The following is a 136740-nucleotide window of genomic DNA, read 5'->3' on the forward strand; positions in this document are numbered from 1 at the left end:
CCACCACGCCGAGTGGCAGGTGAACCACCGTGCTAAGTCATCAGGCCTCCAGAGTGTCACTAGAGCAACCCTGAGCCCCTGAGCACCTCCGGAGAGGCCCCACCAAAGGAAAAAGAAAAATTAACAAACCTCACTCAGCCAAGATGTCCACAGCTCTGGCTGCGGGAGGCATGGAACACGAGGCTGCAATTTGGTAATCACCAACAAATGTGAGGAACGATTCGAATAGGAGAGGACAAACTTAGCACATTCCTGTTGCTGCCCAAATAGCATCGCCAAACCACAGAATCTTAGCAGATGTGTATTTAAATCTTACTCCGTTCCTGACAGGGAGATGAAGTTTTGAGCACCATGACTTAAATTCACATACGAGTAGGAGCTATTTTGCTCTGCATACTGTAGGAAATGGCACTGAATAGTATAGGACATGGCAGTTTCTCAGAAGCCAAGGAATTTCCCAGAGACTTCCAGGGAGTGACAGAAGTGTGAAAAGACGCAAGCCCTCGGGCCTATTGAACTCTTAACACACCCCAACAGGGGTCAAATCCTGCCCCCACCTCATCCTCTTGCCAACCCTTTCAAGAGTTTAAATGTCACGTTTGGTTGTTTTTAGAGGATCCTGGGGGTGAGTGCTCTCACCATCCCCGTGTTCTTTTACTGAACTGGAAATAACACGGAAGGTTCCATGTGGAAAGGGCAGAAACACTGAGCTAAGACACGCCTTTGTTCCCAGTGCTTTTGTTTGGTCACATGACCAGCCCTGCAGCTTTGAGGAGAGGGGACAGTGTCAGGAGACCCAGGTTCGATTCCTATGTCCCTCTCAGAGATCCCGGCAAGCTCCTGAGAGTTTCCCGCCTTTTCAGGTGGGGTCTAGAGCCCCAGGCCAGTGTAGGAACTTGCTCCAGGACCCCCTGCTGGTAGGTGTGGGGGGGGGTGGGGTGGGCGGGGAGAGGGTCAGACCAGTTCCCAGGGGACGTGAGGGATGCTTCAACCCACCAGAAGAGAAAGAAGCGCCCTTTTGAGTTGCTGGAATTACCTAGACTATTGTCTAGGGATCTTGAAGGGCTTTCCTGGGATTTTTCTTGTGTTGCTGTTGTGTTTCTTTGTGGGGGGGAGGCATGGCTGAGGGAGAGATGGGGCCACACCCAGCAATGCTCAGGGCTTACTTCCGGCTCTCAGCTCAGGGTTCACTCCTGGCAGCACTCGGATGCTGGGGATAGAACACGGGTCAGCCACATGCAAGGCCGGTGCTTTTTCCACTCTACTTATTTCTCCCCAGCCTCAACCTTCACAAGTTTTAATTTACTTAATAAAGTATTTGGGGGGCAGGGGTATTTGGGAGTCAGCAGCATAGCACAGGGCTTGTGTAGATGGGACCCTGGGTTCCATGCCCAGCTCCCACATGTCTGTAATAAATCAAAGAATCCTTTCATGTTTATCAGGCAGGCCTGGCACAGGTGAGCCACTGGGAGCGCTCTCTAGGAGGGTTCACAACAGGATGCATGCTCTAGAAGAAACTATTCTTTTTTTAAAAGAAAAGAATACCCCCCTCCACCCCGATGCTTTCTTCATCCTTATCACTGTATCACTGTATCACTGTCATCTCATTGTTCGTCGATTTATTCGAGCGGGCACCAGTAATGTCTCTATTACACTCAGTCCTGAGATTTTAGCAGCCTCTCATTACTCGTCTTTCCCAACAATTGGAGGCTCTTTCAGGGTCAGGGGAATGAGACCTATCGTTACTGTTTTGGGCATATTGAATACGCCATGGGTAGCTTGCCAGGCTCTGCCATGTGGACGGGATACTCTCAGTAGCTTGCCAGGCTCTTTTAAGAGGTATGTATATATCTGTTACTGTATTTGGGATATGAATACACCACGGGGGGACTTGCCAGACTCTCCCAAGCAGGCAATAGACTCTCGGTAGCTTGCCAGGTTCTCCAAGAGGGAGAACTAGGCTATTAGATGTCACGCAACCGCATCTCATCCTCACACTTCTAGGAGCTTGGTTTTATAGTCTCTGAATGTTGGCTGTTGATGAGATTCCATGGCGCTGGGGGCAGTTTCTGGGTGTGACTGCCTAGCTACTGGGAAATGGGGGATCTGGGTGGAAGAGGCCCAGTCCCGATCTGAACAGCCTTGGAGATCTCGGCCCCAGGTCCTGCACATCTGGGTTCCTCTGCCAGTTCCTTCATGCGTGAGGCTCATCCGAACGTGTGGAGAGTGGCCTTGAACATGGCTCAAAACCTCATTCACATACAACTCTTTATTATGATCCAGAAGGAAGAAAACTTTGTGTCCACCTAGAATGGTTTGCTAACCTTAAAATGTCTTCAGGGCTGGAGAGAGAGAGTACAGGGTTAAGGCCCTTGTCTTGCCCTGAGGACCAGATCTGCACCCCAGCACTACATAGGGTCCCCTGAGCACAGAGCCAGGATTACAGACCTCAGTGCTGCCAGGTGTGACCCCCCCAAACCAAACAAAAACAAACCAACAAGAACGGAAAAGCAAATAAAACTTCAACTAAGAGATGGGGGCATCAGGAAAGAGCATACTAGTTTGGAAGAGCAAATCCTAACCTTAGAGCGTATCTTTGCTTCCCCAGCCCACCCCCCACCATTCCTCCCCTCCCCAACCCCTCCCGGGAGCCTCTGTGGCAGGCATGGCTAATAGATCACAGCACGATTTCCTGCTGATCCTGGACAGAGCCTCCGGTGCTCAACACTTTGCTCCAGGCAACACCACTAATCCATCAGAACTGACATCAATGCGGCTATCTATTTGTCATCCCTGAGAGTCATACAAGGCTTCTGCTCCAGGGGCCAAAGGGGCACTGGAGACCCGGTTCCAGCTGTTTGCTCCCCTCCGGCTGGGCCAGGAAGAGGGGAGGCGTGCTACCTAGATAGAGCCGTTCTTTGGACCAGTTGGTTTAGGAGTAAACTTGACTGAAGCATCGCTGGCCTTGATCATAGGATCTCTGACTGGTTTCCCAGATGAGTTCCGGAGTCTCTCTGCTCCCTTTACAAACCAGCTAGATTCCCGTTGGCCCAGAGTTATTGGGCAGCGTCCTAGAAAAGAGTGGAAACAAAATAAAGTCTAGACATCACCACTGGTCCTATCACCCGGATTTTTCTCCTTGCCATAGTTAAACGCCATCTTTGAAATAAATTTATGTATGTTTGAAAGCCCAGAAATGTGGAGAAAGAAGGAGAATGCCTCTTTTGCCTCCAGCTAGGGACATCATATTTAAAGTCATATTTTCCAAAGCATATATATTTATAAACCAATTTGAAATTTTTTTTTTTTTTTGCTTTTTTGGGCCACACCTGGCGATGCACAGGGGTTACTCCTGGCTCTGCACTCAGGAATTACTCCTGGCGGTGCTCAGGGGACCATATGGGATGCTGGGGATTCGAACCCGGGTCAGCCGCGTGCAAGGCAAACGCCCTACCTGCTGTGCTATCACTCCAGCCCTCAATTTGAAATCTTAAAAACAAAAATTTTCATCTATGTTGCCAGGATGTGATCACATATGTTAAGCCATCATGAAATACCAGAGTACAACCTACCACCAGAACTGACCAACTAACTGATGAAAATTCAAGCAAAATCTTATTTTGCACCGGTATACTTTCTAAATGGAAGATAGCTCAAAGAACAATAAAACCCTATGCTGCTAAAACTGTGTCATTTTAAATACTATCCCTCACGATACTTAAATTCACCAGCATTCCCCTTGCAGGTGTATCTCGAGAAAATGATGCTGCAATTAAAACTATTAACCCGTATAATAAGCAAGGCTCTATATTAAAAAGCTTGGCTGGAAAAAATAAATAAATAAATAAATAAATAAATAAATAAATAAAAAACAAAAAGCTTGGCCGGGAACGGAAGCATATGAGCATAAGATGCCAATCTAATGAGAGGAAAAGCATTTTAGAGGTTCTTATCCAAAAGAGGGCCTGAAAGATTTCACTGAGCTGTATCATTTGACACAGGATTCTCCCTAAGAGGTCACCTGGGGCAGAATCCAAGGGGAGCAGTGCACCTTCCCAAGGTGAGGAAGGGGGAGAGTGGAAAGTTGGGAAGAGAATTGTTTTCTTTGCTATCATCCACCACAACCAATAAACTTCCTAGAATGTTCCTCTCTGTGAATCCTGAGAAAGAAAAAAAAGTTCACAGATATGAGTGATAACAAAATGGTACCTAGCTCAAAATGGTTATGAGGCCAAATACGTCAGTAGCCATGACCATTTCTTGAGCACTTACTCTGTGCGAGCAACTTTTTCCTTAGTACTTTATTTGTGGCAATCCCCACAACAATCCTGAAAGGTCATTGTCTCCCTTCTCCAGAAGAAGACTCAATAGTCCTAGAACAAAGCAGAATTTACCCCAAACCAGTAAATACAGAGTGAGGATTTGAACTCCAAGTCTATAGTTTTCACAACTCTGCTGTGTAGTCAGATAGACTTTTGTTATGATTTTACTTGGGGCAGGGTACCATGATTTCCTCCCCTGTCTTACAGATGAAAGAAAATTTTCCATCTCAGTCTTCTAAAATCTGACTAAAGAGCAGGATAATTCTGGTTTTTACAGATTTATAGCAATGATGGAACGATGCTATCCAGATGTCATTTTGGGAGACTGTATAAATAGAAGCTAGTTTTTTTTTAATCGATTGCATTTCTTTAATGTCTGAAGTGAGCATGCCAGCAATGGAGGTGATAAGTAGCCTTACATAATTATTTGAGGTTGGCTCAAAAAAATGTACAGTCCTATTATAGAAAGAGACACATAAAAAACGAACGATGTCAAAAGCCTAGAAGGTCAAGTGTAAGGATCTGATTGTCTTTCTTCTTCACAGAACTGCCAAACACTCTCCCTAGTGGCCTCTACTTTGCATTGTTGCTCTCTGACCTGGCTGGAACCCGCAGAATATTTTCTTTTTGTCAAAATCTAATGCACGAGCCTTAGACTGAATATGGTGTTGAAATTTCCATAATGAAATACACACACACACACACACACACACACACACACAGACCATCCAGGACTGGATCTCTACCATGAGAATGACCTGTTTATGTGGTTGGTTTCCATATTATTAAACCACCCATCTGATCTCTAACGACAGGCCCGCTGACACTGTCTGACCCAGTTTGACAATCTGGGTAGAAATTGTAGGGTTGGCTGTTCAATGGCTGTGACTTTTAACAGCACTGCTTTTGGGCCTCAAATCAATTCTCTCTGTTTACAGACCATTTCACAGCCCTTTACCTGCAACATCACTTGTGTCAGTCCCATAAATACTTTGGTGTATATAATGCTTGAATTAGCATAATGGTTTAGGCGCCAAGCTCTCCGCTCAAAGAAGGACATGTCAACATGTTCTCTTCACTTAAGCAATTAAGAGCCATTATGCTGCTTCAGTGGAAATATCATCAAGGTTAAAGACAACCCCAAACAGCCCTCTCACCTTTTTATTCTAAGTCTAATAAATGAGGCATAGAAATTGAAATGTTAGTAAACAGTCCTACTTGCAAGCTCTTTCTGGATCATGCTTAATCAGTCCTTCATTCACCAGACCTGCAACGGGTTCAGAAGTGTGTACACCGAATTGTTCCTGTGGTGCAAGAAAAGGTGTTGATTTCGTGTCAAGTCATGGTAAGCACTGATTTGTCTTTGTTGGGTCACAAGATTTTTGACAAAAGCTACCGTTTTTAAAAGGTGATAATGTTGCTAGGCCTTTTAAACAAGAGAGTATGGTTCCAAGGCCCTTCTACCACTTTTTAGATTCTTCTGAAAATGAGATTTATTGAGATATAATATACATGTAATAAAATTCTATTTTAAACGTATGTTTTGAGGAGTCTTGGCAGGTACATATCACTATGTAACTACATATCATTATGTTTCTAACCAATAGATCATTTTTCACAACTGAAAAAACATCCTGTGTCCCTTGCCCTTGGTTCTCTTCCAAACCAAGGATCTGATTTTGGCCATGAGTGTTACCTCTCTGGAATGTCACGTAAATAGAATCCAAACAGCATCGAGTCCTTTGTATTTGTCTCCACACATTTATTTATATCTTTTCTTCTCTATTTTAGAGGCAGGAAAGTAATGTTATTACGGCAACAATCACATGCATGGAATCCCACTCCACCATATCTGGCTCAATGACCTTCAGCAAATCATTTAAATTTCCTGGGTCTTAGTTTCCTCTTGGGCTGGAGCGACAGCGGGTAGGGAGTTTGCCTTGCATGCAGCCGAGCTGGGTTCGATTCCTCTGCCCCTCTTGGAGAGCCTGGCAAGCTACTAGTGGCTTATCCAATATGCCAAAAATAGTAACAAGTCTCACCATGGAGACGTTATTGGTGCCCGCTCGAGGAAATTGATGAGCAATGGATGACAGTGACGTGACAATAGTTTCCTCTTCTGTTGAATGGAGATAATACCCCACCTTGGGTCTCTAGGGGGTGTAAATAAATCTATGCATATATGCCTAAGTAAGGGTTCTAGAAAATGCTTGCTACATGTTAGTGCCTTCAATGGTCGGTCTCTCCCCAGACACTGACCTCCTTTAAGCGTTTCTTACTAACAACTGTCACGACTCCGATTGAATCTAGTGCCTACAGAGGGACATGAGGGAACCTTTTCAGAAAATATTCCATATGTTGATTGTGATCCTCAGTACCCATTGTACACAGTGGTCAAACCTGATCAAACTGATCGAATTGCGCTGCATAGAAATTGCGTCGCATACTCCAGCATGGACGACTGCTAAATCCAAAGGGAACCAAGGAGCCCAGACAGATTTGGGAACTAGCTCTTGGCTGAGATGCCATCTGGGATGAGGAATAACACTGACTCGGGGCTTCGGCAACTGAGTCTGCTGCCTGAGGGAAACGAGGATTCCAGGCCTTCCTTTCCACGCGCCTGCAGTCGCCGGCCTCGGACCCACAAGCAGGAATGACTGCAGTCTTGCTGCGTGGACATCCCAGTTAGAAAAGTAGAGAGGAAACCTGGCGGGAGGAAAAGTACGTGTGTGAGGGAGACATCCGAAGAGAGGGCGCATTTAAGGCATTGTTTGTGCAATCTTGAACTAACAACATCAAGATGCTGTTGGGTAGAGAAAATACACCAGCAGGCCTGAGCTCAGAGACAGTTAACACAAGTGTCAAAGTCATTGAGTGTCTTCTCTATCCTCACCAATGCTGACACCCCCGTTCTGAGTGAGGCCCCCCTCTCTGCGTTCTGCTCTTACTGACTCGACACCATTACACCCGTAGCCCACTGCATTTTCACCAGAGGTGTGTCTCTTCTCTTCACAAGACAGTGAAATTATGGAAAACAAGGACTTTTTTTGTTGTTCTTTATTCTGGCAATTTGGACAGACATGGTAAGATGCTGCATGCAGATGTCATGCTGCACCCACTCACCCGTGGCTGGCCCCGAAGCCCTTGCCTTGCACATGGTGGACCTGGGTTTGATCCCTGGCATCCATCCCATATGGTTCCCCGAGCACCACTGAGAATGATTCCTGAAACAAATGCAACCAGTGTTGGCATGGATGTGGGGGAAAAGGGACGCTCCTTCACTGTTGGTGGGAATGCTGACTGGTCAAGCCTTTCTGGAAAACAATATGGACAGTCCTTCAAAAACTAGAAATTAAACTTCCATATGACCTCGCAATACCACTTCTGGGATAAAATCCCGAGGATGCAAAAGAGCACAGTAGAAATGACATCTGTACCTATATATTCATTGCAGCACTGTTCACAATAGCCAAAATATGGAAACAACGCAAGTGCCCAAAAACAGATGACTGGTTAAAGAAACTTTGGTACATCTACACAATGGAATACTATGCAGCTGTTAGGAGAGATGAAGTCATGAAATTTGCTTATAAATGGATAAACATGGAGAGTATCATGCTAAGTGAAATGAGTCAGAAAGAGAGGGACAGACATAGAAGGACTGCACTCATTTGTGGAGTGTAGGGTAGCATCACATGAGGTTGACACCCAAGGACGGTAGATACAAGGGCCAGGGGGATTGCCCCATAGATGGAAGACTGCTTCATGAGTGGAGGGGAGAAGGCAGATGGAATAGAGAAGGGATCACTAAGAAAATGATGGCTGGAGGAACCAGTTGGGATGGGAGATGCATGCTGAAAGTAGATAATGGACCAAACATGATGACCTCTCAGTGTCTGTGTTGTAAGCCATAATGCCCAAAAGTAGAGAGAGAGTATGGGGAATATTGTCTGCCATGGAGGCAGGGGGAGGGTAGAAAAGGGGGGTTATACCCGGGATATTGGTGGTGAGGAATGTGCACTGGTTGAGGGATGGGTGTTTGATCATTATGAGATTGTAATCCAAACATGAAAGCTTGTAACTATCTCACGGTGATTCAATAAAATTTTAAAAATTAAAAAAAAATGATTGCTGAGTGTAGAGCCAGGAATAACCCCTGAGCACTGCAGGGTGCAGCCCCCAAACAAAACCAAGCCAAAAGAAAAGAATAAAGTGAGATCTTAATGGCATCGTCTTCACTCATAACTTTATGTAAAAAATGCCCTTTAGTCCATGCTTTATCTCAGAAATGGTTTGGGATGTAAGTATTTAAGGATCGGAGGTCATGGGAGAACGTATTCATCAGGAGCAGGTAAGGGAGAGGGAGCTAATGGATCAGAGACGCGTCATTTCCCCTCCACTCCCGAAGCCCTGATGCAGGCAGAGTATACCAGAGACGTTGGAGCCGAGGACCAGAGCAGGGGGTCCAGGCGAGAGCCCGGCCTGCCAAATGGGCTGATCTCGGACAAGTTTCTAACGCTTCCTAGCTTCGCTCGCCTGGGACTCACTTCTCATCTAAGACCCAGAGGGAAATGGGAATTCCATCTCCCGCCCTGGGCTTCTGTAAGAAGGAAAGACATCAGAATGCGTCAGGCTCTCAGCACCAGGCCCTCTGCCATGGCAAACGCACTAGGGGCCTTTGCTAAACTGTTTCTGGAAGCCGGGGTTGGGGGGGGGGCAGGCAGGTTCGGGTTCGACGGGAACTTCAGCATGTTCGGTTTCGGCCAGCCATGGTCTGCGTGAACCCAGACAGGTTATTGTGAACTTCAATCTCCCGCGTGCTCAAGGCGGCAATGGAGGGGTGCCCCCTCTTAGGGTTATTTCGAGGTGTCAAAGAGACAAAGAGCATCACTAAAGGCATAAAGGTTAGTTATGCGCCCCCGCCTGCTGGAGCTTGCTGGACTGGGACCATATCCAACCTGAAACCTGGCTGGATTTGGTCAAGCCCATTCCCCACCTATTTCCTTTCTCCTCTGTACACACCCTGCCCAGCCGTTTGTGCCACAGCTACTGTAGGGCTGTGGCAGGAAAGAGCAAAGGTTTTGAGGTCCAATGACTGGGTTACTAAGGCAGGTTTTGCCAATAGGCTAACAGCGCGCATTGGGCTGAGTTCCCAGGGCCGGCTTCTTCCAGTAACACGGCGCTGTTGACCCTCACTTCTCAGACTTGGTGTAGAGATGAGGTGAGGTTAGACATGATCGGTCACAGGGCGGGGAGGGAGGGGTGCTACTTTGTAAGAAGTGCTGGTGGAATCCATTTTCATTTCCAGCCCCCCAGACTCTTGCCCCCTCCCTTCCCCCTAGCTAGACCCTTCTACTTTTCAAATCACAAAATGCACAGTTCTTGTTTTGCCCATCCTTAGTCATATTTCTCTGATGGGACCGATTAATCCTTTTATTTTTTAAATTCTTTTTTTATTTATTTTAGAGCATAACAAAGCCATTCATAATTAAATTTCAGCCATACAGGGTCTCTCCCTCCCTCCCTCCCTCTCTCTCTCTCTTTCTCTCTCTCTCTCTCTCTCTCTCTCTCTCTCTCTCTCTCTGCCTCTCCATTGTGGTTCACAATATTGATACTGAAAGTTTATCTAGAATATCCCTTGCCTACTTTTAACCCTCATCTCTTGTCCAGCATGATCATTCCCAGCTATTATTGTCATACTAGTCTCTTCTCTATCTGACCTGCCCTCAGCCCCACACACACTTGTGGTTAGTTCCAACCCTTCCCGGTCCTCCTAACCCCTGATACTCTTAACCTCTTAGTTCAGCGAACTCCTCTGATAACCACCTCTTAGACTCCTCAAAGTTATCCCCAGATACACTGAGATTTTTTTAAATTTATTTATTTTTAATTAGTGGATCACGTGAGGGTACAGTTACAGATTTATACACTTTTGTGCTTATGCTTCCCTCATACAAAGTTCGGGACCCCATCCCTTCACCAGTGCCCATTCTTCACCACCAGTAAACCCAGCATCCCTCCCACCCTCCCCAATCCCATCTCCCCCCACCCCACCCTGCCACTGTGGCAGGGCATTCCCTTCTGTTCTCTCTCTCTAATTAGCTGTTGTGGTTTGCAATAAAGGTGTTGAGTGGCCGCTGTGCTCAGTCTCTAGCCCTCATTCAGCCCGCAACTCCCTTCCCCCACATGGCCTTCGACTACATTATAGTTGGTGATCCCTTCTTTGGCAGATACACTGAGATTTGTGAATAACTTCAAGATATACCCTGGCATCTCTGGAACAGATTTGCATCTTCCGGAGAGCAGTGAGTGTCGGCTCTTCTCTGTATTTTGGGGGGCTAAGAATGCAGTGGGGTGTGAGTCAAAGTGAGGGGATGGACAGATGAACTTCTGCCCCCCCCCACTGGCTTCCCTTCCCCAGAGAGGGGGTGGGTGCTGGCCAGGGCTAAGAGAGAGAAGCTTCACAGCACCACAGCTTGAGCATCTTTCTGCTTCTCATGCATGGGACCCGAATATCAGAGCCATAAAGAGAAAGAGGGAAAGTGCCCATGAGAAAGAACCTTCCAAGCCTGCTCCGTAGATGAGCCCAGTCCACTGGAGATGAAGGATCCCTCGCTTACGCCCATATCCAAAAGACCAAAAGCAACTGGTGTTGGCGTGGATGTGGGGAGAAAGGGACTCTCCTTCACTGCTGGTGGGAATGCCGACTGGTTCAGCCCTTTTGGAAAACAATATGGACGTTTCTCAAAATATTAGAAATTGAGCTCCCATTCAACCCAGCAATACCACTTCTGGGAATATATCCCAGACAGGCAAAAAAAGTATAGTAGAAATGACATCTGCACTTGTATGTTCATTGCAGCACTGTTTATAACAGCCAGAATCTGGAAAAAACCCGAGTGCCCAAGAACAGGTTAAAGAAACTTTGGTACATCTACACAATAGAATACTATGCAGCTGTTAGAAAAGATGAAGTCATGAACTTTGCATATAAGTGGATCAACATGGAGAATATCATGCTAAGTGAAATGAGCCAGAAAGAGAGGACAGACATAGAAGCAATACACTCATCTGTGGAATATAAAGTAACAGAATGGGAGACTAACACCCAAGGATAGTAGAGATAAGGACCAGGAGGATTGCTCCATGGCTTGGAAGCTGACCTCACGTACTGGGTGAAAAGGCAGCTCAGATAGAGAAGGGAACACCAAGTAAAGGGTGCTTGGAGGACCCACTCAGGATGGGAGATGAGTGCTAAAGGTAGACTGTAGACCAAACATGATAGCCACTTAATGCCTGTATTGCAAACCACAACACCCAAAAGGAGAGAGAGAGGGAGAGAGAGAGAGAGTAAAAGGGAATGCCCTGCCACAGAGGTGGGAGTGGGGGTGTGAGGGATGCTGGGAACATTGGTGGTGGAGAATGGGCACTGGTGGAGGGATGGGTACTTGATCATTGTATGACTGAAGCATAAGCATGAAAGTTTGTAAGTCTATAACTGTACCTCACGGTGATTCATTAAAAAATAAAAAATAAATTAAAAAAAGAAAAGAATCCCTCTCTTCCTCTCATCTCCACCCCCTAACGTAGCACAGCAGCTCCCCTCACTCCCTCCAGGGGGTGTGACTCTGTTTCACTTCCTGGCCTCTGGGTTTGAGACGAAGCACTTCACTTTTGTCTCTGCATGGACAAACTTCTCCAAGAGGCGGGTTTTCCTGTCTGTGGTCCCCGATCCAGCTCGAGAGGAGCAGCCCAGGTGGGGTAGAAGGAGAAAGCGACCCAACCCGAATTCTGGTCTCGACTCTCAGGGACAGGCAGGTGACTGACTGAGGCTCATCTCCAGCACTGGGGGCCCCAGCATCCTTCATACACCATAGCCATCTCTCCCCGACCCACCCCTGCCGGGCCCTGGGACGCTGCAACTCAGGGTGTGAATGAAAAGCTTTTCTAAAGAGCTTTGCTATCAGACGAAGCCACTGTAGTAAGTGCAGGTAGAACAGCTAAGAGGAACAGGTTTTCGTGGTCTGATTAAGAGGTTAAATGGGAAGGGCCGTATTGACCAGGTAAAGTCTCCTTAATCAGCCTGTAAAATAGGTTTGGATCCACTTCTCAAAAGCTTCGAAAGGGAACGCTGTACGCTCCCCGTCCGTGCTTTCAGAGTGCGATGACGTGGCAAAGTGGAACCAAAGTTCTAACCAAAGAGAAATTAGTCTGAGGCCATTCACAGTCCTTCTTCCTCCAGGGCCCCTTAAAGGCCTTCTTTGCTCTGACGCGTTACTCGGGGCAGAAAACCACCATCCACCCAAAGCTCTCCCCGCCTGCTCTCCGAGTGGCGGGCTCAGCCTATGGTGGTAACGCCAAGCCTGGCGAATAGCCGCTTCCTAATTGCATTCTGCCTCCCTCGGACTATGCGAGAGGAAGAAAGATGATGAATAACCCGCGAGATTTCCTTGACATTGTGCTTAACTGAAATTTCAAAATAAATCAGTTGGCCTCATTTTTAAGAGAACCTACCACCCAAATGATCATGGGGGGGGGGGTTTGCTCTGTCCCCCCCCCCACTGGGTTTCTCGAGGGCTGCCGGTGAGGCGCACAGAAACGGGCCGTGGTATGCAAACATTGCAGTTGGGTTTGATTTAGTCCAACTCTTGTGTAATAACTTTCTTTGAAGTGTGGGTTGAGGCGCAGGTTAGAAGCCTGAGGCCACAAGCTCATCTTGTTCTTGTTACAACCCAGATGCCCTGCAGTCCCCACGCCATATATCAGAGGCTCGCTCCGGAGTCCCTGCTGCTCCAGAGAGGGGTGCTCAGCCCCTAGGCAGCACCACGGCCCCGAGACAGACAATAACACGCGTGTTTGCGCGGCAAATCCGGGTAACAAGGGGACCCCAGGGTGTCTTATGGGACCCTGGGAGCACTGAAAGCCTGATGTGAGGTGCAAGAGATTAAAATCCACCCGCGTGGTGGACAGGTGGCTCTTGCGCCTGGTCTGGGGACAGCAGGACACGTTTCCTGACCGCTGCTCACTCCCTGGCCTTCTCCACCTTGGGCCACGCTCTGTGTGCGAAGCCTGCGGCCCCAGTGCCAGCTCCTTGCGGCTCTGACTTGAAGAAGATCATCTGTTAGTTCCTCCGGCACTCACGCTTGGGGAAACTGAGCCTGGGACCGTCCTGTCTCCCCAGATCCAACACTGTTCTTTCCTCCAGGGCCTGAGTCAGGCTCTTCAAGCTGAACTGGACGGTGGATGGTTCTAGTTAATAACAACACTCGACGGTCCTGCAGGCTTGTTAAATAATTTCCACAGGAAGTGTTTCATGGACTCCTTTGAAAATGCTCGGGTGCCAGGGCGGGTGTGACTGTTCTCTTTGCAGAGACTTAGGGAGGTGGAGGCCAGTGGGCCCAGGGGGGCGGGGCAGGTTCTGGAGCCAGACAAACTCCCCCGCGCAGGCCTCAGGCAGGAGGAAGCTCACGAGGCTGATCACAGTCGGGGACAAGAGCGTTGGCCGAGCTGCCTCAAATTCAGGCACGTCTGAGCTGCTGCTGGACACCCCCTGGGTGGAGAGAACTGGCCACAGTCCACACAGACGGCTCAGCCCTGCGCTCGCAGCTCCACTTCCGGGGTAAAGACTCTGGCCAAAGGTCACTCTTCCAGCCCTGCAGTGCTCTGAGAGCAGGGCTGAGGGGCTTTATCTCATCAGAAGGCACAGCTCACACCAGCTTGTGTGTATGGACATGTGCGAACATGAGAGTGTGTGTGTGTGTGTGTGTGTGTGTGTGAGACTGCAGTGAGCGCCCATGGGAGGCTAGTGTGGTTATTACACCATCAAGTCCCTGGAGAATTCATGGTTATTACTTCAACTTCCGTGGTCTTTTCTTAAAAACAAGCTGTGTTTGGGGGGGCTGTGTCTCCCCAGCTGTGCTCAGGGAGCCCCGGGGGCCACTCCCAGGGAGATTCAGCCTAGTGCTGTGCCACCTTAGCTGGCTCCCTGCATGCACACACACTCACACACATGCTCACATGTACACAAACCACACACATGTGTGCACATACGCACAACCACATATACACGTACATACATTCACACACATGCAGGTACACACACATGCACACTGAGCAGGGGAGGGAAGGCCTCCCTCGCAGCCTGCTCTGGGGTGGAGGGTTTGAGCATTGGCGTGTGGGGCCTGCTGGGGCAGAGGAAGGCGCAGAATAAAACAAAATATGAGGCATGTCGGCGACAATGTGGGAGCGAGTGGTAAGCAGAGGACTGACTCCCCAAATACACCCAAGTCAGGCCCCTCACCCAGGGGTGGCACGGACACCCCCAGGTACACCCAAGTCGGCTCCCTCATAAGAATGGGCAGCAGGACAGGGGTGCCTCTACAGGGGTCAAAGGGCAGAGGGGTGCAGGCCTCATAGCTGCTGCAGTAAGTAGGGCTCCGGAGCTTCTCTGGGATAAGGAAAGTTTGAGACTATAAGCAGAGAAGGTGAAAAGGAGATGAACTTCCAGGAAAGCTCTTCCTCTGAGATGCTGGCCTAGAAGGAGAACCTGGCTTGTGTGATGGCTCTGAGTCTGGGCTCAGCACACTTCCATCACAGACTGAAACTGGACCTGGAGACCGACACAGGTGAGCTTGACCGGGAACAGCGGTCAAATCCACAGGTAGACTCTAAACACACTTGAACTGCCCAGGATTGTCAGGGAAGAATGAGATGCGACGGAATAAGAAATGTTTAGTTCAGAATTGAGCTTCCATTTGACCCAGCAACACCACTCCTGGGAATATATCCCGGAGAGACAAAAAGGTATAATAGAGATGGCATCTGCATTTCTATGTTCATTGCAGCACTGGTTCATTGATTTACAATAGCCACAATCTGGAAAAAAACAGAGTGCCCAGAAATAGATGACTGGTTAAAGAAACTTTGGTACATCTACACAATGGAATACTATGTAGCTGTCAGAAAACATGAAGTCATGAAATTTGCATATAAGTGGATCAACATGGAAAGTATCATGTTGAGTAAAATGAGTCAGAAAGGAAGAGACAGACATAGGAAGATTGCACTCATATGTGGAATATAAAGTAACTGAGAGGTACAAGCTTGCAAAGATGCAATTTCTGGAAGATATTTCTTTGGACTTAGTTACTTAAATACTAAAATACAGAAATCCAAAACCATGCGGCCGCTAGTGCGGCCACTCGACCTCATATCTCTTCATTCTCAGCAATGGAAAACAAATTATCAAATGCTTCCTTTTCAGCAGGTCCGACTTTAGGGGGAAGAAAATCCAAACAATAATAGTGAGTTTTTTTGTTGAAATATTGAATGTAATCAAAGTAAAGTGAAAGTAAAGTGAAATTTATCAGCTACAAAGGCGGGGTGAGGGGCTGGGGAGGTGAAGGGGGGGAGGTATGCTGTGATTCTTGGTGGTGGAATATGTGCACTGGTGAAGGGATGGGTGTTCAAGCATTGTATGACTGAGACTTAAACCTGAAAGCTTTGTAACTTTCCACATGGTGATTCAATAAAAAGAATAAATTATTTTTTTAAAAAAAAAGAAATATTTAGTTCAGGAGTTGGCGGGGTGGGTGCAGAAATTCAGCAGGTATCAATGATTGGCACCGAAGAAAAACTAAGAACCTCCAGCTACATGGATGAAAACACATGTTCAAGCCACCAGGCTTCTGCTGCCAACCCAAGGGGCTATATTCTGGGTAGAAGGTGCACTGCAGCGTAAGAGGAAATGAGACGTTTCTAAGCTGTCCACAGGCGCAGGATCAAGACAATAGGTCCAGAAACCCTGTCCTAGGAGAAGCAGCTGGAACTGAGGTGAGGGATGCCCCCAAATCATCTTTAATTTCTGAGAAATGCTTCCTCCTACTTGAAAAAAAAAAAGTCACACTTGTGTGGCCTTATGAGATCAAACCAGAATCAAAGAACTCTGAAGGCCAATGTTGGCTCTGTCTAAAGTAGAATTTTCCAGTAAAGCTGTTCAAAGGAAAAGAAGCTGCCTTAAGGACTGACAACACCCCACCACAGGAAGGGGGTTTCAAGCTGAGGTGGAGGACCTTCTGTCCGAGGTACCACAGAAAGAATTCTTGCTTTTGGTGGAGGCTTGGGCTAAATCACGTCTGAGATGCCGTCCAGCTCCTAACGGCCAGCTGAGGGTTCTTGGCCTTGGAAACCCACCATGGAGGGGTGAGGGTGAATTCCCACGGAAACCCCGCTCTTCGGGGGGCCTGAATGGACAGAACGTCCAGTCCTGGCTTCAGTTCTTGGAGTTCCTAGTGATGAAGCTTCAACTCGTTAGAATCAGTGAGAGGAAAAGTAAATGTCTGTCTTCTCAAACCTCCCACCCCCCCACCCTCAATGCAATCAGTCAACTTAATTTTGTGTCATGTCTCAAAAACCCTTTCCTTGACTCATCTCTAATAATCTTAGTTCTGGCTGCAGCATCCTAGCACTTTTCAACAGCCTTCCAGTCTCTTCTAGAGGCTCACTCTTAGCTTCCTCAATGCACCCTCAACAGAGTGTAGAACAGAGACAGCATTCCTTCCGATCTGCTGTGTTGGGCCACTGTCTCTGGTTCTATTACAGTATTTATTCCCTTATACAGAATGCAAGTATTTATATGTCTTTAATATTCCCAGCTCCTCAAAGGCCAGTTATACTCATCTTAAATTCCTTAGCAATGGGGGTCAGAGCAAGAGTGCAGCAGGTAGGGCATTTGCCTTGCATGTGACCAACCTGAGTTCAATCCCTGGCATCCCATATGGACCCCTGGGCCTTGCCAGGAGTGATTCCTGTGTCAGGAATAACCTCCTGTGTATCACCAGTTATGACCCAAAAAAGACAAATCCCTAGCACCTAGCACAGTGCTTAGCATAGTAGATCTAATTTTGTTGCTCTCACTTTCCAAAGGGATCTTCGTGAACAGTCTGTCATTGGTTCTGATGTCTTTGGTTATAATGTGTGTCACCAGCAATGATGTCATTGGCAACCTGCCACCACAATACACAAGACACCAAGGTCTACAGTGGACAACAGTGGACAACAGTTACACTTTTGAAAGTGACCAGCAGTTTTAAGTCAATTAAAAGGAATCTAGTGCTAAAAACCAGAATGGAATAGAAGGATTCCTACTATATTCTTTGCTTTCATCTTTGACTTTCAACAAGAAGCTGGTAGCCAAAACACTGGGGTTTATTTTGTTGGGAACTGAGGTAAAGGTTTGGGGCCATACGCTGGGGTGCTCAGGCACTAGTCTGGCTCTGTGCTCAGAGATGACTCCTGGAAGTGCTCTGGGGACTATGTGGACCAGAGACTGAACCTCGTGCAAGTACTTCAACTCCTATTCTATCTCTCTGACGCCCCCCCCCCCCCGCCCGGAACCTTACGTTTTTAGTCTTGGTCTTCTCAATTTAGAAACTGAACCACTCCCTTTACCCAACAAACATTTATCTGAAGATATACAGAGCAAGACGCCAAACGCTGGGGTCATTACGTCAGCCAATATCACGTTACCTGGAGGCTAACATGCAATGATAAAGGAGATTTCCTACAAAGAGCTTAACATGCTTAAAATAGTACCTCCACAGTGTTGTCCAACACTATGCACAATGACAACTTTATAACCAGAATAAAGTAATAGCTGTGTTTGTAAGTGCATATGATAGATGAGGAATGACACTAAGCAGATCATGGATGTATTGCGGTCTGACAGGCCACAGGCCACATTCCAGATGGAATTCAACAGTCAACAAAACATACAAGATGCACGTCTCTGGGAGATGACCTCCCACTGAGGAAGATAGAATAAACAAGACAGAGAATGTCAGATGGGATGCTGTGGACACATGTACAGGAGAGAGAGAGAAAATAGGAGGAGCCTGGGAGGGGCACTTTTCCAGGACCAATGAGAAGGTGCTGTGCATGAAAATGCCCAAAAGAGGCAAGGGGTACAAACTGTCTTGGGGAAAGAGATCCAAGCATAGGGCGAAGCATGTACCAAGACAAGTGACTGCTGGGTGTATTATAGGAGCAAGGTGGCCAGAGTGGATGAGGAGGACTGAGTGTTGGGCAGAGTTGGAGGAAAAGTGGTCCTAAGTTAACAAGGAACAGAACAGAAAGGGTCTTGTGAAACACGAGGATCGAGAACTTTGGTTTCTATGCAGAACTGGAACTCCACTTGAGGGCTGGACACGATTTAATCATTTTCTGTTAGCTCCTCTGAAAACAGAGTATAGAAGGGCAAGATTGACAAATGGACACTACTGGAATAATTCAGGTAAGAAATGACAGCAGCCTGGGATAAGATGAGAGCAATGGAGTGCAGAGACTTTGGTTTCTCAATTGGGTTTTAAGTAGAAAGGGTAAGATTTGTTGATGGAAATGATACAAGAAGAGAGAGGAGTCCACTCTTTCATTGTTGGTGGGAATGCCAACTGGTCCTGTCCTTCTGGAAAACAATACGGGCATTTTTCAAAACACTAGAATCTTGAGCTTCCATGTGACCCAGAAATACCACTTCTGGGAACATATCCCAGGGGTGCAAAAAAGCACAGTAGAAATGACATCTCACTGGTATGTTCATTGCAGCACTGTTCACAATTGTCAGAATCTGGAAACAACCTAAGTGCCCAAGAACAGAGGACTGGTTAAAGAAACTTTGGTACAGCTACACAGTGGAATACTATGCAGCTATTAGGAAAAATGCAGTCACGAAATTTGCTTATAAGTGGATGGACATGAAGAGTTATCACGCTAAGTGAAATGAGTCAGAAAGAGAGGGATAGACACAGAATGACTGCACTCATTTGTAGAATATAAAAAAACATAATATGAGACTGATACCCAGTAGAGTAGAGACAGTAGAGACAAGGGCCAGGAATATTGTTCCATGGTTGAAAGCCTGACTCACAAGCTGGGGGAAAAAGCAGCTGGGATAGAGAAGGAACCACTAAGTCAATATGGTTGAAGGGATCACTCAGGATGGGAGATATGTACTGAAAGTAGAAAAAGGACCAAACATGATAGCCTCTCAGTATCTGTATTGCAAACCATAATGCCCCAAAGCAGAGAGAGAGTAAGAGGGAAATTGTCTGCCATAGAGACAGGGGGTGAGATGGGGTGGGGGTGTTGTGAAGGATACTGGGGACACTGGCGATAGAAAATGCACACTGGTGGAGCGATGGGTGTTCGATCATTGTATGACTGAAACTCAATCATGAAAGCTTTGTAACTGTATCTCATGGTGATTCATTAAAAACATTTTCTTTTTAAAAAAAGAGAGTCCAGGATCACTTCCCAGTTCTGGGGCCTGAGCCACTGAAAGATGGAACTGCAACTTACTGAGGCAGAAGATCATATGAGATGGCGGGAGAGATCGGGGTTCAGCCTCAGTTGTTTTCATTTGAGATGCCACCTACATATCCAGCTGGAGACAGGAAGCAGGTAGTAAAGGGAGGGATGCAGGTTGGAGTCATAAATTTGGGAGTAGCCCCATATAAATAATATTTATAAGTTAGGAGTTCTGGGTCTAGAGTGATAGTACAGTGGGTAAGGTACTTGCCTTGCACAAGATTGGCCCACATTTGATCTCCAACACTCTATACCCCTGAGCCCCACTAGGAGTGGTCCCTGAGCACAAAATCAGGAGTAATCCCTGAGCACTGCCACGTGTGGCCTCAAAACAAAACAAAAACGTTAGGAGTCCATAGGAAATAACCAAGGAGGATAAACAGAGAAGACTACAGAGTAAGGATTGATCTCCAACCGCCTGGTAGAGAAATGGGGAGAACTTTCCTGACCACAGAGATGGGCAAAGCCAGGAGAGCGAAGTATTTGGCAAGTTAACTGAAGAGTGTCTAAGGAAGAGAAAGCCAAAAACTGTTAAACATTTGGCCTAGGGGCCAAAAAGAAAGAAAAAAACAAAGACTTGATTGTGACCTTTTAACACCAGGAACACAAGAGAAGCAGTTTCATACCCGTAGTAGTAAATCCTTTAAGAGCCACCACCACCACCACCAAGAGCTCCGCATAGTTTGATTATTATTGTCCAGAGGTGGGAACTGAGGATAGGAAAAGGAAGTAACTTTCAAAAGATCCCACAGCAAGAAGAGGCCAGTGTTGGTGCCGTGGCCAAGCAGGACAGCTTGCCAGGGGGACGGGAAAGCCACAGAGCCACAGCAAGAGCTTCCACGGGATGCTAACTAACGGGTAACTAACTAACCCAAAATCATTTCAACCTGTCATGACTCTAAATTCTACTAATCCTGCTCTCTGACTTAATCTGATGTTGAACAGACTGTACCCCGCCAGGAAGGAAAGGCCTAGACGGGCAAAAATCCCTCCATTGGTCATGCTTCTCTCAAACCACGACGGGCTGGGCACGGTCACTTACTTAGATCCCAGTGATTGACATGGGGCAGTTGCATTGCGAACCCGGTCACATCCATTAGTCACTGCTTGCAGATGTTGGCTGAAGTGTTTGCCCTGCACAAATATCCCGTGTGGCTGGCATCTCCTCGGCCAGGGGGTCTCTATGTCCCTTTTTCCTGATAAAAAGGGACACTCCACTTTCATTTTTCAGTGCTGAAGAGAGGGGACAGCTTGCTCTGCCCACATCATCACAAGAAGACAGGGTGTCCTCCAGAGAGCTGTAAAGGAATGTGTTTCTATTTGAGGGAGTAAAGAGCTGTTCTGGATCAAAAAATAGGTTAGAATGTTTCATGAAATCAACAGATGGAGCCGGAACCGGAAGAAAGATCAGCCAGGGTACAGTGTCCTCTACAGAAGTGGCCAGAAAATCCCGGGGACAGGAAACTTGAACACTCATGAGTCTTTCGTTAAACTGTTTCAATCGGCATCTCACTCTGAGTGAGCATGTCCTTATCGGTAATCTTGTTGGTTCTGGGCAGTTGATTCACACTGCAAGAAACTTCCAGGGGACCGACCAAGGGCAACGTAAATGCCCACGCACCCCCCCCCAACTTATTCCTCAGATATCCATGCCTGGGCATCTGCCCTGCTGATAAGATTGAGGCTCCAAGTCTGGTCAGTCTGCATTTCTGTGGGAGGGAACACTTCAGAATACGTTTCATATTTGATCGACTCTTGAGTTGTCATTTTAAACTTTCACTCCACCTATGGACTCCCTCACTTGGTTTTGTTTTGTTTTTTTTTCTTCTTGGATCCCACCCGGCGATGCACAGGGGTTACTCCTGGTTCTGCACTCAGGAATTACTCCTGGCGGTGCTCAGGGGACCATATGGGATGCTGGGAATTGAACCCGGCTCGACCACGTGCAAGGCAAATGCCCTACCCGCTGTGCTATTGCTCCAGCCCCACTCACTTGGTTTTGACAGAGGGTTTTGACCGCTTGGCAATCTAGGCCAGGCCTGGTTCCATCTGAGATATGCTGCTGAATGCTTTGAAATGTTCTTCCCCAACACCGTCTCCCCCCACCCACCCACCCACACACACACACACACACAGCACCAGCAGTAGCAGCAGCAGCTATATAACAAATACTCTTGCTCTCTTTACCCACCTTAAGTCCCCAAGTCCCCACAATTCCCGCCATCAGAATAAACTGTTTGTGCATTTGGATGTGCTCAGAGGATAAGATCGCCCATTTGTGGGCCACCCCACTGGTAGCAATGTTCAACTCTTTCTCCATTCTGGCTCCTAGCCAAGGCTTGCCTCAATGTCACCATCTATGGCAAAGATCAAGGTGGAAACTCAGGCAATCGAATTACTATTTCGACACAGCAAGGTGGGAGGCTTGGTGGAAAGAAATTACAGAGAATGATTCTTCCAGCATCTGGCTCTACATCTTCACTACTATCGTGATGAAGCTAAGTATCTACCCTCCTCCTCCTCCTACCTACACATCCCATTTCGCCCTGACAGCTGAACTCCTGCTGGATTATTCTCACCATCTGATGATCTTGAGGGAAAACAAAAACAAACATTCATGTAGGATAACATGGGCTTGTCCTTTCAGCCTTGCCACAGGGAACATAGTTTACCTTAGAGCAGTGGTCTTTCTGTATAGACACAGGAAGACAGTTAATATTATACTTTGCAACTTGGGAACTGATTGACTCCAATAATATTTATTCCTGGGCATCTGCTTTCTCGACTCAGTTGCCCTTACTTCATAGCACCCCAAAAGCAGGGTCCCAACATGGGACAGAGGCAAAACAGAAGTAGGGGGAAGACACAGAAGCAAAGGAGACAGCAGAGACAGAAGAGGCAGCAGGACACAAACAGAAGACACAGCAAGGAGAAGACACAGAAGTGAGGGAGAAAGACGGAGGCAAGACAGAAGCAGCAGAGAAGACACAGAGGCAGAGAGAGAAGACACAGAAGCAAGAGAGAAGACACAGAGCAGAGTCAGAGAGAGGTCAGAAGAGACCAGACGAGAGACTACAGAGACAGAGACAGAGAGACAGACAGAAGAGAGCACAGCGGCACACACAGAAGCAGAGCACAGGAGGAGCCATCCTGATCCGGTCCTTACACAGCGGCTCAAGAGCACCGAATGAAAGCGGCGCACACGTGAGAGAGAACCGCCCCCAGAGCCCGTGAACAACAGCACAACACACATTATCCTTGCAAAACTTAGGCATCCCGGGGACCCAAGTGATAGAGTCGTGGGGCAGCCAACCCATGCTCAATCCCTGGCACCCCCAGATGGTCTGCCTGGCAATGCCAGGCCTGATCCTGAGCGTAGAGCCAGGAATAAACCCTGGGCATGGCTGGGTGTGGGCCCCACATTTAGTCCTCGTGTTCAGTGAAATCAGTCAAAGAGAGAAGAACAGATTCAGAATCTCTCATTTGTGGGCTAAAAAGAAACTTTGCAGGGGAACAGCAAATGCCCAAAGGCATTGGAAATGAAGATCAGCAGTAGGAAGCTTGCCACTGGGATGTGGAGGATAAGTCAGGGAAAGGAAAACTAGGACAAAGGTGGAGGAGGAAAGTGCCTGCCTCAGCGGCTACAGCGATAGCACAGTGGGTAGGGCATTTGCCATGCACGCGGCTGACCCGGGTTTGATTCTCAGCATCCCAGATGGTCCTCTGAGCACTGCTAGGAGTAATTCTTGAGTGCAGGAAGAGCCAGGAGCAACCCCTGTGCATTGCTGGGTGTGACGCAAAAAGAAAGGAAGGAAGGAAGGAAGGAAGGAAGGAAGGAAGGAAGGAAGGAAGGAAGGAAGGAAGGAAGGAAGGAAGGAAGGAAGGAAGGAAGGAAGGAAGGAAGGAAGGAAGGAAAGAAGGAAGGAAGGGAGGGAGGGAGGGAGGGAGGGAGGGAGGGAGGAAGGAAGGAAAGAAAGAAAAAAAGAAAGAAAGAAAGAAAGAAAGAAAGAAAGAAAGAAAGAAAGAAAGAAAGAAAGAAAGAAAGAAAGAAAGAAAGAAAGAAAGGAAGGAAGGAAGGAAGAAAGAAAGAAGACATTGGTGGATGAAGGGATTGGTGCTGGAACACTGTATGTCTGAAACTCAAATATCTGTAACTTTGTAATTCAATGATTAAATAAAAAAATTAATTTTGGTATTCTTCATATTTTCTTTTCTTTTCTTTTTTTAAACTGGCCTGGTTGAGGGTGAGAGGAAACAAAAATCTAAAAACAAACAAACCCCATGGTCCTCATGCTGTAGCAACAATTTTTAATTGTTTTAAACTGGCGAGAAAATTTGAGCAGCAAAAGAAAAAAAGTTTCATCAGAAGATTGAGCACCTAGGTTCAAGTTTCTAAGGGGGAAAAAAAGGCAAAGTTTCCCTTGGCGGGCTGTATTTTAGGCAGAGAGGTTTAGAATAGCTCAAAGAACGTTTCAATAGGACGTCTTCCCAAAGTGTGTGGCCCTTTTTCGACCTGACACAGCCTGTGCGTCTGAAAAGCGACGAGGGTTTTAAGTCTGCACACGGCAGGCAGGAAATATGATGCATTTTGCCACATCCACCGGCACAAAGGTTAGCGCCTCCGCAAACCTCCCAGCTCTCAAGGATGAAAATGTGGCTTTTTTCTTCCCTTCTTTTTGCAGCAGAGAGGCCGCTACACAACCCCATTACCATCCTAGTCACCTATTAAATATGATTGAAACAACGCCCACTGGAAGTCTTAAAACCTTAACCACCAGTTTTACTTCTAAAATAAAGTAAACTGCCAAAAGTTCGGATAAAAGTGACAATTTATATTTTTAAGTAGTACAACTGGAATTTTCCTAGAGCTGTAGACAAAGGAATTCTTCCTCAGATAAGTAGAAGAGCACCAATAAATTTGAGGTAGCTTATGCAAGTTAGGCACTAATGAATGTCATCTTCTGTTTTGTCATGAAAAAAGATCTTTCTGCTGCTAAAGGAGACTGATTTAGATTATGAATAGCTGTAGTGATTTGCAAAAATGGCTCCAGAGAGATAGAATGAGACTCCATATACTCATGGCACTTGAGGTTTCTGCCCTTTTTGTTGAAAATTAATTTGTCCTGTGGGTTATTGGATTCTAGCTCAGCCAATGTATATTGCTCAGTCATCACAAATTTACTTAAAATTTAGTGTAGCTGAAGTTCATTCAACAAGACAAAAGTCTACAGTTGAAAGCTTCTAAAAATCTTTTTTAAAAAATGGGCTAACAGTGGAATTGAAAGTGCTGGCGTCTAAGTAGATTCACATAATGTTTTGCAGGTATCAATATATACTATATTACTATGTTGGAAAGAGATTTTTCTCTAGTTTTCCCAGAAAAAGCAGAGAAGAAAGATTTATTCGCCTTGGGGAAGAGGACATCTTGGTTCAAGATTTCCTAGCTGGAAAAAAAAAGTGTATATGTATATATATATATATACATATATATATGTGTGTATATATATATATATATATACATACACACACACATCCCTAAATTCAGATTCGATTCTGGAATGCATACCATCTGTTTCATTCATTCACATGGTTTATGCAATTTCAAGACAATTTTTTTTTTTTTTTTGCTTTTTGGGTCACACTCAGTGATGCACAGGGGTTACTCCTGGCACTCAGGAATTACTCCTGGCGGTGCTCAGGGGACCAGATGGGATGCTGGGAGTTGAACCCGGGTCGGCCGCGTGCAAGGCAAACGCCCTCCCCGCTGTGCTATCACTCCAGCCCGAGAGATATTTTTAATAGCAGACAGACTATACAATGCTGCGTGCCTCCAAGTCCCACACCAATAACACGAGAATTCAAAAGTTCCCCTTTTCTTCCCTTCCTGTTCTCATGCTTCTTACCACAGGCCCCTCACTTCCTGTCCAGAGTAGGGCAAACAGGAGCTGTGGAAGGAGGGCCAAGGGGCTGAAGGCCGAGTCCCACTTCAGATGAGAGCTGGGGTGCGAATCGCTGGCCTCTGACAGAAGGACAGGGGGTTAGTGGCCAACTTCCGTCAGCAGCAGTCACAGGAGGGAAAGGAAAGGCAGGACTCTGCCAAAGGTCTCTTCAGAGAGGATGTGAAGGAGCCGAGAAAGAGGAGAATGATCATTGTGGGAAACAGCAGTTTTTTATAAATCCTTCCCTCAAAGCCATTTTCCGGAAGAGAATCTGAATTTCACCTTTTAGTTTTACACTTAAATAGGTAGACAAAATTCATTAAATACATTTTTGAGTGGGTGCTTGGTGGCCTGCCTCCGCCCCCACCCCCACCCCCCCACACAGACACACACACACACACACACATATACACACGCATACACACTTTGCAAATTTACGAATCTGGTAACTTCATAGCTACAATCAACCAGAGAATCTCAACTATGTTAGGACCAATAGCTAACTAACAGCTTCTCATTCCGTTGGGTTACACGGGGCAATAAACATTACTTTTTCATTCCAGTAAGAGTCAAAAGATCACTTGCTCGGCTTTTTCTCTTGAAGCATTATATGACAAAGTAATTAAGAGCAACACCGAAAATGATTTTTTTTTCCCCAAAGACAGGACGTGTGGTCTCAGAAAATAAAGCAAACGTTCAGAGTGACCTAAACCACCCTATTTTTGAACTTCGCCCTATGGCTCTTGCCCGTTCTGTGATTCCTCCCACTTGGCTTCGTCCTAAACTAAACACCTGATCAAGTTCAAACTCTGAAGCTATCAGCTCTTTTTGCCTGAGGTCCAATTGCACAAAATGAGATACAGAGCGCTCGCCAAATCATGACACAATGGACTGGAAATTTTAGATTAATAAACCTCTTCCCGTGGAGAACTAAATAACTTTTACAGTTTTATCTAGGGTTATTTGTTTCTCCGAAGATTTATGGTCCTCACCGCAGATATGCATTTTATCTTTCACATTCCAGATTAAAGAGAGATGATTGTAAAACAGGCTTCTGACTGGCATAATCTAGAATTGCAGATGATCTCCATTTTTTCTTCAAAAAAAAAAAAGATGCGAAAAGGGAACTTGCGAGTCAGAAGAAAATGACTTGGCGCATGTCAGGTGCACGGGGAGGGGGTGGGGGATAATCCGCCTTCAGTGGAACCAGGCTGATCTCTCCCCCCACAGGCGAACCCCCTCCACTGGCGCCCAGAATCGGCCCGGTGCGATTTTGTCCAAGCTTACCCTGGAATTAAAACTCTTCGTGGTGGTGGTGGTGCTGCTGCTGCAGCTTTAATTGATTGATGCTAAAAGTTTAGAAAATAAAACCTACCCAGTGATTACAAAGCGCCCTTTAACCAAGCCTTCTCCCTCGCCAGCAGGAGCCTCAATTGAAACTGGCAGACCACATTTTTAGGTTTCAAGCCGCTCTGTCATTCTGCAAGGAATGTGTCTGCCACTTCACACGAGAGCTCGCACTGAAAGACATGGACTTGGAATCCGAGAATCAATAGAACACTTAATGGACAATTAGGGGAACAGCTGTAGGACTGTCAGAGCCCCATCTGTACACGGCTCAAAAGGCGGCACGGACAGGCCAGCACACGGAGTACACCGCCCCGGGGCACGGGCCCCGGCACAAACCCTCCCTTCATTTCTCATTTCATGTTCATATAGTGTTCTTTTTTTCATTACAAATTTTAACACGTGTAGAAAATTATGGAAATTGCTTAAGCCATTTGTCAACTTCCATCATGTGAATTGATCAATAAATTTCACTACTTTGTTGTTAATGTAGATAAATTTTGGCATTTAATTAAGCGCCAAGTGAAAATGTGGCCACTTTTAATTTCAGCAGATGCTGTCGTTTCATTTGTAATACATAACTACAGGGGTAAATACAACCCGATCGTGAAGGATCACTAAATATTTATAGACAACATCACAGCAATTGAGAAAAAAAAAAAAGACACAAAAGATTTTTACAGTGGGACCGTGACAGGGTGTGAGATCTGAAGTAAGGGGAGATGAACGCTAATAGGTGTGTGAAGAGAATCTTAATACCAAGCTCTGCAAGAAAAAAAAAAAAAGACATATATATATACTTTTCTCACCCCTCCTGCCTCCATCAAGGCCATCTCTAGTCGGCAGGCCTAATTTCAAATTCTTTTCCTAGAATGGTTCCAAGTGTTAAACGAGAGTTCCCAAAGTTTGCACCAGCCTATTAAAATGTATCAATCAAAATGGAAAAAAAATCCACTTGTGTATTTTTTTTTTTTTACTAAAACGTGTAGGGGTACAATCGGGAGGTTAAACGGATCAGGAAAATGTTACAACACTATTGTCACCCCACCCTTGGGGCTTGGGGTCCGTGGTCAGCCCAGGGACACGGGCCTGGGAAACGGAGAGGAGACGCCAGACAATGGGAGGGCCAGGCAGAAGGGGGTCTCCTCCATCTGGCCTGCGGGGCCCCACGGCGCAATCCTGCTCCTGACAGCCAGCAGCCCCTGAGCCTTCGCCCTCCGTGGCCGGCTGTGACATGATGAACGGCTGCATCTCATTTGAGGGGGACAGGCTGCCTCTCGGTGATTCTGCCCGTGCCTTCGGGGGAAGGGGGGTTCGAAATCATATTGCCGTCTTCCCGGTATCATCCATTCCCGGACGCTGGGCCTCTCCGTTGTCTAAGTGCTCCGGCTCGGTGACCCCCACTCGCCTTCCATCCGCAGCCGAGAGTGTCTGTTAGCGCTGCCCCGGGGAGCAGGGAAGACATTCAGGGGAGGGAAGTCAAGGCTGGGTCCTCCGGTGCTGGACACTTGTCTCCATGTCATCTCGGCCGGCACTGAAGGGGCAGTGGAGCACTTTGTTGTCCTGGCAGAGAAGGAGTCGATCAGAAAAGCTGATTCTTTCCATCCTGACTCAGTGGGCGAAATGAGGAATTAAGTGGCCAACACGTGAAAATGAGTTGGGTTTCCCGGCCGAACTGAATTGTCCGTCCAAATTCCCAGCCAAACTTCTCTCTCTGGCTCATTCTTCCTAGCTACACTCGCCCTCTATTCCAAAATTTAAATTCTCTAGGACTTATTTGAGGCCTTGTGTTTAGACCTCTGAAAAGCAGATGAGGTTTGGAAACCCCTGTCAGTCCCAATGGAGATAATGAGGAATTTTTTTTGTAATCCCTAAGATTTAGGGTTCACAGAGTCACCGTTCCAAGTGTTTTTTTTTTTTCCTGAGTCAGACATCTGTAAATGCCTTTGGGGGAAACTGAGACAAAATATAACTGGGCTAAGGAGACACTGGCATCTCTGAGACACATTTGGTGTGGATGTTCAAGTGGCAAGAAAATTCAGACAGAAGATTGGGTTGAGAAACAGAATTGACATCCTAAAAAACTGAGACTCTCAAGAAATAGAGATGGTGCTGATGATGTCTCTTATCCAGAAACAGAATCTGTTCTCTTTTCCTTTGAATCTGGGTTGGTGTCATGAGTTATTCTGCTCAAGAGAATTCAGTTGATAGGTCGGAGAGATTGTGCAGTGGACAGGGAGTTTGCCTTATATGCAGCCAACCCAGGTTCGATCCCTGGCACCTATATGGTCCACTAGGAGTGATTCCTGAGCACAGAGTCAGGAGTAAGCCCTGAGCACCATAAGGTGTGGCCCAAATACCAAACACACATACACAGGAGAGAGAGAGAGAGAGAGAGAGAGAGAGAGAGAGAGAGAGAGAGAGAGAGAGAGAGAAAATTTAGCCAAATTAACTTCTGTAAGCTCCCAGTCCCAACCCTAGCCTCAAAGCTAGTGACTTTGAACTGCATGGGTGTCAGCTACGAAGCTGTCAAACATTCAGGTCAGACTATGTAAGAATGAGCTGTCACTTGGAGAGTCTTTGAAGATAACCCATTGTGGATATTCTAACCCACGGCAAAGGCCCAGCTCAAAGCAGAGGAAGGAATGGCCACAGTTTCATGTCAGGGGCAGAAGGAGCTTGTAGTTGAGCTTCATCAACCCACAGAATCACTAGAAGTAACAAATCCATAGGAGGTTCAACCATGAAGCTTTAAGGTGAGTTTTTAAAATAGCAATGGATGACGAAAAGAAGATTTGGTTTGGGTTTGGGGTCACACCCAGCAGTGCTCAGGAGAACCACGAACAGTGCTGGGATTCAAACCACAGTCACATGCCAGGCAAATGCCTTACCGCTTTGACTTATCTCTCTACCCCCGAAATAACGATTTTTATCATGAAAAATCTCCATACTGTTTGTTCTCCAATCCTACACTCCAACTAAAATTTTATCAACTAACAATCTTTTTTCTTTTTCTTCCTGACTCTTGAAGTGACACCCTGAAAAAGAAACTACCTATAAATTGGGGTAGGGTGTAAGAATTCTTGAAAAACAGCAGACTGAGCCCTCTGCTGTTGGTTTGCTGTTCTTTCTTTCTTTTTTTCTTTTTGGGTCACACCCGGCGATGCACAGGGGTTACTCCTGGCTCTGCACTCAGGAATTACCCTTGGCAGTGCTCAGGGGACCAGATGGGATGCTGGGATTCAAACCCGGGTTGGCCGAGTGCAAGGCAAACGCCCTACCCGCTGTGCTATCACTCCAGCCCCTGCTGTTTTTTCTTTATATCTTTATCCAGCACTCTATTCCACAGCAATGCTAAGACTGGGCCCAAAGGAAAAGCACTTCCTGAAATAACTCTACCCCTTTCATAGTTCTGGGCTTGAGAGTCACCCATGTCCTTAAACTGACTTACAGACACCACTAGACTAACTTCACTAATCATGATGAAAGTCTGCCATTAGCAGTATTGTAAATCATAGTACCTAAAATAAAATAAAGTTTTTTTTAAAGACACCATTGGCCGTTTTGCTATTTAAAGTTGCTAAATACTCTTCAAAATGAATTTTTTCTCGTTAAGACAATGAGCTGGATTCTAGTCATAGTTCTGTCAAAAGTCACTGTGCAACTCGAACTGATCTTTGGGGGCTTTAGTTTACTGATTTATAACACACACACACACACACACACACACAATTCAATGGATCTTGTCTTTGTATTCCAGACATTGTACATGCAGAATGACAACTGGATAATCTTTAAAATTTCCTCAAAACTTTGTCACCTTGCCAATGTATGTCATTTTTCAAGTGACACCTTATTGTGATCCTTTTGAAGTCAATTCAAAAGTCCTCTGTCGTCCATGGCAAGGATGGATCTATTCTCAAAATAATATTCTACCCCAGAATAACTGAGTTTGAAATTGAAATTAACTTTCTCCCAGAAAGCATAATTATTTTAAAATTATTTATTTGTTAGTATTTATTTATTTTTATTCCATCACTCTATGAGATCAAAGTTCAGAAAACATTAATACATTTGTGTGGTTTTTTTGTTTGTTTTTTTGTGGAAAGGATCTGAGAGGACCTAAGAGAAGGGAAAAACTTTAGCATTGAAGGTAATTACTTTGAAACATACTTGTTCTTGTGTCTGACATGGAAAATGTTGGAACTGACCACGCTGTTGTAATTGGTAAGTGTTGGTGAGAATGCAAAGAAAAAGGAAAACTGGGTATGCTTTTGATGGAAATTAAATTGGTAGAACTGCTACTGCCATTCCTTAAAAATGTAAAAATGGAAATTCCATATGATCCAGTAATACTACCCAAGGCATTTGTCTGAAGGCTATACAAACAATTGGAAAGGGATCTTTACCTATACCTGCATAGCAGCATTATTTTCATGAGCCGAAATGTGGAATCAACCTAAATGTCCACCAGCAGAAAACTGGACGAAGAGCTGAAGGCACTCAATCAAATACCAGTCAGCTATATGGCTGCGGAGATGGTTCAGTGGGTTGGGGCAGACCCTTTGCTTGCAGGAAGTCTGGGTTCAGTCCCCAGCACTGCACTGTCTGCGAGTGAACTCCTAAGCAATGAGTTGGAAATATCCCCCCAGCACCGCTGGATATGCCCCCCACCACAGAAAAAAAATTTAAAAAACAAAAACACTCTGTACTTGCTCTTCAAACTGTGTTCTCCCTTGAACAAGAATCTCGCTTGCTTGTCCCGGGTTTCTCTGAAGGCTTATTTCCACTCTGGAGAAGCCTGCATTCTCTCTTGAATACATTTTCTTTCTCCTTTCTTGCATCTTTCTAAGCCAGTTTCATTCAATAAAAATTACCTTGCTAGGGCTGGAGCGATAGTACACTGGGTAGGGCGTCTGCCTTACACATGGCGGACTGGGTTCTATTCTCAGCATCCCATATGGTTCCCTGAGCACCGCCAGGTGTAATTCCTGAGTGCAAAGCCAGGAGTAACCCCTGAGCATCACCAGGTGTGACCCAAAAAGCAAAAAAAAAAAAAAAAAAAAGGATTAAAAAATTACCTTGCTGCTCACACACAAAAGTAAGAACACTTGGCCATCAAGATGAAATTCTGCTTTGGGGGATGAAATGGTGACTGAAGTGATTGTGCTCTGAATTTAATAAGTCGGGAGGCAAAAAAGAAATACTAAAATTATGTAATACATAAATAAAATCAATGAACTGACCAAAGACAACAAAACTAAATACAAGACTTGCTGCAAACTTTGGTGGTGCCCAGAGGGAAAGGGGAGGGGAAGAGGGAAGAAAGAGGTATGAAGCTCACCCCAAAATACAATATTGTAAGCCAGTAAGTCAATAATAATACTACAACTTTAATTTTAAATAAAGGTTGGTTACATTTGGAGGTTCATGAAGTCTTGCTAATTTGGGTTTCGTCGAATATATTTCTAATGTGTTGCATAGGCCTAACTGAAAACGCAAGAAGGAAAATTCAAACTTGGAACTTTTTGCCTTGTTACATTTTTATAGCAAAATATGGTAAGTGTTTGTCATAGGAAGCATAGGATCTAGAAAAGGGACAGTATAGTTCATAGATCAGACCTATAAAGTCCTGGAACAGTAACGATTCTCTGAAGAGAAGTTACAACTCATTGAGAGCTCGGGGAAATCGGGAACCTTACCTGTTCTGTTTTATCCTAAATGCATAGAACGTGGTTCTGGTCAACAGCTCCAATTGCTTTCCAGGGCCTTATTTCAGTGTTTATTAAATAAAGATCACTTGGTTTGCATTTCATGGTCTGTTACCTCCTCTGTTCAGTATGATCAAGACACAAACTGTCTAAAGCACAAAAGTCAGAGTGATAGCCACTACAGTTAGCTGATTCCTGGCAAATGTGAGGTTAGGAGCATGAATGAACGCTAAGCACAGCTCACGGGGGTCAGCGCAGCTCATGGGAACAGGGGGTATCCCTAATGACAAAATAGGTGCCTTGGGAAGCAGAGCTAATTGCCTCTGCAGAGGCCATGACTTTGTCTCGTTTCTGTTTGGGTGAAAGTTGTCTAAGAGAAAACAAATAAATGGGGCTTTAGGGGATCCCTGTGGAGTAAGCTATAACTCAGTGTGGCTGGAGGAATAAAACAGAAGAAGCTTCTAGATGACTGGGCCCAGGCGAGTCCAGGTCTAGACTGAAATCAAAACTCCCAGTGCCTGCCTGATTTGCCTAATCGCCATTCCATTACTGTCCAGCCTTCCTTAAGGGAAGTCAAAGTGAATTTGCAATAGTCCAGGAAAAAAAAAAGGAATCTTCAAAAGATCAAAGATCAAAGCCTGCCCAGGGCTTACTCCCATGGGTCTGGAAGCAGCAGCAAATCCGAATCACTTTGACCTAAATGGACAACGCGTATGAAATTTTAGTTGAAGATGAACTTGTGCCATCCCCAAACTAAACCAAATCGATGCTTAATCATCTCCAGTAAAACGAACAGACCCTGCTTCCCACAGATGTCAGACATAAAACCAAACAAAAAGATTCAATCCAAAACACAACTGCTGACATGGGGTTCCTCTCTCTAACCCCATGTACAACCACTGGTAAGGCTGGAGTCACTGAAGACCCATTATAAGACTTAAAAAGCAGAAAAGAGAGTTAGGAGGAAATACAAGAAAGGGGCCATACCATACATACAAAATCTGGCATTAAATATTCTAGATCCCTAATAATACAGCATAGACAAAAGGAGCCCAGAACCACTGTGTATATACATTCACGCTCCCCCTGTCACAAGGATGACAGCAAGTGCTAAGAAATGGGAGGAAGAGACTGTAGAAATGAGGGCCAGGAGGACTGGCCCTGGTTGGGAGCTTGACATAAGCGGGGGTGTGGGAGGAGAGAGAAAGCAGTTAGGAAATGATCGCTCTGGACAAGAACTGAGTGCTAAAAGGAGGAAAAGGGATATATATGATAACCTTTCAGAACTGGTATTACAAACCATATTGCCAAGAAGGAGAGAGAGAGAGAAAGGGAGAGGAAAAGTGTCTGCCATAGAGGCAGGAGGCTGTTAGGGTGGGGTTGGCAGGAGGGAAACTGGGGACACTGGTGGTGGGAAATGTGCACTGGTGAAGGGATGGGTGATGGAACATTGTATGATGGAAGCCCAATCACGCTTCGTAACTGTGTATCTCATGGTGACTTAATAAAAATAAAAGTAAACGAAGAAATGGGAGGAGCATCAGTGCAGAGGGCAGGACAGAGGTCAAGACACAGGCCTTGCACGAACCAGAACTTGGTTCAATCTCCAGCACCACACAGTCCCCTAAGCATTACCCAGGTCATCCAGGAGGGCTCCTGAGCACTGTTTGGAGAGCCTCTCCCAACCCATGCCCACTCAAAAGGAAGTGATGCTTTCTTTATAAGGTACTCCCACACACAAAACTCACTTGAACTTGGCTATAAAAAGGGGGTGGGTACAGCTTGTCAGAAGTACAGGGAAGGTCTTAGAGGGGTCTTACATTTTCACCTGCCTATCAACTTGTTCGAAGCTTCTGATGAGATTTTAACCTCCTGGCTAACCTTACTGCGAATCTGTTGGGTGAAAATCATTTCGGTATTTTGTTTTGTTTTGTTTTGTTTTAGATTTTAACGAGTCTGAGAGCTCGGCTATCTAAATATAAGCAATGATAATACTCTGGGCGTTGCTTTTCTTTCCAGGCCAAGACCCTTCCCCGGAGTGTGGCAGCTGGGGAAAGTAAGTCAAGGGCACTCTGCAGACTGGGGAGAGAGTGAATTCCTCTCAGAGGCGGAGGCTCCAGCCCCAGAACAGAAGGAGCAACGTGAGCACCTCACAGAGAGCCGAACGCTGCTGCTTCCTGGGAAGTTGCTGTGTACCTGTGCATAAAATGCATATTGGAAGTATATTAATACAATTTTATCTCAACAGATTTAATTCTTAAATGCTACATATACTTGTTTAATCTCCCATTTTAAAAGAAGAAAAGGTTAGATTATAACATCAGGTTAGCTCTCTTTGAAGCAGGTAATAATTAAGTTGATTCACTGTTGCAATTACTGTCAAATCCCCCTTAATTACCAGAGATTTTATAGCGGCTTCATTATACGTCTGCTGTAATGCATTGTGGCCCTAAGGAGAAGTGTTGCAGGAAATTCTGCATAGCATGGGTAATTCTAACCTGCAGTTACAGCTTCCAGCAAAAGCGCCTGCACTAAATTTATCTTTTTTTGACATTTCTCCCTGTTACTCGAGCAGTTAAATGAGGCAACATTACTAAAATACCCACCTAACTCGGAATGTTAGAATTGATTTCTCCATAGATATGAAAAACAAAAAATATCTAAGTGAAGCAATTAGCCTTCAATAATTCCTGAAGAGGCATTAAATGATGTTAAATCATAAATTTAGATTCTAGTATTCAGAGAGAAGTGAGATCTATATAATCCTAAATAGAACCTGATCTTTGGCTATCTTATGGTTACTTATATGATCTCCAAGGCAAAAAGCATTCCTGAATCCTCCTGGGATTTTCATAATGAGAAAAATCAAATGCCTTTTATTTATCAATGCTTTTCCAACTGACTTGGGGTGGGAGGCAAGTGATCCTTTTATAAAAAAAAAAAAAAAGATCATCTTTTAAGTTTCCATATGCCTGCTTGTTTGCATTGAAAAAACCTTTACAAACCCGAGCCTGTAAATTGAGTCAAGTTCAAAACAGATAAATGAATAATGTCCCTCACACAGATCCCTTTTTGGCCAAGGAATTTACTCCCCAGAATATATTAGATCCAGCAAGGGCTTCGGTGTCAATGACACTATTGGCAGCTGTGTTAACAGTCAAGGGCCTGGCTTTGTACAGCAATACAGTTATTAAATTCCTCCAGAGACCAGGACTCATTAATCAAATATTCATACATCTCTGTAAATACACACTGAACAGAGAATACCCTCAGAGCCGGGCACCCCAGCACAAGTGCTCTTTCATGTAACACTGACAAAATACTGAGAACATGCGGTCATGTTTTGCATTTCTAATGCACTCTGGACTCTTCAAGACTCCGTTTCCTAAAAACAGAACATAAATGAGCTTACTGATGGCAAGTGTTAGAGGGTTACAATTAAAATTATTCCACTATTGCTTCATCCCGTCTTTTTTTAAAACGGGGACAGTGAGCCGATTCTTCTGTTCTTTGTTTACCATCAAACAAGTAATTTTTTTTCCCCCAGGCGGATGAAGAAACTCAGGGCCATGCTCCTATTAATACAAGAATTTGTATTAGCATGAAAACAACAAATCACTCCTTAAACGAGGGAGGCCACATAACTTAACATATTAGCAGACATGAACTTGCTATATTTTGCAAAGTCCTCAGTCTGTTTTATACCACGGGGGGCTTCCCCCTTATTGTACAGTAACAAAAGGTCTTTCTCAATTGCGGACTCTGGAAAATTGGGGTCTGAAGGCCGGGCAAAGAGGAGAAGGCACAAAATGTCGCCTCGGAGGGCTGCTAAATTCAGACTCTCTCTCTGCACCTCAGCGGGGCCCAGGATACGAGAGTCCAAGGGGGGAGAAGAAAAGGCCATCCTGCCGAAGGCCCCTTCTACCTAACCATTTCGGAAACAATGGGACCTGATGTTCAGAGCCAGTAAAATATAAGTGGATCTGTCAGCTGCCATCTTATCTCTACTCCAACTCTCCAGCCGACTAACCAAATAGCCTGTGTCTTAATGCAGGCGCTATCCAAGAATTCCATCCCACGAGATACCCTCTTTTTATCCCATTCAACTCAATCCTTCCCCACCAAAGGTGTCATTTTATTAAGATGATATGATATATATATATTTTTTTAATTGAATCACTATGAGCTACAGCTATGAAACTTTCATGTCTGAGTTTCAGTCATACAATGATCGAACACCCATCCCTCCACCAGTGCACATTTTCCACCACCAATGTCCCCAGTATCCCTCCCGCCACCCCCACCCTACCCCACCCCTTTGCCTCTGGGGCAGACTATACAGATACTGAGAGGCCGAAGTGTTTGGTCTTGTTTTGTTAGCCCCTTCCTGTCCAGAGTTTAGATCCTCTAACCCAATGTAAAGGGAAGGAAGGGGATAACTGTCCCGACTCCCTGGGATTTATGGGAAGGGTAAACCCAACCCTTGGAAAACACGTGGTAAGTGCCCAGTAAATGACTACTGCTGCCACTGGCTCATTAACGCAACTGTTAACCTTGTTCACTGTTAACACTGCTCCACACTTTTCTTTTTCCTATCAACACACGTGACTAGCAGAGACTTCCTCCCCCGAAGTCCCTCTGACTCAGAGGAGTGGCTCTGCATCCGGGTTCTGACACGTCCATTGCCATTTCGATCTCCCTGTGGGTTCAAACCACCTACTTCCCACATGCTCGGGCTCCAGACTTCAGCCCGGGTTGGCTTCACATCCCCACAACCTCCTGCCTTCAACTCTCACTTCCTTGCTATAAATCCTGAGGTCATCTGGTAAAGGCTACAGGCCCATTCTTCAGAAAATACAATGAAATACAAACGAAATCCATGATTACAAAGGGGATAGTTACTAAAAAGCCTTCCATTTGTGATATATCGTGATATATTTCAGCTTTATCAAGACAAAAGTAAGTCTGGACAACAGAGCCTTATTGTAATTTCAAAGCAAAGTATTTTAAGACACGTTTCATTAACTACATGGACATATTCATGATCAAAATAAAGTCCAGGGGGCCTGGAGAGACAGTATAGCAGGTAAGGCATTAGTCTTACAGGTGGCCAGACTGGGTTTGTTCTCTCCTACCCCTGAGCACTGCCAGGAGTGATCCCTGAGCACAGAGCCAGGAAGGCCCTGAGCACCACAGAGTGTGCCCCCCCCAAACAAAAATAATAAAGTTCGATACTATCGTACTTTTTTGCTACAGTCTTTGTAGGAATAAATACTATTGTTCCGCAGATGTTAATGGAAGATGGGTTTTTTTCCAGATTCATATTCATGGACTTTGAATTCTACTTGGAAACTCCATTAGCTTAGGAACCTCTATATTAAATAACCCCACTACTCCTTAGCCCCCTCTAAAACTCTTTACCGTTAGGGTTGGAGAGACGGGACAGTGGGTAAGGGACTTGCCTTGCATACGACTGACCTGTGTTCAATCTCCTCCAAGCCCCACCAGGATTGATTCCAGAGCCCAGAGCCAGGAATAAGCTGTGAGCATTGCCAGGTGTGGTCCAAGAACCAAAAGCTAAATAAGTAAACAGATGAAATTCACAAAGATCACCCAGAAGTTTCCATAGTATAGTGGCTATCACATTCGCCTCACACAAAGGTCATCCAGAGATGCTCTAGAGTGACATCCAAGGAACACCAACAACAATGAGGGCAGGGTTTGAGAAATCATCTTCTCATTTGAACCCTTATATTTAAAGAGTTAAAGTAAAATTCCATTTATTCTGCCTTCTATACCCGATGTCTCTCTTCCAACCATTTACTAACATAATTATAAATTCTGGCTAAAACTCGAGACCCAAGGCCCTCAATAATCACTGTCACTGTCATCCCGTTGCTCATCGATTTGCTCGAGCAGGCACCAGTAACGTCTCTCATTGTGAGAGTTATTGTTACTGTTTTTGGTATATCCAATACACCATGGGTAGCTTGCCAGGCTCTGCCGTGCAGACGCAATACTCTTGGTAGCTTGCTGGGCTCTCTGAGAGGGGCGGAGGAATCGAACACGGGCTGCCCACATGAAAGGTGAACACCCTACCACTGTGCTATCTCTCCAGCCCCTCAATAATCAAGTGTCCACAAATACTTTATACTTTTCATCCGCCCTTCTAGTCACATCAGGGAGGATGTGCAGAATATCCCCTGACCAAATGCCAGCAAGACTCAAGTTAGCACAGGGGGCCCAGTCGTTCTGGTGATGGTTTACATCTCGAATGGACAAGCGTTGGACAGCTAGAATCAGTCCCCCTGGAGATGATCATTGATAATAGATTTCATCTGGGGAATAGCTGAGCTCATGGTCCTGTGAATCAAGACTGTTCTAGCAAGGTGTGAAAAAGGAAAGAGGTGATGGGAACTCATTCGATTGCAGATATGACACAGTGGAGCAGCAGGAAGCCCTCCTAGAAGAACGGGGCGAATCGTTATCTGTGGGGCCCTCATCCTCCTCCAATAGCTGGTGATGAGGAAGGTAAACCTCTGCTCTAAGAAGCTGACAATGGGACATGCATATGCACAGTAGAAGGAAACCATGAGGGAAGGGAAGGCTTGACCGTGCAGCCAAAGAGATGAATGTCTGCATCTCAACAAGGGCTGCTGTGTCCCCATGGATGAATGAGGTCATGCCGGGAATTTCCTAAGACGGGATCAGGAATGACTGATACACAGTTTGACAAATGCAAGTCAGTCTCATTTCTTGTATAGTTTATGAAAGTGTTAATATAGTCTGACTAAGTATTTTTAGATTCTCAAGACTGACTTATCTTTATATAATTAAACTGGAAGAAAAATAAAGGGCCATGTATCCAGTACTAGAGTGTCACCTTTTTCAGCTTCTGAAATGGTTCTACTCATTGCCAATTTCTTCTCATTTATAAATAAATCAGATACTGCTAGTAGTAATATGCATGAAAACAAACACAAAAGTCTCTAAGTCATCAGGACCCAAGTTAGCCACAAGCCTGTCAAATGCACCCGGTGAGAGCCCTCCCGCCCACCCCCTTACTTTATAAAAGATGTCCATACAGTCTTTGATCTTTGTGCTATTTTCTTATCAGCCCAAATTCTTGCCTTGGCCCTGCCCTTCACAGAAATCACAGTCAATTTTGGGGACACATCTCAAATATCACCTCCTTCATTGAAACTTTTCTTATCCTATGGGTCAGGTGAAAACTCATTTGGAAACAAATTATTTTGTTTTGTAGAGCCATCATAAATCCTCTCTTCCCTTACCAAAAGTGTAATAGGGTTTTTTTTTCTCCTCAATCTGAAGACCTAGACAAAAATATGCTCAAATTACTCATCACAATGTACTCATAGAGGCTTAAATTTGATTTTGGAGTATAATTAAGAAGTTTGGGTTTTTTTTGGGGGGGTAGGGGTTAAGGTTCATTTTCTGGCACTGTGTATGGTCTTCTGAGTCCCGCCACGAGTGATCCCCGAGCACAGAGCCAGGAGTGGTCCCTGAGCACCTCTGAATGTGGCCCAGACATGCCTCCCCATCAAGGACTTAGAGGAATAAATCTTAACAACAGCTTTAACAACTAACAGTTTTGACAATTTACTACATGGAAATCAAGTCATTTATAAAGTGTGTGTGTGTGTGTGTGTGTGTGTGGTGTTTCATGTTTCCTCACTTAGCCTCCACTAGCACAATGCAATAATGACTGTTGCCCTTCTACAGAGAAAGTTAGGCAACTTGCTCGAGACCGTACAGCTAGTGAGAAAGTCCTTCCTCATCTGAGCAGAGCCAGCCTAGCTCTGTGGCCCCTTATGCAGCACCATCAGGAGCCCCAGAGCTTGACAGGAAAGTATTTGTTTTCCCAAAAATGAAAGGATCCAGGTTTTTGCAAACTCTCAGAACTAGGGGCTGGAGCGACAGCACAGCGGGTAGGGCATTTGCCTTGCATGCGGACGGCCCAGGTTCAATCCCCAGCATCCCATATGGTCCCCTGAACACCTCCAGGCATAATTCCTGAGTGCAGAGCCAGGAGTAACCCCTGTGCATCGCCGGGTGTGACCCAAAAAGAAAAAAAAAAAAGAACTAATACGTCAAGTTCCTTCTCAAAAACGTGTCCTGGCCTGTACTTTGGCATACTGGACTCTACTCTCACTTCACATGTTTTCATTCAATATAATCAAAGTTGGGGCCAGAGAGACAGTACAGCGGGTAGGGTATTTATTTGCCTTGCACACGGCCGACCAAGGTTCGATCCCTGGCATCCCATATGGTCCCCCAAGGACTACCAGGAGTAATTCCTGAATGCAGAGCCAGGAGTAACTCTGGAGCATCGCTGAGTGTAACCCAAAAAAGCAAAAAACAAACAAACAAACAACAACAAAATATATATGTGTATATAGGAGCGACAGCACAGCGGGTAGGGCATTTGCCTTGCATGCGGCTGACCCAGGTTTGATTTTTCTGTCCCTTTCAGAGAGCCCGGCAAGCTACCGAGAGTATCCCGTCCACACGGCAGAGCCTGGCAAGCTACCTGTGGTGTATTCAATATGCCAAAAGCAGTAACAAGTCTCAAAATGAAAATGTTACTGGTGCCCGCTTGAGCAAATCAATGAACAACGGGATGACAGTGCTACAGTGCTATATATATGACGATAGCATGGAACTGCATTTTGCATGTTCCATTATTTGCCAAACATTTTACCTCTGGTGTTCTGGAACATTTTACACTATGTTTACATGCAGTAGCATATTATTTTTAGTAGCATATTTTGCAAAAAAAAAAAATGAGGGAAACAGCAGAAAGGCTAGAGCATAAGCTTTGCATGTAGGTCCAGCGCCTGGCAACGCCTGGTCCCCCAACTGCCACTGCAGTGACTTCCAAGTGCTGAAGCAGGAGCAGTTTCTACGCTGTACTTTACACGACCACAAAAACAGGGAAAAAATTTTTTTCAAATAAGATGACTAAAGAAGATGAAGAAAAATAAATAATAGAAATTGACACACTGATCATAAATTCACATAAAATACAAGGGATTTAGAATGACCTAAATTATTCTGAAAAAGAACAAAGTTCAAGAATTCATATGTCCCAATTCCAAACTTTACTGCCTATCTTTAGTAATCAAGATAGCTGTGGCGCTGGCATGAGAAAAGGAACAGGGAATCCAGAAATAAACTGCATCTTTTTCTGGTCACTTGATCTTCAACACAGAATGTCAGCGGGCGCGAATGGTCTTTTCAACAAAAGGGGCAAGTACAAATGGAAATCGACCTGCAAAAGAAGGAACTTGGACACCTGTATCCTATCGTATGCAAAACTCAACTCAAAATGCATCTTTATTTTTTTTTAAGATTTTTGTTTTAATTGAATCACTGTGAGCTGGACCTTTAGAAAGCCATTTGTAATAAATTAAAAAAATAATAATAAATTTTTAAAAATTAAAAAAAATAAAAAGAGAAGTCAACTTCTCTTAACCCCCCCCCAAAAAAAAGAAAGCCGTTTGTGATTAGGTTTCAGTCACACAGTATTCCCAAACCAAATCTCCACCAGTGTATGTTTCCCAGCACCAATGTCCTCAGTTTCCCTCCCAACACTCCCATCCCCACCCCCGACCTCCCAGCCTGTCTCTATGGCAGGCACTTTCAAAATGAATTCTAAAAACGAAATGGTTTAGGGCCTGCTATTGGGGCAGACTTAGGTGGTAGTTGGGAAAATTGGAAATAATGGTGGGAGGGTGGTGGATTGGTGTTGAAATATTGAACTGCAATAAATCATTGTAAACAACTATACAAATAAAATTAGAAAAACAAAAATAGCTAAATGGGGCTAGGGAGGCAGCGCAGAAGGCTGACGTGCATGCTGTGCATGTAGGATGCCTGGGATCAATCCTTGACACCGTATGAGTGATCCCCCTGGAGCACCAAGTCACAAGTAGCCCCTCTGAGTCTAGCGTGAACCCCAAGCAAGAAACGAGCGACAATAAAACAAACACCTACATGTAAGAGTGAAAGCTAAAAAAGGAAGCACAGGGTGACATTTTTGGACCTAGGAAGTTCAGCAGTGGAGTGAAGGCCTCACCTGTGTGAATCCCAGGCACAATCCCAGACTCTGAAAATGAATAGCTAAACATTTTGAATCTTGGCTTAAGTGACGGTTAACAGCGACTTAAGTGAGAAACCAAAGCACACACACACACAAAAAAAAAACAGGTTTAAAAACTAACAGATACCAAAATTGTAAAGTTAAAACCATTTCAAAAGCTCCCATCAAGGAAGTCAAGAGACAACATATAGGAGGAAAGAAAACTGCTTAGAAGTCATATATCCAGTAAATAATTTCCATGCAGAATATGCAAGAAACTCTTACACCCCCGTAACATAAAGGAAAAACTACTCAATTAAAAAATGAATGATAAATGTAAATACACATTTTCCCAACAGTGTACGAATGGCCACAAGCACGTGAAAAGGTGCGCAATATTGCTAATCACTAGGGAAATACGAACCAAAATTCCAGTGAAGCACTTTGCATACTAGATGATGAAATAAAAGATAGACATCAATGAGGGTTTGTGAAGCAGAAAAACTGCAACCTCATCCATTGCTGGTGGAATGCAAAATGGTACAACCACTTTGGAAGAGTCTGGCAGTTTCTTACATGGCTAAACACAGAGTAATTCTACTCCTAGGCATATACCCAGGAAAAATAAAAAGAAATGCCCACACAAAATGATGTACACAAATGTTCAAAGCAGCACTATTATTACAGGCACACCCAAAGAAATAGGAGCAATCAGAATACACATCAACCAATTAGTAAAATGTTCATTCACACACACACACCCCGCCCAGGAATGAGGTGCTGATATTACAGGCTATACATGATCTTAAACACTATAACGACAAGTGGGAGTCTCACAAAAGTCCACAAATTGTCTGACTCCACCTACAGGAAATATTGGGAATAAAAAATACTCCAGACAGAGCAGGATTAGTTAATATGTCGAGGGCTTCTTTTTGGAATAAAAAAATTTTCTGGAATTTAACGGTGAATAGTGCACAATTTTGCAACTGTATATATATTTAAAAAAAAACAACACTGACTGGTACATTTCAAAGCGGTGAACTGCATCTTGATATAGCTATTACTTGGAGGGGAAAAAAATACATAAGGGTCCAGAGGAATGAACAGCACTGTGGCTAGGATGTCTGCCTTGGATAAGGTCATGAATTCAAATTCTTGATGTCTGACATGTGTAAAATGTGACCCCCACAAGCTCTGCTTCTGGGATCTCTGGTGCTGTGGACACTGAGGAGAGAGAACAGCAGGAAAACCACTTGCCTTGCACACGGTCAGCCTGGCTTCAGTCCCTAAGGCCACATACGGTCACCCGAGTAGCACTGTGAGTGATTCCTAAGAGCAGAGACAGGAGTAAACCCTGAGAACAGCAGGGTACAGCCCCCCCCCCCGCCTGACCTCCACCCATCCCCCTCCAGTTAAACCCAATTCACACAGCCAGATGTGTGAACACACCAGAAAGGGTGACATCATGCAAACACGTGTGTGAGCACTGTGGTGGCCTTAAGAGGGGGGTCACACAAGTTGAGGTGCTATACCCATAACCTGTGTGCATCCGCTAAGAGCGGGACCTCCTGTGAACAGATGTGCAAGCACAGCAATAATCGAGTGCTCTGAGCACTGCAGCCAAGCACTCGAGCACCTCGGCCTGTGGCGGGAGCCCCAGGAAGCGCCACAGCCAGGCGTGTGCGCACTCGAAGTCACCACAACAATAAAGGGAAGCAGGGCCGAGGGGACGGGGATACAAAATAAAGGATTGAAAAATTAAAGTGGGAAGACGCACAACAGAAATTCACACCCTAGCCCTTGCCCTGCCTATAATCCTAGGTTGCACCATCCAAAAAGACATTCAGGGCTGCAGAGATAGGACAGTGGGGAGGGCGTTTGCTTTCCACGCCGGCAACCGAGATTTGATCCCCACCATCCAATACAGTGTTCCAAGCATGGCCATGAGATATTCCCGAACACAGAGCCAGGAGTAAGCCCTGTGCTCTCTTGAGGGTGGCCCCCAGACAAGGAAAGCAAAGAGACAATCAGCTTTTGTCTGCACTCTGATGCTCCTACACCTTCTTAACTTAACGCTCAGAAAATCTGGGTTTCTATAGAGCAGCTGACATCAAAGCACTCCCAACTCTGAGCTGATGCTTCCTGGCAATACTTTGCAGAACCGTTCAGTGGCAATAATGTCTTGCAGACTGGCAGGAAATGTGTGTGACAGAAGTCCGTGGCCCATCATCCCTGGCTTATATAATGCTGGATTTTATCTATTTCTCCTCACAGCATGACCAAAAAAATGGAAACATGATCGCAACTAAAACTTACAGCAATAAAGGGAGGAATCGTACATTTAAGACAAATAGTACCATCGAGGGCTGGAGCGATAGCACAGAGGTTGGGCGTTCACCTTTCATGCAGCCGACCCGAGTTCGATTCCTCCGCCCCTCTCGGAGAGCCCGGCAAGCTACCGAGAGTATCGAGCCCGCGCGGCAGAGTCTGGCAAGCTACCCGTGCGTATTGGATATGCCAAAAACAGTAACAATAAGTCTCTCAATGAGAGACGTTACTGATGCCCACTCGAACAAATCGATGAGCAACGGGATGACAGTAATACAGTACAACAGAAGCACTCATTAGCCTCCACTAAAATTTCACTGGACAGGAAATCAGCCAACTTTAAGTTCAAAAAAAAGAACAAAGATAAAGAATGCACATGAAATGCTGGATCTGTAGCATCCATGATCATGGAAAGTTTATAGGGTTAGAAATACTTTTATAACGTTTTAAATATTGTTATAACGTTTTTTACACCCTGGGACAGAACTTCATTCAGCCCCGCAGCTGGTAAACAGTCACACACAGTGGGTAAGGAGCAGTCACAAGTCACAGCGAAAAGACTACATACGGCAGAAGCTCCAGACAGTACCATTAAGCAAACAAAACAGGCAAAGCTGAGTAACGGGGCGGTCCTGCCCACCAAAGAGAACAGTTACATTTTAAAAATTCAACCTTTTAGACATGCTTGAACATGAACACAAAATTGAATTAAAGAGAGACAATTAAGAAGAGCAGCAGAGGTGTGGAGATTCCTTAGAGCATTTTGAAAAGAATGCAAACATGCATGTGCATTTCTCCATTAAAACCCTCTGACTACTGACTGTCGTTTTGGCCATGGCTTCTCCTGACCGTGTGATCAACCAGGTCCCAGGACTCATGTTAATTTTCCCCTTAATCCCAGACCTAATTCCCTGTCTTGCATTCATTAGCTATAATTTAATAGAAGTGAATTGATCAGTACAGCACTGACTACACAGCATGTAGCATGTAAGTATTAGCCCTGGGGACACCCCACGATACTTATCCAGGAAGCCCTGTTCACACAACACGCAGTAACACTCGTGGCTCTGGGCCATGCCACAGGGTGGATTCACAACCACTTACTGGTACTGGACACTGCTCATTCTTCTATCCATTTTGGCTTACACTCTTCCTAAGCTTGATTTTTTTGTTTGTTTTTATTTGGGTGGCCACACGTGGCAGTACTCAGGGCTTGCTTACTCCCGACTGTTAAGGCATCACTCGAGGTGGGCTCAGGGACCCTCGGGAGTGACAGGGATCAAAGCTGGGCCAGCCACATGCCCGGCAAACACCTTAAGCCTTGCATTATCTCTCTGATCCTAAGTCAAATTGTTTAACTATCTCTAACAAGCCTTTTATAAATTCACAGTTTTTCCTATGCCAGGTCTCTATGGCATCATTTGACTAGAGATACTCAAAACTTTCTGACAGCTCTCACATTCTTTTGTCACCAAATTTCTATTGAATTTCTAACTTTACTTAGTTTACCCCTGCTCTCTATAGAATAATTTCTATGGGGACTGGAGACAGTACAGCAGTTAGAGTGTTTGCCTTGCACACCTTGAACTCAGCAACGTGAGTTCAATCCCCAGCATCCCTTATGGTCCCCTGAGCCCCACCAGGAGTGATCTGAGTGCAGAACCAGGGGCAAGTCCTCAGCACAGCCAGGTGTGGCCCCCAAATGAAACAAAACTTAAAAGACATGAGTTGGTTTTTTGTTTTTGTTTTTTTGCTTTTTGGGTCACACCTGGCGATGCACAGGGGTTATTCCTGGTTCATGCAGTCAGGAATTACTCCTGGTGGTGCTCAAGGAACCATATGGGATGCTGGGAATTGAACCCGGGTCAGCCGCGTGCAAGGCAAACACCCTACCCGCTGTGCTATTGCTCCAGCCCCAAAAGACATACATGAGTTTTTAGTTGTTACTAATATTGTCTTAGTGTTTAACTATGCCTTCTGCTTATAATTCATTTAATTTTCAAGACTATATGAAAAATGATCTCAGGAAATTTTGCTGGGTTTGATCTCTAAGGAAAATTTTTGGATTCACTCTTGGACACTCAGTAAAATAGGAGAGTTCTGACTAAAACAGAAGAATGAGCTTCTAAATTTGTAGCGAAAATGGTTAGAGGATAGTAGGGTAATTTTTCTACTTAATAACAAACATATATTCTCCACTTTTCACCATTTTCTTATTGTGAGAGGATAAGTGGGATTTTATAACTGTGGTTGTGAATTTTTTGGGCCATTGCTTGCTGCCAATAATGCTGAGAAGAAGTGTAAAAAAAGAGAAGAAAATGCTAATTCAAAATGGGTGTGCAGTCCCAATTCAAAATACAATAGTTTTCAAAGTTTATAGGCAAGGAGAAAGTCTTTACATAACCATGAAAACCACACAAAAATGCTTAAGATTCTAAACTGACTTAAGATGCAAACTGGAAAATGATATAAAGCTTGTATTTTAGAATCAATAGGATGTTAACAATTTTTCCTGGCCTGATACTTCACCTTTTCAATTTGGCATCTCAAGATATTCAGTCTAAATGCTCAACTGGATATAGTACTTTGTGATTGACTGACAATTTTGAGGCCACAAGAAGTATCACATCATATTTATTCTAAAAAATTGTAAGACATTTGCTTTATATAAAAATTTAAAATTCCTATCCCTTCAAGAAATCATCTTTATAAAATTTCTGGCTATTGTGCTTTGTCTTTACCATTATTTTATTTTATTTATCTTAAACACAAGCCTTTTCTTACGGGTTTTTGGGGGTTTTTTTTGCTTTTTTGGGTCACACCCAGCGATGCACAGGGATTACTCCTGGCTTATGCACTCAGGAATTACTTCTGGCAGTGCTTGGGAGACCATATAGGATGCTGGGAATCGAACCCAGGCAAGGCAAATGCCCTACCCACTGTGCTATCGCTCCAGCCCCCTTCACCATTATTTTAAATTCTCACTTTTCTCCTTGTATGTTTCAATGGGAATTAATATAGTTATATACTATTTTCAAAGTGTTTGGGGGGGCTCTATCGGGCAGTGCTCAGGGCTGACTCCGAGCCGGGGCTCCATCCCGGTCAGCCAGCTGCAAGCCAAGCACTTCCCCTGCTCTCAGCCCTCGGAGTGCTTTTAATTACCTGTTCTTCCTCTTGCTTCCTGTTTTCGGGAAACCCAGTCTATTGTTTTACTGGTTATATATGAGTATATAGTGAAAAAGATTGAATGTGCAATGCAAGTTACTGTGACAAACCAAGAAAATAAAAACTTTTCTTAAGAGCAAAGAAGTCAGCCAAGGAAGAAGAATGGGGCAGGGGGAAGCTGAATTACTATGGCTTGACCAGAAATACAGTACTTTTGAGATGGAATAATGGGAAGTAACTAGACATATGTGGAAGTGGAGATTTCTGCCTTAAGTCAGAATGAGTACTATATTAAGTCATTTTTCCTGTTTTGTTTATTTTCTAATGGCATACAAACATTTTTAGGACTGTTTGGTCTCCAACAAAGTTAAATTCTAAGGTTAACACAAAAGTTACCTAAAATCTTAATCCTCTATAGTTGTCTTCTCCCTAGTAGAGATTTAATGGGCTTAGTCTAATATAAAAATGAAAAAAAAATGGATACCCCAGGGAAATTCTTTTGGATATACTTATACTATAAAAGATCTTTTCATTCACTCATTCAGCAAATGTCTCTCAAGATTGCCTGCTGGTGGTTAATAAACTGACAAAAGGGGATTCAAAGTGTCACATCTTATGAAGAAGAGAGAAAAGAAACCTTCACCATCAGAAGAAAGTCACATCAAGAATTTTAAAAATTCATTTCTAAATGTTAATGGTAAAATCTAGTCTCTGGATATTGACATCCAAATGGGAGACCCTGCACTCCTAATTCTCACGGAACGTCGTCCATCTTAGAATCTTGTCCGTTTTTACTTTCCTTTATCCCGGGATGAGAGAGATCATCCATAAGCTTTGCTGATGGAGTTTACTGGCTGTCGGAACTTGAAATCTGTGTTCAAAACCGGGCCTGAAACAAGAATATACCGATCTTCCGTCTGAAATTCCACGCCGCAGTCTGGGTGGCTGCATTTTCAATAAACCATAGCGCCCCTTTCAGCTGTCCTCACCGGAGTGTGGATTAATCGGCAAGGTAAAGGGATCAGCGCCTCATTTTGTGGGGGCCACTGCCAGCAGTGTTTGGGGGACCACGCACTGCTGGGAACTAACATGAGGTCCGTTCCCTCCGGCAGTACTAGCACCCCTATCTCCTTGGCGACTCAATTTTCAGGCTATATGTATTCATCCATACCTATTCTGGATACATTTCTGCACCTATATTCCCCATATCGCCGATTCCAAGCCCTTATTCTCAACCATGACAGTGACTGTAAGATGTGTTTGTTTTATCGGGATGATGGCCTCAGATTTTCGGTATTATTTAGTACAAAGGAAGCTTCCAACTCCTGTCACCTCAACTTTGTCCAGGGGTAATTTGGTTTCATTCCATCTGGCTTCGAAACGACTCCCAAGTATACTGAGGAAGTAACAGTGCTATGATGCAACGCTGAGTGTTTATGAATTCCTGAAAGAGAGCACCTGTAAGGCCAGGCAGGTAGTACAGAGGTTAAGATGCACGTCGCGACCCCCGAGTTGTATCCTGGGCACCATACACGGTTCTGCTCCCCTGAACTCTGTCAGAAGTGATCCCTGAGCACAGACCAGGAATAAGCTCTGAGCACCACCTGGTGTGGCCCCCAAAACTGAGGGAGGGAGAGCAGGAGGGAGGAGGGGTGTTGAGAGCGAGAGAGAAGAGAGAGAGAGAGAGAGAGAGAGAGAGAGAGAGAGAGAGAGAGAGAGAGAGAGAGACTTTGAGACTTTGGATCTTGGATCCTGGGAAGGCACGGATGTTCTCATTTGATGGTGTTTTGTTAACAGAATCCTGTGAAATAGTGTAGGTGTGTAGAAAAAAACAAGTTAACCTTATTTAGATGAAAAATATAAAAGCAAACATACTACTGTTTGTTCTTATTTTGTTCTAGGAAAATTAATACATTTGTACTCCCACTTACAGAAGCACTGTAGCACTGTAGCTCTGTCATCCCGTTGCTCATCGATTTGCTCGAGCAGGCACCCGTGTAACGTCTCCATTGTGAGACTTGTTGTTACTGTGTTTGGCATATCGGATACGCCACGGGGAGCTTGCCAGGCTCTGCCGTGCGGGCGGGATACTCTCGGTAGCTTGCCGGGCTCTCCGAGAGGGACGGAGGAATCGAACCTGGGTCTGCCGTGTGCGAGGCAAAAGGCAAATGCCCTACCCGCTGTGCTGTCGCTCCAGTCCGGTCCAGGACTGGAGGGAAATTAATACTGGGCTTAACTGCCCAGATTCTGAAATTTTTAGATTTCAGCATTTACTTCACTTTGCAACAACCCAACCACACTGGGAAACGGCCCAACCAGACTCTAATCAGGCATCTGGAGCATCTGCCCACCCCACTCTGGTTCTGCACACGGCTCTGTAAGCCCCTCCAACAGGCCTTCCGGCGGAAGGGATGAAGGCCTTCAAGCGGTATGCAACTTTGTGTCTTCTCAAGTCCCTTTTCCGCACTGAAACACCGACGCTCTGTAAAGTAAGCTAGCATCCCGCTCTCACAGCCACCATACCACTCGCCTTCGATAGACACAGAATTCATTCGAGAGGATGACTTTTCAAATGAGAGGATCAAAATTATCCCATTAAAACCAAAACAAAGGCATTTTATGTTCTTACATCTTTTATTAAAGTATTTGTTTTAGAAGGCTGGCTCGATAGCAACTCATTTTTTACATCACAAATTAACCTACAAGTAGCACATAATGAACATGGCGGACTTACCTCGGAGAAGGCCTGAGCTTCGAATACCACCACACTGATTTACACAAACAGCAAAAAACACACAGGGAGCAGCTATTGACATCTTGGTAGTGTCTTTAGATTTAAAGACTGTATAATAAATAGAGATCCTCTTCAATTCGTTTTTGAAATAGGGTACAAACACCACTCCTGTCTTATGAATGCCTTTATCTCATTTGATGGGATACGGTTATTATTAATACCCTATACTTCTGGGGAAAACCAATATTTTATATTGACTCCACAAAGAAGGCTCAACAGCAAGCAAAATGAGGAGTCATTATAAAATCACATTGAGTATTTCCTGAACTCACAATTCTGCTTATGTATGTAACTATGCCAATCACGCTAATGCTTACTACATAATAGATCAAGACAGATCCAAGAATATCCTTTGGTTGCATTAATATCAGACACTAGGCCTGAAGATTCATCCTCTGGCTTTTTGGTTCAATCATATTAAAAAAAAAAAAAAGCTGGTTATCCCAATTTGGGGACCTGTATCACAAACCATTTTGGTGATTCTGAAGACTGGCAGTGTTGCAGGTAAGGTAGTTATTATCAGCAGATCTTAGCAAACAGGAATTCAGCCAGAGTCACTTGACGTTTATTAGAAAACAAGATTCATTAAATCACTTCTCATTCAGAAAAATAGCTTTAAAATGTGTATATTTTCAAATGTTCTTTTTTTTTTCAAGAACATATAAAATTAAAGATCTTCTGTGAAAATAAACCAGTTTCAAGCACACAGTTTTCTTCATTTTTAATCCTGTCAAAGGAGTTCTTCTCACCAAGCAAAAAACGTGTGCGTATCTTTACAGCAAAACAAACTCCTCTGTGCTAAAGCGTTTCAATCTTTTCTTTTCTTCCTCCGAAAAAAGGTCCTCTTCACTGGCGGTAGTAGATGTAAAATCATAGTCTCTGGAATGACCGTTCACAAAAGTAAACAAGGGATATTTCTCCTTAGAAGAAATAGTCAGCATCTGTAACAAAAAGTAGGAGAGACCGCCTTATTGGATGTCACACGCCCCGTAAGACCGCCCGGTGAAATCAAATGCCTCAGCCAGGAATCTCTCCTTAGCTTCTCTTGTCTACTCGCCCGATGCAATGACTCCATAGGTCTGACAAAAAAAGACAAAAAGTTCCTCAGCTAAATAACTGCTTCTCCATCAGGACAAAGCCCCCCCCAAAATAAGAATATTATCATTCTCAGAGAATGAGCGAGGCTGGTAGGGTGTTTGCCCTGCATGCGACTGACCAGGTTTGATCCCGGCGTCCCCTGAGCCCTGCCAGGTGCTGAGCTCAGAGCCAGGAGAAGACCTTAAACACCGCCGGCCCGGCTCAGAAACCACCAACCAAACATTCCTCACGCACCACCCTCCCAAGTAAGTCTGCTCGTCAAATTAGTTCCGAAACTTATTGAAGAGTTAAGCTGCTCTCCTTTTGGTAGGAGCAGACCATGCAAAAAACGGGTTTCTCAACTTTGGTGAAGCACGCTGAAGATTTCTGCACCGGAACAGGGGGGAGAGAAGCAGGCACCGGAGTCAGAATGTCCCTTCTCACCTCAGTTCCAAATCTACCCTGAGGGGATCTTAAATCACTCCACCTGGGTGTCACTGAGGAACAGTTTTACGAAAAAGAGACCCAAGCCTTATCTTAGAGCACTGTTCAGATGATCCAAAGCAATAATAAAAACTTACTTTTAGAAAGTTTGGGGTGTTTTTAAATTACTTATTGATTTTTCAGATTCTGGCATTTGGACAACTATTTCTGCAATCGTACAATCAGCAAGGAAAAGAGGAGGGTGTGAAGTTCTGTCGCTCGGGGCCCCATCCAGCAGTGCTCAAGGACTGCTGGCGCTCGGGGCTGCTCCCCGGACCCACCTGCACGCAGAGCCTGTGCTGCGTCATCTGAGCATCCCCTCCTCCCCCCAGATCGCGTCCTCACACACAGTAGTAATCTGCGCTTGACACACCTCCTGAAGTCACACTGCATGACTTCACAGTCACAGTCACTGTCATCCCGCTGCTCATCAATTTGCTCAAGCAGGCATCAGTAACGTCTCCATGGTGAGACTTGTCGTTACTGTTTTTGGCATATCGAATACGCCATGGGTAGCCTGTCGGGCTCTGCAGTGTGGGCGCGATACTTTCAGTAGTTTGCCGGGCTCTCCGAGAGGGATGGAGGAATCGAACCTGGGTCGGCCACCTGCAAGGCAAACGCCCTACCCGCTGTGCTATTGCTCCAGCCCCTGTATGACTAAGAAGTGGGAAAAGCAAGCCCTATAATTCTGCAGGAACATCCACAGCCCTTTTTTTTTAACCTCTGTCAGCCTGGGATTCACCAACAAGCCGGCAATCCCGTTCTGAACAGGATCGGGCCGGGGGTCCGGTTAATGGCAAAGCTCTTGCCTGGCTTTTGTGAGGCCTGAGGTCTGAGCCCCAGGACCACAGGACCAATCAGTAAGTAAGGCTGATGATAACCTACTGGCAACACCTAGGCGTGGCATGCCAGGGGAGGAGTAATTTTAGGAGAAATAAAAATTAAAATGCCAAAGGAGACCTTGATATTACCTTCCTCGGTCTCGTTATATGAATGGGAAAACCGAGGCCCAAACCGTTTCTATTATCTTCCCAGAATGACATCATAATAGCAACAACAAGAACAGGACAAATTAATAATGAACCGATGGGATAAATTCATGAATCCATGACTTGTTGGCATGCCACACAAAACCTTCTCCATCTCCACATGTCGTCGTGCACCGTCTGGGGCCGAAGAGGTGGCACGGCAGGAAGGGCGCTGGGCTTGCCCTTCGATCCCCAGAACTCGAGAGTTAATTCTTGGAAGAACAAAGCCAGGAGTAACCCACCAGCAGCCTGGGTGTGGCCCCAAACTGAATAATAATAGTGAAAATAAAATGTTTTCGATACTTTTGATAAAAGGATAACTGTTGCTTTCAAATTTTATTGTGAGAACTTTTATGAAAAAGTAAAAAAAACAAAGTTTTGCCTTTTATCTTTTCTTTTTTGCAGGGGGTAGGGGTGGGGGGAGTCACACCGGGTTGTGCTCAGGATCACTCCTGGCAGGGCTCAGGGGTCCTTGGTGCCAGGGATCAAACCTACGTGGAAATGAAGGCATCACACTGCCCCGACCCCAGAGGCAACTTCAAAGCAATCTGACAGCGACAGGGGGAGGGGGGATGACAGGGGGAGGGGGGACGACAGAGGGAGGGGGGACGACAGGGCGAGGGGGGACGTGCTGCTGCCTGGGAGAAGCCGAGACTCAGCCCCTAGCACCATAAAGCCCCAATGCACACACACAAAACCATATGCGGCCTGGTACGGAAATAAAGACATACAGATTCCTGGGCGGGGGCGGGGGGGGGGGTCAGAGAGCCAGCAAGAAACCCACTCAGACAGGGGCGACCCACCTCCGGCCAAGGAGAGGAGAGGAAGTGGAGAGTGGTACAGGGCAAGTCACTGGGGTCAACTGTGACCGGAAACTGAAGACGCACGTGCAAAGGCCCATGAGGCCACCACTCCACAGCACGCACAGGGAAAAAAAGGAACTCAAACTGGAATCCAGTCTCGGAGGGAGCCCGAGGGATCGCTCGAGGGTCGCACGCAGGAGGCCTGGGTTCGATCCCCAGCACCGCAGGTTCCTCACCCCCTGAGCACCACCAAGAACAAGCCCTGAGCGCCGAGCTGGCGGCAGCCCCTGGGCCCCACCAGGTACGGCCCCCAAATAAGCAAACCATTTAAAAGCAGGAATTCCATTCTATCCAGTTCTCCACTTCTGAACAACCCCCCTTTTTACCACCCCCCAATACAAAAACACTAGCTCAAAGATACGGAACCCGCCCGTGTTGACTGCAGCATTATTTACAATCGCCAAGAATTGGAAACAAATTTTTTTGGGGGGGTCATGCCAGAAGACCAAAAGGGGGGCTTAATTCAAAAAAGGCAAGGTTCCACTACTAACCCACACCCCCAGCCCTCTGTGAATAACCTCAGTGTCCATCTGGCCATCTACAGAGGACTACGCTCTGCATATAATGGAACACTCCCCCTTCCCTCGTTATATACAGATAGCAAGAATATGGCGTTCTGGGGGCTGGAGCGATAGCACAGCGGGTAGGGCGTTTGCCTTGCATGCGGCTGACCTGGGTTCGATTCCCAGCATCCCATATGGTCCCCCGAGCACCACCAGGAATAATTCCTGAGTGCAAAGCCAGGAATAACCCCTGAGCATCACTGGGTGTGACCCCAAAAAGGAATAAAAGAAAAAGAATATGGCGCTCTGGGGGTCGGAGAGATAGTACAGTGGTTAGGGTGTTTGCCTGGCATGCAGTCAATGGGAGTTTGATCCCCAGCATCCCATATGGTCGGTCCCCCGAGCACCACCAGGGTGATCCCTGCGTGCAAAACAAGGAGTGACCCCTGAACACTGCCAGGTGTGGCCCAGAACACAGAAAGAGGAGGTGGGGGAACCCAAGCAGGTAAATTTCTGGCACTTGCAACAACGTGGATTGGTGTAGAGTGTATCATGATAAACAAGCCAGACTGAGACAAACACTGCGTGGTTTCACTTGTACTGCGGGACCCCACAGTAGGATCGGACTGATGACCTAAATAAAGACAAATAAGCATTTAGCCTGCAAGAATACTGAGTCGCTACCGGAAGGAAAAGGGGAGAGGGTGTGAAAGTTGGGTAAAAAAATGGGTCCATTTTTGGTCTACTGGACTTTCGGTGGGAATTTAATGTAATATATAAACATATGTGGATTGGAGGGGGGTGAGGTGGGGGCTGGGCCACACGGGCTGCGCTCAAGGCTTAACTCTGGCTCCGTGCTCAGAGATCATTCCTGGAGGTGCTCGGGGACTGTCTATAGTGCTGGGGATCGAACCCTGGTCGGCTGTCTGCAAGGCAAGAGCCGACCTGCTACAGTATCTCTCAGGCCCTTATACATATGGATTTTTTTTTCTTTTTGGGTCACACCCAGCGATGCACAGGGGTTACTCCTGGCTCTGCACTCAGGAATCACCCCTGGCGGTGCTCAGGGGACCATATGGGATGCTGGGAATCGAATCCGTGTCGGCCGTGTGCAAGGCAAATGCCCTACCTGCTGTGCTATTGCTCCAGCCCCTACATATGGATTTTTAATGACAAAACCTGAAACTGATGTAATGTGACTCTTCATTCTTTTTTAAAAAGAAGCACAAGAGACTAAAACTGACTTCTCAAAAAGTAAAATGAACAAATCCCTGTGTTCATTTCACTTATTCATTTTTTTGCTATGCGTTCATATAGCTGAATCGCTGCATCAGGTAACTTGAATGTGCGCCTGTTTACTGAACCCCTCACCAATCCATCTGAAATTCCTGTAAATCAACTTTTGACCCCTCACTACCGTACTGAAAATATTCTCCTAGTCCTCAGAGGGAAAAGGTCCTTCATTAATTCCCAGCCTCTTGATATTTATACCATAATCGATACTGCTGAGCATTTCTTTCTTAAAATAGTCACTTGCCCTTGATTTCTGGAATATTTTGCTTCTTCTGTTTCTCCTATTTTCTGAGCGATCTCTTTCCCCTCTCTGTCACGATGGCCCATTTTTCTCGGTATTTTCGAAAACGCAGCGAGGACTCAAGCAAGTATTGATCCATCTTCCCTGTCCAGTCCATCGTCTCTCTCAAAAATGTTATCTCCTCTCCCTTTGAACCCTTTCTCCATTAGGTTTTAGACTCATCCGTGTCATCTCCTTGAGCTTATTCAAATGGCCAAGGGTTGGGTGACTTGTACAAGTTCACGCAGCGAGTAAGGAGTCGGGAACTGCACGTTCCGTGGGCCGGGTCCGTGACAACCCCTATGCCACACTGCCCCCTGCAGGAAGGGGAGGCGTGCTGCACCACCAAAATCCAACGTGCTCGTCCCGACAGAAATTGACCATCCATCGCTTCTTCCAGAAACGAGCTCCGCGTCTGACTATCTCTGGCAGCAGCGACCCTCGTGACACGGCTTTTGCCAGTGCCAGCGCCCCTGGAGAGCACCCGGGTCACCACGACCACCAAGCGCAGCCAAGGAAAAGGGGAGAGGCCAAAGGGGACGAGGGGTGAGGAAGGGCAGGGAGGCTGCGGCGAGACAAGAGTCAAGGCCCCCGGGAGGAGCCAGGGGGGAGGAAGCCACACGCATGACGGGCTCGGAGGAGCGAGAGGCTCGGCAGAAGGAGAGGGCCACGGGAGGGCCGGCTCACACGGGCTCTTGGTGGCCACGCGTGACACTCTCCTGCCGGCCTCCCACTGGAAACCTCGAACCTTCACCCCAGGGCTTCTGCTCCTGCTGCCCCTCGCCCCCGCCACCCCTCACCCCTCCTTTCAGGGTACCGACTCCCACTCCTCCATCCAGTCCAGCTGCTTCCGCATTCCACGGAGCTCAAGGCCGCGGCGTCCGTCTCTCCCGGCCCGGGTGTGCTCAGTGCGGGGTCGGGGTCTCCGAGACCACGGACCTTACACAGTCCGAGCTCGGAGCCCGGCTGGCCCTTCAGGACCACGAGGCGCCGGGGAAGTGCCGTGATCCTCCACAGTGACATGTCTGTGTTGGTGGAACCGTGATTAAATCGGTTAATACACACAAGGCGCAGAGCAGAATGCCCGGGCGTCAACGTGGTCGCTGCTATCATCATTGCCGCCGCTATCGCCGGGCTATTCCCCTGGCATTTATTAAATATGCTCCCGTGCAGTCGTGTGTCTTTGACATCCCTCTCGTGTCCTCCCAATGACAGGATAAGCCCCTGAAGATTTTCAAAGAAATCAAGAGTTCCTATTATTAAAATTCCAGGGTTTTTTTTCCCCCCATCTTTTTAATGTTTTTTTTCAAAAAAAGACCTTGGGAAAAAATATCCCTCAGATTTCTACTTGGAGACGACAGAGCTGGAAAGGCAGGGGGCCACCATCATGGACACAGAGCTGACGCAACAAAAATGATTTCCAAAAGGCATTATCAAAAGAGTGACGGTGGGAAAACCGTGTACCCTTTGAGGAGATGGACGTGTTTGTCCCCGGAGAGGACACAAACATCTCTTCTGATTCTCTGAGACGAAGAAACAAAAGTTACACGAGGCTGGTCCCAGCTCCACATAAGGAAAGCTTTTTCTTAACCATAAATGCCTTGTCCCCCCCCCCCCCCCCCCAGTGAAAAGAGACATCCAAGAAAACGCAGCGATGACGCAAGCAAGGATTGATCTCTCTTCTCTGTCCAGCCCATCGTCTCTCTCAAAAATGTTACCTCCTGGGGCTGGAGCGATAGCACAGCGGGTAGGGCGACTGCCTTGCACGAGGCCAACCCGGGTTCGATTCCCAGCATCCCATATGGTCCCCCGAGCACCGCCAGGGGTGATTCCTGAGTGCATGAGCCAGGAGTAACCCCTGTGCATCGCCGGGCGCGACCCAAAAGGAAAAACAAATGATATTATCTCCTCTCCGGGCCTGAAATCCAGAGGCCAGAGCCAAGGGCGGGAAGCAAGCGTTGGCGCCTCCGCAGGACTGGAGCGGGGTGAGATGAACCCAGACTCCCGAGTCCCACTGTCTGCGGCTGGAGTCTCTGCAGGGCCGTTTCTGACTGACCTGTCACAAACGTCCTGAGCCCGTGTCAGCGTCCCGTCCCACTCCCGGCACCCGAGCTCGCGGCTCTGCTCGGCAGCTTCGTGCAGACTAAATGGAACCCTTTACAGCTGATGCTGGTGTCTGCATCCTCCAATCGCCGCGGTACGGGAACGGGGCGTCTGGAGGGTCGTCCCAGGAGCCGCCGTGCAGGGCGCCGGGGGGGGGGGGGGGGGTGAGAATCCGTCTTTCAGGGCCAAGCCAGCGGCGGTCCCCGGCCCCGACGCCCATGAACTTGAGCCCTGGACGTGCAGCACCTTCGTCCAGAGTAAGGCACCAAGTGCTGAGGAAATAAGCACCTACTGCCCGGGGCTGGTTCCAGGCCTCTGCAATCTTCCTACTTTCTCAGCTTCTCCTGCTGGGGGGAGCAGGGCAGGGAGCCTGATTCCAGGCCCTAGCACAGGGGTCACTCCTGCAGTGCTCCGGGGACCGTAGGCAGTGCAAGGGGTTAGCTGCGTACTAGCAGCTCTCCTAACTCCTGTACTCTGCCTCTGGGCCCAGTTATTCTGCTTTGGAATTTATTTTAAAAATAAGTTCTCCTGGAGAGGATATTAGAGAAAGACGTGATTTCACCTTTCAATGACTACTACAGTCATTTTAATATGGTGAAATTCCAATGAACTGGGGCTGGAGCGATAGCACAGTGGGTAGGGCATTTGCCTTGCACTCGGCCAACCTGGGTTCGATTCCCAGCATCCCATATGGTCTCCCAAGCACTGCCAGGGGTAGTTCCTGAGTGCAGAGCCAGGAGTAACCCCTGTGCATTGCCGGGTGTGACCCAAAAAGAAAAAAAAAAAAATTCCAATGGGGCTGGAGCGATAGCACAGCGGGTAGGGTGTTTGCCTTGCACGAGGCCGACCCGGGTTCGAATCCCAGCATCCCATATGGTCCCCTGAGCACCGCCAGGAGTAATTCCTGAGTGTAGAACCAGGAGTAACCCTAGTGCATCGCCGGGTGTGACCCAAAAAGCAAAAAAAAAAAAAAAAGAAAAAGAAAAAGAAAATTCCAATGAACTACAGAACTAAATGTAGTTTGGGGGTTAGGATTTTTTTTTTTTAGTAGATGATCTTATTTTATTATTTGGTTTCTGAGTCCCACGCAGTGGTACTCAGGGCTAACACCTGGCTCTGCACTCAGTTGTCACTCCTGGTTGCGCCAGGGATGAAAGTGAGCTCTTCACCTCTGTACTATCTCTCTGGCCCTAGAACTTTTTATTTTTTAGTTACAGCCTACAACTTTCATAGCTGAAACAAGCAATTCATTAATAGAGCTACTCAGAAGACAGTGCTCAGAGATAAGCACCATCACTGGGAACAACCGTGAGAAATGGATCAAGTAGATGACTCAACTGTTGGGATGAACCCCAAACCCAGGACACCTTGAGGAGTAAAAAATCCCAGGATGTACATCTGAAAATGACAGCAGTGCCGGGGATGTGGCTCGGTGGCACCTGCCTAACATGTGTGAGGCCCTGGGTTTGACCCCTGGCACCACAGACGCCAAAACCACAACGAGGAAAGCTGAAAAGACACGGGGCTACATTTGAAGTTGCTGAAACACAGCCCGACGGCTAACCCGGAACTCTACCCAGCAGAACATCAACGGTCAAGGCCAGATTGCCCTGCCACCTCCACCTCCTCTGGAATGGACTTCAAAAGGCACCAGATGAAGCAGGGGTGTGCGGGGGCGGGCAGGAGGAGGGGCAGGGTGAGGGGAGAAGGTCACTCTGGTCTACTTGGCAGGTGGAAGCGACCGGCACGGGGTAGGTATCACTTTAATCAAGATCAAAGCTCCCGTGACCAAGGAACGGGCGATCTTAAATCTGTGCCAGCGCCAGGGAGGAGAGAAGAACACAGAGACGCACTTTTGTCTGCAGCAGAACCTGAAGCCCTCCGAGGGGAGGAAAAAAAAAAAAAAAGCCAAGCGCACCCGGACTGAGGGGGTAAACTGATGCTGATGCCAAGAGCACCTCGTGAAAACCTAAACACACGAGCTACACAGAAACCCGTCCTGCTATCCAAAGCGTCGGCGCCCTGCGAAATCAGGGAACGATGCCGTGTTCTAAATGGCGGGAGACACAAGGCACAGAAACGCAACACGTTCTTCTGAGCAGGGCCCGTGCGGCAGCCAGGGCAGCAGAGGGACCGGCCTCCAGACCTGAAGATTCGGAGCCGGCAGTGAGAACGCTCAACGCTCCTCTCCTGGCTCTGACGGTCGCAGTCAGGGGAGAAACCGGCGTCACAGGCTCTGCATGTTCGAGCACGCGAGGGCGATGCGGGCTGTGTATTGTGAACTCTCTCCCAACGGCTCAGGGTGGGGAAAACACCACTATTGGCATGAGACTGGCAACTTCTCTATCCGCTTGCTGTAAAAAATTTCGGTTCTTCCTTTTTTTTAATGAAGACAATATAATGACGCATTCAAACCAATGAAAATGAGAGAATGTATCACTGGCAAAGAGCACGAAAAGAAAGAGGGAAGGAATGTCCTCCAAGTGAAGCCCAAGATTCCAGAAGGAAGCGGAGCATCAGAGGGAACAAGACGGGCATCAGAGAGGGCAACTCGGCTCTTCCAAACACAGGACCTTGTGGACGGCAAAAATGCAAGTTAAATACGTGACAGAGGGGGCTGGAGCGATAGCACAGCGGGTAGGGCGTTTGCCTTGCATGCGGCCGACCTGAGTTTGATTCTCAGCATCCCATAGGGTCCCCTGAGCACCGCCAGGAGTGATTCCTGAGTGCAAAGTCAGGAGTGGCCCCTGTGCATCGCCAGGTATGACCCAAAAAGCAAAAAAAAAAAGTGACAGAAAGCACCAAAGTAGACGTATGTATCATATTTATACTTGTATATAAATATGCAAGTATATTATCCCCTGTATTTCTGTATGTTTATGGTTAAGGTCATTTAATAAAATAACTTTTTTTGGAGGGGGGCTAAGTACAAATACCTTCCGCCTGGCGTTCAAGACCCCCCACAGTACTATTCCAGCCTCCTGCCCAGACTCACTCCTCACGGACTCATGCGGCTGTGTTCCCGCGCCCTGGACAGTCCTGCACCTCCTCTGTTATTTACTGTGAGCATCATGTCCATTAGAATTGACAAGTACCTTTCTTTCCAACACTGTGACTTCCACAGCCTCGTATGAATCAATGATAAACAGGAAAAAACAGGATACACTAGTTATATTATTCTAATGTGATATAAATAACCATACAGCTGTGAAAACACCCGTCCTCCTATTTCCTTCCTCCTACGCCCAGACTTGCTGTGCAGTCTCCTGGTGGGGAGGTGGGGGGGACGTGATGTCTTCCGTGAACATTTATTAGAAACCATGGACGCCAGGGATGAGGCATACAGCGGCAGAGGGACCGCCTCACATGGATGAAAGCCTGGATCTGATCACGGGCACAGTGTACGCACGCACACACACACACACACACACACACACACACACACACACACACACACCCCTCTTATAGCATAAGACACTACAATATCTACTCATGTAGAATTACAAATTAAATGTGAAAAATCACTGTGCCAGAAGATACCTCAAGGCGCTGGACAGCTTTGCATGCAGAAGGCCCAGGTTCAATCCCCTGTACCTCCTGGTCCCCCAAGGACTGTGGCCCCCATGCACTGTGCAGGAAATAGTCCCCAGACACTGCTGGGAGTGACCCCAAAATCCAAAACCAGAAATCCAAAAGCAACAAGACAAAACAAAACAAAACCCCAGGAAAATCAATACTATCTAGTTCCACATGTAGAATCCAGCAGGTTTAATTTTTAACTGCAACATTGAAAAATAAAAGCTAACCAAGAACACCAAAATGAAGAAACACAAAAGCACTTCCTAAAATTTACAACCTTCCGAGCAAAAGTAAATGATCACGTTATTAATTGACAAAGTGAGTTTCTGATCCTGCCGCAAAGAGCTATTAGCTTCAGAACAACACGACTATTAAAGCAAAGTTAATTGACTCTGGCAAAATGATCAGCACTTTCACATGGCATTTCAATATGGCTTCTCTCCTGCCTTCATACTGCAATTACTCTGACGTAGCAAGCCCAGTCACCGAGGATCCCGAGAGACGGTGGAGAGTCAGCTAAGGAGCCGGGCTTGTACACAGCCAACACGGGTTCGACCCTCCGCACCATATATGGCCTCCTGAGCACTGCCAGGTGGTCCCGAAACAAAACAAAGCAAATTTTTCAAAAGGGCAATAATCTCGATTTTCTTCAGTGTTAAAACCACAATAACTACCAGTATAAAATCTGGGGGGGGGGGGGAAAGTGCTTTTGATCAAAAAATATCAATATGCAACTCATTCGCAGATCTTCTTTTTTTCAATTTGGTCACTGACAATGTGGTTCGGGGCTAAGCCAGGGATAGAGTGTCTTGCTTTCAGAACGTATTTATTTAAACGTATTTGTTTAAACTTGGTAGAACAGAAATATAAATGGGACTTTTTTACTATAGCACTGTCATCCCGGTGCTCATCGATTTGCTCGAGCGGGCACCAATAAAGTCTCCATTGTAAGACTTGTTACTGTTTTGGCATATCGAATACGCCACGGGGAGCTTGCCAGGCTCTGCTGTGCAGGCAAGATACTCTAGCTTGCCGGGCTCTCCAAGAGGGACGGAGGAATCGAACCCGGGTCAGCCGCCTGCAAGGCCAACGCCCTACCTGCTGTGCTATTGCTCCAGCCTCCATATTTATTCACTAAAAGAAAATCAGAGGGGCTGGAGGGATAGGACAGCAGGTAGGGAGATTTCCTTGCACCTGGCCAACATGAGTTTGATCTTATGCACCCCACAGGGTCCCCAATCCTGGTCAGGATCAATCCCAGAGTGCAGAGCCAGAAGTAAGCCCTGAACACAGCTGGGTGTGGGCCCCGAACAAAATCAAACAAAAAAAAAAGAAGAAAAGAAAATTAGATACATGCGTAGTGTGGCAATCCTGCCCAGGATACTGATGGTTGTCTAATGGGATTAGAGAAACCAGAGGGTGTGTGTGCTGAAAGAGGACTTTTTAATCAAAAGATTAATCTGCGTCAATCTTTATTATCACTTCGTCTGGAGAGTAAATGCACACACGAGAGTTTAGAGAGACAAAATTGTCAAACTCACACACACAAATGATTAGACTAATTTCAAGCAACGAAAGAGGGAGACGGAGAACGCACATTATGTGACGCCAATGGGGCCTTTCAGGTTGAACAGAGACTGAGAAGTGAAGACTGAGGGGGGCGGCTCTGGCGAACCCCTTCTCTCCTCTCCTCACTCCTTTTTCCGTCCCGTCCCTCTGAAACTTCCTAGTACGTCAAGTAGATTAAACCCAGCTTATGTCAAACTCTGAATTTAACGTTTTCACTAGAGTTTCACATTGAAAAAAAAACAAAACTGTCAACCCACTCTGTCCGTTTTTCTGAATTAAATTAACTGGAAGTAAAGCAAGAGCCAGGGACAGGAGCAAGGGTGCAGCGGGTAAGGCCGACCCGGGTTGGGTCCCAGGCATCCCATCCGGGTGCAGAGCCAGGAGTCACCCCTGAGCACCACCGGGTGTGGCCCCAAAACCAGACAAAAAAGAAGTAAAGCAATAGTGAGGTTCTAAGTCTCCCAAGCTCAAAGAATTCCCCCGAATGAAACTAGTCTTGCTTAATTGCCATAAAACGATCATCTGCAACTATTGATGCTACTGAAGAGAAACGTCCAATTAAGTTTATTTCCTTCCCAAGTAAGCAATCTTTTTGATTTTTCTAAAATGCTAAATAGAGACAGAAACTTGAGGTTCTTTAAATGTATTCAAGCAGTACAAGAGGGCCGGGGGAAAAAAGGCAGAAGTTTAGAGGTAATGAGAAGGAGTTAAATAAACCTATTCCAAAGATTCTATAAGTAGAATAGATCAGATTAGACAAGCTTATTGGAAGGTAACAACACAGCTCATTTGATAAAGCAGTCCTAACAAATCCAAAAATACCATTTCTCTTTTAAAAAAAAAATCAAAGAAGCACTTGTACTAACAAGAAATAATGCACAATTTGGCTTGATCAAATACTTCATTAATTTTTTCTTCCCCCTAAGGTATTGCCCTTTTAAAATCCTCTTCAAATAAAATAGAACCTAATTGTCTGCGCGGCTGCAGTTTACAAAGGGATTTTTATTTCAACAGTGCCACCTAGTGGAGCGATCAAGACTTCCAACTGGGCACAGGCTGAGTTTCTCTAGTCTCAAAGGATAGGGATTCCGGTGCTTTTTTCCAGTTCCCAATAGCCTAAATCATATTAACACTGCAAGGGGTGATGTTACGAGAGTATCCTTGTTTTTGAACTTCTGAAAGGCGGTAATAAAAATTACTCTTGAGAGAGTGGTGGAGGGACAGTGGCATTTGGTGTTAAGTGTGGAACAATGGGGACAGGAGCAATAGCACAGGGGGTAGGGCATTGGCTTTGCACACAGCCGACCCGGGTTCGATTCCTCCGTCCCTCTCGGAGAGTCCAGCAAGCTATCGAGAGTATCCCGCCCGCACAGCAGAGCCTAGCAAACTACCCGTGGCATATTCTATATATATATCAAAAACAGTAACAACAAGTCTCACCATGGAGATGTTACTGGTGCCTGCTTGAGCAAATCGATGAGCAACAGGATGACACGGACAGTGATGTGGAACAACGCCTGGTGCACCATTACTAACACTATCGCAAACCCTGACACCCCAACTTCTAACCAGTAACTGCTCACCACACAGACCGATATTCCATCAGGATACTGTAAACACAGGTACCTTAGTGATTTCTTCAGAGGCTCGCTGGAAGTCCTGGACATTTCGACAGTAGAATCCTATGGTGCAGCTCGGGTCCATCTTCCGGAACGACATCTTCTTGGGAGAAGGACAGTGGAATGTCTGCAATTTGAAAACGCGGCTGAGGATCCAGATCTCGTGGGCTTGTTCCACGCAAGGATGCCACGTCCTTCTAAACCTGCCGCCCACCTTTTCTCAAACCTACCAACGCCCTTCCCAGAACGGGGGCGGCAGACGCCAGACAGAGGACACCCCCCAGGCCCCCGGAGCTGCTCAGCGTGGGGGTGAGCCCCGCCGTACACACAGGTCGCCCCATCTCCTGGCACAGGGGCAGTGCCACCCTGGCAGACAAAGGAAGCGTGTGCCTCTACTCTCGCACCCTTGCAGAGAGCTGGGGAATGTGCCCCAACTCAGCAGGCGGGTGTAGACCAAGTCAACTACCACCACAGAAGGGTGACACAGCCTGATTGTTAGCTCCTTCCAACCCTTGATCAACCTTTTGTAAGAAAAGAGCAAATTTGGGGGCTGGGGGCAGAGCGTTCAGACAGAGGGTAAGAAGCTTGCCTTGCAGGTGGTCAACCCCGGTTCGATCCCCCAGTGTCCCATACGGCCTCCTAAGTTGGATCTAGACACCCCCCACTTAAAAAAAAAACAAAAAAGTTAAAAAAAGAAGAGGGAAAAAAAGTGACTTTTAAAACAAACTCACAAAATCATGTGCCAGTTCCCTCGGGACAAGACGTCAAGCTGAAAGTTTTGGTAATTTTCACAACCGTCTGCTCTTCCAGCCCGGGCCCCTCGTGTTCATCTAAGGCCGAGCTCGTTCCTGGCCACCGACCGGGACACGAGCTAAAGCTGCTGTTTCTGCGTGCAAAGGCCGTTCTGCCGTGCAGTCCTCCCCTGGCGGCCTCGGCCTGCCCTCCCCGCTCTCCCAGCCCTCCCTCCCGCCTTGCCTGCCCCGTGCTCTAGAGCTCAGAGCACCGGGGCCTCTGCGGGCGGGGCCGCTGCTCCAGCCTCTTCGTCCCTTGCAGCTACTGGACTCCGCATCTCCCAGAACCCAGAGTGGGGGAGGGAAGGTGGGCGCTCAGGAGCCTCACCCCCCTCTTTCCTTCCTCCACCGCCACATCTGGTTACTCTGAAACATTCCGGCTGCTTAGCACATTCTCCATATCTCTAAGGACGCAGGTTCTATCCTTGGCACACACAAAAAAAAACCCAAAGAAAAGAAAGCAGAGAACCCCAAACTCAGGTAAGTTGTCCTCAAAAGTCACTAATACTGGCGGGGGCGTGGGGGGGGGCCCTGGGTGTGACCCCTAGCACCTCAAGGCCACTAATGAGAGCAGCTATTCTCCAGCACAATGTCTTTGTCAAAAAAAAAAAAATCTTGGTGCTACCAATGATTTCATTTGTATAGAATTTTTTAAAGGTGTCTGTGTAGGAGTAAGAGGGGCATAAAAATGCACTCACATGTTCACATTTGCATAAATGAACCTGATAAGGACGAACAAACAGAAACAAACAGAAAGACTCAGGAGAGCAGTGGACCTTGGGACTAGGCATGGGACATTCTCTGTCATTTTGATATGTTTAAATTATAAGTTTAATTATTCAAAATTTAAATTAAATTTTTAATTATTCAATTAAGTGACCCTGGAGCCGGAGAGACTATGCCGAGCGCAAGGCGCCTGCCCTGCAGAGAGCCGGGCTGGTTCTGCCCCAGCACTGCGGAGGGAGCCCTGGGCAGCACCGGGTGTGACCCGGAACCAAAAGAATCTGCTCTGAACCCTAAATCCACATCCCCTCCCCTCAAAAAGGCAAAAAGAAGCTGGGACTGGAGAGACAGCGAAAGGGCTGGGGCATGTGCATGAAGCAGGTCCAACTCCTGGCACCCCTCGTGACCCCCTAACCAGGGGCAGAGAGTAGAGGGGCCCCTCCGTGACCAGCACTGCCACATGTGCCCGAAAAGCAGGAAGAAGGAAAGGAGGGAGAGAAGGAGGGAAGGAGGAAGGGAGGGAGGGAAGGAGGGGGAGGGAGGGAGGGAGGGAGGGAGGGAGGGAGGGAGGGAAGGAGGGAGAGAAAAAGACAGGGAGGTAGAGAGAGAGGGAGGGAAGAAGGGAGGGAGAGAAGGAGGAAGAGAGGGAGGGAGGGAGGGAGGGAGGGAGGGAGGGAGGGAGGGAGGGAGGGAGGGAGGGAGGGAGGGACTGTAAAAGGAACCAGGAAGGCAAAGACAGGGAAGGGAAGGCGGGAGAGGTGGAGAGGGGAGGGGCATGAACCTGGCTGGATCTGGACTCACAACCTCAAATGTTCCCAACAGTCAATGCCTAAAACTAAAGGATTTTAACTAGCAACTCTACTACAATGTAGAACAAGGGCTTTCATACTTGTCACGTTCATAGTGAATCAATCACCATCACTCTGACGTTCTCCTACATCCGAGGACCCGATTTATACAGCCTCCCATTCTCTAATCAGAAAACAAGCAAGCTGCTTGGATGACATTTGGAAAGACAACTATTCTGGGTACCAGAGGAAAAACCACTGCTGAAAGGAGTGATGCAGCCAGCAATTTCCACAGCAAATGGTATGGGATATTTTCTAGTCTTTACTACTTGAGGATAAGGGAGAAAGGCCAAAAGCTTATACAAACCCTAACAAAACAGTTTCGCTCAAGTAAGAACCAGCAAAACGAAAGCAGAGCAGGCTCAGTGCTCCGTGCCTCCCCCAGTCACCCATTCACCGCAGGAATGACAAACAGTAAATTGTTATTCATGGTTGTGCTGACATCTAGAGAGAACTTGATATTATTTGCAGAAACACAGACATAAGCCTCTGATCACTGAAAAACAGAATTGCTACTAGGTGCTACAGTCCTCATCTTAGTACCTGAGTATCCAGAGGTAACTGATAACACTTTACCCTAATAATTACATTGTATTGCTCACCAGAAGATTCTAAAGTCAAACCAACATTGACCCAAAAGTGAGAATCAGGGCCGGAGTGATAACACAGCAGGTAGGGCGTTTGCCTTGCACGCAGCTGACCCGGGTTCGATCCCCGGCACCCATACGGTCCCCCGAGCACCGCCAGGAGTAATTCCTGAGTGCAGAGCCAGGAGTAAACCCTGAGCATCGCTGGGTGTGACCCCAAAAGCAAAATAATAATAATAATAAAATTATTATTTTTAAAAAAGAAAGAAAAAAAAGTGAGAATCATTTCTGTCCCTTGCAGAACAAATTCAGCCTTCAAATATTTTCCTACGTGGTATTCACAAGTTATGTTCACCTTGTGATAATTTTTTGGCCTGTGCACTTCAGATGATTTCCCTTTTACTTTAAAAAACTCTGTCAATTCTACTTCACAACAGGACTGTGTTCACTGGAGACAAAACTTTGAGATAATGAAACATATTTCTGGGGGGGAAACTGGCCAGGGTAAGAAGTCAATCCTCACTGATATCATATTTTCCGTTATATTATTTATTGTCTCAAAATATAATTAACAGTGGGACCAGAGCAACAGTAGAGTGGGTAGGGCACTTGTCTTGCATGCAGCCAACCCAAATTCGATCCCCAGCATCCCATGTGGCCTCCCGAGCCCGCCGAGAGTGACCCCCGCGTGCAGGGCCAGCAGTGAGCCCTGACCACCTGACCACTGCCAAGTTGACCTCTAAAAATACAAAAACAAAATCTTTTTTTCTTTTTTTGCTTTTTGGGTCACACCGGCGATGCTCAGGGGTTACTCCTGGCAGTACTCAGGGGACCATATGGGATGCTGGGAATCGAACCCAGGTCAGTCACATACAAGGCAAATGCCCTACCTGCTGTGCTATCGCTCAGCCTCCCCCAAAATTTCTGTAAATAGCTAACAGGGCTGGAGCGATAGCACAGCGGGTAGGGCATTTGCCTTGCACGTGGCCGACCCAGGTTCAATCTCAGCATCCCATATGGTCACCCAAGTACTGCCAGGAGTAATTCCTGAATGCAGAGCCAAGAGTAACCCCTGAGCATCGCCAGTGTGACTCAAAAAGCAAAAAAAAATAAGCTAACAGTCACCTCTTACATGCCAGGCACTGTTCTAGGCTTATTTGTTACTCAGAATAGTAACTTTTACTACCCTGGACAGAAAGCAATACTGCTCTCAGGTATATATACACATATGCTGCTTTGGCAAATTTATAGGGAGATTCCTAAAACAGAGACTAGCCTTATTAAAAATTACTTCCTCAAGAGAGATATCAAATTGGAATGCCCTGCCACAGAGGCGGGGTGGTGCGGGGGGGATGAGATTGAGGGGGTGGGAGGGATACTGGGTTCATTGGTGGTGGAGAATGGACACTGGTGGAGGGATGGGCTCTCGAACATTGCATGAGGGAAAAACAAGCACGAAAATGTGTGAATCTATAACTGTACCCTCACGGTGACTCACTAATTAAAAAATAAATAAATTTTTTAAAAATTATTTTCTCAGGGGCTGGAGCGATAGAACAGCGGGTAGGGCGTTTGCCTTGCACGCAGCCGACCCATGTTCTAATCCCAGCATCCCATATGGTCCCCTGAGCACCGCCAGGGGTAATTCCTGAGTGAAGAACCAGGAGTAACCCCTGTGCATCGCCGGGTATGACCCCAAAAAAAAAAAAATTACTTCCTCAAAAAGAAAAAAAAAATTACTTCCTCCCAGCTGCAGTTCCCAGGTATAAATCATGACGAGTACATCCTTCTCAGACAAGTTCATTCACTGTCTAAACATTTTAATGACTTTAATGCCATGATTCTCTAAGTTTACTAAGAGTACGACAATTGCCACTGTAGGAACCTTCTGAACCTTGAAACTGAGGGGTCCAGGAATCGGAACAGACTCACGTGCCTATTAATAAGGCCGATCAAATTCACAGACTCTGGCCAGTAAGGCAAAAGAAACAGAGCAGAACTGGGTACTTGTCAATTATTAGAAACAGTTATTCTGAGAGTGTATCATCACACGATGCAACAGTCTCACTTAGGACATTTTAACTTAATAAAGACACACACACACATCAGAGACAGAGAGAGACAGAGAGAGAGAGAGAGAGAGAGAGAAACAGAGAGAGAGAGAGAGAGAGAGAGAGAGAGAGAGAGCTCAGCTAATCCCAGCACTCAGATTTCTTCCTGCTTCAACTACTCACAACAGAACCCACCGACCCGCCGGACCCGCCTAGCCTCGCTGCGAACCCAGCTGAGTTTTTCTCCTCCCTTCTGAATTCACACTGCCCACTGACCCTTCTCCTTCAAGGTCACTCACACTGCTCCCTCGGACCCTCAGTCTCTGTCTGAAAGAGGCGGTGGATGGGGCTAATCCCGTAATCTGCCCTCACCTCTCCCTTGTGGCCACTCAGCTCTCACGCAGGGTTGCCCCTGCAGACCCCACCGCTACCCGGAGCCTCTAAGAACTGCTCACAGTCACGTCGTCGGACTGTCAGCCACGCAGTGATCAGAGCCGAAGACAGAGAAGCGCTCAAAGGCGTCAACACCCTGGAGTCTACGCCAATATCAGAAAACGTCACAAGGACTTAGAAATGAACACACACAGGCCACGCACCTGGGGCTACGGGGAAACAGCCCCAGAGAGGAGGGGAAGTGCTTAGCACAGTATCTTGCACACAGGAAGAGCTCAATAAACGACAGTTTTAGAACAAAAGAAAGAAACCAGTCTGGCTTATTTTCTACTGTTTTTGAGTTGAGCTCTAGAAATAGCGGAAATTTCACAAGAACCAGCAATATCACCTATTAAACCTCTTCTTTAATCACAAATATTCTGAGATACTACTTGAATTTCAGAACCCACTATCATTGAAGACACTTCAAATATCAGCATTACCAGCAGGTATTTACTTGGAATTAAAGAGCTAAGATTTTTGTTTTCCCACCTGTGACTCAAAAGAAGAACTGATTCAAAAAGTTACTTCAAAAGTAATTTTAGTAGAGATAGGTAAAATAAATATCAGAGCATATAATTTCTAATATCAGTCAAATGCAAAATTTCAATGACATATAAGCATACAACCTAATAGTCAGGCAAGGTAAGGATACAGGGTAGCTAAAATATATCTACTTGGAGCATTTTAAACTTTAAATATGATAAAAAGCAAAAAGTTAAATCTTATTAGTGTACAAAAAATGATTTTTCATATTTGAATTATATTCTCAAAGAGGAAAAAATTATGCCAGACACTGAATAACTTAAGACAAATTCCTATAAGGAGAAAAAAAGAGAGAAATACCTATCCACGGGAATTACCCAAATATATTCTACCAATATCTAAAAATGTAACAGCTACAACCCATTTTCTTGATATCTAGATATATAAGAAATAAATACTATGGTGCCTTTAAGAAGTCACCTGATCTCACCAAAGTTACCTCATTTTTTCAAAGTCTCTTAAAACCGATTCTTCCTCTCCGCCTCTCTACTCCCACCTAGCTTCCAGCTTCCCCAGAGCTCTGTGTCCTTCCGCACACTCCGTGGGTAAGCAGACCCAGGCTGCTTGTCACCTCACTCTTCGTGATCTCTCAAAACACTGAACAAAGACACTAACATAATCAGGATTGGGAATATTTCAAGTACCTTCTTTTTAAAAGACCCAATTTGGCACGTACACCCTAAAAAATAGAACTCAGACCTGGGCCTGTGTCATCAGACCATAAGGCAGCAGCGGTGAGTGACGGTGTGTTTTTCTCGTACCGCAATTCCATCACGCCTACACCGGTGTCCATCACTTGCAAATACTCATTCAAGTTTATACGTGAGATACTATAAAGGGAGAAAGGAGAAAACAAACCCGGTCTCTGGGCACAAGGGAAGTTAAAATAAGAAATAAGAGTTTCAAAGGATGACAGGATGTTTTCTGATGCATCCTCCTGAATCAGATTTTTTTTTTTTTTGCTTTTTGGGTCACACCTGGTGATGCACAGGGGTTACTCCTGGCTCTGCACTCAGGAATTACTCCTGGCGGTGCTCAGGAGACCATATGGGATGCTGGGAATTAAACTCGGACTGGCCGTGTGCAAGGCAAACAACCTACCCGCTGTGCTATTGCTCCAGCCCCCTGAACCAGAACCAGATTTTAATCATCCTGCTTACCTTGTGTCATATCTGCACCTTAGGTACCACTTAGTATTAACATTTGCTAACAAACTACTACGAAAACAAAGCACGAAACACATTTCCAACCTACCAAGTGCTCAAGAATTAGTACACCACACCACTCTGCTGATAAAATTAGTTTAAAAGTCTATAAAAGTACCAGTGAGGATCACTAATGGCAAAACAATGCAATAATTATTTCTCATTTGCACGTGGTCAAAATTTACTAAATTTAAATACTGGAACACAAAAGACTGCCTTAAAGAATAAGAAGATGTTAGGAAATTAAAGCTAAAACAAATTATTAGATACCCAACTAGATGCTCTTTTTTTTTTTAAGGCACCATGATTTACAAAGTTGTTCAAACATCTTAACTAGAGGCTAAGACTAAACTTAAAGCCATATACCTTAGCAGATATCTCCGTTAGTCATCATGTCATTTTAACCCAAATTCATTTTCTTACCCCCTTCCTCTCTTTTTCTTTTAAAATTCTAACATTTAAAATTTCTTAGTCCTATTCAGTTATGTATCTATAAAACTACCTGGAGGGCTGATCATTAATTTTGGTTGGGCTAGGAGATCTAACAAGTTAGAGAGCAAGACAAACGGAGAGGAAAGTACATAATAAATTAAAATTCAACAACAAATCGTTTAATCTTTGACCTTTATGTTGATTATGGCTCTAGAAACGAGTAAAATATTGACTATTAGTGTGAAATTGGAATGCCATGAAAGCAGAGCTGTCTAGCACACCTCTCAATAATTAGAATTTGCGAGATCAGTAAGAAAACAGAACCAGCTCTTTATCTAGTACCTCGAGAGGGAAATCCTTTATGCTGACATCTACAAAAGACTGGCAGTAATGAGGATCCATGTAAATCAAACTGTCATCTACAAGGACAAAACAGAAGACAAGTAATTCAAAAAACACCTTATTATTACACTGCTTACAATCCAATTTCTATGTAGAATAGCTGAAAAAAAAAAAAAACCTGGGAGTAACAGCTTGCCAGATTGATATTCATTGACTAAAACATAGGTTTGCACAGGACAGATTAAATTTTGCATCATCAAATATGCTTGTATAAGCAGAATTTTTATAAAGTGATGAGGCTGTCATTTAATTTTTGGTGATAAAATTACTTTCACAAACACACAATTATATTCTAGGGTTTGCATATGAAAAATGTATTGTGCTACGTTTTCTTGACAGGGAGAACATATTGCTTGTCATTTGATCATCAACTAGCACCACCAAAACTGGCAAAAAAAGTAAATATGTAAATAGCAACTGCCAGAATAGGGCACCTGAAACGTCTTCTGAAGTTTCGGGAAATAAATTATGCCTTGTTTATGCAATAACAGAAATTAAACATACATTTTGCAGAATCCAATTACGCTGTGGACCAAATGACAAATGAGGGGCGAGGGCAGGACTGATGAATTTACAAGGCACTCATTCTGCTCTGTTAATCATCCCGTGTCCAGAAGATACAATATTAACTTCCTGACTTGTGAAAGAAAACAATGAAGAAACACATTTTGCGAAGTCACTAACCTTGAAAGCCAGCAAAGTAATATGACTGTTTAGGTTTGCCGCCAATAATCCCCACACAATATTCAAGGCTTAAAATACCCTGTCAAGAGAAATTAATTCAGGGTTAGAGACGCAAGACGAATGGCAATTATTCAAAACAACCAGAGCTGTATCACCAGGGATAGAAATTCTCCAATTTTTACTTTCAGTTATATTTATATTATGTTAGGCCCGTGTTTTGAAATCCTTTTGTCTACTAACTCAATATTAACACAAGTTAAGTCAAGCCTTCTAATCGGCATCAAAAACATTAAACAATTATTGCATACCGGGTGAGCAGATAGACCAGTTACCATATTAGAGAATAAAATTCCACTGGGGCCTCAGCAATGGAGTATACGCCTTCCTGCATGAAGGTCTGGGTTCAATTCATGACATTTAAATATATATATATACTTATTTTTATTTTATTATATATAATAAAAATTTTAAACTCCTGTGAAGGCAAAACACTTGGCCTTTTGATTAGCTGGCTCATGGATTAGAATTAACATTTTAAAAATAGCCACCTTGGGAGTGGAGCGAGTAGGGAGTGCAGGGTGCTTGCCTTGCACAAAGCTAAGCAAGGTTTGATCCCTGGCACCCAATCATGTCCCCTGAGTCCCACCAGGAGTGATTCCGGAGCATAGAGCCAGGAGTAAACCCCGAGCACTGCCAGGTATGGCCCCCAAGGGAAAAAAATAATAATAAATGGCCACCCCCCACAAAGCACTTCAAGGCATTATACAGATGCAATGTAATTTCTATGATTCCTATCAAAATCCCAGTGGCATTCTTCAAGGACATAGAAGCATGACTAAAATGTGTACAGATCCACAAAATTCCCTGGATAGCTGAAGCAACCCTGAGAAAAAAGTGAAGAGGTATCACATTTCCTGACTTTTAATGATACTATCAAGTTAAGGTACTTTTGTGTAAGTACGGTAATGGGCTGAAAAGCAGACACTCAGATGAACGAGGGCACAGAACTATGAGAACCTCAGGTATAGAGAGTTAATTTACAACACAGGAGACAAGCGCGTAAAATGGAGAAAGGAAAAAATCTCTTCAATAAGGGGTGCTGGGAAAACTGAATAGCTACAGGCAAAAGGAAACCGTCCTATCTCACACCACGCCCGGACTCAACTCAAACTGGATTTGGGCATTTAAACCACTACCTAGATCAAAATACGTGTGAAAACAATCTGTGATATTGGCTTCCATATGTATTCCGGGATTGGACTCCACAGCAGGAAAGCGAAAGAAAAAAATAAACAAGTGGGGTCACACACTAAAACATTTCTGCACCGCAAAGACAGATGAGCTCGGCACAAAAACCATACTACAGGAGGGAGAAGTATCTGTGCAAATACTTCTGACAAAGAGCTAACGTTCCCGACAATAAACTCAACAACAGGAAACAATCCCACTAAAATGCAGGGAGATAGCTGGACACTTGTCCAGAGAAGATGTGCATCCCGTATGGTCCCCCAGCACCGCCAGGAGTAATTCCTGAGTGCAGAGCCAGGAGTAAGCCCTGAGCATCGGTGGGTGTGACCCAAAAAGAAAAAAAAAAAAACAATACCAAGATGCTGAATCTTTCAGATAGATGAATCAGAGCTGAGAACTCTGGGGCCTTCTCAGAATGGGGGTCAGATAATTAAACACACACACACACACACACACACACACACACACACACACACACACACACACACACACATACCCTAGATGTGTCAGAGCTGAGAACTCTGGGGCCTTCTCAGAATGGGGGTCAGATAATTACTTACACACACACACACACACACACACACACACACACACACACACACACACACACACACACACACACACACCCTAGATATGTCAGAGCTGAGAACTCTGGGGCCTTCTCAGAATGGGGGTCAGATAATCACACACACACACACACACACACCCAGCAGCACAGTCCACACCTGACATTTTCCAGCAGAGAAACCGCCCAGCTCCACAGCTGAATCTCACCAAGCCCAAGCCAGCAAATCGTGTCAGCTACCATGGAGCTACCATGGAGCACAGTCACATACGCGGCTGCCCGACACCTCCAGTCACGGAACTGACAGCCCGGTGGGAGCACAGCAAATCTGACGGGGAAGTTGCATAGACGCCCACCGAGTTCAGTGAGCAAAAACAACAGCACAAGACCAACAAGAACAACCAGCACCCACCAGCTCGGTGAACCTCAACGGCTGCAGTCACGCGCCGTGACATGTAACGGTGATTTCACACCGACTCCTGCTGATGTGTTTCCTGATAATGGCTCACTGTCGCAAGCAGTATAAGGTATATTATTTTATATATAAAATATAAAATATTTATATAATATTTATAAAATATTGTGCCCAAGCCAGCTAAGACACAGGCTTGGGGGGCGGAATGGTGTAGGAAATGCCAGTGTGAGGAGCCGAAATAATGAGCAGTGCAGTCACGTAGGCTGACATCACAGCTGATGTGCACAGCCTCAAAGAGCCAGCCTGCCTGCGCCACCTCAGAGCCAGCCTGCCTATGCTACCTCACGGGACCAACCTGTCTGTGCCACCTCACGGGGCCAGCCTGCCTGTGCCACCTGAGAGTTAGCCTGTCTGTGCCACCTCGTCCATCCCAGCAATAACCCTCACTACAAACTAGAGAGGACGAAAAAAAGTCTGATTTTTTTAATTATCATGCAAATACACTCAATGTGGGTTTTCCAAATAAGCCAAAGTGTGTACTTTTAAAAATCACAAAGAAAGAATAGCCACAGAAATTACAGCCTCTTCATCTCTTATAACTATTGTTTCTGTGTCTCCATTATTAGTGAGAAAGATGAAAAGACTCCTCTTCAAATCACATCTGATCTCATAATACTAAAATTTAAAATCTCAAATGTCAAAATTTACTAGCTACAGGGGCTGGAGTGATAGCACAGCGGGGAGGGCGTTTGCCTTGCATGCGGCCAACCCGGGTTCGATTCCCAGCATCCCATATGGTTCCCTGAGCACCGCCAGGGGTAATTCCTGAGTGCAGAGCCAGGAGTGACCCCTGTGCATCGCCGGGTGTGACCCAAAAAGCAAAAAAAAAAAAAAAATTTACTAGATACAATCATAAATACATCAGTACTCATTTAAGAGAAAAAAAGAGCATAGAGCTATGGATTTCACATTAGTCAGCAGCCTGAATATAAACAAGAGGGCTGGAATAACAGTACAGTGGGAAAGGTGTTTGCCTTGCATGCAGCTGACCTGGTTGGATCCCTGGCACCCCACACGGTCCCCTGAGCCGAGCAGGAGTGATGCTTGAGAGCAGAGCCAGGAGTAACCCCTGCGTTCAGCAGGGAGTGGTCCAAAAACCAAAAGAATAAAAGAATTTAAACAAGGTAAACAACAAAACCCTGAACACACGCACACACCTATAAATCAATGTTAATTCAATAAAAAAAGACAGATTAGCAAGCAAGTGAAAAACTGAACTCTTTGTTTCATACCTTGACAAACTCCAAGTATTCAATATTGGTTCTTTCTCCACCAAGTCTGACAGGAACTAGAATAATCACGGCTTTGTCATCTCTGTTCCCAGAGGACGGGGAAGGACACTGCTTGTCAATGACATCGGAACTGTAAACTGAGAAAGGCCGGTTGGAGAGTCATCAAATTTTTAAAATCTAAGAAACACACTCTCTCATACACACACACACACACACACACACACACACACACACACACTCTCTCTCTCTCTCTCTCTCATACACACACTCTATCTCTCATACTCATACACACACACACACACACACACACACACACACACACACACACACACACACACCAGGCAGCAGATCTCTGATGCAACCATTAACCACACCTTCCTGCTTCACGGATGTGTTAGACACAACAGCTACGTACAGGGTCTGTAATGCACCGACAACCTACCGAGTAAATACTGCATGCCCTAGACTTCAGCAGTCACAGAACAAGACAAACAAAAACTATCCCTGCCCTCAGCAAGCAGAGGCTCTAACGTGGGGAGAGAGATAACAAGTGAACACTCATCCGGCAGATGAGAACAGAAACCTGGAAGAGAAACAGAAGTTGAGGGGTTAAAAGTGCTGAGAGGTGGGAAGGAAGGTCTTAGGAGAAACTCACTCGAATCAAGACTTTAAAAAAAAGTAAGACGCTGAGTGTCAGCAGGTCAGGGTGGGAGGAGTCACCGCAGGCAGAGCGGTCAGCAGGCCCCGGAGCCCTCCGGCAGAAGCACAGCTGGCGTGTTCCCAAAACAAGAGGTGCGGGCCTCTGGAGGGACGAGAATGGGGAACAGTCTGGGAACGAGACAGGAAGCAGAAGCTCCAGCTTGGGGGAGAAGGGAGAGAGAGAGCCACAGAGGCTCCTCAAGGCCGTGCCAAGACTGATTGTACTTCATGAAAGCAAGCAGCTGAAGGTTTGGGGTTTGTTCTTGTTTTCAGGAAAGGGAATGTCCTGAGACTATGAATTAAAGCTCCTGGAAGAGAGTGACATAGAACACCCTGACCTCACACCAGGCTGTCTTGATGGGGGCAACTTGGAGGGGGAGGGCGGGTTGAGTCTCCCTCCCCGCCCCAGCAGAACGCCAGCAGCTGAAAATCTCCAGAACTCAATGGCAGCCATGCTCAAGGCCACTCTCCACATGCTCGGATGAGCCTCGCCTACGAGGGAACCCACAGAAAAACCCAGGTATGTGGGACTCATGACAGATCTCCAAGCTCGCTTGGAGCAGGACTGGGCCTCCTCCCCCCAGCTCCCTAGCTTTCCAGTAGCTTGGCAGTCACACCCACTAGCTCTGCGCCCACACCCACTGTGCCATATAATTTCATCCACGTCCAAGATCCAGAGACTATGAAATAAAGCTCCCGGAGGAGAATGACAGAGAATGTCCTGGAACGTGCAGCTGCAAATGTACTCTTGCCCACTGATGTACCTAAAGTAGCCCACACTTGTTTGGTTTTAACAAACATGCTTGTCATCTCTTATACAAGGGCTTAATGGCTCCAGGATGAAATACAACAATCTTCACACATTTTCCTCTTATAGTGGTGGGAAGGTGCTTGGTGATGGGATTGGTGTTTGAATATTACTTGTAATAAACTATTGTGAACAACTTTTGTTTTGTTTTTGTTTTGTTTTGCTTTTTGGGTCACACCCTGCGATGAGATGCTGGGAATCGAACCTTTTTTTGTTTGTTTGTTTTTTGGGTCACATCTGGCGATCCAGAGGGGTTACTCCTGGCTATGCTTCAGGAATAACTCCTGGTGGTGCTCAGGGGACCATATGGGATGCTGGCATTCGAACCTGGGTCGGCCGCGTGCAAGGCAAACGCCCTACCTACTGTACTATTGATCCAGCCCCTATTGTGAACAACTTTATAAAATAAAATTTTTAAAAAAGAAGAAAAGAACATGTCCTGAACTGATCTGTAATGTACCAGTTGAGTTCCCAGGCTGACAACAGACTGGCGGGGTACAGGGGTGGGGGCGAGGCAGGGACAGCTAGACGGCCACCGCTGTACTCCAACAAGAGACCACCGTGGCGGCATGGACAGAGGCAGGAACTGTGACATCAAGGAACTGCACGTGGGACAGTCATGTGAAAGTGGGAAGAGTGGTCAGCTGGAAGGGAATAAACTCCCTGAATGGCCAGTGGGAACAGAGAGGGAGACGGAGGCACGGGGCATCGGCAAGGTTTGGTACCAACAAACCAAAAGGGTGGCGGCTACAACAACACAGATGACGACAGCAGGAGGAAAGACAGACAGGAGGCCGGATTCTCGCCAAGGAAGCAGAGTCTGGGCGGGCAGGTTAGCAGGCACGCAAGCTTGGATGCGGGGCGTGATCAGATGGGGGCTTGACAGCTGACAGAAGTGAGGCCACGAGACTGGGTGAGAGCATAGCCCTGAGCACAGCAGAAAGAGAGAGGGTCTAAAGGTGCAGACCCCAAACTCTCCCGCTGAGCCATCGGAGAGAAAGGGCGGCTGTGAAGGGACACACAGGAAGGAAGATGGAACATCTCAACAGCGACGCGGCCAGGGAGCGACCCACGTGTCGGGCAGGAAGAGGAAGCAGTGAACCGTGCCACGTGCTGCTGACAGGTTGTACCTAAGGGCGCAGAAGTGACCCGTGGACTTAAATAAGACTTCATCCGGGACGAGAGTGACGGCCACAAGCACCAAGAGGCGTCATCTGTCCCAGAGAAAAAGCTGTGCTGAGAACTGACTCTGTCAGCTCACTCCCTGTCCGCTTAACCGAGTGCCCTGTGTCAGTTGGCAAATGCCGCCCTCTGGGCCACAACTCAGCCCGTTAAATGACAAACGTGACCCTCAGCTTTCAAATCCCTCTGCTCACCAGAAGCCCGAGCTCCCACAGTCGGTCTAAACCAGCGCGGCAAAACGGCCACAGTCGTTGTTTGCATGTTTCAACGCCAGGGCGACGCTTTCTCCAGCTTTCTCCAGACCGCACAGAAGTCACCAGCCCTTGGCAATCTCTGGCTTCCCGAAGCAGGGCACCCCCATCCTTCACTCTGGGGGTGAATACATGCGCCAGTCCAACAAGCACTCCTGAGGCCCGGGGGGCAAACCCACATGCTGCGTGCACGAGGCTGGGGTCCCCCTGCTGGCCCCACATGGCCCCCTGGGGAATCCCAACCACCACTGGGTGTGGACCCTGTAACAAAACTCATTTTAAAAAACAAATTCTTTTTTTAGGAGCTGCAGAATAGTAGAGCAAGTAAGTCTTTTGCTTGCACACGGCCAACCTGGGTTCACTCTCTGCCAAAACCCTCAGCAGCTTTCGATTATGAAGTAAAATCCGTCTTCGCACGGCCTTTAGGAGCCTTCCACATGGTCCCCCACGCCTGCCAGGAGTGTCCCTGAGCATCACCAGCTGTGGTCCCCAAACAAAAACAAAATAAAACATATATGTGTGAATATATGTTTATATATGTATACATGTATATGTACATATACACATACCTATGTGCACATACATTATGTATACATATGTATCACTGTCATTGTCATCCCGTTGCTCATCAATTTGCTCTAGTGGGCACCAGTAACGTCTCCACTGTGAGGCTTGTTGTTACTGTTTTTGGCATATAGAATACACCACGGGTAGCTTGCCAGGCTCTGCCGTGTGGGCGGGATACTCTCAGTAGCTTGCCGGGCTCTCTGAGAGGGATGGAGGAATCGAACCCAGGTCAGGCACGTGAAAGGCGAACACCCTACCCACTGCTCTCTCGCTCCATGTATATGCATGTATATGATTATATTATATGTATATTGCATATACATGTATATGCATATATGTACACATATATAATTATGAGCACATATATACATGCATATACATATACGTAAAATATATGTATATGTAAATGTATATAAAACTTAAATATCTCTGCCTGAGTCATATCTGGGGGCCAGGGGACGAAGGACAAGTGGCAGAGCACACGCCTGGCACGGGCAGGACCCTGAGCTCAATCCCCGGCACCACACGCCCCCCTGAGCATCCTGAGGCCAGGATGAATCCCCGGCAGGGACCTTATGAAGAGTGAGCTTCCCCTTCGGAGAGGCCCACTTTACCCAGAATAAATACTGGCAAAACAAAGTAACATGTCCACCTGTACATATGCCCATTTCCTCCTTATTAAATGTCTCTTCATTACTCATCTCTGGTCAACACTCACGCATTGAGGACCTGCTATTTTTACTAAGGTTTTCTGTGTTCTGAGGATTAAAAAAAAAAAAAAAAAAATCAGATCCTGGCCTCAGAAATGTCTCGCTCAATTATCTTAGTGTTTCCTCTCAATCATTTATATGTGCAAAGGCTATGAAAAGTGGAACTTCCCAACCAAGGCTAGAGCAGTGACTTCCAACTCAATGATTCTGCTTCCCCTCCCCTCCCCCACCATCATCAACACAGGGAGAAACAGAACAGGGCGGGGTGATACGGCCAGCGGATCACAACTGCACTACTAATAGCAACATTTCCAACGTGTTACCCAGCAAAGAAGAGTAAGTCAACTCTCTTCGAAGGCAGCTGGAGAAGGCTTCACCAAGGTGAAACTTTGAAAATGTTCTTGAAGAACAATAAAAAGCCAACAAGAAGCATTTTAATAATAGAGGGTAGCCAATCAGAGGCAATACTACACGCAAAGACTTGGGGAAAGACAATAGCATGTGTGAGGAACGGCATGATGGTTGATGAATTCTTTGGAGAATCACATGGAAGACAGCCCTGCACATGAAGGTCAGGTCAAGTTGCTAAGTACTTCCTGTGCTTTACATGCTAACGGAGGCAGTAGGTACTTGCAGATATGGCTCTTTAAATGAGCGGACATGAACGATTTCTTCTGATTACATGGATCAAAAAAAAAAAGAGAGGGGCTGGAGAGATAGCACAGCGGGTAGGGCGTTTGCCTTGCACGCAGCCGACCCGGGTTCGATTCCCAGCATCCCATATGGTTCCCTGAGCACAGCCAGGGGTAATTCCTGAGTGCAGAGCCAGGAGTGACCCCTGTGCATCACCAGGTGTGACCCAAAAGGCAAAAAAAAAAAAGAGAGAGAGAGAGAGAGAATTCAAAGACAAGGAAATCAAGTTATAGCCCAACTCAAGGACAACGGTTTGATCTGCATCAATGAGAGAGAAGAGAGAACAGATTCAGAGGGACTTAGAAAAGTGTCAGTGGTGCGCAGTGGAGGACTGGTCACGTGTAAGTGGTGAGAGAGGAGTGGAGAATAGGAGACTGTCTATGTGGACATGACGCCGTTTCTGAGGAGAGAACTGAAAGTGGTGTCCAGGGAACCATACGCTTAGTCTCCAAAGTGTGGGATTTGAAGTGTTTGCAGAACATCTGGAGAAAATTCTGTCTAGGAAAAGACAAATTACCTCACATTAACACAAGCAGCACGAGAAATGAGGCTTATATGTCCTAACTCATAGTGCCTACGTCTAACTATGTGAAGCTAGGAGCAGAGAGGAAAAGAATCCAGAATGACAAGAGGGAAAGTGAATGCAAGACGCAATCTTAAAAACAATAAAGGCATATGGGTAGAAACTGATACTCATAGAGAATGCCCGTTAAAAACTGTCCAAAGTATTACAAATTCTAAGAACTACTTCATCTAAGGAGGAACTTGTCTTAAGCAACCATATGTAACGAAGACCACAACTGATATCAATAAAAAGCCAAAAAGAAAATTTATAAATGTATGCGTTGATTGTGTAAGTACATTCTTTGGTTTAATCAGCATTGGCAACACAGCAAATTTTATTTGAAAGGTTTTCTACTTGAACACAAATACTGTAGTATCTTCAATATTCATACACTACTCTGAAAATATACAACTTTCATTTTCATATGCCTAATACCCTTTCTTAAGAAACTAATGACCATCATCAAAAAGCCTAAAATGCCTATTTATGAGGTAAACATCCATTCCTTGTGATACACACATAGTTAAAGCTATGTATGTAAATATATACATTCGAGGGTTTAGACTTTTTCTTGGGGCAGGGCCACATCTGGCTGTGCTCAGGGCTAATTCCAGGTTCTGCGCTCAGATATCACTCCTGGCAGGGCTCAAGGGACCATAATGGGGATGTGCATGAAACCTGGGTCAGCCACGTGCAAGGCAAACACCCTACCAATTGTACTATCGCTCCAGCCCAAATACTGTTATTGTCTATTAAATATGATTTAAGCATATTTTTTCTCCTTAAAAACACCAACATGTTTTATCCTGATGACAGCATTTCTGTAAATAACAAATTCAGGGCCAAAGAGAGAGAGAGATCCAGGGTTAAGGGACTCGCCTTGCATCCAGCCAACCCTAGTTCAAATCCCTGCACCACCTACCATGCCCCAGCATGGAGAGGGTCAATCTTGGAAAACACAGAACCAGGAAAAGCTTCTGAGCACAAGCTGTCCAAAGACACACACACACACACACACACTTCTGAGTACATGCAGTCCAAAGACACACACACACACACACACACACACACACACACACACACACACACACACACTCCTTTACAGCATGAGGTGACTTCTTTAAATAGTGCCTCTATAAGGGAAAGTCAGGGCTCTATCTCCAAAAAAGTTTCAAGATTACTAAGATACCGATCATGAAGCAGGAATCCAAAACAATCATTTTTAAAAAGTAAAAATTCTAGCCAATCAGCTGTGTCGCTATCAGAAGATTTACTGAGGCCCTAGTGAAAACTTGTTCACGCTGAAGGTTCACTCCTTGAAACACATCCACCTTACGGTCACAAGTACACAGCCGTGCTAACTGTCCCCATTCACCTGTTTCAGACGGTCATTTTCAAAGATGGGGATTGTTTTTTCCTTGTCCTATGTTCCTTACCTGTACAATCTTGTGCAACATAAATTGTTAGTCCTTGTAAATCAGGGTGTCTTGCTTCTTCAACTGCTTTTCTAAGAAAAAAAAATAAGCATCATCTTTTAAAATTCTAATATATCCAGTTAGCAAATAAAAATTTAAGGGGAAATAACAGTGTCACTTTCCCAACTTTTATATTTAAACTATATTGTGGGTTTTTTTTCTGTCCTTGTTTGGGCCACACCCAGCAGCTCAAAGGCTATTCCTGGTTCAGTGCTGAGAAGTGAGCCCTGGAAGTGTTCAGGGGCCCATACATGGTTCTAGGATGTTCAAATCCGGAGCTGACCCTGGTTCAACAGGGTCAGCTGCATGCCAGGCCAGTGTCTTTCCCTCTGTACTGTCTTTCCAGCCCCATTATCCACTTTTAAAACTGTCGTCTGGGAACAGAGTGACAGTAAAGCGGGCAGGGCACTTGCCTTTCACACAGCCAACTCAGGTTCAATTCACAGCATCCCATCTAGTCCCCTGGGCCCGCCAGGAGTGATTCCTGAGCACTGAGCCAGGAGCAAGCTCCATGTACCACTGAGAGAAAGAAAGCAAGAGAGAAAGAAAGAGAGAGAGAGAGAGAGAGAGAGAGAGAGAGAACTATCATCTGAAACCAAGTCGATTATTTTCAGCATGAAATATTATATTAAATTACTCAAAGAACAATGAAATATAAATTACAAGTATGCAACTTTGGGGCTGGAGCAATAATACAGCAGGTAGGGCATTTGTCTTACACACAGCTGACCCGGGTCCAATCCTCAGCATCCAATATGGTGCCCCAAGCACCAAGAGGAGCCATTATTGAGTGCTTAGTCAGGAGTAACATCTGCACACTGCTGGGTGTGGCACAGATGCCAGAAGAGAAATGCAACCTTGGGTATAAAGCTATAAGCCCCATTTTTTTTTTCTTTTTTAGTCACACCTGGCGATGTACAGGGGTTACTCCTGGCTCATGCACTCAGGAGTCACTCCTGGCGATGCTCAGGGGACCATATGGGATGGTAGGAATTGAACCCGGGTCGGCCGCGTGCAAGGCAAATGCCCTACCCGCTGTGCTATGGCTCCAGTCCCTATAAGCCCCACTCTTGTCAAAGAATTTCCCTCCACCTCTTCCGTGACTGTGCTTGGAGGTTTGCTTAATATTTATACATATCACTGAGGACGGTGAGTTACTGCATGCTTATCCTCGAGTACACTGTCTTTTCTACCTTAAATGATGCTTTTTTCCTTCATTTAAACATGCACACTTGTGTATGTTAGTATGAAAAAGGGATAGTTCACATAGAACCCATGGCCTGATTTTCTACTGCCTGCAAGCTGAGTGATTTTTACCATTTTAAAGGACTGTAAAAAGAAAAGTGGGTAAGAGAGTCCATGTGAAGCCTGGAAAGCCTAAAATATTTAGTATCAGGTCTTTTATATTAGTTTCCTGGTTCCTGGGATATAGAACACATAGAATATGTCCTAAATCCTTTTACAATTATACTTTTAAATATATCAAGTTGGACTTGACGTTATCAATAATCCATTTCATGGCATTAGGCAAATACTTTTCCAATTGTAAGCACTGGTCCTATGAAATATAAAAGCTGTTTTATATGTTATGTTATATGCAAAATGTTGCAAAATATGCAAAATAATTTCAAATGTATGTATTGTTTTAAATGAAACATATTTAATACAACATACTATACTTGAATGACATACTAATAATTCAGTTCATGCTAATAATGGAACACAAACAATAAAACCATTTTTAAACTTATGTAGTATCCAAGTAAATGGCATATAAAACACTGAGGGGTAATAGTGAAATGGGACTTTCAACTTTCTAAGTACTCTGTTACAGACCCTTTACATTGACTATAATTATAATATTAATAGTCCCTTGCACTTCACAAGAATTTGATGTGTGCAAAGAAATGCTAAAAACATCAATTTTTAGCTCTTGACATTTCATTACACTACCGGTACGTTACAGCCCCCGTGTCCACTATTAAATTAAAAAAGCTATAATGTTATGCATGATCCAAGGTTAAAAAGAGTTGTTAGTTTTGAGAACATTTCACAATGAGGTAGTCCAAAGAAAATGGGTGAAGAGACCTTGAATAGCTGTATCAGTCACAAAGGGAAGAAAAACCTGTCAGCTGATGAATGTAAGTGGAGTCACAAAATGTTGTGTTGTGTTGTGTTGTGTTACTATTAGCTAATGACAGAGATCCTTTGTGAACACTTCCGTTCAGTTAAGGCTTCCTGCATTCCAGCGGCGTACGTGTGCTGCGATCCTGTATCTCTGAGCTGGGGGACCACGGTTAACGATGATGGATTTCCAGACAACGTTACCTTAGGATGTGAGCGACCACAGCCGGTCCGTACCAATCTCCAGCTTTTTTGCCCGATTTCTTCCCATATTCTATGAGCTGATGTAAACCAAAGAGAGCCCGGGGGGAGTCGCCGAACCAGGAGATGATTGTCCTGTGGTACATTTCATTTTGCATTTCACGATCATCGGCGTATCTCCCCGTTGTTCCCTTCAGAGAAATGGTGGGGGCTTTGAGTTCTCTTTCCTCGGAGAGCGATGCCTCAAAAGATGCAGTCAATTTTTTTACAGTTTGGGAAGTCCAAGAATCAGAGTCTGAATTTTCAATGTTCAAAGCATCAGGCCAGGTCCATGCTGTAAGTGGTTAAAAGCAAGTTGCTCAGAGTCCATAAATAGTTAAGACCTAAACAGTTCTACTATGTCTATAGCAGTGAAGGTCAAGAATTACTAAAATAAGGCAGTCAACTTGGGAAGAGACACATTTACAGAAACAGAAAATAGATTAATCGTTGGGTGAATTTGAAATCAGGGATGTTGAAAGTGATCACCACAATGATAATTATAAATTCTGTAAAATAGACCATAACCCACCAAACTGTTCATTTTGAGGGAACTTCTAGCATGAAGATTATACCTCAATGAAGCTACTTTGGAAAAAGTCATGAGCAGAGAAAATATGCCAATTACATCAATGTTATTAGTGGCAATACTATTTTCTCAGCTTTTCTATAGTTTTCAAATTTTCTAAAATGGGATCTATAACATATCATCAAAAAAATAGTTGTCAAAATGAAAAATAGGAATAAGTAGTAAGCTCGAGTGTAAATAAAAATTCCAGAATATGCTTTTCTTTCTTTGACATTACTGAGATGGAATAAAGACTTCTGCATGCCATTACACCGCTGCTTACCAGGCATCCGGTCTGGGCCACCCCAAGGCGCCATAAACAAATTCACTAACATTCACGGTATTCATGAGAGAGTAACTTCAGAAAGTGGACAGACTATATGTTAACACAGAAGTCTGAACATGAAAGTTTTACATTTCTTTTCATGGTGCTTTTTTTTTCTCATACACTCCTTTCAGAATAACTTAATCATTGGATAGGGAGTAATAGCAATTCTCGAGCAAATGAAAAGTTAATAAATGAAGTCATTACAGATCAAAGATCCCCCCCCAAATCAACTACATCCACTGCTTCAATGTCTTTAATAACAAGACAGTCCCCAAACATACATGTAATTTTAAGTGAGCAAAATGAGTTATGGGTTCAGAGACCTCGTCGGACCGGTGAAAAATATCCCAATTCTAGTGCCCGTGATTGCGCAAGTCTACAAATAAATCATCCGAGAGAAAGTTCAAAACTTCTCTGTTCTTGCATTATCCAAGCCACTCTCAAATCAGCATAATCACTATGTGACCTCATCAATAAGCTCTGAAGAAAGGTTACCAAAAATTTACTATTATTTATAAATCATCAAATACATAAATAAAATATGATGGCATTGTAGGAGCACTGCTGTAGCACTGTCGTCCCATTGTTCATAGATTTGCTCGAGCGGGCACCAGTAATGTGAGACTTGTTGTTACTGTTTTTGGCATATCGAATATGCCACGGGTAGCTTGCCAGGTTCTGCTATACAGGCGGGATAATCTCGGTAGCTTGCTGGGCTACTGAGAGGGATGGAGGAATAGAACCTGGGTCGGCCCGGGTCGGCCGAGTGCAAGGCAAACGCTCTACCCATTATGCTGTTGCTCCAGCCTAAAATATGATGGCAATTAGTAATAACTGCATATAATAGACTAAAAAGGCAACTTATTTTTTGAAAATTCTCTTGCACTTGTAACTGTTATTTAAAAATGGACTAACAGAAATGTAAGCCAGGTGCCACATGTGTAACTAGATATCTGAGGGTCCAAAAGACTAATCCTGATAAGCGTATTAAGAATATACTCAGGCCAGAGAGAAAATGCAGAGGTCGAGGTGCTCGCCCTGCAGCGTGCAGACCTTGGTTCAATCCCCGGCACTGCATAAGAGGCCCTGAGTACCACTGAGCATACAGCTAGAAAGAGCACCCGAGGACTGCCTGGAGTGGCCCCAACACAACACTCCCTCCAAAAAAAAAAAAAAAAAATGAAGATGGTGATGATGGTGATGCAGAAGCCTACTGGGAGAGTCTGACACAGAGAACAGGGCAGGGAGGAGCTGGGCAGGGGACAGGGTTTGTTCCGTGACCCGCCCACCCCCTCTACCTCCCCCCCCCGCCCCCGTGGCCTCCAGGCCCTGCGGGGTTTGTTTCTGAGGGCTCTGGCACTGCTGCAGTGGCCCAAGAGGGTTCCTGCACCCCGTAGCAAAAACAGCAGCACATCAAAGACCCCTACCATTGGACCATCTAGCCCAGGATTACCTAGAGTACCCCTGAGCACTGCTTGGGAGGACTCCCGGTGCCTAACAGGAGAGCAAGAGCAGCGTCTAACCAGTTTAGGATCACAATCATATCCACAGAGACAGAAATTACTTTAAAGCATTTTTGATGTATAGAAAAAAATTAAGAAGCTCAACAAAACTACGTTAAGATTTCAACACAAACACATCAACTATCTGTTCAAAGTTGGCTACCGCCTTCTCTAGGATTTACTAGACTGGACAGAATAGAGAGGTGAACCGCAAAGAAAAAGATAGCCTAACAGCAAAAAGCCCCATGGTGGTAGCCAAAAATGCTACAAACCTTGGTATTTTATTTTAGTTTGGGGGTTGCTTATGTTTTCATTTGTTCTGAGGGCCACACCCAGCGATGCTCAGGGCTTACTCCTGGCTTTGCACTCAGGAATCACTCCTGGCAGTGCTCAGGGGGCCAGCGGGGTTGCCAGAAGTCAAGCCTAGGCTGGCTGAGTGCAAAGCAAGCACCCTATCCACTGTACTACCTCTCGGGCCCCTATTCTTATTATTTTTAACAGGGGCCCCACCCTGCTGAGCTGGTGGCATGCATTACCAGAGACTGAATGCACACATATATGTTGGAGCCAGCAGGCACCCTTCTGCCCCAAGGAGGTCTCTCTAACCTGCGCTGTTGAAGGGGAAAATCTTGAAAATTTACAGACAAGTCATACCCTGCTGAGCTAAAAATAGGGATGTAATAATGTTAGATTGGTTATAATCTGAGAAGGAATCAGAGAATCAAGAAATGAACCAACAAAAATTTTGTGCATTTTTCAAGGGGGGAGTTCATGTTTTAAAAAAAAATGAGTAACAGCCCAAAGCACAGAGATTGGATTTACCTCTGCCGAGAAAGTGTAGGAGGAGTCCCTGGGCCAGCAGCATCTGGCCAGTCCTGAGCGTACAGCCCCAACCACAGTCCGTCGTCAAGGCTGAGCCTTCGATGGGAGGAAATTCTTCCCTGTAGGTCAGCCATATTCTTGAGATGAAATCTTTGCGAAATTCTTCCACGTTCCCTGCAATTACATGATCTTCTATTGTGCATCCTGATCTTGCAGGTATCAGTTTATTTTCATCTACAAAACAAAAAGTATAAACTGGAATCTCAGTATAGGCAAAGAAGCATCAGTATGGTAGTATATGCCCCGGCAGGTATGGAGCGTGGCACAATCTTTCCCATCTTTTTTTTTTCTGTTTTTAATGAAGAGAAATCTTATTTTGCCTAATCAGACTACTAAGGAAATAAAACAGGGCCAGAGAGATAGTACAGGAGGAGAGGCACTTGCCTTCCATATAGTCAGTCACCCCCAGTTTGAATTTCTAGCACCACATAGGGTCCCTGAGCTCTGCCAGGGGTCACTCGTAAGCACAGAACCAGGAACGGACCCTGAGCACCACTGGGCGTGGGGGGGAGGAGAGGGAGGACGAGGGGAGGGGAGAAAAGGGAAAGCGAGAGAGCGAGCAGAAAACAGAGGCGGGTGGAGAGGACAGAGTTGAGGCACAGGTCGTGTAAGTGATTAACCGCAGCTCAATTCCCCAGCACCCAAAGCATCGCAGTCCCCTGGGAGGGGCCTGCAGGCCTCTTGACCACCACCTGGGAGGCTTCAATTTAAAAAAGGAAAAATTCTAAAAGAGGAAAAGAAAATGAAAACTGAAACGCTTTATATACTTAAATATGAGGCATTCCCATGAATAGGATACCTAATGATACCGTATATTCTCTAAATGAAATGAACTACTGTGTGAGGGATAGCAGAAATTTTCTTTTTGCCTCAATCAGCTCAGAATAGAGATATTAGTACTCACTGAAATGAGATTTGCAAATAAAGTGTCATGATTTATCAGTATGCTAAAAATGCTTGTAATCACAGATGCGAATTCTTAAAATCAAACAAATGCACACTGTTTCTTATATTTATATTCACTTTCTAAAACAAGACGTGCTAAGTAGCAAGACTATAAGACTGTTAAAATACAGAGTCTTAATCTTGAATGTTGAGGTAATTTTTTTAAAAAACGCTGCTATTGATTCCTACTCCCTCTCAGAGAGCCCAGCAAGCTACCCAGAGTATCCCGCCCCCACGGCAGAGCCTGGCAAGCTACCCGTGGCGTATTCGATATGCCAAAAACCGTGACAACAGGTCTCACAATGGAGACGTTACTGGTGCCCGCTTGAGCAAATCAATGAACAGTGGGACGACAGTGCTACAGTGCTACAGTGCTATCAATATAAATATTTTGTGCCTGTTAAGGAGGCCGACTTGGGAGGATGTTTTGGGAAATGGGAGCAATGGTGGAAGCAAGGTCACTCTGGAGGTAGAATTGGTGCTGCAATGTTAAATGCTGGTAAAAAACTGTTATGAACAACTTTGTAAACCATGATATTTAAATAAAGTTTAAAAATTGTAAAAAAATTGCTGTTATCCACATACATCATTCCCAACTGACCATCCCTAACAGTTTCTCTGTGAAAACTGTGGTCCCTTCTTGCCATTAATTCACAAAGCACTAAGAGCAGGAAGTGCTTCCGCATCCCTTGATGACTCTGTCATCGTTACCATGGAAGCAGACGGCACAGCACCCAGCACGAGCAGCCCCTAATAAATGCTGGTTGGGGTGGGTGAGTGGATGAGCAGATAAACCTGCCTACAACGCTCAGTGCCAACTTCCATGTCCACTGCCCTCCTGACGTTAGCGCAGCTTCTATCGTTCCTCACACCTCCTGCACTATCCCTGCTCAATCTCGTTCTGAACAAAACTACAATCAAGCAAACTTCAACACACGCCCAGTTTAACTGAGCTGAATTACAGCCTGCGTGTGGTTTCAATGACAAATGGATGTCAAGCCCGTGTCACCACTGTACTTCTGTCTACAGAGAGTGCGGAGTTAGTCACAAAATTGAAATTGCCTGGAAATAAAACGCCGCTTTGCAAATATGTCCACAGTTTCTACGTGAGAGATACTCGAGTGTGTCTGAAATGAGACAGACGGAAAAACTCACCCCTCATCCTGCGGCTTGTCGAACATCTAGTTCTGAATTTCTTACCTTGGCTAAGAGATTCATTCCTCACACCTCTCCCAGTAACTGATAAAACTAACTGGAGAGGTCAAGGTCACAGAGACGGGGATGTGGCCCCCCGTGTGCCCTCCCAGGAATGATCCCTGGGCACAGAGCCCGGAGGAAGCCCCGAGCACAGCACAGCTCTGGCCCCGGAGCAGAGGTAAGAATTAGAAAATAGACCTTTTTTAAGTGAATTAGGGTGGCAGTTCTAGTTATTTTCGTATATTTTAAAGCAATCATCAGAGAGCTTGATACAGCATCAATTCAGACACAGCACTAGCGTCATACCGGAAGTCGAGTCCGTGAAGGAGGTAAGGAAAGACCAGTGTAACCACTGTCCTCAAGGAGTCCACGAGATGCCCAGACCCAGGGCAGGGAGATCTTATCTTAGATGTTATATAAAATGCAGTTGTTGAAAAGGAGTATCCCAAAAGAGAAGCATAAAAAAGTACAAAGGTGGTTGCAGGGGAGGAGAAGGCCGCAAGGAGCATGGAGGGACCGTTTATCGGGTTCAGAGCTTCTGTTTTACAAGATAGCAAGTTCTGGAGACAGAAGTGATAGTGGTTGGACAATCTGATGACTATTTAATGTCACTAGAACACAGAATTAAAACTTATGATAAATGTATACTGTATTTTTACCCCAATAAAAATGGTGGAAGCAAAAAAAGAAAAGATAGAAGTAAATATATACGTATCTGAAAATAAAATCATGAAAACAGTCCAAAAAAAAGAATTACTGCAAGATTTTGGAAGGAGTTACAAATGTGGAACTTACCTTCATATTTAAAATGGTAACATTTTCCAAGCAGTAAGACTGGGGAATTTCTACTGAAATATGTCTTTGTTTTCAAGACCCAACCTAAACAAAAACAAAAGGGAGAGAGAAATAGTGTAAAGTGAAAGGATTTTAAACTAAAAGTCTAGCAAATCATCTACCACCAACTATGAACGTGTAACTTTTGCAAAGTAGCAAAACATCTAGATGATAACCTAAATGACCAACGCCATTTCTGGTACTTTCAGATAAAGTGAAACAGGGAAACTTCAGTCTGTCCGTGTTTCAAAGGTGAGGGGGGAAAGATTTAGTAAAAGTCACTGCCAAGTGCGAAGAAAGCAGCTCTCCGAAGAACCTCCCTCAGCCTCAGCCTCTGCCACGCCTCTCTCCGGAGTCACTGGGCCTTAAGAAAACAGAACCCGATTACTCGACAACGAGTTTCACAAGCAGGGATGTGCGGGGCTTTCAAGCTCAAGCTCCACTGGTGGTGCCTGTTTCTCCCCCTGTTCTATTTCCAGTGCAGAACCAAAAAGGCCTGGGGACAGTCCGGCTTCCTCCCGTGCTCCAGGAGGCCGGGACAGAGATGAGGACTTCGCAGAGTCACTTTTCCTCTTATATCCAAGCGTGACAGGACTGAAACAGGCTGACGCACCCAATGACTGCAGAATGGCCTTTCTTTCTCATTTAATTATTTAGTTCTGCTCGGCCAGCTTGCATTTTACCTTTATAAAAGCCCTGGGGGACACGTGTCCCTCCCCTTGGCCGGGCTTGCTAATGCTGAACCAGAACACTCGGGTGCAGAGGGGAAAATAAAGGTCACCAAGGTGGTATATGGGCACTGGTGAAGGGATGGTTGTTTTCAGCATTGTATAACTGAGACCCAAGCCTGAAAGCATTGTAATCTTCCACACGGGGATTTAATAAAATAAAATTTTTATTTAAAAATAAAATAAAATAAAATAAAAATAAATAAATTTAAAAAATAAAAAAAATAAAGGTCACCAAAAGATACAGCACGTCAATTCACACCTGGGGGCATAGGTAAGCCAGAAGAAGAAGACAACAAATGATGAGGAAGTTCCTCTTCTATGTATTAGAAAAAAAATACTAATCAGAATTCTTCATATTCAAGGATATATACTGATTCTGTTCCTCAATCCCTCTCCCCCGCACCTTTAAATCTTTTAAAATAATTAATTAATTAATTAATTAATCGGGGGCGAGGGGATTTGGAGCCACAGCCAGGGGTGCTTGAGGGCTACCCTCAGTTCTGTTTTCAGTGGGTAATTTGGTGCTGGGGATCAAAACCCGTTATCAGCTGCTGGCAAGGCAAGTGCCCTCACCTGGACTCTCTCTCTGGTCCCCTGCTCCCTTTTGGGATCCGAACGTCAATCTGTAGTCGCAAGGACAAAGACAGATGAAATGGCATGGCCCCTCCGTGAAAACTCTTTCCATCTAAGAAAAGCAGGTGAAATGCCGGAGAGTGCAGCGGGAGAGGCTCGTGCCCTTTCCCACGGGGCTGACCCCCGCTCGGCCTCTGAGCACAGACACAGTCCCACGGGGTACCCCGGGCACCACCAGGCCAAGTCCTGGAGATTCCGGAGCACGACCAGGCATGGCCCCAGAGCTCCCGGGGCACCATGGGGTGGGCCTGGAAATCCAAGTGACCTCCAGGCCTCCCATCCCACCCCTGGCCCACTTGGCCATGAACTGCCGGGAGGGGTCCAGGCTGGCACCATCCCCAACTACCGGCGGGAGGGACCCAAGCACAGAGCAAGGAGTCAGCCCTGGGCCTTGCCAGATGCAGCTGCCCCACCCCCGCCTCACACCTCACACCCCTGCACCACCGGAGGTTGCGGGGGGAGAAAGAACTGTCAGGAGGGGTCCCCAGACTTTCTGAGCACTGCATAAGAGACCCCCACATTAAGACTATGTAGATGACACACAGCTTCGATTATTTCCGTGAGCTTACACACATTTAAACCGTGGTACTCACTATATTTCATGTTGTTCCAAGCAGATATAAATTTAGTTTTCAGCTTGTCGACTTCATCTGTTCCTGTGGCCTCCATATTCAAATTCTAAAAGCAAGCCATCACTTGATTGCATTCTTCTGTCAAGTTTAATCTTTGTGCTGACTTTTTTTTTATAAAAGAAAGAACAAACGAAAGGGAAAAATATAGTAATAAGTATATTCCATATGCTGCCATACTTGCTAAGCTTACTTATGAAGCGATTAAACGTGAACTGGAAAAATGCTAACCAATGTCTCATTTTACGGATCAGAATATTATACAGTCTATAAATATTTTTATTACAAAAACACTGAATACCAGATCTTACAACATTAAAATGAACACCAATCATCCCCGCACCGATCGGCACTCACAATTAAGCACAATAAATAAATCAGCTTAATAACAGCGTTCAGTTTTCATGCTAACGAGACCATCAAGATTTATTTGTGGGGCTGGAGCGATAGCATAGCGGGTAGGGCGTTTGCCTTGCACGCGGCCTGCCTGGATTCAATTCCCCGCATTCCATATGGTCCCCAGAGCATATGGTCCCCAGGAGCAATTCCTGAGTGCAGACCCAGGAGTGACCCCTGTGCATCGCCAGATGTAACCCAAAAAGCAAAACAAAACAAAACAAAATCAAGAAACAACCCAAGTGACAGAGCTCTGCTGTACAGACTCAACGGACAACTCCTCCACTAGCAGAACACATCCACCGGGTGGGGGAGACGACCCCCATTCGGCCCCGGCACCACTGGGCACTGAGCTGGGGGTAACCCCAAGATTGTCAGGTGTGTCCCAAAACAACAACAAGATGAAATCCTGCCTTTTTCTACAGCGTGGGGAGAAGTGGAGGGAGTTGTCTGAGTGAGATGAGGGAGTGAGGGAGGAGGAAGACGCTCGGGGCTGATGTCACCCCCATGTGGGAGATGAACAAACAGAAGGAAGCGGCCCGACCGCTGAAAGTGAATCACTGGATTGACCACAGTCCTGAGGTGACCGGGGCTGGGGAGTCTAGACGCGGTCGGTGGGCCGTGGCGGTCGGTGGACCACGGCAGGAGGATTCTGGCACCTGGGCGGTGGGCGTGGTGTGTCAACACCGCACCCACAAGGGGCATAAACATGTGCACTCCAGGAATCCCGAGCTTCCTCTATCAAAATGAAATTCTCAAAAGGTTACAGGCCGGAGAGGTAGCAGCGGGGTGAAGGCTCTTGCCTTTCATGCAGCCAATCCTGGTTCCATTGCCAGAACCACGTACGGTCCCCGAGCACTGCCAGGAGTGACCCCTGAGCAGAGCCAGGAGCAAACTCTGAATATAGGGAGGCGTGCCCACCAAAAAACATTTTTAAAGGAAGAGTAAGAGTCGTTCATGAGTGTTTTTATACTGGCCTGAGAAAAAACTGGTATGTGGCTTAATTTGAAGGAGCAGAAACGTGTGACTGAGAGTTATTTTTTGGTGGGGAGGCCTCCGAGCAAGGCTCAGGGGCCAAAAAAGAAATCAACAAAACTGCTGGAAATAATAACTGATAAAGTTTCTGGGATACAAGGTTAATGAACAAAACAATCACACCCCTGCGTGTCCATAGTGAACAATTAGAATTACTGATTTTTAATTTCATTTGAAATACATAAGCATTTTAATAGTACTCCCAAAACCTTGAAATACTTGTATATGACTCTAACAAAACATGTACTAGATCAACATAAAGAAAATTACAAAACCCTAATGAAAGGTAACGAAAGAGAAATAAGCTGTCGAAAGACGCCCTACAGTTCACTCACAGAAAGATTCGGTTCTGCCAACGTGTCAGTTCTTATCAACTTGATCCACAGATGACATGCGATCTCAATTGCATTATTCAGTTAGTTTTTTTGTATATAAACAAATTAGTTTTAAAATTTACATAAAAAAAAAAGCGAAAGGTCCAGAACACAGGACCAATACTGAGAAGCAAAGTTAGAGGGCCAGGAATATAGCCTAATGGGCAGAACACATATCGTGCATGTGCCTGATTTCAATCCCTGGCACCACTCTGCTCTGGCCCCCAGCACTCTGACATAAAATACATGACCTTAAATAAGGTCATGACTTTTAACTGGAATTCCAAAGACATAATCCCTAGAGAAATAACTGTTAACCTAAGTGTTCTTTATAAAAATTCAAATTTTTCTGCTTTATGAAAGAAAATGTCAAGTATAGAAATGTCAGAGATTGGGAGAAACCATTTTTTCAAAGACACAGATGATAAACACAACCCCTAAAAACCATAATGCCCAAAAAGAACCCATAATGCCCTAAAGGAGAGACGGGGAGAGAGAAGGACAGACAGACAGACAGATAGACAGAGGCAAAGACCGAGAGGGGGAAGAAAAGTGCCCGCCATAGAGGCAGGCCGGGGCGGGGGGGCAGGAGGTAAACTGGTGATAGTCATGGTAGGAAAAGCACAGTGGTGAAGGAACAGGGGTTGGGGCACTATATGACTGAGACCAAATCATGAGCAACTATGTAACTGTGTACCTCACTATGATTCAATGTAAAAATAAACAGGGGGCTGGAGCGATAGTACAGCGGGTAGGGCGTTTGCCTTGCATGCGGCCGTCCCGAGTTTGATTCCCAGCATCCCATGTGGTCCCCTGAGCGCTGCCAGGAGTAATTCCTGAGTGCAGAGCCAGGAGGAACCCCTGTGCATCGTTGGGTGTGACCCAAAAAGCATAAATGAATAAATAACTTTTTAAAAAGTAAAATGGGCTGAAGGCCTTAAGATCACCACCTCATCGGTGAAGCTATGTGCGTGGCAAGTGAGCAGACGAATGTAAGCCCACGCAGGAAAACCACGTAAGAACGTTAAGAGAACACAACTCACCAACGAGAATGGTCAAAAGCCACTGACGACCCCCAGATACCAGGAGGCTGAGGAGCAACAATCACTCTTTCCTTCTCGGGGATGAAACTCTACAGCAACTTTGGAAGACGGCTTAGGAGTTTCTACAAAACCACTGCATATTCTCTGCCGGCAATCTAGCAATTACAGTTCTTGGAATGTATCCGAAGGAACTGGGATTTTATAGCCACACCAAAAATTTGCACGGAGACGTTTCTAGAAGGGTTTTGATTAATGGCCAGACCTTGGAAGCAACTAAGATGTCCTCTAGGAGGTGAGCAGATAAATACACTGTGGGGCATGCAGACGACAGAGTATTATTCAGCACTAAGGGAGAGAGAGAGAAAAACGAACTGTCTTGCCAGGAAAAGAGAGAAGAAAACAAAATATATAATAACAGATGGAAGAAGCCAATCTGAAAAGGCTCCATCCTGCATGATCCTGACGGTCTGACATGCTGGGAAAGGCAAAATTATGGAGACAGGAAAAAAGAGCAGCGGTTGCTGAGGGTGGGGGTGGGAGGATAAGAAATGAGTAGGCAGAAGACAGAAGCTTTTTAGGGCAAAGGAATTGAGTCTACCCACTATTGTAATGGTGAGCATATGTCAAACATTTATCTGAAATCACAGAATGCAACCACCAAGCGTAAACCCCACTGCAAAGTTTGGCTCTGGGGCGATAATAATGTCTCAATGTAGATGCATCAAAATCCGGCCTAGGGCAGGCGACAAATATCCCCTAGAGCAGGATGCTGAGAGGGTGGGGGGGGGGGACTCATATGTGTTGGGGGGCCAGGAGCCACAAGGAGATCTACAGATCTACCACTCAAGTTTGCTGTGAACCTACCACTGCTCTAAATACTAAGCTTATTACTTATTTTTCAAAAGTTAAGGCACTCAAAACACAGTGGGGGGGAAAAAAGATCAGCCTGAGTATAAATGTATGTGTATGATATATGTGCGTATATATCTGCCCCCCACATACAGACACATACATAAGACAAAGTCTAGATGGTGTGGAAAGCAAAGCAGCTAGAACACAGGGGGGGGGGGCGGGGGCAGAGAGGTGGTAGCTTCACCAGTTGGACACAGGCTCCATATACCAGGGTCCACTCGGTCCCCCAAGCACCTCCAGGAGGGACCCATGAGCACTGATCTGGGAGTAGCACCCAAGCTGGGTGTGGCTCGAAAGCCAAAAGAAGAAAAAGGAAGTATCTGAGATGAACTGCCACACTTTCCTTTCTTCACTTTTCTCTATTTTGATCACTTCCACGGAGCCTCATTTAGAATCCTAACAAATGGCTCAGAAGTACATTGCTCAGGTGAAAAACTGGGCAAGGAAGATTACAGATGCGCCTCGGCCATGTTCATTTCGAATGAACCAGTGCTAAGCGCACAGTAAGAAATCGACAGAGAAGAAGCCCCACTACAGAACTCGCAGCACGGTCTGTAAGGAGGAGGACAGTGCCAAGCCAGGGTCCTGCTTCCGGCGACTGGGTCACACTCAGGAGCTTCCCTTCCTCGGTGTCTCTCCAGGGCAGCTGGGGCCACATTAACTGACTTGGAGCGTGTCCCTGGCAATTGGTAAAACGTTTTGGTTTTTCCTTCAGATAAGCATAGAAGGATTTGAAAAGAAGAGAGGAAAAATTAGCATGTGTATGTACGGAAGAGAGTGACGCAGGGTCTCTTGCCCCTGGACCTGGCTGTCTTCACCAGGGCCCCTCGGAACAGTGCGGATTGAGTTTCCCTCCCCACCCCAAGCAGCCCTGGCAGTTGAAGACCTCCGGAACCCAGCCACAGCCATGCTCAAGGCCCCTCTCCACACATTCGGACAAGGCTCACGTATGAAGGAACCAGCAGAGGAACCCAGGTGTGCGGGACCTGGGGCTGAGATCTCCAAGGCTGCTCGGATCAGGACGGGGCCTCTTCCACCCAGATTCCCCATTTTCCAGTAGCTAGGCAGCCACACCCAGAAACTGCTCTTCCCCCCCCCCCCATGTAATCCCATCAATAGCTAACATCAGAGACTATAAACCAAGCTCCTGGAAGCTTGCAGTCACATTCATAGCTGTACAACCTCTTATAGCCTAGTTCTCCCTCTCAGAGTACCTGGCAAGGTACTGAGAGCATCCTGCCTGCACGGCAGAGCCTGGCAAACTCTCCGTGGCATATTTGATATGCCAAATACAGGAACAATGGTGGGTCTCATTCCCCTGACCCTGAAAGAGCCTCCAGTGCGGCACCACTGGGAAGAACGAGTAAAGAGAGGCTGCTAAAATCTCAGGGCTACGACAAATGGAGACGTTACTGGCACCGCTCCAGAAAATCAATGATCAACAGGATGACAGTGTGACAGACAGTGCCTGTTCAACCTATTACGGTCTCTTTACTGCTCTGTGACACAGACCAAGGAAAACAACCTCCCACTCCTGTTTGTAACTGTCCCGTGATCAAACTGATAAGCAAAGATTCTTGTTTCTTAAGACTTTAAACTAGTAATGCCATTTTCCAATAGACTTTTCTTACTAATGCATACTACACTGAAGGTGGGTGGTGGGGGGAGAGAGAGAAGAAGAGTGCCTGCCATAGAGGCAGGCGGGGGGCGGGTGGGAGGGAAACTGGGATACTGGTGCTGAGAAATGTGCACTGGTGGAGGGAGAGGTACTGAAACACTTATGACCGAAAAAAATAAAAATAAAAATAAAATGCATACTACAAACCTTACTCTCTACCATTTCCACTGTTCGTATTCACTATTAACATTCAGACAAATCCAATCTTAGTTAAAAGATAGTGTTAAGAGCCATTCATACATCACAGGGGGTAAGCCACTTGCCTTGCATCCAGCCAAACCCAGTTCAATCCTTGGCACCCCATACGCGTCCCCCGAGCACCAGCAGGAGTGACCCCTGAGAACAGCACCAGGAGTCAGCCCTGAGCACTGTCGGATGTTGCCAAGCCAACCCCGCCCCCCAAAAGATATAGCAGTATTAGGGAGCATTTCTGTCAACTTAGAGAAAAAAGCTAAAACTCTATTGCTAATTATCTGAAAAGCAGAGTGGAAACGAAGCAGAGTTCTTTAGGAAAGCAGAACCACAGCTTCGTAAGAAAATCTGATTGAGACCCAGATGTCATTTTCAGAGTCACTTTTTCTACCCATAATCGCGCATTAAGACAGCCGATAAATTATAAACTGATAAATGTAAAGGGTACTCAAATCAATGTCCTTGAAGGGCAGATGAAGGTAATCAGCCTCTCCCATCTGGCAACAGAGAGAGAATATTTCATCCCCTGAGGATTTAAAGCCCAGTGCGAGCCCTGACAGAACTTTAGGCACTGACTCCACAGAATCTATCTCAGCCCCCCAGGACGACGGGAAAAACACCGCAGCCTTCCCGGGTCTGCGTCTGCTCGGGCATCCTTCCCAAATGCTCTTCTGCAGCCCGGTGAAATATAGATATTGATTCGGAATCTTTGATGTGCTCTTAGCTATACCATCAAATAAAATGAACTGTGAGGTCTGCTCTGAGCTTTTCATCTGCTGTAACCTTTTCTACCTGCTTGCATTTTTAGTAACAAATATCAATTCCCTGCCTGACCTTGAAAGTCTGTAAATAAGTGGATCTGTCCTCTCTGCTCTCTGATTTCCTCACTCCAACTCCGTTCCTTGTTTACAGAGTTATCCATTTTTAAATTAAATTAGAACTGGGTGTAAGCTTAGCATGCATCATCTTAGAAAGCTTCAAGCGTACTGACTATATTAATTCACGCTAAAATTCTAGGCCCTCCGAGCACCTGGGGTACTGGGGGGAGGATAAAGGCTGGTGACCCCCAAGACGACAGGGTCTGAGCACCGAGTTTCTGGGTCCGAGTGTTAAATTCTCCAACCTAGTTTGCAAGTGGCCCCCCTGGCCCCTGAGCACTGCTTGGGAGGACCCATCCCCCAAAGACCAAAGTCCAATTCTTTCCCTTACCAGACAGCTGCCCCTTTCTGCCCACTTTACCCATTCCCCTCCCCCTCCGTCTCCTGGTACCCACCAACTGGTCTTACTGTCTAAAAGACTGTTTTCCTCTCATGTAATTCAGTGTTTCAACCTCTCACCAACCACTGCCCCCTTCTGACTTATTTCCTTGCTATGTCCCCTCACAGCTGCCCCCTCCGCCCGACAATATCATGCCACATGACTTCCACCGTTACCCCCTTGGAATATTATTCCACCGTTACCCCTTGGAATATCCAGGGACCTACCGAGGGTCTCATTTGGGCCCCATTGAGAGATGCTGGTTCAGTTCCTAATTTGTCCTCTCCATACGAGTTAAGCATCAATTCGGGTTTCGTTCCTAGTCCCACCCTTGTGCTCAACCTGCCAATCTCCACACACTGAACCTGCAGCCTAAACACGATCCTTTCATAGGGCCAGAGCAATAGTCACAGCAGGTAGGGCAGCTGCCTTGGGTTCGAGCTCCAGCACCCTGTATGTTCCCCCAGACCAGCAGGAATTACCCCGATCCCTGATTCCTGAGCACAGAGTCAGGAGGAAGCCCTGAGCACCACCGGGTGTGGCCAAATAAATAAAATCAATAAAAATAAAATCTGTTTGTATGCCAGTATGCTTATCAGGGGAAAGGCGGCAAGTAGGAAGAAAGAGAGAGGGGCTGGAGCAATCGTACAGCGGGTAGGGCGTTTGCCTTGCACACGGCCGACCCGGGTTCGATTCCCAGCATCCCATATGGTCCCCCAAGCACCGCCAGGAGTGATTCCTGAGTGCATGAGCCAGGAGTAAGCCCTGTGCATCTCCGGGTGTGATCCAAAAATTTTTTTTAAAAAAGGAAGAAAGAGAGAGCAATGGCTCTATTTGGACTCTACCTGATCAGAGCGAAGGGTTAGGCAAAATAGAAGGCAGCAGGAGAAGACAAAAAAGATTCAGGGGGCGGGGGGGATAACAACATAGTAAAGGCAGGACACATATTCATAAACTGACTTTTAAAAGAGGACTAATAAGATCGGCGAGACAGCACGACAGCACCTGGTTTGTTACGGCCCATGCCGTCCAGGCAGCTGGCCCCAGACAGACCCCTGGCACCACCAAGTGAGGCCCTGGGGGGCCCTGGGCCCTGCTGGGGTGGTCTGGAGACCTCCCAGCACCTAACCTCAGGGCCAACAGGGTAGTTTTGTCTCCATTACTGTCATTGTAAACATTCTTAGGATTCTTCAGGATGAGATTCTCCACTTAAAAACACCAGAACACCGAACCGACTTTATAAGAAAGTCATAAAATAAACTATATATGGTTTCACCTCTTAAATGTACAGTGCAGGAGCTGGAGCAATGCTACAGCAGGTGGGGCCCTTGCCTTGCACGCAGCTGACCCACGATCAATCCTCTGCCTCCCATAGGCTCCCCCGAGCACCGCCAAGAGTATTCCTGAGTGCAGAATCAGGAGTAAGCCTGAGCAAAGTCAGGTGTGGCCCAAACAAAAAGGAAAAAAGAAGAAAAAAGGACAAGGTGAGATATGCAGACTCAGATTTCAAATTTGGCTTCTAGGACGGTAATAACGGCACTCAACAGAAATGGGAAAACCCAGAGAACCGGGCTGAGGGGAAGAGGGCAATTTCAGGGCTGGAGAGGCAGGAGAGTGGGCCAAGCACTTGCCGGGCCGGTAGCCCACCCAGGGTCAACCCCCGGCACCTCAGACTATCCCCTGAGCACAGACACAGAAAAAAGATGAAGAATTCCGCTTGAGACAGTGACTTTGAAATTCCTATCAAGCAAATGTAAAACTTTATCAATTATGTAAATAAGATCTTTCTCAAGCCTCTTTCTATTAATTACATTTGCAAAAGAGAAAAAAAAGAAGCATACTATTATGACTAGCAATTACATGTCATTCAAGTAATAAACATCACATTTACTCCTTCACCAAGTATGTGAGTTGTTACTTCTGCAAGGCACGAGGGGAGATACAATGAGCCATGAAAGCCAATTCCTGTCCTCATTAATCTTTTACTTTAATAAATAACACAATTATAACTGAGGGAGACAAAACTAAACATGGTGATATGTCACAATACAAACATAAACTGTTACAAGTATTAAGAAATATTTTCTGGGTCAGGGAGATAGCGCAAAGGCTAGGACAGGGGCATGCCGGGAATTTATGAGATTCTGATTTGGATGCCCTGCACCTCACAGCCCCTAGACACAGCCCGGTGTAACCCCAGCAGCCCCCCAAACACCACTGGAGTAGCCTGGTGGTCTCCCTTCAGGCCCCTGCTGGTAGGCCTGGTATTACGAGGTGAGTACAACCAAGCATTACTAGGGAAGTCCCCCAGCCCCCCCCAAAAAATTTCCCCTTTCCCAATAAAAATATTCACACACACACACACTCTCATAGTAATACAGTCACAACTGACATTCTTCAAATACAAAGAACAAAGACATACAAATAACATTAATCATAAATTTTTCTACTCTAGGTGTAAATACGGGGGCGGGGAACACTACCCATTTCTTATTCGGAATGCATTAAAATACTCTCACAATTAAGTCTATTGTTAATCATTAATGCTGGAATTGTATCACAGACCAAAAGAGGTGCATTGTCTAAAATGTTCACAAGCACAATTGTTTTTGCACACAAACATAATTGCTTCATATTAGTTTTCTCACTGTTTCTAATTTTAGATAATACTATACCATTTTGGGAAAGAGAGCTACAATTTGAAAGCCTTACCAAGATTTAAAAACTGCATATTTCCAGTCTGATATATAACTGTTCTCAAGTTCCACCAACTATAAATTATGATCATTTTCAAATTATTATGTCTAGTAGTTTGACAGATAACTGGTTTTACAGAAAAATAACAAGTGGTTTAGTCTTTCTATTTTGAAAAGATAACATAAGTACACACACAAAACAATTCAAATCATTTTAAACACTAACCTGCTTTCACTATACATTTTTAATGGAATCTACTCTAAAGGTATAAAATGGCAACAAAATCTGTACTTGGCAGATCTGTCATTCGAAAAGGAGTATCAGCATAGTAATTCCAAAATTACTTTGTGTTGTAGGCTACACTGAATGAGTAGATACACTGATATGGCAACAATCAGATTCTCCCTGTAGGAAAAAAGATACAAATACCAACCACGAGAAGATGAATATGAACTCAGTTTTGAACTTGAATTGAAGACCTCTTATAAGTACTCATGGTTTCTTTAAAAAGACAAAATGTGTAATGTAAGTGTTTACATTTTGTAAAAGGGTGATCCACTTAAAGACCTAGACTGCAAGGCAAGCCCAGTCACAATAAGAATCTTTATTTTCCAAGCCATGACTCTCTAAAAACCATTTCCAACATAAAAGAACCAGAACTCCATGATACAACGGTTGACTCCAGGTGTCAAGTATGGACATACTAAGTGAGTCTCGATTTCATGGCACCAAAAAGAAAGAGCCAACCCAAATACCAACACGGGTGCTCACTTCCACGGCGAAGAAACGAGTACCAATGTAGACATACACAAAAGCCATCAAAACCAGCCCAAGGGAACTAACCAAATTTGAGATAATCAACAAAAGAATGATGGCCACAGACTATGAGCCACTAAATATTTTTTTTGTGAGGGAGGGACATTCTGCAGAGCTCAGGGCTTATTCCTGGCTCTGAATTCAAGGACTGCTCCTGGCAAGGCTCAGGAGACCATACGGGGTGCCAGGACGGAACCTATGCCAGATGCGTGCAGGGCAAAGGCTTTACCCACTGTGCTACTTCTCCAGCCCCTGGGTAAATATTTTTAAAAGGACTTTTAGGCACACAGTGATCCTAAAATAAGAGGGAAAAGGAGGAATAGCTATGAGACAACTAGCTAGCATGTGAAAGGATTAAGAGAACCACAAAATCATTGTTTGACAAACCATCAATACAACTATTGTACCAGGAAGAATCATCAGTGGCTATTAAAAGCAATGGACATACTGTACTAGTCATTATATGAGAATGTAGTTTTTAATAGGTAATAATTATATGTAATTCAGATGTTTCTTATCTTGCAAAAGCATCATAAAACAGATTTTTATACATTCATATTCTAACTTAATAAAATACTGAATACAAAAAAATAAAAGCAATGGATGGGGGAAAGGAATAATTGGTGAAAAACACAATGTTGAATAATCTCAAGGTCCCAGTCACACAGATGATGAATAAAAGGGAAAAGAAACTGTTAGAATATAAAAAGCTGCCTGACCTAAGTGACTTAAGCTTATCAATAATGGTATAAATCATCATCATCACTGTCAACCCATTGTTCATCGATTTACTCGAGTGGGCACCAGTAACGTCTCTATTCCTCCCAGCCCTGAGATTTTAGCAGCCTCTCCTTACTCATCTTTCTCAACTACTGGAGGCTCTTTCAGGGTCAGGAGAATGAGACCTATCATTACTGTTTTTGTCATACTGAATACGCCACGGGTAGCTTGCCAGGCTCTGCCCATGCGGGCAGGATACTCTTGGTATAAATGTGATCATTATATCGCTTTTTTTCCTTTTGGCTTTTGGGTGACACCGGTGATGCTCAGGGGTGACTATGGCTCTGCATTCAGGAATTACTCCTGGAGGTGCTCGGGGGAGCATTTGGGATGTGCCGGGGATGAAACCTGGGTCGGGCACATGCAAGACAAGAGCCTTACCTGCTGTACTGATGTTCATACTGCTCACTAGATCACTTTTTTTTTTAATTTTTGGGGTCACACCTGGCGATGCACAGGGGTTACTCCTGGCTCTGCACTCAGGAATTACTCCTGGTGGTGCTCAGGGGACCATATGGGATGCTGGGAATCGAACCTGGGTCGGCCGCATGCAAGGCAAACGCCCTACCCGCTGTGCTATCTCTCCAGCCCCACACTAGATCACTCTTGATAAGATGGAGTGGAACGTTCACAACAAACCCTATGAAATAGTCTTGAAAAGAAGACTGACCTAAAGTTACCCGTGATGATACCGTCAAATTCATCCTGTAAGGCATTCTACGAAGCAACTGTCTCAGACTCTTCAAAACTGGCAGGATCGGTCAGAGATAGCACAGCAGGTAAGGCACTTGCCTTGCCTGTGATAATACCGAGTTTGATCCCCATCATCATATATGGCACCCCCCCAAGCCTCGCCAGGGGTGATCTCTGAGCAAAAAAGCCAGGAGCCCTGAGCACTGCTGGGTGTGACCAACCAAAATAAAAATAAGCGGCAGTATCTTGAAAGGCTCCCCCACAAAAAAGGGGAGGGCGTGGAGGAGGCAAAAAGAGAAGTACTGTTCTAGATAAAATAAAACATGAAGGTTAAAAAGGAAGTACAATTTCAGAAAAATCTGGTCAAAGAGAACAGTAAACACAGTAAGACACAGAGGAAGCACATGCTTTGCATGTATGAAGTCCAAGAATCAATCCATGGCACACCCCCCCACACACACACACATATAATCATCTTAATAAGCAACTACAGGGGCTGGATTGATAGTACAGCAGGAAGGGCATTTGCCTTGAGTGCAGCTGACCTGGGTTCAATTCCCACATGCGGTCCCAGAGCCCCGCCAGGGACCCTGGAATTTGGAGCCAGGAGTAACCCCTGAGCATACTGGATGTGGCCCCAAAACAAAACCAAAAGTGCAATCATAAACCAATACACTGTTGTTTACCATTCATATCTACGGATAAACGTAGCTGCTGATGAGAATTCTGTGGAAGATGACATCTGACTCATGTTCAACAAGGGTAAGTAAACAAAGCAAGCTTATATAATTTTATTTTCTCAACATCCAAATATGACAAAGTTTTCTCCATGTGAGAGCTATACAGAAATCGAGAATTAAAATGCTCTCAAAGATCCTGATAAAAAGCAGGCCCACATCAGTGTAAGAATGATGGAAACAGACGGTGTACTAGAAATTTTGTTAGAGGTATAGGTATCATCTGAATTTATCCTCCACAGCTAAGTAAAGTGGGTGCAATTGTTAGCCTTTAGAGATTGAAAAAAGAAAAGACTGAATTTCTTCAAAATGATACTGCAAGACCCCCTGGAGTCTAGATTCTGGACACCAGTGGTTCATCTTCTCCACCATCTACCCTACACTCATTGCTCTGCAGTGAAACGTAGAATGAGAACAAGACAATCAATCGCATTGGTTCAATATCCATTTGAAAAAGTTACACAAAGAAAATCTTCAAGGAAAAATCAAGTATGCCTTTTTCCATATTTACATATACACATCAATTGAAAGAAACTAGGATTTAATCAGATGCCCAATTTACTAAATCCCCAGTGAAAAGAAAGATGACATATAATTGTATCACTCAGTTACCTATTCATATATATGTCTGGATGCTATATATAAATCAAAAATAAACATCAACATTTTTTCCAAAGCCTTTAATATAGAAAATCATCCCTGTTCACTCAAGACCAAAGAAAGAAAATCTGAAAAAAATTAATCTCGGGGCCTTACCAGTACAGCAGGTAAAGTACTCTTCTTGCACACAACTAATCCAGGTTTGATATCTAGCAACACATATGATCTGAACACCACTATATGTGATCCCTGAGTACAGTCAAGTGCAGCTCAAAACCCAAAGACAGAAAAAAAAATCTAAAAACAACAGCATAAAAAGAAAAAAGAAATTAACTTGAACACTGATGCTATAATGAAAAAAATCAACAAATAATGTCCCCAAACCTGGTCATCTCACAATGCTCTCTCTCAGTGACTTGTATAATAATCCATTCCATGGTTTATAACTCCATTGTATAAACCAATGATGGTTCCTCTCCCATCAATCCTCATAACTAATCCATCACTAAAATCCAATTCTTAAGCATCTCAAAAGCCCATCCACTTCCATCCGTCATCACCATTACTTTGTCCAAGATACCATCATTCTCCATCCACAACCATCTCCCTGGAGTCCATTTTTTTCTCTTCATTTAGAGCATCAAGTTATTTTTGTCCCAGCACTCAGAATGGCTGCATCTCTCAATTTCTTCCACAGAACATTTGACTGATGCCTGTTTTTCCTGGTACACAGTTCTATACTGAACTACAAAATTAATTACAAATAGCTGCCCAAATTCAGTGATTTTAAGGTTCATCAATTATTATTAGGAGTAGTTTATTTCATCATTTCTAGATCACAGCCTTCATTTTTAACTCTGAAACGGAATCTCATCATTGACAACCTGCCCAACTGAAAAATGTTTTCTTCTGTAATGCTTCATGGAAATAAGGAGACGTACTGAAATTTGCTTAATCTCCTGATCTGATGAACCTATCAAATCCGCAATTCAGACGATCCACTCAGTTCAAACCTGTGAGCGCAGATTCCTCCCTCCTTTGACCCCATCCTACGTCACACTCAGCATTGTCCAGAGCCCACGGTTCCTTCCCCAACAGCTACCAAGCCCAGTCCCTTCCTCTGGTCCGTCTACACTGCCTCCTTCTCACTGACTCACCGCCTGCTCTTCCACTGCCTCGTTCATACATGCGGATGCCAGCACCCAGCCCGGTGGCTCATATGCAAAGTGGCTACAGGAACTCAAACTGCAGCGCTGACATCAACATGCAAAACACTGGCTTCCACTTCAGCCAACACTGTGTATTACATGCGCAAGAAACCAAAAGTACCAACAGTTCCTTGATGTATGTGTCTGTCCCTTCCTCCCCTAGGATCCGGACTTCAGAATTTTGTTCCTCACAGGCCTCAAATGGGAATCCCCGGCTCCCAATGTCTCTTTAGCAAATCCTTCCTCACAGATGTTCCAGATCAGGTCTCATCCTCTCCAGGAAATCTTCCCTGGCTGATGACTCCTGTTAGCATTTGTATTTCTAAAACACAGAAAATCCTAGGCTGGGGGTGTGGTTCACGGGGTAGAGCACACGGCTTGCATGTGAGAAGCAGCCCTGACCCCACAGCCTCCCACCCCAGCAATGCCGGTGGGGACAAGTGGTCCTAAGCCGGCCAAGTAAAAGAAAGCGTCCCACACACACGAGAAAAACAATAAAATAGAACACAAGCAAGCTACACTATTCAGGCAAATTATTTCCTGCTTCTTGAAGGCCAGGTTTTAGGGGCTGGAGCAATAGCACAGCGGGTAGGGCGTTTGCCTTGCACGCGGCTGACCCGGGTTCGATTCCCAGCATCCCATAGGGTCCCCTGAGCACCGCCAGGAGTAATTCCTGAGTGCAGAGCCAGGAGTAACCCCTGTGCATCGCCAGGTGTGACCCAAAAAGAAAAAAAAAAAAATGAAGGCCAGGTTTACATGTCACACTCATAAGCCCCCTAAGAGGGGATTTTTCTTTCTGTTCCCTGCTCTGTCCCCTGCATCGGGTGAGTACCCGGCATGTAACAGTTGCTCGGGAAATACTAGATTAAAGTAAGGCTCTGAATGGCTTCCCAGGAACAGAACAATCTCCACAGTGCGTACAGAGGGAAAGTCAAACAGAACTGACAAGGTGAGGTGAATTCCTTGAGCCCCCTCCCTTCCTCTTCCGCTAAACGTAAAGGAGATTCAACAGCTGAGCGCTGCTGTAATAATCAAATGTTGTGACATCTGGGGCTCACGGGGTGGTTAGTGGAGGCTCCGCATGTGGAGGCCCAGACTCTAATCCCTGAGACTCTCTGGTTCCCCCAAGAACCTCCGGGGAGGAGTGTGCAACACCCAGGAGCAGTCGGTAAGCACCTCCAGGTGTGGCCCCAAACCATCGAACTACAACAAAGACGTAATGATGCTCTAATAACATCTAGTACAGAGCTGAGGATACGTGGATGCTCTCAATAAACACGCGATATTTTGTTTAAAATAATAAGCAAAATATCATAATATAATAATAGAATAATACAAATATATATAATAATACAAACAAAATATAATAATAAAGTTAAGAATTTAGTGCCTACTGAATGAATAAAAGCTTAGGAAAAACAAAACATTTGAGTAATATCTAGCCTACTACCACTTCTCCATGACAATGTATAAAATTCCATGAGTTAATTCTGAATTATACACCTAACCTCAAATTTCAGCCATTTCAGATATTATGAATAATCTGAATTCCCAGAACAAGATTGGTACATACACTAGTATTTAAACCAGTTCATATTTATATTTTAATGACACATATATACAATTGTTTATAAGATAAACATACTACTAGAATAATCATATTTTGCTTTTTTTTTGGGGGGGGGTCACACCCAGCGATGCACAGGGGTTATTCCTGGCTCTGCACTCAGGAATTACCCCTGGCCATGCTCAGGGGACCATATGGGATGCTGGGATCCGAACCCGGGTCAGCCGCGTGCAAGGCAAACGCCCTACCCGCTGTGCTATCTCTCCAGCCCCTAGAATAATCATATTTTGAAAGAACAGTTCAATAATTATAGTTTTCTGAGAGTAGAGGCTAATTTGAGTTTCATGGTCCACAGAAAGTTAAATGCAAAATGCTTGCTTAAAAATCATTAATAAATACTACACAATCATGTTCTTCCAGATTTACCAAAACATTTAGGAATTTCCACAATCACAACTAAAATGTTTATATATTTGTATTCCATTTTATAGAAAAAGAGAATCAGTTAAATCGCTTTAAAACTCCTTTTGCTGGGGCCAGAGAGATTCAACAGTGAGTAGAGCACTGGCCTTGCACGCGCCAACCTCGGGTTGGATCCCAGCATCCATATGGTTCCCGGAGCACCTCCAGGAGCAATTCCTGAGTGCAGAGCCAGAAGTAACCCCTGAGCATTCCCAGGTGCGGCCCAAAGAACAAACAAAAAATTCCTTTTACTAAACTATACAATTTCCTGTATTTGGCACATTTCAGCATTAAGCAGTTCGCAAAATGTTACAAAGAATTTAAATTAATTCAATATAGAATATGATTATTGGATTACTTAATAATTGCTTTATTAATAACGTATTAATTATACTTAAATTATTACTTTATACTTAAATAATATGTACACTTTAATAATTACTTTATTTTTGCTTTATAAAATTCGCAAGATTTTTATAAAGCAAGAATTGATATTAACTTAACATAGCATCAGATTATCGGATTACTTGAGTAATAACTACCTAAGTACTCTTCCCCAGTCAGAAAAGACGCTTTATTTATCATACTGGAACCAGAGAGACACTTGATCTTTCAAAGCCTTTCCAACCCCTCTGGGAACTTTCAGTGACTCTCAAAGTAATTACAAATTACAAGCAATCAAGAAGGACAGAGCATTCCCTTGGGCCTGTTATGAACTGACACAAAATCAATGCAAAAGGGGGGGAGGGAAATAAATAAAATAAACCCACGTCTGGGGAACTAGGATCCGAATAAGAAACTGGGAGAAATCCCACTCAAGCCAGCCAGATTCCAAGAGCTGAGGGAGGAGGCACAGCAGGGAGCCCCCAGGACCCATCACGCCCAAGAAATATGAGTTTGCACAAGAAGTTTGCACAAGAAGTGCAAACTGCACGCCCAAGAAATGTGACTCCCAAGGCCAGGGAAGCCCAGGCCCCGCCTCCTTCTGCCAGCAGAGCCGCGGGTTCGAGGCCCGGGGGTCCCCAGGACGCGGGCGAGGAGGGGGCGTGCCAAGGGGTGCAGAATACCGGGATTGCACCTTGGGGTGGGTTCTGGAAAGACTTGACACAGCAAGCACTGCTATTAACGCACCAGATTGTCGACGATTTAAGGAACGAGGACTTGAGTGCTCCTCCCCGCCCGCCCGGGGAAGGCGCTTCCCGCACCTTCTGCGGGACCCAGGGGCACTTCACCCTCCCCGGCCCTGCCAGGCCCTCGGGGGCTTTCAGTGACTCTCCATCTAGTTACAAATTACAAAGCAATCCAGGAGGAAGGGCCACTCATCGCCCCGGGCGCGGGAAAGCCCCCCGGGGTGCGCAGCCAGGCCGGGCGCTGCCAAGCACCTGGCCGGGGGGCGTGGGCGGGCGGACCCCCCTAGGCGGACCCGCCCCCGGGTTTTCCTTTCGGCTGTGATTTTTTTCCGCTACAAGGGGGAGGAACGGGGCAGGCGCGGAGCCGGAGCCACGGCCCGGGGGTCAGCAGCGGCGCCTGCAGCGGGCCCGCGAGTCCTGCCGGCGCGGGGCTGGTCATCTACCCGCGGTGGCCAGCGAGGGACACGCCGACATCCCCTCCCGCCCTCCAACCCCGGCGCCCCAACGGGCTGGCCGCACAGGGCGGGATGCCCCAGGACCCCCGAGTGGACAGTGGGGGACCAGACACGCGCAGCCCCGACCTGCCCCTTCTCGACCCTCACCGAAAGAGGAGTGGAGGCGGGTTTGGGTTGGATTTCGCTCGGTTTTGAAGGTGCACGAGCCACCACCCCGGGAAACGGTCCAGCGCCAGCAGCCACCGCCACCAAAGCAGCCGCTCTCCTGCAGTCGCCGGACCTCAGCGCCGCAGCCGCGGGCACGGACCCCACCCGGCCACCGTAGCGCCTGGGCTTGACCCGTCCCGCCCCCCCCCGCCAGCTCCCCCCCACCCCGAGACGGCGATCGCTTCCGGGGCACCAGGCCCTTTTCCGGGTGAGCCCTGGCAAGCCCCTACTCTGCTGGCCCTTTCCGTCCTTCCTCCCTCTCCTGCTCGCCCCACAGCTCCCTAAGTCGATCATGCGGCCAAATGAGAACCAAAGGGCAGTTTTCCTCCTAGGCGGCGCCTCTCGGAGACGCAGCGCCCGGAGAGTCATTGGACTTCAATTCCCAGCATGCCTTGCAGCACGGCTCGCGCGCCTCCAGCGCAGGGACCACAAGACCCAGCATGCCCCGGGCCCCTCTTCAGCCTGGGGCTTTGACACCAGCAAAGCAATTGCACTTGCAGTTTCAGAGGACCCTTGAGATGCCTGAGGCCGAAGCGGCTCAATTGACCCAGCCCCACTTTGTGGTTTTTTTTTTTGTTTTTTTTTTTAATAAATAAGTAAATAAAAGAACCACCACTATTTCCTCCTGCCTTGTGGAGAAGGTACTCCAAGGCAAGCTAGAGCTGGGATTGTGGGGAAAGAGAAAACTTCAAAGGAACTTGTTCATACCTTTTCCTCATCCAAATTGCGTTCAGGAATTGAAACTCAAGACTGCAAAGCTTTGTACGACATGGAAATCTTTATCTTCAACTCTTTAGGACAGCGGAGTTTTATTGCATAATTTAATTGTACAGGGGTTTGGGTTTTTTTTGGGGGGGGAAATGTTTTGGTTTTTGGTTTTTCTTTTTTATTTATTTATTTATTTATTTATTTATTTTGCTTTTGGGTCACACTCGGCGATGCACAGGGGTCACTCCTGGCTCTGCACTCAGGAATTACCCCTGGCTGAGCTCAGGAGACCATATGGGATGCTGGGAATCGAACCCGTGTCGTCCGCGTGCAAGACAAATGCCCTAACCGCTGAGCTATCACTCCAGCCCCGGTTTTTCTTTTTGTTTTGCAGTATTACAAGATTACATTGGAACAAATGTATGCATTTGACTTGCATAGGAATTGCAAAAAGAACTAGAGTTTTGAAAATTAACAATCTACAACATGAAGTCATATGGTAGGAAAACTTCAAAACATGGAGTCAGAGACTTCAATCTTAAATCCGAAAATATCTTCCAGTGTTAATGTAGTTAAGGATTTATAATTTTTTTCTTTATATTATTTTTAAATTTGCCGTGTAATCCCATCAACAGCCAACATCCAGAAACTATCAATAAAACCAAGCCCCCGGAAGAGAGTGACACAGAGTCTCTTGTCCCCATGCCTGGCTGTCTTCACCAGGGCTCCTCGGAGCAAGGGTGAGTTGAGTTTCCCTTCCCACCCTGAGCAGAGCCGAAGACCTCCGGAACTCAGCCATAGCCATGCTCAAGGCCACTCTCCACACGTTCAGACAAGTCTCAGGCATGAAGGAACCAGCAGAGGAACCCAGGTGTGCAGGACCCAGGGCTGAGATCTCTAAGGCTGCTCAGATCAGGACTGGGCCTCTTCCACCCAGATTCCTCATTTTCCAGTAGCTAGTCAGTCACATCCAGAAACTGTCCTGGTGCCGTGTAATCCCATCAATGGCCAACATCCAGAGACTATAAAACCAAGCTCCTAGAAGTGCTGCAAAGTGGCTGCAAAGCGGCCACAGGACATCTTATAGCCTGCTTCTCTCTCTCAGAGAACCTGGCAAGCTACTAAGAGTTTTCCTGCCCTCATGGGAGAGCCTGGCAAGCTCCCGTTAGTGTAATCATATGCCAAATACAGTAACAATGGCGTGTCTCATTCCCCTGGCCCTGAAAGAGCCTCCAATGCGGCACTGTTGGGAAGGACAAGTAAAGAGAGGCTTCTAAAATCTCAGGGTTAGGACGAATGGAGACGTTATTGGGCCGGCTCGAGCAAATCGAGGATCAAGGGGATGATAGTGATAGTGATAGTGATTTAAATACTGTGGTTTATAGAGTTGTTTATGACTTATTTATTACAGACATTCAATACTCCAACCCCAATCCCACCTCCACTGTTACCTGCTCTCACTGTTGTCCCCACTGTCCTAACCACCCCTCAAGCCTCCCCCGTAACAAGCCCAAAATAATCTATTTTATTTTGATTGTTACCACTAAATGGCTAATGGAATTATCAAACAGTACTTCAGTAAAAGAAAATTTGTGAAAATTGTTCTATCTCACCATGGGGAGATTAAGTCTTTGTCTGGGCATCTACTAAGGTGTTGTTGCTAGCTGAGCCTTCTGTGTTAATGTTCTTGCTAACTGACTTTAGTTGGTCACCTTAGGTTCCTGTTCAATCTGATGTGCTCCTACTGAGATATTAGTACTGTAGAGTTTGGAGATGATTTTTTTTTTCCTTTTTGGGTCACACCTGGAGATGCTCAGGGGTTATTCCTGGTTCTGCAATTCAGGAATTACTCCTGGCAGTGTTCGAGGGACCATCTGGGATGCTGGGGAGCGGACTCCGGTCACGGCATGCAAGGCAAACGGTCTCCTCGCTGAACTTCTGCTCCAGCCTCCTAGTTTAGAGATGTTGCATGGCCACAGATGCAACTGCATGTTCCAAAAAAATCCAGAATATTTAATTGGGCAGTGACCTTATATAGCACCAGTAGTGGAATGTGGGGTGAGGCTGCAGGGGTTTCTGGAAACAAGTGGGGTGGGGATTACCAACCCTCACTCCCTGAGGACCTGGAGTTCTCACGTGCCACACACACACACACACACACATATACATACACACGCAAAAAATGGTGTACTTGAAATTTTCTGCAGTTTGGCGTCTGCAGAGCTCAGTCATGAGGCTCTGTGTGTAGTCTGGCTGCTGCTCGGGCTTCTCTTGACCTGCCCACTTCCCGAAGTTTTCAGTCAGCAGCTGGTGTACCCGAGAAATGTTTACAGCCAGTTGATCTCTAGCAATAGTTAATCATGCGTCCCTGAGGACAGGCCTTCAGTGCTGGCATGGTGGCGATGGTGGAATGTCCCTTTATTTCATTTTCACAAAAACCGATAACTGGGACTCTACTGACATGCAGTAGGACAACCAAATAACCAATCGCACAAAGGGTGTAACAAAATCACTAGTATAATATTAATCAGATCTTGCACACTAAGAAGCCGATTTCTTGCCTGATTAGATTAACTTCCATGGCAAAGCACTATTGTCCATTTCTGAAGTACAGAGATTTTTGAAATTAAAAAAGATTTAAAGAAAAATTACAAAGATGAAAGGGACAACTTAAGGGGAACATTTAGCTAGTCTGTGGTCCTGTTAGACCCAAGCTGATAATGAAATAGCCAAGGCATGGGAGAGTAGGACAGAAGTGTTTCATTGCAACGGATCCAGGGGTTGAGAGGGTCGTGGGGCTCTCACCTATTGGCCAATGACTCAAAAACTGAGATTCCATTTAGAATTCAAAAGCACATTCCAAAGTGTGGATTAAAATGTTGCAAGAGTACAGCTTTTACTATTTTTTTTAATCATAAACAAAGCAACTTCCCCACATCCTAATGAGACATAAGGAAAACAAGTTACAGTTATATCTATATATTGAAAGGAAGAGCAAGATACAGTTCACACAGGAGCATATGATCCTTTAAACATACAGGGTCAGAGCACACATTCTCCCAACCCTTATCAGCACCAAAAGTACCATGGCCAGCTGCTTAGGGTCAGGGTACACTTTTCCACTTTTCCCCAACCCTCATTTCCCCAACAGCTGTGACTCTTACTCAGGACCCAACAGTGGATGGATAATGTTTTCTTAAACTTTTATCCATGAGGATATTGCTCTCCTTAAGAGATATTTTAAAGAATCATAACAATTACTTTAACATAACAATCAAAATAATTTTGGTCCATAACAGTTCCACATTTTAAACCACAGAATACAGAAATCTGTTTTAATTTTTTTCCAAAAGAGAGCATAAATTTATAAGCTGTCTAGATACCTTCTTGTTGCTTTCATTAAAATGTGAATTACAAGAATGAATATTTTGTTTTTGATATTGTGCATTAACAGCCTACGAGACACTGTTTTGATTCTTAAACTATATGGTAACTATGCAAAATAAAATTCTGTGTATACGACAAACATTGATCTGTGAATTTACAGTAAAAATGTTTTAATTGGTTAGAAAAATGGAGTACAATGCTTTTCATTTTTACGGCTTCACATAGAAGTCACAGAGGGAAATTATGTTCTGGAACACTGGCATGGCATAAGCTACCACATAAACTGCTTTCCAACACCAGTCTGCTAAATTATGTAATACTATCAAGTAAATATTTAAAATCTATGATCATGAAAACCGATCTGCTCTTTTCCACACTCATACACCAATACAATAAGAACACAGAAAAAGTTTTCATCAAAATAATTCAAAGATAATGATAGCTAGGTTTGATATGATAAATTAGGTTATGTGCTATCTATACTTATTTGTAATGAATAAATACATAATTGCAGCCACTTACTAGGAATCAGATTCCTAGGAAGTTTAAATTAGGTGCAGACATTTAATACATATCTTTTTTTTTTTTTTGGTTTGCATTTTTGTTTGATAGAGCCACACCTGCTGTATTCAAGGATTATCCCTGGCTCTGCATTCATGGATTACTCCTGGCGGGGCTCAGAGGACCATATGTGGTGCCGGGAATCAAACCCAGGTCAGCTGCATGCAAGGCAAGCACCCTACCCACTATACTCTTGCTCTGGCCCTGATACATATATATTTTAAGGTGGTTTCTATGATGAATTGTATAAATGGCTATGTAAGAGAGTTCAAAGATGACATAATTTATGTGACAATATTTTAAAAAAATGTACAGCTGTAGTATTTAGTAGCCCTCTCCTCTAAATGTGTCTTAGACATTCCAGTTCAGCCAACAGTCAACCACCCAGTAATTAAAATCGGAAAAGATGTTCCGTTGTTGGTATTAGTTCCACAAGCATGTGAGAATTGCTCCTAGGGGCAAAGCGCTCTCCCTCCTGTTTCTGAAGCACAGAGAGTTTTGAAATTAAGAAAGATTTAAAGGCAAGGGGGGAAATGCCAGAGAGAGTTTTAAAAATAAAGAAAACTGTCTCAATGGAATTTGGAATGTAATGTGTGACATTGATTATTAATCATTTATACATTTGGTTCATTGGTGTTATATACTATTTAATAAACCATTAAATAATAGAACAGTTCATAAATAGTTAATGAACCCAAAAGTCAGGAACTGCATTTCAATAGGGCTGTGCTCCTCTTGGCTTTTAGCACAGGTAGGTGCATTGTGTGAGCACTGTAGCAAACCCTGGCAAACACCAGAGTGTTCATGCACACTCTCGTGTGCAGGAGCTAAAGAACCTCACCTGGCTCTCAGCAACCTCCATTGTCAAGTGTGCAAGCCACACAAACTGATGTGCCACCTCTGGTGAACACCATCACTAAATGTGTGAGCCCCCAGTCAGTCGTGTGCACGACTGCCAGTCATCACAACAGTGAAGGGAAGGGGGAAACTTTTTATACTGTTGAAGTTAAAGTGCTACGATGTAGGATGATACATCTTATAACAGAGGTTTGGGCAAGGTGTTAGTAAGAGAATAAGGAGTATTGGTGACTTTCAACCTGAGGGTCTTCCTTGAAAAAGAAGAGAACACTCTGATGATAAAAATAAAGGTTAACTAACCAAGAAAAAGTGGTTGATACGATTAGAATTTCATATAAGGTTCTTTTATACTATCACTTTGTTATAAAGGAACATTTAGGGAATGACAATTAAATTGCATTTTAGATTGCTAGTTAGAGTATTATGAAGGTCATCTGAGGATAAAATAAAACAGTTTGGAGGTTATTTTCGTAAATAGGGCTTTGGATTTTGGGGGGAGGGAGGGGGGAGGTTCAGTGCCAAGGGTCAAATACAAAGCTTCGTACATGTGAGACATGTGTTGTACCACTGAACCACATCTCAACCCTCATAATTCAGAATTTTTAATAGATTATTTTTAATAATGAATTATCTTCAATGAGACAATAATAGGATCATACTTCAAAAATGTATGATATATTCCAGGGACACAAGAATGGGACAATATAATGCTAATCAATTAGGGTATAATACATTACATCAACAAAATGAAAGACAAAAATCATATGATTGTACCAAAACTGAAAGCTTCTCCTTTAAAATCAATGAGAGTGGGCTGGAGCAATAGCACAGTGGGTAAGGTGTTTGCCTTGCATGTGGCTGACCTGGGTTCAATTCCCGGCATCCCATATGGTTCCCCAAGAACCGCCAGTAGTTCCTGAGTGCATGAGCCAGGAGTAACCCCTGTGCATCGCCGGGTGTGACTCAAAAGCCAAAAATAAATAAATAAATAAATTAGTTAAAATCAACAAGAGTGCTTCCGGCACTGTATCTGTGGGGCGAGTGCATCAGCAGCCTCAGCCTGATGGTGCCTCCAGGCTTCCTGATACCCCAAAATTGCTGCTGTGATTATGGCCAGACCCCAACAACTTGGGATCAAGTTTACCAAGAAATTAAACAGCCAAAAGTTAGGTATGTAGGAGCCACACCCACAAACCACCTGGAGTGGCTTTTGGGTCACACCCGACTCACTCAGGATGGGAGATATGTGCTAAAAGTAGACTATGGACCAAACCAAACATGATGGCCACTTAGTACCCGTATTGTGAACCACCTTCAAATCCCTGGTTCAAATCCCCAGCTGACTAAATAGAAGACATCTATATATCATATAGCTATGACATTTACTATCTGAGGTTTATAAAGAACCCATGTATGCCAACAACAACAGAACAAGTACCCAAAACAAAGTGGCAAAAATATTCAAATAGACCCTTCTCTGACAGTCACATGGCAATAGGAACATGGAAAAAGATGCTCACCATCTCTTATAATTACGGAGATGCAAATTAACGTCACAGTGAGAGACCATCTCATGCATCAAGAGAATTCTAACAAGTGTTGGCAAGGGTGTGGGGGCAAGAAACGACATTGAATGAAAATTGAATGCTAAGGGCAGAGAGGAGAGGAAAGGGCAGCAAGAAATATTTATTAACCAGCTCAGAGTCATTTTGTAAAAATAAAAATTCTGAGCAGGGCTGATGATCATGGTTACATAACAATATATTGTACATAGCAAGTTAACTTTCACTGTATCACTGTCATCGATTTGCTTGAGCGGGCCCAGTAACGTCTCCATTCATCCTATCCCTGAGATTTTAGCAGCTTCTCTTTACTCGTCCTTCCCAATGGTGCCACATTAGAGGCTCTTCAGGGTCAGGGGAATGATACCCATCATTGTTACTGGTTTTGGCATATGAATACGCCCCATGAAGACAGCCAGGCAAGGGGGCAAGAGACTGCGTTGCTCTCTTCCGGGAGCAAGTTAACTTTATAGGTTAAAGTTATAAACTTTAAATTACAGTGAAATAGTACAGGGTTAAGGCACTTGTTTTGCATGTAGTCAACTCCAATTTAATCCCCAGCACCAGAAAATGTCCTCTAAGCATCCCCCCAGGATGATCCCTGAACATAGAGCCAGGGGTAAGTCCTGAGCACCACCAAATCCAACCCCAAAACAAAACCAAAAAGTTCAAACTTTATGTTCTGTTAATTTCACCACCTTTTTTTTTTACAACTTTGATGGGTTTTTTTCTCCTCTAGACCTTGTATTTTATTTTTTCAGATTTACAAACTTTCATGATTACATTTCAGTCATATAATGATTGAGTACCCATCCCTCCACTAGTGCCCATTATCGACCACCAATGTTCCCAGTATCCCTACTGCCACCACCCCATTTTCCCCGCCTCTGTGGCAGGCACATTCCCTCTTACTTTCTCTCTCATTTTGGGTGTTATGGTTCACAATACGGGTACTAAGTGGCCATCATGTTTGGTTTGGTCCATAGTCTACTTTTAGCACGTATCTCCCATCCTGAGTGAGTCCTCCAGGCATCATTTAGTTGGTGGTCCCTTCTCTATCTCAGCTGCCTTTTCCCCCAGCATGTGAGGCTGGCTTCCAAGTGATGGAGTTATCATCTTGGATCTTATCTCTAATATCCTTGGGTATTAGTCTCCCATTACGTTACTTTATAGTCCACAAATGAATGCAGTCATTCTACGTCTGTCCCTCTCTCTCTCTGACTCATTTTATTTAGCATGATACTCTCCATGTTGATCCACTTATATGCAAATTTCATGACTTCATCTTTTCTAACAGTTGCATAGTATTCTATTGTGTAGATGTACCAGAGTTTCTTTAACCAGTCATCTGTTCTCGAGCACTTGGGTTTTTTTCAGATTCTGACTATTGTAAATAGTGCTGCAATAAACATACAAGTGCAGATATTATTTCTACTGTAATTTTTTGCATTTCTGGAATACATTCCCAGAAGTGGTATTGCTGGGTCAAATGGGAGCTCAATTTCTAATTTTTTGCGAAACATCCACATAGTTTTCCAAAAGGGCTGAACAAATTGGCATTCCCACCAGCAATGAAGGAGAGTCCCTTTCTCCCATTATCCACACCATCACCAGTTGATTTTGTTCTTTTGGATGTGTGCAAGTCTCTGTGGTGTGAGATAATATCTCATTGTTGTTTTGATCTGCATCTCCCTGATGATTAGTGATGAAGATCATTTTTATATGCCTTTTGGCCATTTGAATTTCTTTGAGAAAGTTTCTGTTCATTTCATTGCCCCATTTTCTGATGGGATTGGATGCTTTCTTCTTGTAGAGTTCAACCAGTGCCTTGCATATTCTTTATATTAACCCCTTATCAGATAGGTATTGGGTGAATATCCTTTCCTATTCTGTAGACTGTTTTGTATTCTGATCACTGTTTCTTTTGCGGTGCAGAAACTTCTTAGTTTAAGATAGTCCCATTTGTTTATCTCTGTTTCCACTTGCGTGGTCAGTGGCATTTCATCTTTGAAGATACCTTTAGCTTCAATGTTGTGGAGATTTTGCCGAACTTTTCTTCACTGTACCTTATGAATTCTGGTCTGATGTTGATGTCTTTAATCCATTTTGATCTGACTTTTGTGCATGGTGTTAGGTAGAAATCTGAACCCATTTTTTTGCATGTAGCTGTCCCGTTTTGCCAGCACCATTTGTTAAAGAGGCTTTCCTTGCTCCACTTCACATTTCTTGCTCTCTTATCAAAGATTAGGGTGTGTGTAAGGAAAATCAACACTGTTCCATTGGTCTGCCTTTGTTCCAATACTGTGCTGTTTTAATTATTACTGCTTTGTAGTAGAGTTTGAGGTTGGGAAAGATGCTTACCATCTTCTTTTTCCCAGGAATTGCTTTAGCTATTCGTGGGGGTTTGTTGTTTCATATGAATTTCAGGAGTTTTTTTTATAATTAAGTTTCAGGAATTTTTGATCAATTTATTTAAAGAATTTCATGGCTATCCTTATAGGGATCACACTGAATCTGCATAATGTTTTTCACCACCATTTTTTAATGGAGAAAAGTAAAACAGTGATGCTAAGGTCGTTCAACAGCAAAAAATAAGCTCTTCAGCAAATAGTGATGCAACAACTGGATTTCCACACGCAGACAAATGAAGTTGTTTGAGGCCAGACAGATAGCTTGGGTGTTGCACGCATGTGGAAGACTCGGGATCAATCTATGGTGCCCGATGGTCTTCTGAGCACCACCTGGAGTGACCATGAAGCACCAAGCCAGGAATAGCCTCTGAGCACTGCCAGATATTATCCAAAACCTGTAAACGTACAAACAAAAGAATTAAACTAGCTCCTCACCCTATTCCATATTCAAAAATCAACTCTAATAGAATCAATGACCTAAATGCAGAAGTTAAGACAACAAAACTCTTCAAAGAGGACATCTGGTCAATCTCCATGACCTGGGTTGGCAATGACTACCAAAAAAATGGTTGTAAGAGATAGAATCGGATTTAACCAATATTAAAACATCAAAGGACTCAACAGAGATGAATAAAGACAATCCACTGAATGGGGGAAAATTCACAAGTCATATATCTGATGGGGACCTAATGTGCAGAACACGCAGAGAACGTTTGCTAGAAATCTTACTAGAAAAGGAGGAGGATATAAAGTGGAAAAAGGGGGACAATTGTATGATTCAGGATAGAATTCGGCTTTTCCTGCTAAAGTTAATGTAGTATGTACAGACATTGGTTTCTAATGATTCACACCTGAGACATAAATAACATTATAATGAAACGTTATTTTGAAACTACAGGTTTGGCTGAAGAGATAGGAAACAATTCAGGCATTTGACTTGGATGTGGCTGACTCCACTTCAATTCCTGTCGCTACATGATCCCCTGGAAACCATCTCAAGCGACCCCTGAGCAAAGAGCCAGGAGTAGGCCCAGAATACTACTGGATGTGTCCCCAAAAAATAAAATTACAGATTTTCAGACTCTCTGGAATCCCAAGATTTAAGAAGCACCCCTAGATCATTACTTTGCTCAACTAAATTTGGGAAAAATATTGTACAAAATGTTGATTACATGTGGAAATCAAATATAAAGCAAGAATTCTTGTTTGACATTTTTTTAAGTTCTTGGCTCAAGAAGTTAAAATTAATTAAGTTAATACAACTTGAAAAAATTACAATATTATGAAATATGAAAAACTATCAACCACACTGACCACAGATCCTTTGAAAGTCAAGCAAGGGACTTGAACAGACATTTCTCCAAAAGATACATGAAGATACTCAATAAGCATCCACAAAGGATGCTAGACTTTCTAGTTCTATCATATGATAAACAAAATTTCTATTAATACCTTCATGCATACATCTAAGAGTAACAGATGATGTTTGGAACTGCACAAGTTTTTTAGCCATTGTTGTAATTATGCATTCTGCATAGCAAACTTTCCAACCATTAATGATTTTAAAGAACATTTATTATTCCGTTTTGCAGGTTACGATTCTGATCTGGTGGAGCTGAATGCCCTTCTCTCTGCTCTCCGGCAAGGCTTCAGTCAAGGTATTGACCAAGATGTTGGCCAGAATCGGGGAAGAAAGTGCTTGCAAGCTCGGGTGTCTTGACAGATTTCCATTCTTTGAGGTCAGAGGGCTTAGTTCTTCACGGGCTCTTTGTGCGTCATGAGCCACTTTCATTTCTTAGCCATATGAGCCTCTCTAACAACAGTAGCTTATGTTTCATAAAGCATGTGAGTCCAGAAGGCAAAAGAAAAAAATCTTCTCCAACCTGAAAAATCACAGACTTTCAAAACCTAGTGATGAGCCCAGTGAGACAGTTCAGGGGGAAGGAGCTTACTGACCCCAGCTCAACCTCCTCCCCTGTGTATGGTCCCCCAAGCACTGCCTGGAATGACCCATACAGTCGGATGGGGCTCAAAAACCAACCAAACAACTGAAAAACTTAGTTATGGAAGTGACTTCCCACCCCCTTTGCTAGTCCACACTCCAAGGGAAATAACCATGCAAGAACATAACTACCAAGGGCCCGGAGCAATAACACAGTGGTGAGGCATTTGCCTTGTACATGGCCAATCTGGGTTCCCATATGGTCCCTGGCATCCCACATGGTCCCCCAAGCACCACCAGGAGTGATTCTTGAGCACAGAGCCAGGAGTAATCCCTGAGCGTTTCTGGGTGTGCCCCCCAAACTAAAAAACAAACCAATAAACTATACTTACCAAAAGGTGGGAACCTTGGGAAGTCATCTCAGAAAGGTACCTACCACAGCCGTCATGGGCGATTGTTGCAAAAACATTTACCTGGAACTGCACACGGGACAAGAAGCAGGAGTAAGAAAAGTGAATGCCCAGAACTTAATTGGGAAATGATTCTTCGTTTTGCAACAATCGATTGCATTTATGCCTTCAGAGAGGAAGAGTTTGGCAAGTTTATTATAGCCTTTCTTACTTAAACATTTAACCATTCTTCAAATCTCCCACATCCTCTGAAGCGGCGTTTTCTTTGATGTTGCTAACAGCAAAACCCACAAACCATCATAGCTCTTGTAAAGCAAAGAAAATGGAAACTCATTTCCCTGGGGCCCAAGCACTGTTAATCATGAGATCAGATGTTTCGGGTGAGGGGCTGTACTGAGTTAGTGCTAAGAGTCAGTTATAAAACAACAAAGATGCTCTTATGCGGTTTAGAACCGGGAGAAAGAGCAAAGGGCTGCAGCACAGGCTGGGCCTGTGGAGGCCTCAAGATCAATTTCTGGCAGGATCACGTTCTAGGAGTGATCCCAGGATGCCCTGAGCACTCCATCGAAGATCCCCCCCAATGTAACCTCTTCTGTTCGCTTGTTTAGTTGGTTGGTTGCTGGTTGGTTGGTTGGTTGGTTGGTTGGTTGGTTGGTTGGTTGGTTGTTTTCTTTTGGGTGAGTGTATAGGACCCTCCCAGTGGACATAGGATAGTGTATCCGCTCCCTGTGCATTGCTGAATGTGACCCAAAAAGTTAAAAAAAAAAAAATAGAGAGAAAGAGAGAAAAGAACCCTGCAGCCTAGTAGCCACTAAAGTTTAAACTTCTTAGGTGGTTTGGGGCCAGAGAGATAGTACAGAGTGTAGGTAGCGTGCTTGCTCTGCAAGCAGGGGACCTGGGTTCCATCCCTGGCACCCCATTAGATCCCCCAAGCTTCCGCAGGAGTAATTCCTGAGTATCTGGCCAGGTGTGGCCCAAAAGCAAACAAAAGGAAACCTGTACTTCCCCTCTTCCAAATCATCCCAGAGCTAAGCTCAAGCAGCTGGAGACCCCCCGTAGACCAAAGTCCGATAAAATATGCAAAGAGCGAATTCTGAATTGTAGACCTTGTGTCCACCGTGGTAATGCTAGATCTGGTGGGAGAGCCTGATGGTTTGGGGCTTGGGGCTACAAGAGGAAGACCTGACTCGACTGTGGGATTATGCAGGACTGGGGATCGAACTCAGGACCTCAGCCACCAACCACGTGTTGCTCGAACTCAGGACCTCAACCACGTGCTCCATCACTTGGGGGAGAATGAGGATGGTAAATCAAGGACAGCAGGCATGGGATTATTTGGGTGATCAAATAATCTGAGGTTTGTATTGATGATAGTGAAATTTTATGAATGTACCTTAAAAACGAAATGTTTGACATCAAAAAGGTGACATTTGGAAGCTAGAGCCATAGTGAAGTGGGGTAGGGTTTTTGCCTTGCCTGAAATTGGCTTGGGCTTGATCTTCAGCTTCCCATATGTTCCCCTGAGCACTGCCAGGAGGGATCCCTGAGTGCCGAGCTGGGAGTAAACCCTGAGCACCCCTGAGTGTGGTTTCAAAATTTTAAAAGAAGGTGATATTCAGGAGTCAGAGAAATAGTACAGAGGGTAAGGTACTTACTTGCCTTGCACATAGCCATCACAGGTTTAACCCTCAATACCACTTACAGGCTCCTAAGCCTCGCCAGAAGTGATCCCTGAGCACAGAGCCAGGAGCAGACCCTAAGCACAGCCAGGTTTGCTTCTTCCTGGAAAAAAAAAGGTGAATTTGAGGCCAGAGAGATGGGCGGTCAGGACATGTGCATTGAATGCAGAGGCTCAGGTTCCATCTCCAGCATCACATGGTTTTCTAAGCACTTCTGGGAGTTACCTCCATGCAACTAGCCAGGACCAACCCCTGAGAACTGTCGGGTGTAGCCCAAATAGGAAGACCCAAAAGAGGTGGAATTCATGATTTGTAAATTACAACTTAGTTTTAGACTGTTGCTGTGTGTGTGTATGTGTGGTGTCCGATATTGTTGCACTGTTTTGGTTACTTTGTATGTGTTCCTTATTATTGCGCTGTCTTTGGTTACTTTGGCTTTACAGTAAATTCTGATATTGGAACATAAATCCTTCACTCTGTTTTTTTGGTTTTTTTTTTTTTTTTTTTGGTTTTTGGGTCACACCCGGCGATGCACAGGGGTTACTCCTGGCTCTTGATTCAGGAATTACCCCTGGCGGTGCTCAGGGGACCATATGGGATGCTGGGATTAGAACCCGGGTCGGCCGCGTGCAAGGCAAACGCCCTACCCGCTGTGCTATCGCTCCAGCCCCCACTCTGTTCTTTTTATCGAGATGGTTGATTTGGGTCACCTGCATTCCTTTGGATCACCTTACCATTTTCTGCAAAAATGTGTTAGCTGAAATTTTGTACAAACTGCATTGCATCTAGATCTCAATTTTAAAAAGAATGCAAGGGGCTAGTGTGATAGCACAGCAGGTAGGGTGTTTGCGTTGCACGTGGCCAACCTGGGTTCAATCCCCAGCATCCCATATGGTCCCCCAAAGCACTGCCAGGAGTAATTCCTGAGTGCAGAGCCAGAAATAACCCCTGTGCATCGCTGGGTGTGACCCAAAAAGCAAAAAAAACAAAAAACAAAAAACAAAAAAAAAAAAACAGAATGCAGTCAAATAACAGCTCCATTGCGGGAGGATCATTGTGATGTCATGTTAACATGTAATGCTTCAGACACCCCAAGATATCACAGCAAGCACCCAACACAGACGTTTGGAATTAACTAACTCTGGAGGAGAAATTGATGTTCTCCCAAAATTTATTTCTATAAAGTTTGAAGTCATGGAAAATGTGTGAATGTGGAGGGATAATAGAACCATCCAAAGGAAGTCCCTTAGTGTAGTTTACAAGCTGTCTAGATGTATAATCTTGGCACCTTCTCTAGCCAAATCTCTCATCACTCTGCATTTAGAACTTTATTTCTCAGCCCCCCAGAACTACAACATTTCATGCCAAATCTTTCTTTACTTTCTGACCTGGTGAAAAAAAAAATCAAACACAATTCCTGACTTCAGGGAGCTCGAAATCTTAGAAAAGTCTAGATAAAAGCTGTGGAGATGATACAGCGGTTACTTGCATTTCGATATCAAAAACAGTAACAAGTCTCACAATGGAGACGTTACTGGTTCCCGCTCGAGCAAATCGATGAGCAACGGGATGACAGTGATAGTGACAGTGACTTGCATTCCATGTGACTTACCCTGGATTGTTCTCTGGCACAGCATTCATTATGGCCCTTGAGCATCCCAGGAGCGATCACTGACCATTGCTGGGTATGGCCCAACATTCAAAAAAGAGAAAAAGAAAAGTCTAGATTAGATAAGCAGTTGCACTTTATTGTAGTTGTTGCTGTAATAGGAGAACAAGTCAGATTTTTTTCCTTCTTCCTTTATCAACCTGAAGTACTGGTACATCCTTGACATACCTCAAGGCAAAGATATGTAAATACCACATATCTGTACAGTGAAGTATGTAAAGGCTTCTCTGAGCCTCTCCACTATGGCCTGGGGCATTCCTTAATTAACTTGCCACAATATTTATATTAAAATTTCTCTATGTTTGCATTTTTCAGCCTAAGTTTTTCCAATTTGCTTTAATGGCATCTCTATAAGATATAACAAGGCTGTTTGTATCAGATGAATAATTCAGTAGGTTTTTTGTTTAAGATGAGCCACATTCCATTATACATAATACATGTCTAATATCTGTGGGGATCAAACCCACATCGATTGTCCACATGAGTAGTACATGTCCTACCAGTTCTGCCATTGACATATCCCCCTTCCTCACACCCCGCCCCCAGTATACCTTTGTATCAGGCAAGTCTAGACTCTGCAGCCAAATTACTGACGACCTAATTCAAACTTTGAGACTTACAGATCAAATTTCTATTAGGCAAGATATCTAACTTCTCTTTGCTTAGTTTCCTCTTTTGCAAAATCAGAGTAATGAGTAAACAGGACCTAGCTTTATAAGTGGTTGTAAAGATGGCAAGAATTCATATGAGTCAAGCACACTGAAATATGCTGGACATATTTTCTGTTATTACTATGTTTGCTTTACTGGAAAACATACACACTTAGATGATCTAAATGTAATGGTCACATACATTGGGTAATTTTCAAAGAATCATTTCTAAATATGGATTCTGAAGGTAGAAGTCTTAATTATCTATATTCTGAGTGACAGCAACTATATGAAAGATAGCCTTATTTTGACCAGTATAACATAAGGTTTGGTCAGATTACCTTTTTCTCTTTTTTTGCTTTTTGCGTCACACCTGGCAATGCATAGGGGTTACTCCTGGCTCTGCACTCAGGAATTACCCCTAGCGGTGTTCAGGAGACCATATGGGATGCTGGGAATCAAACCTGGGTCGGCCTCGTGCAAGGCAAATGCCCTACCCGCTGTGCTATCACTCCAGTGCCCTGGTCAGATTCCCTTTATGCAGCAAATTGGTCACAATATTACAGATGGGAGCCTATTAGGAATAGAAACCTCATGAAATTACACAGATTTCAATAAACTGCCAGTAGATGGCTCTCTTAATATACTATTTTATTTTCAGTTCGGATTTATAGTTTTCCAAGTCACACCACTGTGAAAACAGAAGCAGGATAGATAGAAGTCGCTTTCTATACATGGTCTGATTTGCTTGTCTATTTTCTGGTAGGTGTATTTTTGGGGTTTTTGTTGTTGTTGTTGTTGTGTGTGTGTATGTAGCTGTAGAGGTTTCTATTTTTTGTTTTGCTTTTATGTTTTTAGTTTGGTGACCATACCTGGCAGTGCTCGGGGACTTCTTGGTCTGTACTCAGGGGTCACTCATTGTAATGATTGGGCGAACCATACAAAGCCATGCATCAAACCAGGCTGGCCATATGCCAGACAAGTGCCTTAACCTCTGTACTATCACTCTGTCCCTGTTTTTATTTATCTTTAACTAATAAAACTTATGGGAGAACACAGCATATTAGAGCGAACCTAGATAACTGACTTTTTATCTGGAATAATAGATGAAGAAACATCATGTATTTCTTGGGAAAAAGAAGTTCCAGGTTTTCCTGCTCTCTCATTTCTTTACATGGGGAGTGGGGTTTGGTAAATCTTGTGATACTCCAGGACTGCTCCCTGCCCAGTGCTTAGGAGTTGCTCTCAGCAGTGCTCGGGGACCATCTGGTGTTGAGGACAGAGCCTGGGTTTCTTGCATGCAAAGCATCTGCTCCTGCTCTTTTGAGCCCTCTCCCTCTCCCTATAATTTTTTTAGAAAAAAACTTTTTATATCTAGCTAATTTAATCATATAATAAACAAAACAAAGAAGAAAAAAAAACAAAGCTAGGTAATGACGTACAAATATCCAACCATTAGTTCCTCGGGATCTACTTCCACAGCATTTTGCCTTTACTGCAGTCCCTGGTGTTCAAGCATTTAATTCTCCCACCCCCTTCCCCCCCTCAGGGTTTTTGTTGTGAAACCCAAGGGGTTGGGCACTTACTTTGGCCCCAGGGGTCTCAAGGCAGGCCAGGATTGCGTTAACCATGAGGCGGTGTCAGGGACAAAACTTGCCACCTCACACCTGCAAGGCAAGTCGGCATTCCATCACCGACCCACATCTCTGGGCTCCTGTAAACAGTAGTTTTATCATTAATTCCTTAAAGGCTTAAAGACCATATTATAGTGTTTGCAGCCCTGCCTCCTGTTTCTACAAAGTTCTAGAGCTCTAGTGCTTGCTCCCCAGACCAGATCTCTCTGTCTCTGTCTTCCAGTTTCATCCCATCCTAGGCCCATCCAGGGGCAGAGCTGGACTCTACTGGTTTCACAAAACGTTTCACTGTCTCGAAGTATGTTACGAAGATCTACAGAGAGGGGTCAAAGGGCAAGTGCTTGACCTTTCACTCCGTGAAACAGTCTTTTCATTTCATGTTCTTCCTTTTTTTTTTCTTTTTTACTACATTTCATGTGTGCCATTTCTTTTCTCTATATTGAGAATTTAAGAAAGGAAGAAACTCAATACTCTTCTCCTGGACCAGAGCTGCCAAGAGTCAGACTGTCTCAAGTTCCTCCAAGTCCTCAACTGATGCCCTGGGTGGGAATAGAGATGGGGAAACCAAGTAAATTACACACACACACACACACACACACACACACACACACACACACACACACACACACACGCTCCTGCCCCCTCCCCTTCCCTTAGGCCTTTGCTGTGATCCTAGGCGCCATGCATATTCTCAGCCTATTGATGTGTTTGCTGAGCTATTCCGTGAGTTACTACAGTAGACAGCTCTGCCTCCAGGGAGTGCAAATTCCTTGAAAGGGAGATAGACACTGGGTCCAGAATAACTCTGTTCCTACGGTTTCTAGTTTGAACCTTGAGATACTCGTTGAATGTATCTCAGTAGTATAGGGATAGGGAAAAAATGTAAAATAAAAGTGGAAGAAATACATATATATACATACACATATTAAGTCACTGCGAATACAAAGGTGTCCATGACTGAGCTTCAGGCTTATATTATTTCAACATCGATCCTTTGCCAGTGTCCGGTTCCCTCCACCATTGTCTCCATTTTCCCTCCCACACCCCCATGTGCCTTTGTGGCAGGCACTTTCTCCCCTTTTCTTTTATAATCCTTGGTTACTAATAGAAAGGAAGATATATTTTAATTTTAATTTTTAAAAAATGTATTGCTGGAGATTCTGTGGTTTACTGTACTATTAATACTGATTTCCAACACCACACCCATCCCTGGCGTAGCCACCTCCCTCTCTCTGGTGAATATATTGTTGTTTTTTTTTTTTTTGCTTGTTTGTTTTTATTTTTGTTTTTGGGTCACACCCGGAGATGCACAGGGGTTACTCCTGGCTCATGCACTCAGGAATTACTCCTGGCGGTGCTCGGGGGACCATATGGGATGCTGGGATTTGAACCCGGGTCGGCCGCATGCAAGGCAAACGCCCTACCCGCTGTGCTATTGCTCCAGCCCCATGGGTGGATGTATTGTTAAGCAGGCACTTACAAATGCTGTGTGCCTGAAGATGATTATAGAGTCAGGGAGTAGAAGCTGAATGGTGAGAGGACGAACACAGTCCCTGAGAGAGTGACATTTCTGTGGGGGAGGGAAGGAAGAAAACAGAAGTGAACTCCCCCAAGAGAAGAGAAAAGCGAATACAAAGTTTAAGGACTGGTAGGATAAACATAGGACCGGGTGGGCGGACGCCGGATGCCGAGGTGGCAACTTTGCAGCTGTCTGTCCCCGTGTGGAATGCCTGTGGGGGAGACATGTAGGGCGTTTAATGACCTTGAGACAGAGTGGAGAGAGGAGGGGGGAGTGGGGAGAGAGTGGAGGAGGTGGGGATCAAGTGTTTGCTAGCGCCACCAATTCTAACTGCCAGTGCGCCACTGCTCTAAACTCCACATACGTGTTTCCCTTCACAGCTTGTTAAGATGGGCACACTAGCACCTTCCATTTTCTCTCTGCCTCTCTGCCAAGTGGCCGGTCAGTTTCAAATTCACAATGAAAAGGCGACTGAGAACAGTTGGGATGCATGGGGTTATAAAGGATAGAAAACCTTTTGGTATAAAGGCTTTCTATCCTTTATAACCTTTATACCAAAATCAAAAGGTTTTCTATCCTTTATAACCTTTATACCAAAACCTTTATACCAAAGTGGCATAAACAATTGAAGAACGTATTGGTGGCCAGAGTGATAGTACAAAGGGGAGGGCATTTGTCTTGTATGAAGCCAACCCCGGTTTGATCCCCAGCATCCCATATGGGTACCCCAAGCACCGCCAGGATGATTCCTGAGTGCAGAGCCAGGAGTAACCCCTGAGCATTGCCAGGTGTGACCCCCTCTCAAAAAAAAAGAAAAAAAACAGAAGGAGGAGGAGGAGGAGAGGAAGAGGAGGAGGAGGAGGAGGAGAAGGAGGAGAAGGAGTAGAAGAAGGAGAAGAAGAACAAGAACAAGGAGAAGAAGGAGGAGGAGGAGGAGAAGAAGAGGAGGAGAAGGAGGAGGAGCAGAAGGAGGAGGAGGAGGAGATGAAGGAGGAGGAGAAGAAGAAGAAGAAGAAGAAGAAGAAGAAGAAGAAGAAGAAGAAGAAGAAGAAGAAGAAGAAGAAGAAGAAGAAGAAGAAGAAGAAGAAGAAGAAGAAGAAGAAGAAGAAGAAGAAGAAGAAGAAGAAGAAGAAGAAGAAGAAGAAGAAGAAGAAGAAGAAGAAGAAGAAGAAGAAGAAGAAATAAACTTTCAGAAACGAAACATATCTAGTTTCTTTCATTTATTTTTTTCTGACTTTAGCATTGTCCCTTTTGCAGGGGAGGTGGGAGGGAGAGAGTGGCACATCTGGCACTGCTCCAGGTTTACTTCTGGGGGTGCTGGCAGTCACCCCTGGGAGAGTTCTGGGGACCATGCACAGGGAGTTGTCCATGTGCCTCCCTGCCCCCGACTCAGACATTCAACCGAGCAATGGACTAATTATTCTTTCCTGGAGAGTTTTCAAACTGAAGCTGAGACAATAAAAAGCTCTACTTTCCTCTAAAATAACTAAACTGGGAAGAAAGTCATTCCAACTCGCTTTGCTTTGAACTCTTCTGAAACTCAGTTCACCCTGGAAAGAAATAGAGAAAGCAGCGAGGCAAAAGAGACTGAGACATGAGTGTGTGGGGGGGAGGGGAAAACAAGAGTAAGTAGAGGGCAAGAGAATGTGAGAGTGAAAGAAAGAGGATGAATGAGAGAGACAGAGGCAGATGGAAGGAGGGAGGTAGAGGTTGAAAAACAGAGAGAGGGAGGAAGGAAGAGAGATAGAAACAGACAGAGGGAGAGAAAGAGGAGAGAGGGGGGTTATTTATCATTTATATTTCAGGATCCTTTGGTGCCTGGAGTCAGCTTAACTTCTGACGGGTACGTAGTTTGGACATATTCCTGGCACCTGATAAACACTTTCCAAACAATTAGTGTGATAGGAATTTAGCTTTAGAAGGAGATGAAGTGACAGGGGCCACATTCCCCCTCCCATCTGAAACACATAAAAAGACAGACAAGCTGGGAAGGTGGCTTATAGGGATGACACGTAGACTTTGCATATGGGTGCATGGGATTCGAACCCTGGCATCACACAGTTCCTCAAGTGGCCCCTGAGATGGCAATCATTTCTGAGCACCATTGGGTGTGGCCCAAAAAGCAAAATTAAAAGATAGTCAAAAATATCTGGGAAAATAAAAACATTTTTTAGGTTGTGTACATGAGATGGGACTGGACTGTGATTTCTGAGACAAAGGAAACAAAACAGTGAATCTCTCATTTTACTGCCTGGAGACACTGCAGAGGATGAGGATGCATGAGGAGTCTCGGGTCTCTGAAAGAAGTCGAAACCGGGGGTCGAGGAAGTCTCCTGACGACACCCCAGAGGTCTGCCACATGGACCCATGCTCTGGAGTTCAGAGGGCACCCTGTATTGGGTAGCTGAGAGATCAGAGTGTGTGCGTGTGTGTATGTGTGTGTATGCATGTGTGTGTGTGTGTGTGTGTGTGTGTGTGTGTGTCTGAAGAAGGAAGTGACATAAAGTTCCAGATAGTTTAGTCTAACCAGGTCTGTGCTTTCGGCTCAGGGAATAAATGATCTTTCAAGTTTCCAGGGTGCAGAAATTCTAGTTGTTAAAACAAACTTTTGAGGAACTGGGTCCACAGATTTCCCCCTTTTTCTTAAGTCAGTTTCAGTTAGACTGCTGCTGTTTGCCACGGAGAATCCAAACCAAAACATTTTCTTAGAGTTTATCGTTAGAAAGCTAACAAAAGATTCCAAAGATTTTGCTATAGGAATACTTGTCACCTTTCATGTTTATACGTCTCAAAAATCAGAACCAAATTAGATTTTCTCTACAAATTTTATGAGTCAATCTCAGAAAATAGCCATCTAGAAACTGACATGACGCTTACCTTCTTACTTGTCAATATATCAATGTTTGTGACACTTTGATGAATTTTAAAAATCAAGTTATAAAACAATGTAGAGCGTTTTCTTTAATATAAGTAGATAGGCATTTGAAGAGTGGAAAGAAATACCCTAAATATTAGTAACTTTTATCTTTGGCTGGCAGAGTTTTGGGTGTTTTTTTATTAAAACTGTAGCACTGTCGTCCCGTTGCTCATTGATTTGCTCCAGCGTGCACCAGTAATGTCTCCATCGTGAGACTTGTTGTTACTGTTTTGGGCATATCAAATATGCCTCGGGTTGCTTGCCAGGCTCTGCCATGTGGGCGGGATACTCTTGGTAGCTTGCTGGGCTCTCCGAGAGAGAGTAAGGCCCACTGTGGGTAGGGCGTTTTTTATTAAAAAGGAAAGAAAAACAAAAGACCCGCACCCCACAGCCCCCACCGTGTAAATGGTCCAGTTTCACAGCTCCAGGACTAATCCCGAAGGAGATGCAAGCCAGGCCACAGGAACTCAGAGGGACACCAGTCTGGGCTGGATACTCCGGGGCCCGTGCAGGAGTGGGGCGGGCTGAGTCCCCACCCTGCCAGAGCCCTGACAGCCAACCCACCTCCACAGCCACTGCCACACAGTGGCCCAACTCTACTGCATCACCACTGACCTCTGAAAAGATGCAGGCCAATGAAACCCCCAGGTTTTCCCTGGAGCTCCTGCAGTGCTCAGTCACACGCCGCCTCCCAATTCCACACTGCTGACAGCCCAGAGGGGGCACAGCAAACTGGACGAGAAAGTAGCGGAGAAGCCCACTGAGCTCAATAAGCAAAATTTAACAAGGGAGGCTCAACTAGCAATGAACTGCTCAGTAAATCCTCAATGACTTTAATCACCCTATTGTGAGATAGAATGGTTTTCACAAACCATCTTTTACGGAACTTTTTTTTTTTTTTGCTTTTTGGGTCACACCCGGTGATGCACAGGGGTTACTCCTGGCTCTGCACTCAGGAATTACCCCTGGAAGTGCTCAGGGGACCCTATGAGATTCTGGGAATTGAACCTGGGTTGACCATGTGCAAGGCAAATGCCCTACCCGCTGTGCTATCGCTCTAGTCCCTGAACTTTTTTATTTTAGTAATTCCATGTATCACTTTGTTGTAACAAGCAATATAAATTAAAGATATTGTGTCTGTCACAGGGCAGGCTTGCAGGGGAGGTGGGTGAGAAACTGGGGACAATGGTGGAGGGAAGGTCTCACTGATATGGGATTGGTGTTGGAATACTGAATGCCCAAAATAACTGTATTATGAACAGCTTTGTAAACCACGGTGTTTAAATAAAGTTTTTTTTGAAGGATTTTCAGGCTGTAGAGACCAATTTAATAGGCTGCA

At 45.1% G+C, this 136740-nt stretch overlaps 1 protein-coding gene and 1 pseudogene across 4 annotated transcripts; one reads left to right on the top strand and one right to left on the bottom strand.

The window, feature by feature from the left end:
- Nucleotides 1–7528: 7528 nt before the first annotated feature.
- On the bottom strand, nt 7529–113599 carry ATG4C (autophagy related 4C cysteine peptidase). Of its 4 annotated transcripts, XM_055139776.1 has the most exons (11): nt 113435–113599; nt 95220–95361; nt 93224–93307; nt 90227–90460; nt 86971–87301; nt 84604–84674; nt 77693–77829; nt 74173–74251; nt 73429–73505; nt 65479–65598; nt 51685–52015 (listed from the first exon to the last, which is right to left on the bottom strand). In XM_055139776.1, the coding sequence occupies exons 2-11, from the start codon at nt 95293–95295 to the stop codon at nt 51848–51850; spliced, it is 1377 nt and encodes a 458-aa protein (XP_054995751.1). In that variant the 5' UTR covers nt 95296–95361; nt 113435–113599; the 3' UTR covers nt 51685–51847. The 4 variants fall into 4 exon arrangements, with proteins under 4 accessions (XP_054995754.1, XP_054995751.1, XP_054995752.1 ...); XM_055139779.1 differs by lacking the exons at nt 51685–52015; nt 73429–73505 and adding an exon at nt 7529–7546; XM_055139777.1 differs by lacking the exon at nt 65479–65598.
- Nucleotides 38941–39230, top strand: LOC101545312 (selenoprotein K-like; annotated as a pseudogene).
- Nucleotides 113600–136740: the final 23141 nt, after the last annotated feature.

Source organism: Sorex araneus, chromosome 5, assembly GCF_027595985.1.
Source record: "Sorex araneus isolate mSorAra2 chromosome 5, mSorAra2.pri, whole genome shotgun sequence".
Taxonomy (NCBI): Eukaryota; Metazoa; Chordata; class Mammalia; order Eulipotyphla; family Soricidae; genus Sorex; species Sorex araneus.

Coding starts and splice junctions, on each gene's coding strand:
- ATG4C (XM_055139776.1), bottom strand. CDS start 95,295: ATGGAGGCCACAGGAACAGATGAAGTCGACAAGCTGAAAACTAAATTT. Junction 87,302..90,226: donor CCTACACTTTCTCGGCAGAG/GTAAATCCAATC, acceptor AACCACTTACAG/CATGGACCTGGCCTGATGCT. Junction 65,599..73,428: donor TAAAGGATTTCCCTCTCGAG/GTACTAGATAAA, acceptor TTCAAATTGCAG/ACATTCCACTGTCCTTCTCC.